Here is a 121,896-nt window from a genome sequence, read left to right on the forward strand (position 1 = left end):
TTGGATTGATCCCTTGATCCTTATGTAGTGTCCTTCTTTGTCTCTTGTAATAGTCTTTATTTTAAAGTCTATTTTGTCTGATATGAGAATTGCTACTCCAGCTTTCTTTTGATTTCCATTTGCATGGAATATCTTTTTCCATCCCCTCACTTTCAGTCTGTATGTGTCCCTAGGTCTAAAGTGGGTCTCTTGTAGACAGCATATATATGGGTCTTGTTTTTTGTATCCATTCAGCCAGTCTATGTCTTTTGGTTGGAGTATTTAATCCATTTACATTTAAGGTAATTGTCGTTATGTATGTTCCTATTTCCATTTTCTTAATTGTTTTTGGTTTACTTTTGTAAGTCTTTTCCTTCTCTTGTGTTTCCTGCCTAGAGAAGTTCCTTTAGCATTTGTTGTAAAGCTGGTTTGGTGGTGCTGAATTCTCTTAACTTTTGCTTGTCTGTAAAGGTTTTAATTTCTCTGTCAAATCTGAATGAGATCCTTGCTGGGTAGAGTAATCTTGGTTGTCAGTTTTTCCCTTTCATCACTTTAAATATGTCCTGCCACTCCCTGTGGCTTGCAGAGTTTCTGCTGAAAGATCAGCTGTTAACCTTATGGGGATTCCCTTGTATGTTATTTGTTGCTTTTCCCTTGCTGCTTTTAATATTTTTTCTTTGTATTTAAGTCTTGATAGTTTGAGTAATATGTGCCTTGGCATGTTTCTCCTTGAATTTATCCTGTTTGGGATTCTCTGTGCCTCCTGGACTTGATTGACTATTTGCTTTCCCATGTTAGGGAAGTTTTCAGCTATAATCTCTTCAAATATTTTCTCAGACCCTTACTTTCCTCTTCTTCTTCTGGGACCCATATAATTCGAATGTTGGTGTGTTTAACGTTGTCCCAGAGGTCTCTGAGACTGTCCTCAATTCTTTTTATTCTTTATTCTGCTCTGCAGCAGTTAATTCCACTATTGTGTCTTCCAGGTCACTTATCCGTTCTTCTGCCTCAGTTATTCTGCTATTACTTCCTTCTAGAGAATTTTAAATTTTATTGATTGTGTTGTTCATCATTGTTGGTTTTCTCTTTAGTTCTTCTAAGTTCTTGTTAAATGTTTTTTATATTTTCTCCATTCTATTTCCAAGATTTTGGATCATCTTTACTATCATTATTCTTAATTCTTATTCAGGTTGACTGCCTATTTCCTCTTCATCTGTTTGGTCTGGTGGATTTTTACCTTGTTCCTTCATCTGCTGCATATTTCTCTGTCTTCTCATTTTGTTTAACTTACTGTATTTGGGGTCTCCTTTTCACAGGCTACAGGTTCGTAGTTCCCGTTGTTTTTGGTGTCTGCCCCCATTGGTGAGTTTGGTTCAGTGGTGTGTGTAGGCTTCCTGGTGGAGGGGACTGGTGCCTGTGTTCTGGTGGGTGGGACTGGATCTTGTCTTTCTTGTGGGCAGGGCCGTGCCCGTTTGGGGTGTCTGTGAACTTAGTACGATTTTAGGTAGACTATCTGATAATGGGTGGGGTTGTGTCCCTGTCTTGCCAGTTGTTTTGCATGGGGCATCCAGCACTGGAGCTTGCTGGCCATTGGGTGGAGCTGGGTCTTAGTGTTGAGACGGAGATCTCTGGGAGAACCGTTGCCAATTGATATTATGTGGAGCTGGGAAGTCTCTGGTGGTCCAGTGTCCTGGACTTGGCTCTCCTACCTCGGAGGCTCAGGCCTGACACCCGGCTGGAGCACCAAGACCCTGTCAACCACATGGTCAGAAGAAAAGGGAGAAAAAAAAGAAAGCAAATAAAACAAAGTAAAAGAATTAAAAAATGATAAAACAAAAAATAATAAAAATAAATAAATAAATAAAAGAGAGCAACCAAACCAATAAACAAATCCACCAATGATCACAAGCACTAAAAACTGAGATAAACATAAAAATCAGAAACAAATCAATTGCAGACATCAAACCCCAAGTCTACAGTTGCTCCCAAAGTCCACCACCTCAATTTTGAGAACATTTGTTGTCTGTTCAGGTATTCCACAGATGCAGGGTACATCAAGTTGATTGTGGGGATTTAATCTGCTGCTCCTGAGGCTGCTGGGAGAAATTTCCCTTTCTCTTCTTTGTTTGCACAGCTCCTGGGGTTCAGCTTTGGTTTTGGCCCCACCTCTGCATGTAGGTCACCCTCAGGCATCTGTTCCCTGCCCAGACAGGAGGGGGTTAAAGCAGAGGCTGATCAAGGCTCTCTTGCTCTCTCAGGCTGGGGAGAGGGAGGGGTATGGTAGTCATAATTGGAATGTGGGGCGAGCCTGTGGTGGCAGATGCTGGCGTGACATTGCAACAGCCTGAGGCATGCCGTGTGTTCTCCCAGGGAAGTTGTCCCTGGATCTCGGGACCCTGGCAATGGCGTGCTGCACAGGCTTCTGGGGTGGGGTGTGGGTAGTGACCTGTGCTTGCACACAGGATTCTTGGTGGCAGCAGCAGCAACGTTAGCGTTTCATGCCTGTCTCTGGGGTCCGAGTTGATAGCTGTGGCTTGTACCCGTCTCTGGAGCTGACTTAGGTGGTGCTCTGCCTTCTATGGGCACACTGGGAAGGAATCCCCTCACCTCATGCACCCTGAAACAGTGGTCTCTTGCCTCTTCAGAAGTTCCAGACTTTTTCCCGGACTCCCTCCCGGCTAGCTGTGGTGCACTAGCCCCCTTCAGGCTGTCTTCACGCAGCCAACCCCAGGCCTCTCCCTGGGGTCTGACCTCCGAAGCCCAAGCCTCAGCTCTCAGCCCCCGCCTGCCCCGGCGGGTGAGCAGACAAGCCTCTCAGGCTGGTGAGTGCTGGTCGGCACCGATCCTCTGTGCGGGAATCTCTCTGCTTTTCTCTCTGCACCCCTGTGGCTGCGCTCTCCTCCATGGCTCCAAAGCTTCCCCCCCCGACCCCCCATCTCTGCCAGTGAAGGGGCTTCCTAGTGTGTGGAAACTTTTCCTGCTTCACAGCTCCCTCCCAGAGGTGCGGGTCCCATCCCTATTCTTTTGTCTCTGTTTTTTCTTTTTTCTTTTGCCCTACCCAGGTATGTGGGGAGTTTCTTGCTTTGCGGGAAGTCTGAGGTCTTCTGCCAGCGTTCCGTAGGTGTTCTGTAAGAGTTGTTCCACACGTAGATGTATTTTTGATGTATTTGTGGGGAGGAAGGTGATCTCCACATCTTACTCCTCCGCCATCTTGAAGGCCCCCCTTAGTCTTTTAATTTTAATGTGTGGGTAGCTGAGCAGTAAGAGGTGTGGTCAGGGAAACATGGCTTACTCCTCAGCTCTGGTCTCCTACTTCTCACCTTGCATCTGTGCCAGTTGGTAGCAGGATGGGTGATGGAGACCATAATATTTGCGATCATTTGTTGGATGCCTGCCATGTGCCAGGTACTGTACATAGTGTCTCACTAGTCTTTACAGTAATTCTGTAGGAAAGAGCACTGGTATTCTCTTTTTAAAGAAGAAGAAAATGAGGCTTCACAAGATTATGTAACTCTTCCCCAAGTCATTTAACACATTTAATAAGTACTAGAGTCAGAGGACAAGAGCAATGAAAAAGCCTACCTGAGTTCTCTTCTTCTGTGATGAAACAGGGGAATGAAAGGCAACCTCAGGGGTTTGTATAATTCCAGACCCAAACCTCCCCAGAAAATAGAAAGCTCAGAATATTGAAGTAGAGGACCAAGTATGGAACAATTTGGGATAAATAGAATCTGAGGTTTTTGGTGAGAGAAATCAATCAGAAAAGCTTGAGAAAGTGTAGAGCCCCATTTAATTTATATTTCATTGAATACCAGGAGAATGGTTATTGTGACTTAAAACCTGCCCTGTGTTAGTCATGTTTATACTCTATTTCCCCGTCATGACTAGTAGTCATAACCATTAGAAAACTTTGCTTATTCCAGGGAGAGAGAAAAAGGGAAGAAGACTGTATTCTTTTCTACAATTAGCTGAGATGGACAGAAAGTCTGGTCAGAGGCAGTAGTTGATTTCAGTGCACTAGGCAGCCAGCAGTCCGTGTCCCTGGGAATTTATACCAGATGAAGGCCTTAGATTCTTCCAGGGAAAACAGGGAGGGACAGAGTAGGAGGCAAGGAAACTACTTTAGGACGTTAGCGCTAATTATTGCCGTGCTGCTCCCTTATTCTCATTCCTCCATTCCACTAACATTTTTTCTCTAGCCTATATTCTAAATCCTTTCTAGAGTACTAGTTGCTACCTCTCCTCATCCCAGGTCCCTTCTGGACCCCTCTAAGTTTGAATTTACATATTTGGAAGGATGCCAAGGATCAGCCCAGCTAGTAGATGGAGTTCTGTAAGAGTTAAACTAGTGGAGGGAGACTTTTACTTATACCTGTGGAGTCTTCTCAAAATCTGAAGAATGTGCAGAGTCCAGAGCTGAGTCTGGGAAGCCTCAGAAAAGAGGCATATGAACATATTGCCAAAACTGAGGGCTCCAGAAGTAGGTCTCAGATTGCCAGGAATCCAAGAGTTTGGGAAAGGGAAAAGAGAAGTAGTTCTAGGGTAAAAGGGGAGCCGTCCTGGGAATTACCAAGAACCAGCATTATTGTTTAACAGCAGCAGAGTAATGGGGTGTTGCATGTGTTTAGGTAGACCAGGAAAGAGGCAGAGTTCCTGTTGCTCATCAGGTTGGGGACAGAGTAAGTAAGAGAAAGAGGTGTATTCCTGACATCTCTAGTTGAGACCCATAATACCTTTCTCTCTAGAAAAATAATATATATTAGGTTAGTTAGCTTTCTAGGCTAGCCTGCTAAAATAGAGTTACCTCATAATGAACTTGAAATATAGGCTCTGTCATGAAAAAAATCATCTTGGTGGAAAATAATGGGTCTTCAAATGAACTTTTGAATTAGGTTCCATTGATAAGTGGGGAACTACCTGTAAATTAGAATTAAAGTTAGCCAAATTTTGAGATGTTATCATGGCTTACAGATATTCATTAAAAATATAATTTACTCTTAATTTTTAAAAAGTTAAAAAATGATAGTGATACTTTTAAAGAGTACTGATCAGTTATTTTGTAGAATGTGCCTCAATTTTGGCTTAACTTATGTTTTCTCATAATTGGAATGAGGTTATGCATTTTTGGCAAGAAAACAACCAAATGCTGTTATGTCCTTTTTAGTGTATCATATCAAGGAACTTATATTGTTGATATGTCTTATGACTAGTGATATTTACTTTGATCATTTGGTTAAGTTTGTGTCTGCAAGGAAAAACTATCACATTTGGAAACTAAGTAGGAATACAATATGGGTCCTGGATAGGATCTTAGAAAAAAAATGTTAGTGGAAAAAATTGGTGAAATATAAATAAAGTCTGTCATTTAGTTAACAATATTGTACCAATGTTCATTTCCTGTTCTTGATAATTGTGCTATGGTAATATAAGATGTTAACATTAGGGGAAGGGAAGTGATGGAGATAAGGATACCTGTACTATTTTTGCAACTTTCTATAAGTCTAAAATTAACTCAAAAAGTTAAAAATTAACATAATGATATCTAATATTTACATAGTGCCTACTGTGCGCCACACTCTATATCTATTAACTCTTTGATTCTTCTCAACCCAGTGAGGGGAACTATTATTATCACCATTGACAGATGAGGAAACTGGATACAGAGAAGTAAGAAACATGTCCATTGTCACATAGTTATTAAGTGATCACATAGCTAGAAAGTGGTTGAGTTGGGATTTGAACTGAGGCATTCTGGATCCAGAAATCCATTATGTTATACTGGCTTTCATTGTGATATGTGTGTGTGTGTGTATGAACACACACACATACAGTTTAAAAAGAATTCAGACATACAAAAAAACAGGTCTACCTTTCCCTGAGGCAATCTCTGTTACTAGGGTTTTCGTTGTTTGTTTGTTTGTTTGTTTGTTTTAAACCTTCAGAGAAGAATTTACTCTTGAACATTGATAGCAGCCCATTTTGGGTTTTATCCATAATATTCAGAGTTGCACTGTCGCAGTGTTTTGTTCTCTCTTCAGAAGCTTCTCATGGTATGCTGACTATTAGAGATAGCAACTGTATTGGAAACTTAGGGAATCCCTTCTGAGATGGTTGGACAGGAAACCTTTATGAATAAGGTGCTAATTACTCATAACTACAAGGTGCATTCTGTATGATAAGATTAAGTAGAACCAAACTTAGTTCAGAATTTAGCCAAGAAGTTCTGCTGTCACTCTCATGAATGCTTTAATTAGTATAAATGTCTTTTTTATCTTAGTATTGAGATTATTTATTTATATTTTAAAAACCCCAACTTGGTAGCCATTGTAACAATAGCTTTGTTTGTATTCTTTGAAAATAAAGAAAGATTATTATATATGGAATACTGTAGATAGGCCCTTTGGGAGTCTGCATGAATTACTTGAGTCTGGTTACCAGATAAGGTAGAGACTGAACCTGAGCTTCCTGTAACGGCTAGAGGTACAGGGTTCCACAAAGAACATATTACGTTTGCAGATGACATGATACTATACATAGAGAATCCTAAAGATGCTACCAGAAAACTACTAGAGCTAATCAATGAATTTGGTAAAGTAGCAGGATACAAAATCAATGCACAGAAATCTCTTGCATTCCTATACACTAATGATGAAAAATCTGAAAGAGAAATTAAGGAAGCACTCCCATTTACCACTGCAACAAAAAGAATAAAATACCTAGGAATAAACCTACCTAGGGAGACAAAAGATCTGTATGCAGAAAACTATAAGACACTGATGAAAGAAATTAAAGATGATACCAACAGATGGAGAGATATACCATCTTCTTGGATTGGAAGAATCAGTATTGTGAAAATGACTATATTACCCAAAGCAATCTACAGATTCAATGCAATCCCTATCAAACTACCACTGGCATTTGTCACAGAACTAGAACAAAAAATTTCACAATTTGTATGGAAACACAAAAGACCCCGAATAGCCAAAGCAATCTTGAGAACAAAATGGAGCTGGAGGAATCAGGCTCCCTGACTTCAGACTATATTACAAAGCTACAGTAATCAAGACAGTTTGGTACTGGCACAAAAACAGAAACATAGATCAATGGAACAGGATAGAAAGCCCAGAGATAAACCCACGCACATATGGTCACCTTATCTTTGGTAAAGGAGGCAAGCGTATACAGTGGAGAAAAGACAGCCTCTTCAATTAGTGGTGTTGGGAAAACTGGACAGGTACATGTAAAAGTATGAAATTAGAACACTCCCTAACACCATACACAAAAATAAACTCAAAATGGATTAAAGACCTAAATGTAAGGCCAGACACTATCAAACTCTTAGAGGAAAACATAGGCAGAACACTGTATGACATAAATCACAGCAAGATCCTTTTTGACCCAACTCCTAGAGAAATGGAAATAAAAACACAAATAAACAAATGGGACCTAATGAAACTTAAAAGCTTTTGCACAGCAAAGGAAACCATAAACAAGATGAAAAGACAACCCTCAGAATGGGAGAAAATATTTGCAAACGAAGCAACTGACAAAGGATTAATCTCCAAAATTTACAAGCAGCTCATGCAGCTCAATATCAAAGAAACAAACAACCCAATCCAAAAATGGGCAGAAGACCTAAATAGACATTTCTCCAAAGAAGATATACAGATTGCCAACAGACACATGAAAGAATGCTCAACATCATTAATCATCAGAGAAATGCAAATCAAAACTACAATGAGGTATCATCTCACACCGGTCAGAATGGCCATCATCAAAAAATCTAGAAACAATAAATGCTGGAGAGGGTGTGGAGAAAAGGGAACACTCTTGCACTGTTGGTGGGAATGTAAATTGATACAGCCACTATGGAGAAGAGTATGGAGGTTCCTTAAAAAACTACAAATAGAACTACCATACGACCCAGCAATCCCACTACTGGGCATATACCCTGAGAAAACCATAGTTCAAAAAGAGTCATGTACCAAAATGTTCATTGCAGCTCTATTTACAATAGCCAGGACCTGGAAGCAACCTAAGTGTCCATCATCGGATGAATGGATAAAGAAGATGTGGCACATATATACAATGGAATATTACTCAGCCATAAAAAGGAACGAAATGGAGGTATTTGTAGTGAGGTGGATGGAGTTAGAGTCTGTCATACAGAGTGAAGTAAGCCAGAAAGAGAAAAACAAATACAGTATGCTAACACATATATATGGAATCTAAGGAGAAAAAAAAAAAAAAGGTCATGAAGAACCTAGTGGCAAGATGGGAATAAAGACACAGACCTACTAGAGAATGGACTTGAGGATATGGGGAGGGGGTGGGGTAAGATGTGACAGGGTGAGAGAGTGGCATGGACGTATATACACTACCAAATGTAAAATAGATAGCTAGTGGGAAGCAGCTGCATAGCACAGGGAGATCAGCTCGGTGCTTTGTGACCATCTAGAGGGGTGGGATAGGGAGGGCGGGAGGGAGGGAGACGCAAGAGGGAAGAGATATGGGAACATATGTATATGTATAACTGATTTACTTTGTTATAAAGCAGAAACTAACACACCATTGTAAAGCAATTATACTCCAATAAAGATGTTAAAAAAAAAAAAAGAACATATTACTCTGAAGAAAGATTTTATCCTTGAGTGAAATAGAAAGTTGATAAAATACACATATTAACAGTTACTGACTCACTGAGCTTCATAATTCTAGGAATTAATCATTGCTGATGCATATGTTTAAAGAAATTCATTTCTATCTTTCATCTTGACCAAAAAGAAAAGAAACTAGTTATTTAAAAGGTGATAAAAAGAGTAGGAATTTCCTGCCTATTTATGTACATATAGTCTCTGCTGCAGAAACAACTAGTGTTTGTCTTTCTTTCCATGGTTAGCGCATTTTTTCCTATGTTTTGAATTAAATTTGTAAACAGCAGCAATAGTGACTTCTTTCCTGTTAGCTTTGTATTCATGGTGCAGGGGAAGAATCTCATAGCAGATATTTGCTTTGGAAAGTCCAAAGGTCAAAGTTCTTTTAATTTTCTTACTGTCTTTCTTTCCCTTTCTCTTGCTTTTATTTCACAATTTATTCATATCTCTATCTTTCTTCATCCTTACTTTTTTTTTTTAATTTAAATTTTATTTATTTATTTTATTTATGGCTGTGTTGGGTCTTCGTTTCTGTGCGAGGGCTTTCTCTAGTTGTGGCAAGCGGGGGCCACTCTTCATCGCGGTGCGCGGGCTTCTCACTATCGCGGCCTCTCTTGTTGCGGAGCACAGGCTCCAGACGCGCAGGCTCAGTAATTGTGGCTCACGGGCCCAGTTGCTCCGCAGCATGTGGGATCCTCCCAGACCAGGGCTCGAACCCGTGTCCCCTGCATTGGCAGGCAGATTCTCAACCACTGCGCCACCAGGGAAGCCCCATCCTTACTTTTTAATTGATTGTAATATGGAATTAAATTTTTAAAAATATCTGTAAAATTTATTTTTAAAAAGTTATTTCTTGAAAAACGTTATTTCTGTGTTTTAAATTTAAAAGATTGTGAGTTGAACCTTTCTTATTTCTCTAAAAACTTGAATAAAGTGGCTTTTTACTTATATTCTCAATTGTTCTCAATTGATTTTTCCCCTTTTAGGGAAAAAGAAAGGTCTTTTACTTGCCGCTCCGTACTCTCATTACATATTCAGGCCATTCCAAATTGTGTGAATAGCTAAATTAAACTACTGAGTGACTTTGACAATTTAGAGAAATGAATAAGTGTGAAGTACAGTAGCATTAAGGGCAAGGGAATTAAGAGAATAGACTATAGACATATGAGCTGGAGAACTACTATGTTTGTGCATGTATGACAAAGAGAGATGCAGGACACCATTCATCTCTCACCAAAATAAACCATTAGATACGAGTCAAATGTGCATCACTAACATTTATAAAATTAGGAAAAGGGTTGTTGATGGGGTGATATTCAAGATATCTGTGAGATATTGGTTGGGAAATCAGAAGCTACTTTCCTATAGATGTTAAAATGATGGTAGTGATTGTTAAACTTGAGAGGTCCTTCCAGGGCAGGAACCTTGTCTGATTTATTTTTTATCTCCTATTCATTTGCCTTGCATAAAGTGTGTGTGTGTGTGTGTGTGTGTGTATAAATAATTGAGATTTCAGGTGTAAAACAATGATTTGATGTTGTATATACTGCAAAATGATCACCACAATAAGTCAAGTGAACATCTGTCACCATACATAGTTACAGAATTTTTTTCTTGTGATGAAAAATTTTAAGATGTACTCTCTCAGGAACTTTCAAATATGCCATACAGTATTATTATTAACTATAGTCACCATGCTGTGAATTAGATCCCTGGGACTTATTTATTTTATAACTGGAAGTTTGTATATTTTGACTCTCTTCACCCATTTTGCCCATTCCTCCCCCACTCCCACCCCACCCCGGCAGCCAGTCTGTTCTCTGTATCTATGAGCTTGGTTTTTTTAGATTCCACATATAATTGAGATCAAGTAAAGTCTTAATAAATATATTTATGTAATCCTTGGCCTCCAAAATCTAGTTAACTTCTAAAGTACTTTTAAATTAAAGTGCAAAAGTACTATAGAACTTAGCCATTATATAATAATAATGTCTTTGAAAGTTGTTGTAAGGTGTTGCCACAACTTCCCTCTCTCCTTACTTCCTCTTTCTGGCCACTAGCCACTGCACACCTGTACCCACACCTAGCCTAGGGCAAGAAAGAGTAAATTGGCACAGCTTTGATCTCAGGAAAACCTATTATTTACAATGGATAGAGAAGGGGAGGTGTGAAGAAGTGGGAAACCTCAGAATCCTGTGCTGTGTTTCTGGGTTGGAAAACAGAACCTTTCTGGTTTGTGAACCAGTCTACTGATGCTGAGGTGGTATGTAAAGGATGTACCATAATAATCAGTTACGCTAATTAGGTGCATTAGGATTAACCCACGTGGGAATCCTGCGTTACAGAATCAAATATCTATTTCCAAAACTTATTAGCATTGTCATATATTCTAAGGCTTTCATGGATACACACAAGGTCTTCATTCATTCTAATCCTATATAAGTTTAGGAAGGAAGCCTCTTAAATAAAAAAAATTTATTAACCATCTACTTCAGAGACCGGTATTGACAGTGTGAAACAACTAGGGCGTCTGTAAATGTAAACAGAAACAAAAAAACCCAGCAGCTGCGTTGAGACAATGCATCAGTTTAAAAGGTGATGCTATTCTTTAATAGCATGGAGTGAGGAGCAGGGTTTGGGACATACACTACAACAATCTTTCCAGCCTATCTTGAGATATGTTTTGACAGGATTGTTCTTTATTTTCAAGTATTATGGGTTCCTGGTTATCAGTCATAAACCAAATTCAGATGTTAAGATATTTTGAAAATGAAATATATTCCAAAAACAAATGAGTTTTGAATTATCCACTGTCGGATTGATTGTCTATGGAATATGTTTCCCTTCATTCAAAAGATAATTTAGAATTGGCTATATGGTACTCATAATAATTGCCTCAATTGTCTCTGTCATGTAAAATCACTGAATAAAAGGGGAGGAAAGAGACTGTGTCCCATCTTCCTGCATTCCTTCCACCTCTCCTTCCTTTATTTCTCCCTCCCTTTATCTCTGTGGGGCTGAACTTTTAATTTACCTGGGCAAGAGAGGATGACTGAGTATGCCAACTTGACAAAGAGTTAGGCTCCAGGTCTTTCTTCCAATTGTTTCCCAGTTAAGCAGTCTTTCCTTTGAATACAAAGTGTAGGATGCTGTGCTGAGATACTGATGCCTAACAGCTTTAGTAGGGGCGGGGGGAGGGGTGGGGGAGAGTGGCTGGGGGTGGTAAAGGAGTGGGTGGCAACTTATTTTCTGGCTGCAGAGCCAGATCAATCAACAACCTAATTTAGGGTTTAGTGCAGGCTTCTCTTAGAATGGATTATGATTTAAGGACTTGGAGAAGCTTCAGAAGTATGGCATTAAAATGGCCAGAGGTTTGGTGAAAGACTAAAGTAGTAGAGGTGATTTAATTAAAAAGGAAAAGCTGAGTCAAGTAATCGTCATCAGGCAAATGAGTGTATGAAGAGTATTGGCCTGTGTATTGGGAATTATGGGTTTAATCTAGATTTGACTAGTTAACTAGTGTATTACCTGAATCCTAATTCCATAATTTGGGAAATAATGGGGCACTGGATGATGTCTCAGTTCCCTTTAAACTCTGATAGTCTGTGAATTGGTGTCTATCAGCAACATTTTATACTTTTGAACCCCTTCTCCTTGCAATTCTCTTCCTTTGGTGTCTGTGATACGGAACTCATGGTTTTCCTTCTGCCTCTCTTGCTATTCCTTCTTTGCAGTCTCATCTTCCTCTCCTTGATAATTAAATGTTGTGTATATCTTCAAGATTTAGGCCTAGGCAGTCTTTTATCACTTTCTATCCTATATCTTCCATCCTATAACACTAGCTATTATCTTAGGCAGCGTAGTCAATGATCATACTTCAGTAATTATTTATATATGTCAATGGTTCCCAAATTATATTTCCAATCTAGACCTCTTCTCTGAGTTCTAGACCTGTGTATAAACTGCTTACTCAGCATCCCTATTTGAGTAGTTAAGAGACACCTCAAACTCAACATATCCAAAACCAAACTCATAAAATCTTTCCCTCTACAGTGTACCTAATCTGAGTGTATGGCACCATCACCCATCAGTTACAACCAGTTGTGCAAGCCAGAAACATGGGAGTCTGCAGTAGTCTCTTAATAGATCAACCCGCATCCGTTCTGTTTTCCCCTTAATCTAGTCTCTACAGTGGAGCCAGAGGGATTTTTTTTTAAGGCAGATCTAATCTTGTGTCTCTGTGATACTCTTAAAATATTCCAACAGCCTTTAAGATTAAGACCAAATTCATTATCATGGCCCTGCCTGCCTCCCCAGCTTCATCTTCCACCATTCTGCGCTTTGTTATTTCAACACTAACCACACTAACCTTCTTTCATTTCCTCAAGTATGCCATAGTCCTCCCACACATCCCACCGGGTATTTGCCTTGCTCTTCCTTGTGCCCAGAATATTACCCATCCCCTTCCCCATTGCACATATTACTCGTTCTTCTGTTTTGAGCTCAGTAGTAACTTTCTTTTAGAGTAGTCTTCCCTGACCCCCTCCAATCTAGATCAGGTTCCTTTATTAAATGTTCTCTTAGAAGTATGTTCTTTTCTTTCATAGCACTTATCTCAGTTTATTATTATATAATCCTTCCTGATTATTTAATTAGTCCTGCCTCCCCCACTAGACCGTAAGTACTATAAGGGCAAGGACAGTTTCTGGTTTTTGCTCACTATTATAAGATTCTTGTATAGTGCCTGTCACATGATAAGTAGTTAAGAATTATTTGTAGAGGGAATGACTTAAATAGCTGTGCGTTGTAACTTTTATTTTTCAGTTTTCATCAAGATCAGGGCAGAAGCTAAAAGTGGAACAGTAGAATCAATCTTCAACCTCTCCCTTTCTCTGAGCTTTTTCCTATTTAGTGTATTATCTTGTTCAAGCCATTCTTAGCTTTGGACTAGTAAAAACAAGACAAAAGCAAAGGAAAGAACAAATAACCTTCCTCATCTTCATATTCTCACCTGGCTGCTGTCTTATTTGTTTCCGTTCCATTACAGCTATTTAAAAAGTAGAGATAGCATTGTGTTTGAAAACATGGGCTTAAGCTAAAAGACCAGGATTCAAGTTTCAGCTCTGCCACTTGTAGATGTATGATTTTGCTTCAGCTTTTCAAATGATAAAATGAGAGAAATAATGGTTCTTTATAGGTTTGCTTTGAGGATCAAATGACAATACATGTGAAATGTTTAGCACTATGCCTGGCATACAGTAAGCACTTCATAAATGTTAGCAGCGATCATTATTGTCATCATCGTCATCATCGTAGTTATAAGCTGAGTTGCGTCCTCTCATAATTTATAGCTTGAAGCCCTAAAACCCATTGTGACTGTATTTGGAGATCGGGCCTTTAAGGAGATAATTGAGGTTAAATGAGGTTATAAGTCTGGAGGCCCTAATCCGATAGGAACAGTGTCCTTGCAAGAAAAGGAAGAGGCACCAGGGGCATGTGCACAAAGAAAAAGGCCCTGTGAGGACATAGAGAAAAGGTGGCCATCTGCAAGCCAAGGAGAGAGGCCTCAGGAGAAACAAAACCTGTTGGCACCTTGATCTTGGACTTCCAGCCTCCAGGACTGTGAGAAAATAAATTTCTGTTGTTTAGGCCACCCAGTGTGTACTATTTGTTATGGCAGCACGAGTGGACGAACACCACCACCACCACTACCACCATCATCATCATCCCATTGTTTCAGTAAGGATCCCATCCTTTCTCCCATTTTCTCCTTAATCTACTGATGTCAGAATTTCTTCTGTTGTGGAACTGTCATAAGTTACTGGTTATTCTTATATAACCAAGTTCAAAAGACTCTTTTTGTGTCTTATATAGCTTGACTTTGTGGTCCTTGAAAGTCAACTTTTCCTCCCTCATAAAATCTCTCTTCTTTTTTTATTGAAGTATAGTTGTTTTACAATATTTTGTTAGTTTCAGGTGTACAGCAAAGTGATTCAGTTATGTATATATATTTTCAGATTATTTTCCATTATAGGTTGTTATAAGATATTGAATATTGTTCCCTGTGTTACATAGTAAATCCTTATTGCCTATGTATTTTATATATAGTAGTGTGTATCTGTTAATCCCATGTTCCTAATTTGTCCCTCCTCCTCCTACCTTTTCCCTTTGGTAACCATAAGTTTGTTTTCTATGTCTGTGAGTCTGTTTCTATTTTGTAAATAGATTCATTTGTATTATTTTGTATTTTTTAATTTTTATTTTATTTTATTTTATTTTTTTGGCCATGCAGCATGCAGGATCTTAGTTCCCTGACTAGGGATCGAACCCGTGCCCCTCTCAGTGGAAGCTTAGAGTCTCAACCACTGGACCACCAGGGAATTCCCTGTATTATTTTTTAGATTCCACGTATAAGTGATATCATATAATATTTGTCTTTGTCTGACTGACTTCACTTAGTATGATATTCTCTAGGTCATCCATGTTGCTGCAAATGGCAATATTTCATTCTTTTTTATGGCAATATTTCATTCTTTTTATGCACATCTTCTTTATCCATTCATCTGTTGATGGACACTTATGTTCCTTCCATGTCTTGGCTATTGTAAATAGTGCTGCTGTGAACATTGGGGTGCATGTATCATTTTGAATTAGAGTTTTCATCTTTTCTGGTATGTGCCCAGGAGTGGGATTGCTGGATCATATGGTAGCTCTAAAAAATCTCTCTTCTGGAAACTTCTGCTTAGTCTCCTTCTTAATTTCCATCTTGAACCTTGTCTCCAGCTGCACCTAAATACCAGTGTTTTCCAGGGCATTATCCCCTGCATTCAAGTCTACCACACCATTTGGCTAATATGATAGGCAGAATAATGCCCGCCCCCTGGATGTCCATGCTCTAATCTTCTGAAGCTGTGAATATGGCAAAAGGAACCTTGCAATTGGAGTTAAGGTTATGGACCTTAAAATATATACATACATATATTAAGTGGAACCAATGTAATCACATGGGTGCTTAAGAGTGAAAGAGGGAGAGGGAGGGGCAAGATGGCGGAAGAGTAAGACGCGGAGATCACCTTCCTCCCCACAGATACATGAGAAATACATCTACACGTGGAACTGCTCCTACAGAACACCCACTGAACGCTGGCAGAAGACGTCAGACCTCCCAAAAGGCAAGAAAATCCCCACGTACTTGGGTAGGGCAAAAGAAAAAAGAAATAACAGAGACAAAAGAATAGGGACGGGACCTGCACCAGTGGGAGGGAGCTGTGAAGGAGGAAAGGTTTCCACACACTAGGAAGCCCCTTCGTGGGCAGAGACTGCGGGTAGCAGAGGGGGGAAGCTTCGGAGCCACGGAGGAGAACGCAGCCACATTGGTGCGGAGGGCAAAGCGGAGATTCCCGCACAGAGGAGCGGTGCCGACCAGCACTCACCAGCCCGAGAGGCTTGTCTGCTCAGCCGCCGGGGCGGGCGGGGCCTGGGAGCTGGGGCTCGGGCTTCGGTGCTAGCCGGGAGGGAGTCCGGGAAAAAGACTGCAGCTGCCAAAGAGGCAAGAGAATTTTTCTTGCCTCTTTGTTTCGCGGCGCGCAAGGAGAGGGGATTCAGAGCGCCGCCTAAACGAGCTCCAGAGACGGGCGCGAGCCGCGGCTATCAGCGCGGATCCCACAGCAACAGGGACGCAGAGGGAAAAACGGAGAGATTCCCGCACAGAGGCTCGGCGCCGAGCAGCACTCACCAGCCCGAGAGGCTTGTCTGCTCACCCGCCGGGGCGGGCGGGGGCTGGGAGCTGAGGCGCGGGCTTCGGTCGGATCCCAGGGAGAGGACTGGGGTTGGCTGCGTGAACACAGCCTGAAGGGTCTAGCGCACCACAACTAGCCGGGAGGGTGCACGAGAAAAAGTCTGCAGCTGCCGAAGAAGCAGGAGACTTTTTCTTGCCTCTTTGTTTCGCGGCGTGCAAGGAGAGGGGATTCAGAGCGCCACTTAAACGAACTCCAGAGACGGGCGCGAGCCGCGGCTATCAGCGCGGACCCCAGAGACGGGCATGAGACGCTGAGGCTGCTGCTGCCGCCACCAAAAAGCCTGTGGGCGAGCACAGGTCATTCTCCACACCGCCCCTCCCGGGAGCCTGTGCAGCCCGCCACGGCCAGGCTCCTGTAATCTGGGGACAACTTCCGCGGGAGAGTGCACAGCGCGCCTCAGGCTGCTGCAACGTCACGCCGGCTTCTGCCGCCGCAGGCTCGCCCCGCCTCCTCCGTACCGCTCCCTCCCCCCGGCCTGACTGAGCCAGAGCCCCCGAATCAGCTGCTCCTTTAACCCCGTTCTGTCTGGGCGGGGAACAGACGCCCTCAGGGGACCTACATGCAGAGGCGGGTCCAAATCCAAAGCTGAACCCCGGGAGCTGTACGAACAAAGAAGAGAAAGGGAAATCTCTCCCAGCAGCCTCAGAAGCAGCGGATTAAAGCTCCACAAACAACTTGATGTGCCTGCATCTGTTGAATACCTGAATAGACAACGAATCATCCCAAATTTAGGAGATGGACTTTGGGAGCAGGATATATTAACTTTTCCCCTTTTCCTTTTTTTTGTGAGTGTAGAAGTGTATGCTTCTGGGTGAGATTTTGTCTGTATAGCTTTGCTCTCACCGTTAGTCCTAGGGTTAGGTCCGTCCGTTTTTTTTTTTTTTTTTTTTTTTTTTGGCTTAAAAATTTTTTTTTCCCTAATAAATGTTTTCTTAATAATTTTTTCCTTATTTTCTATTTTTAAAAAAAATTTTAATAAGTTTTTTCACATTTTTTATTTAAAAAAATTTTTTTTCTTAATAAATTTTTTCTAAATTTTTTCTTATTTTTAGTATAAAAAATTAATAAATCTATTTTTAAAAATTAAAAAAAAATTTTTTTCTTAATAAATTTACTCTTAATAATTTTTTTTCTTATTTTTTATTATAATTGCTTTATTTTATTTTATTTTATCCTCTTTTTTTCTTTCTTTCCATTTTTTCTCCCTTTTATTCTGAGCCGTGTGGATGAAAGGCTCTTGGTGCTCCAGCCAGGCATCAGGGCTGTGCCTCTGAGGTGGGAGAGCCAACTTCAGGACACTGGTCCACAAGAGACCTCCCAGCTCCACGTAATACCAAACGGCGAAAATCTCTCACAGATCTCCATCTCAACATCAAGACCCAGCTTCACTCAACGACCAGCAAGCTACAGTGCTGGACACCCTATGCCAAACAACTAGCAAGAGAGGAACACAGCCCCATCCATTAACAGAGAGGCTGCCTAAAATCATAATAAGGCCACAGACACCCCAAAACACACCACCAGACGTGGACGAACCCACCAGAAAGACAACATCCAGCCTCATCCACCAGAACACAGGCACTAGTTCCCTCCACCAGGAAACCTACACAACCCACTGAACCAACCTTAGCCACTGGGGACAGATACCAAAAACAACGGGAACTACGAACCTGCAGCCTGTGAAAAGGAGACCCCAAACACAGTAAGATAAGCAAAATGAGAAGACAGAAAAACACACAGCAGATGAAGGAGCAGGGTCAAAACACACCAGACCTAACAAATGAAGAGGAAATAGGTAGTCTACCTGAAAAAGAATTCAGAATAATGATAGTAAGGATGATCCAAAGTCTTGGAAATAGAATAGACAAAATGCAAGAAACATTTAACAAGGACGTAGAAGAACTAAAGAGGAACCAAGAAACGATGACAAGCACAATAAATGAAATTAAAAATACTCTAGATGGGATCAATAGCAGAATAACTGAGGCAGAAGAACGGATAAGTGACCTGGAAGATAAAATGGTGGAAATAACTACTGCAGACCAGAATAAAGAAAAAAGAATGAAAAGAACTGAGGACAGTCTCAGAGACCTCTGGGACAACATTAAACGCACCAACATTCGAATTATAGGGGTCCCAGAAGAAGAAGAGAAAAAGAAAGGGACTGAGAAAATATTTGAAGAGATTATAGTTGAAAACTTCCCTAATATGGGAAAGGAAATAGTTAATCAAGTCCTGGAAGCACAGAGAGTCCCATACAGGATAAATCCAAGGAGAAACACACCAAGACACATATTAATCAAACTATCAAAAATTAAATATAAAGAAAACATATTAAAAGCAGCAAGGGAAAAACAACAGATAACACACAAGGGCATCCCCATAAGGTTAACAGCTGATCTTTCAGCAGAAACGCTGCAAGCCAGAAGGGAGTGGCAGGATATACTTAAAGTGATGAAGGAGAAAAACCTACAACCAAGATTACTCTACCCAGCAAGGATCTCATTCAGATTTGATGGAGAAATTAAAACCTTTACAGACAAGCAAAAGCTGAGAGAGTTCAGCACCACCAAACCAGCTTTACAACAAATGCTAAAGGAACTTCTCTAGGCAAGAAACACAAGAGAAGGAAAACACCTACAATAACAAACCCAAAACATTTAAGAAAATGGGAATAGGAACATACATATCGATAATTACCTTAAATGTAAATGGATTAAATGCTCCCACCAAAAGACACAGACTGGCTGAATGGATACAAAAACAAGACCCATATATATGCTGTCTACAAGAGACCCACTTCAGACCTAGAGACACATACAGACTGAAAGTGAGGGGATGGAAAAAGATATTCCATGCAAATGGAAATCAAAAGAAAGCTGGAGTAGCAATTCTCATATCAGACAAAATAGACTTTAAAATAAAGACAATTACAAGAGACAAAGACGGACACTATATAATGATCAAGGGATCGATCCAAGAGGAAGGTATAACAATTGTAAATATTTATGCACCCAACATAGGAGCACCTCAATACATAAGGCAAATACTAACAGCCATAAAAGGGGAAATCGACAGTAACACAATCATAGTAGGGGACTTTAACACCCCACTTTCACCAATGGACAGATCATCCAAAATGAAAATAAATAAGGAAACACAAGCTTTAAATGATACATTAAACAAGATGGACTTAATTGATATTTATAGGACATTCCACCCAAAAACAACAGAATACACATTTTTCTCAAGTGCTCATGGAACATTCTCCAGGATAGATCATATCTTGGGTCACAAATCAAGCCTTGGTAAATTTTAAAAAATTGAAATCGTATCAAGTATCTTTTCCGACCACAACGCTATGAGACTAGATATCAATTACAGGAAAAGATCTGTAAAAAATACAAACACATGGAGGCTACACAATACACTACTTAATAACGAAGTGATCACTGAAGAAATCAAAGGGGAAATCAAAAAATACCTAGAAACAAATGACAATGGAGACACGACGATCCAAAACCTATGGGATGCAGCAAAAGCAGTTCTAAGAGGGAAGTTTATAGCAATACAAGCCTACATCAAGAAACAGGAAACATCTCGAATAAACAACCTAACCTTGCACCTAAAGCAATTAGAGAAAGAAGAACAAAAAAACCCCAAAGCTAGCAGAAGGAAAGAAATCATAAAGATCAGATCAGAAATAAATGAAAAAGAAATGAAGGAAACAATAGCAAAAATCAATGAAACTAAAAGCTGGTTCTTTGAGAAGATAAACAAAATTGATAAACCATTAGCCAGACTCATCAAGAGAAAAAAGGAGAAGACTCAAATTAATAGAATTAGAAATGAAAAAGGAGAAGTAACCACTGACACTGCAGAAATACAAACGATCATAAGAGATTACTACAAGCAACTCTATGCTAATAAAATGGACAACCTGGAAGAAATGGACAGATTCTTAGAAATGCACAACCTGCCGAGACTGAACCAGGAAGAAATAGAAAATATGAACAGACCAATCACAAGCACTGAAATTGAAACTGTGATTAAAAATCTTCCAACACACAAAAGCCCAGGACCAGATGGCTTCACAGGGGAATTCTATCAAACATTTAGAGAAGAGCTAACACCTATCCTTCTCAAACTCTTCCAAAATATTGCAGAGGGAGGAACACTCCCCAACTCATTCTACGAAGCCACCATCACCCTGATACCAAAACCAGGCAAAGATGTCACAAAGAAAGAAAACTACAGGCCAATATCACTGATGAACATAGATGCAAAAATCCTCAACAAAATACTAGCAAACAGAATCCAACAGCACATTAAAAGGATCATACACCATGATCAAGTGGGGTTTATTCCAGGAATGCAAGGATTCTTCAATATACGCAAATCAATCAACGTGATACATCATATTAACAAATTGAAGGAGAAAAACCATATGATCATCTCAATAGATGCAGAGAAAGCTTTCGACAAAATTCAACACCCATTTATGATAAAAGTCCTGCAGAAAGTAGGCATAGAGGGAACTTTCCTCAACATAATAAAGGCCGTATATGACAAACCCACAGCCAACATTGTCCTCAATGGTGAAAAACTGAAACCATTTCCACTAAGATCAGGAACAAGACAAGATTGCCCACTCTCACCACTATTATTCAACATAGTTTTGGAAGTGTTAGCCACAGCAATCAGAGACGAAAAAGAAATAAAAGGAATCCAAATCGGAAAAGAAGAAGTAAAGCTGTCACTGTTTGCAGATGACATGATACTATACATAGAGAATCCAAAAGATGCTACCAGAAAACTACTAGAGCTAATCAATGAATTTGGTAAAGTAGCAGGATACAAAATTAATGCACAGAAATCTCTTGCATTCCTGTATACTAATGATGAAAAATCTGAAAGTGAAATTAAGAAAACACTCCCGTTTACCATTGCAACAAAAAGAATAAAATACCTAGGAATAAACCTACCTAAGGAGACAAAAGACCTGTATGCAGAAAACTATAGGACACTGATGAAAGAAATTAAAGATGATACAAATAGATGGAGAGATATACCATGTTCTTGGATTGGAAGAATAAACATTGTGAAAATGACTCTGCTACCCAAAGCAATCTACAGATTCAATGCAATCCCTATCAAACTACCACTGGCATTTTTCACAGAACTAGAACAAAAAATTTCACAATTTGTATGGAAACACAAAAGACCCCGAATAGCCAAAGCAATCTTGAGAACGAAAAATGGAGCTGGAGGAATCAGGCTCCCTGACTTCAGACTATATTACAAAGCTACAGTAATCAAGACAGTTTGGTACTGGCACAAAAACAGAAATATAGATCAATGGAACAGGATAGAAAGCCCAGAGATAAGCCCACGCACATATGGTCACCTTATCTTTGATAAAGGAGGCAAGCATATACAGTGGAGAAAAGACAGCCTCTTCAATAAGTGGTGCTGGGAAAATTGGACAGGTACATGTAAAAGTATGAAATTAGAACACTCCCTAACACCATACACAAAAATAAACTCAAAATGGATTAAAGACCTAAGTGTAAGGCCAGACACTATCAAACTCTTAGAGGAAAACATAGGCAGAACACTGTATGACATAAGTCACAGCAAGATCCTTTTTGACCCAGGTCCTAGAGAAATGGAAATAAAAACACAAATAAACAAATGGGACCTAATGAAACTTAAAAGCTTTTGCACAGCAAAGGAAACCATAAACAAGACCAAAAGACAACCCTCAGAATGGGAGAAAATATTTGCAAATGAAGCAACGGACAAAGGATTAATCTCCAAGATTTACAAGCAGCTCATGCAGCTCAATAACAAAAAAACAAACAACCCAATCCAAAAATGGGCAGAAGACCTAAACAGACATTTCTCCAAAGAAGAGATACAGATTGCCAACAGACACATGAAAGAATGCTCAACATCTTTAATCATTAGAGAAATGCAAATCAAAACTACAATGAGGTATCATCTCACACCGGTCAGAATGGCCATCATCAAAAAATCTAGAAACAATAAATGCTGGAGAGGGTGTGGAGAAAAGGGAACACTCTTGCACTGTTGGTGGGAATGTAAATTGATACAGCCACTATGGAGAACAGTATGGAGGTTCCTTAAAAAACTAAAAATAGAACTACCATATGACCCAGCAATCCCACTACTGGGCATATACCCTGAGAAAACCATAATTCAGAAAGAGTCATGTACCAAAATATTCATTGCAGCTCTGTTTACAATAGCCAGGACATGGAAGCAACCTAGGTGTCCATCATCGGATGAATGGATAAAGAAGATGTGGCACATATATACAATGGAATATTACTCAGCCATAAAAAGAAATGAAATGGAGGTGTTTGTAATGAGGTGGATGGAGTTAGAGTCTGTCATACAGAGTGAAGTAAGTCAGAAAGAGAAAAACAAATACAGTATGCTAACACATATATATGGAATCTAAGGGAAAAAAAAAAAAAGAGGTCATGAAGAACCTAGTGGCAAGATGGGAATAAAGACACAGACCTACTAGAGAATGGACTTGAGGATATGGGGAGGGGGAGGGGTGAGATGTGACAGGGTGAGAGAGTGTCATGGACATATATACACTACCAAATGTAAAATAGATAACTAGTGGGAAGCAGCCGCATAGCACAGGGAGATCAGCTCGGTGCTTTGTGACCACCTAGAGGGGTGGGATAGGGAGGGTGGGAGGGAGGGAGATGCAAGAGGGAAGAGATATGGCAACATATGTATATGTGTAACTGATTCACTTTGTTGTAAAGCAGAAGCTAGCACACCATTGTAAAGCAATTATACTTCAATAAAGATGTTTAAAAAAAAAAAAAAAAAAAAAAAAGAGTGAAAGAGGAAAACAGAACAGTTAGAGAGATACAACAAAAGAAGAGGAAGGGGGGACTCAAGTGTGAGAGGGACTCCACCCGCTGTTGTTGGCTTTGAAGAGGGAGGAAAGGGGCCAGAAACCAAGGAATGTGGTGTCCCCTAGAAACTGGGAATAGCTCTCAGCCGACAGCCAGCAAGGAAATAGGGATTTCAGTCCTGCATCTATCTACAAGGAACAGAAATCTGCCAACAACCTGAATGAGAAAAGAAATGGATTCTCCCCTAGAGCCTCTAGAAAGAATGTCGAGTCACATATAAGAAAGCTACCAGACCTGTTCATGTAATCATTAACTTCTCTCATCTCCTTAAGGGACCACCGCTTTCAGTTTTGCTTCCCTTTTTTTAAAAGCTAAGATTTTCTGTTCCAGAAGAGAGTAAGCTTAAATTGAAAAGCATTAGGTTATCTTCAGTTTTCTTTTAAGTTTGAATGATGTTCCGACAGTAGTTGCTTCATGGGGGTTTCCAGCTTTGACAAAAAGTTAATAACTAAACTCTTGATTACAACATTAGCCATGCCTAGGGACAGAATTTTTCTCTATTCTTCATGTTACATAAAATGCTCACCTTTTTAATAATGTTCTTATGCATTTTAAAAAATGTACAGGCTTCTTCAATAAGTGGTGCTGGGAAAATTGGACAGGTACATGTAAAAGTATGAAATTAGAACACTCCCTGACACCATACACAAAAATAAACTCAAAATGGATTAAAGACCTAAGTGTAAGGCCAGACACTATCAAACTCTTAGAGGAAAACATAGGCAGAACACTCTATGACATAAATCACAGCAAGATCCTTTTTGACCCAGCTCCTAGAGAAATGGAAATAAAAACACAAATAAACAAATGGGACCTAATGAAACTGAAAAGCTTTTGCACAGCAAAGGAAACCATAAACAAGACCAAAAGACAACCCTCAGAATGGGAGAAAATATTTGCAAATGAAGCAACGGACAAAGGATTAATCTCCAAGATTTACAAGCAGCTCATGCAGCTCAATAACAAAAAAACGAACAACCCAATCCAAAAATGGGCAGAAGACCTAAATAGACATTTCTCCAAAGAAGATATACAGATTGCCAACAGACACATGAAAGAATGCTCAACATCATTAATCATCAGAGAAATGCACATCAAAACTACAATGAGATATCATCTCACACCGGTCAGAATGGCCATCATCAAAAAATCTAGAAACAATAAATGCTGGAGAGGGTGTGGAGAAAAGGGAACACTCTTGCACTGTTGGTGGGAATGTAAATTGATACAGCCACTATGGAGAAGAGTATGGAGGGTCCTTAAAAAACTAAAAATAGAACTACCATACGACCCAGCAATCCCACTACTGGGCATATACCCTGAGAAAACCATAATTCAGAAAGAGTCATGTACCAAAATATTCATTGCAGCTCTGTTTACAATAGCCAGGACATGGAAGCAACCTAGGTGTCCATCATCGGATGAATGGATAAAGAAGATGTGGCACATATATACAATGGAATATTACTCAGCCATAAAAAGAAATGAAATGGAGGTATTTGTAGTGAGGTGGATGGAGTTAGAGTCTGTCATACAGAGTGAAGTAAGTCAGAAAGAGAAAAAGAAATACAGTATGCTAACACATATATATGGAATCTAAGGAAAAAAAAAAAAAAAAAAAGGTCATAAAGAACCTAGTGGCAAGATGGGAATAAAGACACAGACCTACTAGAGGATGGACTTGAGGATATGGGGAGGGGGAGGGGTGAGATGTGACAGGGTGAGAGAGTGGCATGGACATATATACACTACCAAATGTACAATAGATAGCTAGTGGGAAGCAGCCGCATAGCACAGGGAGATCAGCTCCGTGCTTTGTGACCACCTAGAGGGGTGGGATAGGGAGGGTGGGAGGGAGGGAGATGCAAGAGGGAAGAGATATGGGAACATATGTATATGTATAACTGATTCACTTTGTTATAAAGCAGAAGCTAACACACCATTGTAAAGCAAATATACTTCAATAAAGATGTTTAAAAAAAAAAAATGTACAGGCTTGAAAGTAAACATTATTCTTCCTTTTTTCCCCTTCTTATTTAGGAATGCGTAACTTCCACAGAATTTTCCAATCAGTAAATCAGATCCTGTTTACCCTTATTTTGTGTGCTCAGTCCACAAGATCCCACGCAATTTTGGACATATTATAGCTGATAAGTGAATGAAAATAGCTTATTTTCCATCTGATTTAAAAGCTTTTTTTCTTTCTAAATCTATGTTAATTAATCAATTTTGTATTGTATGGAGAAAAAAGGCAGATGAAGATATGGCTATTGCTTCAGCTGCTCTTGAAATTTTTTTAATAAAAAAAGTCTTAATAAGCACCACCCCCCCAAGTCTCCCACCCTGAGGAGAAGGACTGAACAAAATGGGAGGTTCCCATTTCTTCAGGGAGAGAGAGGGTGAGTGCTGCCCCGGATCAGGGATCCTTTCCCTAGGTTTAAAAGGTATATGAGCACCTACATGACATGGACCCTTTACCTCTCTGACCTCATCATCTGCTATACTTTTCACTCACTCTCCATCAGCCAGCCACAATTACCTTTCCTCAGACATAGGAGGAAGGCTCCCTGTTCTAGCTTGGTGTTGCCCAAAAGAAATATAAAGCAAGCCACATGTGCAATTTAACATTTTCTAGCAGCAAGGGGGACTTCCCTGGTGGTCCAGTGGTTAAGACTCCGCGCTTCCAGTGCAAGGGGCACGGGTTCACTCCCTGGTTGGGGAACTAAGATCCCACATGCCACACAGTGTGGCCAAAAAAAAAAAAAAAAAGTAAGTAAATAAATAGATAAATAAATAAAAATTTCTAGCAGCACCATTAAAAAAGTTTAAAAGAAGCAAGTGAAATTAATTTTATTAATGAATTATTTAACCCAATATATCTAAATAAGAAGTTTTACTATTTTTTCTCCTACTTTGTGTTTGAAATCTGTGTTTTACACTGACAGCACATTTCACTTGGGCACTGAATTTTCATCAGAGATACTTGATCTGTATTTAGATTTTATAAAGTTTACAGTTGAAGCATAGAATCACATATCCTAGTTATTCTAAACATAACTTAAATTTTTTCAAATAAATCCAGTATCAGCTTTTAAGTTTAAATTAAATAAGTTGAAACACAGTAAAAACAATTCAGTTACTTAGCCACCAAGTCACATTTCAAGTGTTCAGTAGGCATAGTTGTTACTGGACAGTGCAGTTCTAACTATTCTCTCTCTGTAAAGAATGCTTTCCTACAGATAACGGCTTGGTTAACTCCCTTACCTCCTTAAGTTTTTTTCTCAAATCTCACCTTCTCAGTGAGGCCTGCCAGCCATTCTACTTAATACTACAATCTGCCCATAACTCACCATACTCCATACTTCTAATCTGCCATACTCCACCCTACTTCATCTCTCTTCACTGTATAATTGCTAATTTATTATTTTCATTGTCAGTTGCTTCCCTCCCTTTCTTCTGCTACTTGCTAGATGGAAGCTTCCTGAAGGCAGAGATCTTTGTTTTGTTCACTGATATATCCCAACACCTAGAATAGTGCTTGGCCTATAACAGGTACTCAATAAACATTTAGATCAAATTTATTAAATGAATGAATCATTATAAAAACTTGTTGAAATTATTAATAAATACATATTAGGTTCTAGATATAATTCAGACAGAGTTAAAAAGCATTATTGACCAAATTCTGCTTAAATATATCTTGAATGCATTCTTTGTACCTTATATTGTTTTAATCTGGAAGTCGTGGGAAGAGAAATGAGGAGTACAAAAGAAGTTTATAATCTAGTTAGGAAAGTTGATTCACAAAAAAGAGAAAATATGAAAAATGATGCATTCTGCTGCAAACATTAGAGAATTGACTTAAAATATGGTGCCTCTAGTCGTGCTGCATATATTCCTTTGAGAATTTCTCAATATATATTTGAGTATTTATGTGTTTATCATTTGACAAGACTTGAACACGACAAATAGAAAAACTAAAGGTACTATAAAACCTACACTTGAAAACTAGATAAAACAATGACAAAGAGAGAATAATTTCAGTTCTAAAAATTGAATTTAGCAAAAATAATCTTTTAAAGAAATGTTGCTGGAACAACTAGACATAGACATGCAAAAGAATGAATCTAGTCTCAGACCTTATACCCTTCACAAAAATTAACTCAAAATATATCACAGACCTAAATATGAAATGCAAAACTATAAAACTAGAAGATAACATAAGGAAAAACCTAGATAGCCTTGGGTATGGTGATGATTTTTTGGCTATAACACTAAAAGGCACAATCCATGAAAGAAATAATTGTTAAGTTGGACTTAGTTAAAATTAAAGAGTTCTGCTCTGTGAAGGATAATGTTAAGAGAATAAGAAGAGAAGCCACAGACTGGGAGAAAATATTTGCAAAGACACATCTGATAAAGGACAGTTATCCAAAATATACAAAGAAATCTTAAAACTCAACAATAAGAAAACAAAAAACCTGATTAAAAATGGGCCAAAGACCTTAATAGACATCTCACCAAAGAAGATATACAAATGGCAAATAAAGCGCATGAAAAGATGCTCCACATCATCTGTCATCAGATGCAAATTAACACAACTATGAAATATCATTAGACACCTATTAGAACGGCCAAATCCGGAACACTGATGACAACAAATGCTGGTGCAAAAATGTGGAGCAACAGAAACTCTCATTAATTGCTGATGGAAATGCAAAATTATGCAACCACTTTGGAAGACAGTTTGGGGGGTTCTTAAAAAATTAAATATACAACATGGTCCATCAGTCACACTCCTTGGTATTTACCCAAATGAATTGAAAACTCAGGTCCACAAGAAACCTGCACATGGATATTTATAGCAGCTTTAACCATAACTGCCAGAACTGGGAAGCAACCAAGATGTCCTTCAGTAGGTGAATGGATAAATAAACTGGGGTACATCCAGACAATGGAATATTCCTCCCTAAAAAGAAATGAGTTATCATACTTTGAAAAGACATGGGGGAAGACTAAAATTAGACTTTAAGAACAAGCACAGAATAGATTTCAATCAATAAAATTGGAAACAGAAATACATTAGAGATATGGTGGAGGCATTATTTCGCCTAAGAGCAACATCAGAGTCACTGGGAAACTCAAGGAAAAATAAAAAAATTGTAATGATCCAAATATGAAACAGACCAAAATGGGGCATGATTTCAAGTGTTTAGTGGAGTATATTCCACTAGAAAGGATTTTTCATTTGATCTTAACACTAAAATGCTTTACTTTGTGTGTGATAGTGATCTTGACATTGGAACAGAACAGCAGAGATGGAAGTACAATCCTAGGTGTTTCTTGGCTTTATCCTAAAGAATATTTATTCTTTAGGTGGTTGCAATGTTATAAACAATATTTTTGGGTCTTGTTGTTTTTATTGAAGTATAGTTGATTTACAGTATTAGTTTCAGGTGTATGACATAGTGATTCAATATTTTTATAGATTATACTCCATTTAAAGTTACTAGAAAATAATGGCTTACTTCCACTGTGCTATACAATATATCCTTGTTGCTTATCTATTTTATACATAGTAGTTTGTATCTCTTAATCTCATACCCCTATCATGCCTCTACCCCCTTCCCTCTCCCCCTGGTAACCACTAGTTTGTCCTCTATGTCTGTGAATCTGTTTCTGTTTCTGTTATATACATTTGTTTATTTTTTAGATTCCACATATAAGTGATAACATAGAGTATTTGTCTTTATCTGGCTTATTTCACTAAGGATAATAATCTGTGGGTCCATCCACATTGTTGCAAATCGCAGAATTTCATTCTTTTTTATGACTGAGTAATATTCCATTGTGTATGTATACCGTATCTTCTTTACCCATTCATCTGTTCATGGACACTTAGGATTGCTTTCATATCTTGGCTGTTGTAAATAATGCTGCTCTGAACATTGGGGTGCATTTATCTTTTTTTTTTTAAATTTATTTATATATTTATTTATGGCTGTGTTGGGTCTTCGTTTCTGTGCGAGGGCTTTCTCTAGTTGTGGCAGGCGGGGGCCACTCTTCATCGCGGTGCGTGGGCCTCTCACTATCATGGCCTCTCTTGTTGCGGAGCACAGGCTCCAGACGTGCAGGCTCAGTAGTTGTGGCTCATGGGCCCAGTTGCTCCACAGCATGTGGGATCCTCCCAGACCAGGGCTCGAACCTGTGTCCCCTGCATTGGCAGGCAGATTCTCAACCACTGCACCACCAGGGAAGCCCGCATTTATCTTTTCAAATTAGTGTTTTTGTTTTCTTTGGATATAGACCCAGGAATGGAATTGCTGAATCGTGTAGTAGTTCTATTTTTAGTGTTTTGAAGACCTGCTATACTTTTTTCCACAGCGGCTGCACCAACTTACATTCCCATCAACAGTTACAAGGATTCTTTTTTATGTACATCCTCATCAACATTTGTTATTTGTAGACTTCTTGATGTAGCCATTCTGACAGGTGTGAGGAGATATCTCATCATGGTTTTGATTTGCATTTCTCTGATGATTAGTTATGTGGAGCATCTTTTCATGTGCCTCTTGGCCATCTGTATGTCTTCTTTGGAGAAATGGCTATTCCGGTCTTCTGCCCATTTGTTAATTGGGTTGTTTGGGTTTCTTTTGATATTGAGTTATGTGAGCTCTTTATATATTTTGGATATCAACCCCTTATTGATGATATCATTTGCAAATATTTTCTCCCATTTGGTACGATGTTTTTTCTTCTGTTGATGATTTTCTTTGCTGTGCAAAAGTTTTATGTTTAATTAGGTCCTGTTTGTTTACCTTTGCTTTTATTTCTTTTGCCTTAGGAGACAGATCCAAAAAAAATATTGCTACAATTTATGTCAGAGACTGTTCTGCCTATGTTTTCTTCCTAGCTTTATGGTTTCCAGTCTTACATTGATACCTTTAATCCATTTTGAGTTTGGTTTTGTATATCGTGTGAGGAAATGTTCTAATCTCACTCTTTTACATGTATCTGCCAGTTTTCCCAGCACCACTTATTGACAAGTCTTTTCTCCATTGTATATTCTTGACTCCTTTGTTGTAGATTAATTGACTATAAGTGCATGGGTTTATTTCTGGGCTCTCTATTCTGCTCCATTGATCTATGTGTCTGTTTTTTGCCAGTACCATGCTGTTTTTATTACTGTAGTTTTGTAGTGTAGTCCGAAGTCAGGGAGGGTGATACCACCAGCTTTGTTCTTTTTTCTTGAGATTGCTTTGGCAATTAGGGGTCTTTTGGGGTTCCATGTAAATTTTAGGATTATTTGTTGTAGTTCTATGAAGAATGCCATGGGTATTTTGATGAGGATTGTGTTAAATCTGTAGATTGCCTTGGTTAATATGGACATTTTAGTAACATTAATCCTTCCAATCCAAGAACATAGAATATCTGTCTATTTCTTTGTATCATTTTCACATTCCTTCATCAGTGTTTTATAGTTTTCAGAGTATAGGTCTTTCACCTTTTTGTTTAAATTTATTCCTATGTATTTTATTCTCTTTGATGCAATTGTAAATGGGATTGTTTTCTTGAATTCTCTTTCTGTTGATTCATTGTTAGTGTATAGAAAAGCAACGGATTTCTGTGTGTTAATCTTATATCCTGCAACTTACTGAATTCATTTATTCTAATACTTTTTTCTATATGTAGTATCATGTCATCCGCAGATCTGAAGATTACTTCTTCCCTTCCAGTTTTGATGCCTTTTATTTATTTTTTTGTTTGTTTGTTTTTTTGTTTACTGTGGCTAAGACTTCCAATACTGTGTTAAGTAGAAGTGGCAAGAGTGGGTACCTTGTCTTGTTCCTGATTTTAGAGGAAAGGTTTTCAGCTTTTCATCATTGAGTATGATGTTAGCTGTTAGTTTGTCATAAATGGTGCTTATTATGTTGACGTATGTTCCCTCTATACCGATTTTGATGAGAGTTTTTATCATAAATTGGTGTTGAATTTTGTCAAATGCTTTTTTCTGTGTCTCTTGAGATGATCATGTGATTTTTATCCTCCTTTGGTTAATGTGGTGTATCACATCGATTGATTTGCAAATATTGAACTATCTTTGCATCCCTGAAATAAATCGCTCTTGAGAATGGTGTATGTTCCTTTTTATACACTGTTGAATTTCATTTGCTAATATTTTGTTGAGGAGTTTTACATCTACATTCATCAGAGATATTGGCCTGTAATTTTCTTTTTTTGTAGTGTCTTTGTCTACTTTTGGTATCAGGGTAATGGTAGCTTCATAGAATGAATTTGGGAGTATTCCTTTCTCTTTAATTTTTTGGAATAAGTTTGAGAAGGATAGGTATTAGCTTTTCTTTATATGTTCAGTGGAATTCCCCAGTGAAGTCATCCAGTCCTGGATTTTTGTTTGCTGGGAATTTTTAAATTATAAATTCAGTTTCACTACTAGTGAATAGTCTGTTCAGCTTGTCTATTTCTTTTTATTCAGTCTTGGCAGATTGTATGTTTCTAGGAATTTGTCAGTTTTTTCTAGATTGTCATTTTGTTGGCATATAACTGTCTGTAGTGTTCTCTATGAGTTTTTTGTATCTCTGTGGTGTTAGGTGTGATTTCTCTTCTTTCATTTCTTACTTCATTTATTTGGGTCCTCTCTCTTTTTCTCTTAATGAGCGAGGCTAAAGCTTTATCAATTTTGTTTATCTTTTCCAAAAACCAGCTCTTGGTTTCATTGATCTTTTCTTTCTTTCTTTTTTTTTGTCTCATTTTATTTATTTCCTCTTTGATCATTATTATTTCTTTCCTTCTGCTGAATTTGGATTTCGGTTTTTTTCAAATTCCTTTAGATGGTAGGTTAGGTTTTTATTTGAGATTTTTCTTGTTTTTTGAGATAAACCTGTATTGCTGTAAACTGCCCTCTTAGAACTGCTTTTGCTGCATCCCATAGATTTTGAAAGTTGTGTTTTCATTTTCATTTGTCTCAAGGTATTTTCTAGTTTCCTCTTTGATTTCTTTATTGACACATTGGTTTTTTAGTAGAATGTTATTTAGTCTCCATGTGTTTGTGCTTTTCCATTTTTCTTCCTGTAACTGATTTCTAGTTATACTGTTGTTGTCAGAGAAAATGCTTGATACAATTTCTATCCTCTTAAATTTGTGGAGACTTATTTTGTGGCCTAGCATGAGATCTATCCTGGAGAATGTTCCATGTGCACTTGAAAAGAATATGTATTCTGCTGTTTTTGGATAGAATATCCTGTAGATATCTATTAAATCCAACTGCTCTATTGTGTCATTTAAGAATACTATTGCCTTATTGATTTTCTGTCTGAATGATCTGTCCATTGATATAAGTGGGCCGTTAAAGTCCCCTACTGTTATTATATTATTGTCAGTTTCTCCATTTACGTCTGTTAATGTTTGCTTTATATATTTAGCTGTTCCTGTATTGGGTTAATAATATATTGGGTTGGCCAAAAAGTGCCTTCAGTTTTTAAGTAAAAATAAAAGACACATTTTTCATTTTCACCAAGAACTTTATCGAACAACATATTCACCCTTTTGTTCCACTACCTTCTGCCATTTTTCAGGCAACTTCATAATTCCACCTTCCCAAAACTTTTTATCTTTTTGAGCAAAGAACTGTTCTGGGTGCCTTTTACAGTCTTCCAGGGAATTGAAATTTTTTCCACTAAGAGAATTTTGTAAAGACCATAATAAATGGAAATCTGAAAGTGCAATGTCTGGTGAATACAGTGGTTGAATCAGAACTTCCCAGCCAAGCTGTAACAGTTTTTTTCTGGTCATCAAAGAAACATGCTGCCTTGTGTCATTCTGATGGAAGATTATTCGTTCTCTGTTGACTAATTCTGGACACTTTTCATCGAGTGCTGCTTTCAGTTGGTCTAACTGGGAGCAGTGCTTGTTGGAATTAATCGTTTGGTTTTCCAGAAGGAGCTCATAATAGAGGACTCCCTTCCAATCCCACCATATACATAACATCACCTTCTTTGGATGAAGACTGGTCTTTGGTGTGGTTGGTTGTGGTTCATTTCACTTGCCCAATGATCTCTTCCATTCCACATTATTGTACAGTATCCACTTTTCATCACCCGTCACAATTTGTTTAAAAACAGAACGTTTTCATTACATTTAAGTAGAGAATCACATGCGGAAATACAGTCAAGAGGTTTTTTTCACTTGTATGGAACCCAAACGTCAAAGCGAGTCACATAACCAAGCTGGTGCAAATGATTTTCAGCGCTTGATTTGGATATCTTGAGTATGTCGGCTATCTCCTGCCTGGTATAATGTCGATTGTTCTCAATTAATGTCTTGATTTGATCGCTATCAACTTCAACTGGTCTACCCAACTGTGGAGCATCATCCAGCGAGAAAACCCCAGCACAAAACTTCGCAAACCGCTTTTGACATGTTCCATCAGTCACAGCACTTTCTCCATACACTACACAAATCTTTTTTTGTGTTTCAGTTGCGTTTTTATCTTCCTTGAAATAATAAAGCATAATATGCTGAAAATGTTGCTTTTTTTCTTCCATCTTCCATATTAAAATGGATACACAAACATTAACCAATTTTGATGTCTTTTTTTAAATGCATGCTGATATGACAGTTGTCACATACAATCTAACAATATTGTTTCAAATGAAGTTAAAGACAACTAAGTGCTACTAGAGCCATCTTACGGAAAAAACTGAATGAACCTTTTGGCCAACCCAATATAATGAGTGTAATATCCTCTTCTTGTATTGACCCCTTTGTCGTTATGTAATGCCCTTCCTTTGTCTTTTGTTATAGAGTTAGTTTAGAGTCTATTTTGTCTGATCTGAGTATTGCTACCCCACTTTCTTGTCATTTCCATTTGAATGAAATATCTTTTCCCATCCCCTCATTTCAGTCTCTGTGTCTTTAGCTCTGAAGTGAGTCTCTTGCAAGCACATAGATGGATTTTTTTTTTTTAATTTTAGAATAGACCTATAATCAAAATATGGAAGATTTTATTATGGCTGTAGAATAGAAAGCAAATGTTATTAAATTTTAACAATGTAAAGATAAAAGAATTACTGACAGGAATTGGAAGGTAGAAGGCAGTAAAGAGATGAAGGGAAGGATAGGAGTACTAATGTCCTCCTATTATAAAATGAGTTCCAGAAAGAGAATGTTGAAAGCTGATTCTTTTAAATATCCTAAAACTACTTTAAAAATTATCAGTATTGGGAGGAAGAAGGGAGTTGGAATAGTGTAAAATCTTTGTCTATAATAGTAAGAAGTCAGTAGATTTATTTTCAAGTTGATATACTAGTAGTATAGAAGTGGTATAAGCAAATGCTAGTAGTATAAACAGAAGAACTTGAAATAGAACTGATTATTTCTGGGAACAAATGGAGCACTGGCTATTGTTTATCATTTATACACCCTCTGAAATATTTGGTGTTTAAGCTATATGTATTACTTGTATAAAATTTAACTTAAAAAGTTAACTTTATGAGGCCTTGGATAATAGACACTTTGAAATTGATGTATTCAGAAGAAAGGATCATTATAAGGCAATATCCTTTGGAGGAAAACCAAATTATATATCTGTAAGAAAGAGAAATTCTTCTTATCAAGACTTCTCTGTTCCTTCCTAGTGATATTATGATCCTAAACTTCTTCATCTTAAATCTGTTACCGTCACCAGATGGTATCTTGAGGCCAAGGACTCTCTTAAAATATTTAGTATCCTTCACCTGACTTAACACATAGTACTCAATAAATATTTGAGTTGCTTGTTTGTGTAAACCTTATATGCACTTAAGGTTCAGATTACCCTATTCAGAGGCAGAGTGAGGTATAGAGGTGTCACATCCACTTGGCCTTAGTTTCCATCCAGCTCCTAGGAGAATACTCAACAGATAACTCAGTGCTTCCCATTGACAAGTGTTTCTATCACAGTGGTGAAGAAAATTAAGTTAATTTACAAATATTAGAACATTGACATTGAACGCTATAGTCTGGCACATAGTAGACACCTCAAGTGGTTTTTTTTTTTTTTGAGTAAGTATTTGAGTGAATGAACAAATGAATAAATGAACAACTACCTTTGCTGAATCATATGGATACAGAGAATCCCACAAAAATATAATCTCTGAGGTTACCTGTGTCATCAGTCAGTCACTCAGGAATGGGCCCTTGCCTGGAGAAGAATTCTGATGTAGTTGACTCCTGTGTACTGTGTTCTTGCATATCCCTTTTCTAGAGAGTATCTTTTAAGTGTCGTCTCCTAGATTATTGATACCTTTTCTCATTCTTTTAAAGTACTTCATGAGCTCAAATGAATCTCTAATTTTACTAATGTCATATTTCATTTTTTGCTTTTCTACTTTAGTATCAATATTGTTCTTAGTCAGAAGTTCCATTTACAGTCCATTGTCCCAGAATCTTGGTTTGCAAGTTTTAGAAGTCTTCTGAAAGGATGGAATGCAAGGGGGAATTGTCATACGCCCTTATTTCTTTTCTTCGGAGGTGCTTTACTATCCAAGTCAGTGATTAGTATATGAGAAACCAAATCCTCAGCAGTTACCATGGGTTCATTCATACTTGGTTGAGTGATGTCTGCCTACGACATTTTGGGTGCTCAGTAAAACGATTCTCTAAATAGATTTTTAAAAAAATTATTGCCACAGTAGTCTCAGTTACTCTTTTTCCATGGTGATTGTTTGTGGGTTGGACTCTGGAGTTTTACTCTGCAAAAAAGACAGTTGCTAATAACTTCATGATCTTGGTCTAGATTTCTTGACAACCAGCCAAATTATCTGATTTAAATAATCAAATAAAGGCTGCCTGTAGATTTCAGTGTACTAAAAAAAATTCCTGGGGTGATTCCTAGTACTTGCAAAAGAGATCTGTAAGACCATAACAGGTTAGCTAAGATCAGTCACTGTTCACTTGGCTTTAGCGTCCTTCCAGCATGTAGGAAAATACTCACCAGATAGCTTAGTGCTTCCCACTTGCAAGTGCTCCTATCACAGTGGTGAAGAAAATAAAGTTAATTTGCAAATATTAGAGCATTGACATTGAACTCTATGGCCTGGAACATAGTGTTATATGTGAACTTGCAACTGAGTGTGTCTGTGTGTGTAATAGGTATAAATAAATAGTACAAGACTGCTGAAGCATATGGATTCAAGTCATAGTTCATCTAAGTGTTCATTGAAGCCTAAATTGTAAGTCCAGGTAACCAAAACCAGGACAAATTAATACTTTTACTGGAAAGTTCCTATGAGTAAAGCTTCTTCCCCAAGGAAGTGGGCACATTAGATCTAGTTACAAAAACTAAATTGTTTCCCTTAGTGTCTAAAGATGTTGATACTGTTACTGCTAATGTTCATCCTGGAAATCTCATGAAGCTTAGTAAGCCTACTGACTTTCTTTCCTCTCTCTCTCCTTCCCTCTCTTTCCTTGTTTCATAAACATATTTAAAGCTCTCATAGTGTAAAAGACATATACTAAGGAGCATTCTAGGAGATTCGAAGATAAGTTAACATATGTCATGAAGGACATGTGAAAAATATCTGAAGGCATTAAAAAAAAATACTGTGTCTCTCGCACTGTAATATAACCCACTCCACTCATACACATAAACACTTTTAAATCATTGCCATAGAGATCCATTGTCCTCGTTAAGAATGTGTCTCTAGTTGTAGTAGAAAAAAGAAGTTGAGAATTAAAGCCTAGAGGCTTAAAATTTACCAACAGAAACATGTCTACAAATATAATAATACATTTTAATCATTGTATATTGAATGTTATAGGGGTAATATTCTGGATTATTTTGAAAATACTAAGTAAATATGCTTTCATTCCCTCTGTAGATTCTGTTCTGTCTGTTCTCCAAACACCTTTAATATTAAGTCATTAGTAGTCCAAGTGAAGGAAAAGGTAGAAAATGCAGAACAAGGAGGTTCATAGGCTAGAGGAGGAGGAAATAGCATGTAGGAAGTACCCTACAGGAACTGGGAGTAGAAGAGTAAAACAGAAAGAAAAGGAAAAGGGGAAGATTAGACTCCTGTGTCCTGGCTCCTCTGACCGAAACTCTGGAAAGGGCTGGTGTAGGGGTTTAGAAACAACCTGTTTCAGGGACTCCTGGCACAGTAGTGATTGTTTTCTTTTGCCTCTCCTTGGGCAAACTGGGCCATTTTCAAAGTCTCTTAGAAAACCATCCTGTATAACGTGAGACCACCCAAGCAATAAGTTGGAAATAGCAAGGTAACAGAATGAGTTGGGAGCACACAAAGGTTCCTTCTCTCCAGTTTTCTACAAAATCAAGGTTGTTATGGTGGAAGTCCTAGGTTTCCCTTTGGGCCTATGAAGGTAACTGGGGCACAAACCAGCTATAATCTTCTGTAAGAAGATGCCCAGCAGGGCCAAGGAAGCTCATCTAGAGTTTGTGGGAGGACCACCCAATACAGGTGAGAGGACATAGAAATTGTTCTTTAGAATCCCCAGTGCCAGGAGGCTGTAATGGGGGGATTTACTGGTGGGGGGATTGACCAACAGGGCACCCAACAACTGTAGAAAATACTAAGTCATTACACCTTCAATTAAATGTCACCATTGCTGGAGACAATACCAACAGCTAGAGCCAGCAGAGAACAGAATACAGTTTTCCCCAATAACAGAGTGCCACAATGTAGATGGGGAACCATGTGCAGAAAGGAAACCGTATTTGTCTATATTGGAAATAAACATAATTCACAAACTCTCATGTCCACTAATGGTAGAACATTAATCTTTCCAATGAAAATTTAGTTACTTCTGAGTTGAAGCAGTCTTCTTTAGGTAAAAATTTAGTTAAATTCAGAATTATTTTCTCCCCTTGTCCTCTTTGTCCTTCCCAAGAGCAGGCTAAGTCCTGCCATTGTGGTGAGAGGTAACTTGTTCTGGTGCTGACCTCTAGTGGTCTCTGGCCTTCCCTGAAGTGTCTGATCCTGCTGGTCTTTGGATGATGGTAATTTGTAATTTACTTTCTCTGCTTAATATCCTGCCTTGGGCTCCAGTCTCTAAGATAACATGTCCTTTGAATTATCTGATCACAACCCTGAGCTCCTTTGGATTTCCTAGCTCTCTTTCAAGCCTTGTCCTTTGGCCATTGCAACATTACAGATGCTTTCCAATAGTAGTCTTCAAACTGGGATACATATAAGTCTGGAGGTCATGAAAACATTCCAGGGAGTATGTGGGCAAGGTTGTTGCTGTTATTGTTATTTTAAAAAATTAACTGTATTTATGTATGATTTATATAAATAAAACTCATCAATTTTAAGTGTACAATTCTATGACCCTTAACAAATGTGTATCATCATGTAACTGCCAATACAATCATAATATAAAACATTTCGTCACCCCCAAAGGTTTGTAGTCAGTCTCCTCCCTCCATCCAAGGCCCTGGCAGTCACTGATCTGCTTTCTGTCACTACATTTTTGTCTTTTCTAGAATGACAAAGTTCTAGAATGACAAAGTTTCTGTATGGTGTTATGGGAAAACCCAAACGAACTTCTTGGCCAACCCAATATTATCATACTTAGTGTAATGCTTTTCAGATTCATCCATGTTATTTGTATCAGCAGTTCATTCCTCTTTCAAAAAGCAGCTTTACTGAGATTTAATTCAGATACCATGTAATTCATAATTCATGTAATTCATGTAATTCACATATTTAAAGTATATGATTCAGGGAATTCGCTGGCGGTCCAGTGGTTAGGACTCTGCCCTCTCACTGCCGAGGGCCCGGGTTCAATCCCTGGTCGGGGAACTAACATCCTGCAAACTGTGCAGCGCAGCCAAAAAAATAAATAGATAAGATAAATAAATAAAGTATACAATTCATTGGTCTTTGGTACATTCACAGAATTGTGAAACCATCACTGTAGTTAGTTTTAGAACTATTGACGTGTGCAACAACATGGGTGGATTTCAAAGCGTTATGCTAAGAACTCAGTCACGACCTCACTGCCTTTATTGCTGCCATCTTGGTTCAAGCCACCATAATCTCTGCTTGCATTATCGTAATAACCTGTAAACTGGTTGACTTTCACCCTATAGACTATTCTCAGCATAACAGCCAGGGTCATCATCTTAAAAAATGTCAAATCTTTTCATAATTCCATTCAAACCTTGTGATTTGCTCCCTTTCTCTTAGAGTAAAATCTAAGATTCTTAAAATTGCCTACAAAGACTTATCTTCCCACTACCACCCTTACCTTGCTGACCTTATCTCCTACAACTCTTCCCTTACTTATGACTCTTCTGTTCCAGCCATATCAGCCTCTTCTATTCCTTCTGCCTGACCACTCTTCCACCACATGGCTGATCTCCCTCATCTCCTTCAAGTCTTTGCTTATATATCACGTGTTCAGGGATTCCCCCAACCATCCAATTTAAATGACAAACTCTCCATGCACTCCCAGTCTCTCTTGTATTACTTTTTAAAAAACGTAACCTTACTATATTCTAACATACTTATATAATTTACTTATTTATTTTAGTTGTTATTTGACTGCCCCACTCCCACAAAATGCATTTGACAAGGGCAAGATATTTATCTATTTTGTTCACTGATATACCTCCAGTACCTAAAACAGTTCCTGGAACATTGTGAGGACTCAAATATTTGTTGAATGAATGGATGGATGAATGAAATCAAGAGTTAAAAACTGGAGGTTCCAGTTCAAGATAGCGACATAAGAAGATCCTGAACTCACCTCCTCCCATGGGCATACCAAATCTACAGCCGTATATGGAACAGTTTCCTCTGGGAAAAAGCTAAAAACAAGTGGAGCAATCCTTCACATTAGACAAATGAGAAGGAAACCACATTTAAGTGGGTAGGAAAGGCTGAGGCACAATCTTGCCATAATTTCCGCCTCTGATGCTGCGACCCACAATTGGAAGGTAGCTCAGAACTTGGAGCTTTGCTTTGAGGAGTAAAGGGTTCTTACTGCACACTGGGCACCCCAACTTTAAAGACAGTCACCTGAGAGACAAGCCCTCAAAATACCTGGGTCTAAAGACCAGCAGGGCTCACATACACGAGACCTGTGGGGCTGAGGCAAATGGAGGTACAGTTCTTAAAGGGACCGTGTCCAGACTCACCTGCTTTAGGGTGCAGCGCAGAAGCAGCCCTTGAAAATCGCCCAGACGTATATGTAAAAGACTCATTTGCTAATTTTAAAGCAATTGGTCTGAGGAGCAGGGGCCTGCTGGAATATTCTCCTGGGACGGAGACTAGTGGGCGCTGTCATCATGCCTTCCCTCTCCTTTGCTAAAGCCCACGGGCACCATCTTTTCTTCTTCTTTCTTTTTTCCCCCTTCCGATGGGTGTCATCTTTATGCTCCAGTCGGTGGGCGCCATTTTTCACAATTTCTTTCTGTCTTGCTGAAACCAGCGGGTGCCATCTCCCCCGACTTTTAAAAAATTTGTTTCTTTATTTTTCCTATTTTTGGCAGGTGCCATTTTGGCACACCCTCCCCCCCACCCACCTCCCATCTAGCCAATGGGTGCCGTTTTGTGCTCTCCCTCTGCTGCACTCCAGAGCACCCGTATTTCTCAGAGAGGAGCTTCTGTATACATCTGGTGCCCTGGTTTTCATATTTGGTGACCCAGTTTTTGCAGCTACCAACTGGGGGATCACCTGGCTTTGGAGGCCAAGAGGACTTGTGCTCCTGGGCTTCATAGGACTATAACAATAGGAGATTCAATTCTTGGCAGACTACCACTCCTAGGGCACTGCACGGAGAGCAGACTGAAACACACTTCTAGTCTTTCTGAGGAAGAGACCTATTTGCTTGTCCAGGAGCTTTGGCCTGAGGGACAGACTTCTGGTTTGGCATACTTATAGGGGCTTATAGAGCTGCTCTCAGGGAATGGAGGCAGGTAGACTCCGTCTTTGCGCTCTCCCTCTGCTTTATTGCAGCTCGCTGGTATCTTCCAGAAAGGAGCTTATACCCTTCTCTGGTGCCCTGATTTTTGCAGATGCTACCAGGGGACACCTCTACATCATTTGGCTCTGGTGGCCAGCCAGGCTTAGCTCGTGGGCCCCATGAGACTATAACCAATGAGAAAGAGTTCTTAAACAGCAACGACCCCCAGGGCACAGCAGGAGGTAACAGACTCAGGAGCTCAATGTTTTTGTGAAAAAGGCCTCTTAGCTTATCATTATTGCTGCAACATGAGGGGCAGGCTTCTAATTAAACACACAGCTAAGGGCTGACTGTAAACCTTTCCTGAGAACTCGGAGGGCAGGCATTATCTTCCCCTTCTCCTGCTGTACCCCAGAGTGTCAGCATCTCTCAAAAGGGAGCTCTTATAAGTGTCTGGGGTCCCAGTTTTTACATCTGGTGCCCTGGTTTTTGCAGCTGCTGCCCAGGGAATATCCCTTGATTGCCTGACTCTGGTGGTTAGGGGGGATGACGTTCCTAGGTCCCAAAGGATTGTAACAATTAGAGAGAGAGTTCTTGGAAGGCTACCATCCCCAGGGCACTGCACAGACAGTGGACTAAAACACTCCCCTAGTCTTTCTGTGAAAGAGGCCTACTTGCTAGTCCTAGAGCTTTGGCCACAGGGACAGGCCTCAGGTATGAAACATGTTCAGAGGCTACAGAGGTGCTCTCAGGGAATGTAGGCTGGGGAATACCATCTTTTTGCCCTCCTTCTGCCTTGCGACAGCTTACTGGTATCTCCCAGAAAGGAGCTTACACACTCATCTGGAGCCCTGATTTTTATGATTGCTGCCCAGGGGATACCTCCAGATCACTTGGGTCTGGGGGCCAGCAGGGCTTGCACTTGTGGTCTGACAAAACTGTTTATTTTGTATTTTTAAAAGCTGCTGGGGACTTCGCTGGTGGCACAGTGGCTAAGAATCCGCCTGCCAGTGCAGGGGACGCGGGTTTGAGCCCTGGTCCGGGAAGATCCCACGTGCCGCGGAGCAGCTAAGCCCGTGCACCACAACTACTGAACCTGTGCTCTAGAGCCCGTGAGCCACAACTACTAAGCCCACACAGCACAACTACTGAAGCCACCACCTAGAGCCCGTGCTCTGCAACAAGAGAAGCCACCGCAACAAGAAGCCCACGCACCACAACAAAGACCCAATGCAGCCAAAAATAAATAAATAAATTAAAAAAAAAAAAGCTGCTGCCTGAGGGTCTGGCTTGTAATCAGCCTGAACTAGATGCTGAGTGAGATCTTTCCCTTTGGGACACTAACTAGTCCTTGCGCACCCTCAGCTACCGGGAGCTATTAAATATAAAATAGGCTGCTTGGATAATCACAAACATGTTAAGAAACAACCAAGAGTGCTAGGGCAGGGTTGAATGGTAAGGTTTGTGTCCTACACAGGGCCAACCCTTCCGAACTGGGAGAAGCAGCTCTTTCATCTAATGCATAGAAACCAACATAGAGAGTCAAGCAAAGTGAAGAAACAGAGGAGTGTGTTCCAAATGAAAGAACAAGATAAAACCTCAGGAAAAAATCTTAATAAAATAGAGATAAGTAATTAACCCGATAAAGGGTTCAAAGGTAGTGGTCATAAAAATGCTCACTGTGCAAGAGGGAGGAGATATGGAGATATATGTATATGTATAGCTGATTCACTTTGTTATAAAGCAGAAACTAACACACCATTGTAAAGAAATTACACTCCAATAAAGATGCTAAAAACATAAAAAAATAATAATAATTTGAAAAAAAAATGCTCACTGAACTCAGAAGAGGAATGGATGAACACAGTGAGAACTTCAGCAAAGACATAGAAAATATTTAAAAGTTGTGAACAGAAGTCACAGAGCAAAGAATATGGTAACTGAACTGAAAAATACACTAGTGGGATTCAACAGCAGACTAGATGAAACAGAAGAAAGGGTCAGTGAACTCAAAGACAGGGTAGAAGAACTCACCAAATCAGAGTAGCAAAAAAAGAAAAAAGAATGCAAAAAAGTGAAGATAGCGTAAGGAACTTATGGGGCAACATCAAGTGGACTAACATTTGTATTATAGGAGTCCCAGAAGGACAGGAGAGAGAGAAAGGGGAGAAAATTTATTTGAATAAATGATGGTTGAAACTTCCCTAACCTGGGGAAGGAAACAGACATCCAGATCCAGGAAACCCAGAGAGTTCCAAATAAGATGAACCTAAAGAGACCCACAGTAAAACTCATTATAATTAAAATGTCAAAAGTTAAAGACAAGGAGGGAATCTTAAAACAGAAAGAGAAAAACAACTTGTTATGTATAGGGGAACCCCCATAAGACCAGCAGCAGATTTTTCAGCAGGAACTTTGCAGACCAGAAGGGAGTGGCAAGGAAAGGAAAAAAACCTACCACCAAGAATACTCTACCTGCAAAGTTATCATTCAGAACTGAAGGAGAGATAAGAGTTTCCAGACAAGCAAAAGCTAAAGGAGTGCATCACCACTAAACTGTCATTACAAGAAATGTTAAAGGGACATATTTAAGCTGAAAAGAAAGGACACTAATTAGTAACAACAAAACATATGAAAGTATAAAACTCACTGCTAAAGATAAATATATGAGCATACCTCAGAGATATGGTGGCTTGGTTCCAGACCACCACAATAAAGTGAATATCACAATAAAGCAAGTCACATGAATTTTTTGGTTTCCCAATGCATATAAAAGTTATGTTTATTCTGTACTATAGACTATTAAGTATGCAATAGCATATGCCTAAAAAACCAGTATGCATAACTTAATTTAAAAATACTTTATTGCTAAAAAATGCTAACCATTATCTGAGCCTTCAGCAAGCTGTATAGTAGTACCATCAAAGATCACAGATTACCATGACATAATAATTTGAAAGTTTGAAATTTTTCAAGAATTACCAAAATATGACACAGAGACATGAAGTGAACAAATGCTGTTGGAAGAATATCACCTACAGAATTGGTCAGGGCAAGGTTGCCACAAACCTTTGATTTGTAAAAAAAAAATGTATTATCTATGAAGCACAATAAAGTGCAACAAAATAAGGTATTCCTGTATGGTAAAGGTAGTAAATTAGTCACTTTTAAAGCTAGTATGAAGGTTAAAAGACAAAGTCGTAAAAGTAACTGTAACTACCATAATTATTTAAGGAATACACACTATTAAAAGATGTAAAGTGTGACATCAAAAACATAAAATGTGGGGGACGGAAGAATAAAAATGTAGAACTTTAGAGTACATTCAACGTTAAGTTGTTATCAACTTAAAATAGACTATTACAAGCTGTTATATGTAAGCTTCACGATAACCACAAAGCAAAAACCTATATTAGATACACAAAAGGAAATGAGAAAGGAATATGAGATAGCACTAAAGAAAATCATCAACCACAAAGGAAGAGACCAAGAGAAGAAGAAAGGAACAGAGGAACTACAAAGCAGCCAGAAAACAATTAACAAAATGGCAATAAGAACATACCTTTCAATAATCACTTTAAATGTAAAATGAACTAAATTTTCCAATCAAAAGATATAGAATGATTGAGTGACACAAACAAGACCCATCTATATGCTGCCTACAGAAGACTCACTTCAGACTTAAGGACACACACAGATTGAAAGTGAAGGGATGGGGACTTCCCTGGCAGTCCAGTGGTTAAGACTCTGCCTTCCAGTGCAGGGGGTGCGGGTTCCATTCCTGGTTGGGGAGCTAAGATCCCACATGCCTCATGGCCAAAAACCAAAACATAAAACAGAAGAAATATTGTAACAAATCAATAAAGACTTTAAAAATGGTCCACATCAAAAAAAAAAAAATCTTTAAAAAAAAAAAAGAAAGTGAAGGGATGGAAAAAGGTATTCCATGCAAATAGAAACCAAAAGAAAGCTGGGGTAGCTATACTTATGTTACGAATGCAAGTCCATGTGCCTGATGCACAGTGAGGCCAAACAATACCAAAACGTCAGAGTTTGGTTTATTGCAGGGCCATGCAAGGAGATGGGTGGCTCATGCCTTAAAAAAACCCAAACTCCCCCAAAACTTTCAGCAAAGCCCTTTTATAGGAAAGGTGAGGGAGGGGCATGGTTAGTTGTTGCAGACTTCTTGGTGTCAGATCCTTTGTTCTTGAGGTCAGGTCATGGTCAGGTCACAATGTTCCTATAAACCTCCACCAAAACAAATGTTATTCTCTGTTCTAACAAGAAAGGGCAAGGTGTCAAGTCTCAACTTTCATCCACCAAGTTCCAGGTCCTGGCTAAGAGAAGGGGATCCCTACACGGGTGGGTTACCCTGCCTGGGAGCATTCATCCAGCACCCAACCTGGGTCCTCCCCAGTGCCCAGGCCCAGCTGAAGAGGCAGATCTCAGCTGGCAGCACCCTCAGGACCAGGTTCCCAAACTGCCCAGCCATCATCACTAAGGGAACAAGGCACCCAGGATCCTGCCAGCTCTCAGCCTTTTCATTTAAACTGGAGAGGCTCTGAGGCCTCCATGGCCTGCGACCCATGGAGACTGCTGTTACCTTAATGGCAGTGTCCGTACACTCCAGTTGCTGAGGGCTCCCTGAACTGCAACCCATGGAGACTGCTGCCACCATTAGGTTGCAGAGGTGGGGATGGGGGAGAGGTTCACTGCTGCTGCAAGGCCTGTGGCCGGCCAGTGGGCAGCTGTAGCAAGGGCTCTGGAGCTCTGTAGGACACAGCCCTCAGCCTGAGGCCAGCAGACCTGGAGGGCCTGGAGAAGGCTGCGATCTGCCTCTCACCACACTCTCTGCCCCAGGACCACTCCTTGGCTGACTGTTGGTGGAGCAGGACCTCTAACTGCCATGTGCTAATGGTCACGAGCTAACGGCCGTGAGCCTGCCCTGCCCCTGTTACAGCGGCAGGTATATCTGCAGGTCAGGCTCTCATGGCCAAGTGGGCACAGGCGTGTGCCACCTCCTTGCCTTCTTCCTGGCTGCCTGCTTCATCTTCCTGTCATAGTCGTCCCAGCAGGGAGTCCAGCAGGAGTCAGGGACTGCCAGGCCAGGCCAGGCTGGGGGCAGCAGCAGTGGCATGAGGCGGGGCAGCACTGGGCAAGCTGGCTCCGTTGGATGTGGTGTGTGAAGCCACGGCTCATATCCAGCCGCCTGCCAGGCTTGCAGCAGAGCCCTGGCCTGGGACCTGGCACCACTTCCATCTGGAGCCCCCATGTATCTGACGTTCTGGTATTGTTTGGCCTCACTGTGTGTCAAGCATACAGAGTTGCGTTTGGTAACACTTATATCAGACAAAATATACTTTAAAACAAAGATTGTGATAAGGGACAAAGAAGGGGATTATATAGTGATAAAGGGGTCAGTCCAACAAGAGGATGTAACATTTGTAAATGTTTATGCACCCAATATAGGAGCACCTAAATATATAAAGCAAATATTAACAGACCTAAAGGGAGAAATAGACAACAGTACAACAATAGTAGGGGACTTTAATACCCCACTTACCTCAGTGGATAGATCATCCAGATAATAAATAAGGAAACATTGGCCTTAAATGACACATTATACCAGATGGACTTAACAGAAATATACAGGACATTCCATCCAAAAGCAATAGAATACACATTCTTCTCAAGTACACATGGAACATTCTCTAGGCTAGATCATACGTTAGACCACAAAACAGGTCTTAACAAATTTAATAAAACTGAAATCATATCAAGCACCTTTTCCAATCACAGTGGCATAAAACTAGAAATCAATTATAAGAAGAAAACTGGAAAATTCATAAATATGTGAAGATTAAACAGCATGCTCCTGTACAGCCAATAGGTCAAAGAAAAAATTGAAAGCAAAATCAAAAAATACCTTGAGACAAACAAAAATGGAAATATAACATACCAAAATTCATGGGCTGCAGTAAAAGCAGTTCTAAGAGGAAAGTTCATAGCGATAAATGCCTACTACAAGAAACAAGAAAAATCTCAAATAAACAACCTAACTTTATACCTCAAAGAACTAGAAAGAAAAGAATAAATAAAGCCTGAAGTTAGTAGAAGGAAAGAAAGAACCAAGATCATAGTAGAAATAAATGAAAAGAAACAAAGGCAATAGAGAAGATCAATGAAACCAAGAGCTGTTATTTTTAAATAAACAAAACCAGCAAACCTTTAGCTAGACTCACTAAGAAAAGAAGAGAGGACTCAAATAAATAAAATCAGAAATGAAAGAGAAGACATTACAGGTGATACCACAGAAATATAAAGGATCATAAGAGACTACTACAAATAAAGTATATGCCAACAAATTGGGCAAGCTAGAAGAAATGGATAAATTCCTAGAAACAACCTTCCAGGAGTGAATCAGGAAGAAACAGAAAATCTGAACAGACTGATTATTAGGAAGTAGATTGAATCAGTAATTAAAAACTTCCCCCAAATAAAAGTCCAGATGGCGCCACTGGCAAATTCTACTAAACATTTGAAAAGAATTAACACCAATCCTTCTCAAACTCTTCCAAGAAATAGAAGAGGAGGGAACACTTCCAAGCTCACAACTCAGTTTATGGCCAGCATTATCCTGATACCAAAACCAGACAAAGACACTACAAAAAATGAGAATTACAGGCCAGTATCCCTGAGGAACATAGATGCAAAAATCCTTAAAATATTAGCAAACTGAGTTCAACAATACATTGAAAGGATTATACACCATGATCAATTGGGATTTATTCCAGGGATGCAAAGATGGTTCGATATTCACAAATTAATGAGTGAGATACTCCAGATTAACGAAATGAAGGATAAAAATCATGTGATTATCACAAAAGATGCAAAAAACCGCTTGACAAAATTTAACAGACATTTTTGATAAAAAATTCTCAACAAAGTCAGTATAGAGGGAATGTGCCTCGACATAGTAAAGGCTATCTATGAGAGCCCACAGCTAATATGCTCCGTGATGAAAAGCTGAAAGCTTTTCCTCTAAAATCATGTTCAAACAAGGATGGCTACTCTTATCACTTCTGTTCAACATAGTATTAGAAGTCCTAGCCAGAGCAATCCAGCAAGGAAAAGAAATTAAGGCATCTGAATTGGAAAGGAAGAAGTAAAACTGTCATTATTTGCAGATGACATGATATTATATACAGAAAACCCTGAAGACTCCTCCCAAAACCAGAACTAATAAATTCAGTGAAGTTGCAGGATGCAAAATCAATACACAGAAATCTGTTGTGTTTCTATACACCGATAATGAATTATCAGAAAGAGAAATAAAGAAAATAACCCCATTTATAATTGCACCAAAAATAATAAAATACCTGTGAATAAATTTAACCAAGGAGGTGAAAAACCTGTATGCTGAAAACGGTAGACATTGATGAAAAAAGGTGAAGACTCAGATGAATAGAAGGATAGTCCATGCTCATGGACTGGAATAATCCATATTGTTAAAATGTCCATACTACCCAAAGCAATCTACATAGTCAGTGCAATCCCTTTCAAAATTCCAATGGCATTTTTCACAGAAATAGGACCAAAAAAATCCTAAAACTTGTATGGAACCACAAAAACCCCCAAGCAATCTTGAGAAAGAAGAACAAAGCTGAAGGCATTGTGCACCATGATTTCAAACTATATTATAAAACTACAGTAATCAAAACAGTATGGTATTGGCATAAAAACAGACACATAGATCAGTGAAATAGAATGGCAAGCCCAGAAATAAACTCATGTGTATATGGTCAATTAACTTATGACAAAAGAGCCAATATGCAGTGGGGAAAGGACAGTCTCTTTAGTAAATGGTGTTTGGAAAACTGAACAGCCACAGGCAAAAGAATGAAACTGGACCACTATCTTACATCATACCTAAGAATTAACTCAAAATGTATTAAAGACTTGAATGTATTGGGTTGGCCAAAGAGTTTGTTTGGGTTTTTCCATAACATCTTACGGGGAAACCTGAGCGAACTTTTTGGCCAACCCAATAAGACCTGAACCATAAAACTCCTAGAGGAAACATAAGTGGTAAGCTCCTTGACATTGGTCTCGGCAGTGATTTTTTGGATATGACACCAAAAGCAAAAGCAACAAAAGCAAAAATCAACAAGTGGGACTATACCAAACTAAGAAGTTTCTGCACAGCGAAGGAAACCATCTAAAAATGAAAATACAGGGGATTTTCCTGGTGGCATAGTGGTTGGGAGTCCGCCTACCAATGGACTCGAGCCCTGGTCTGGGAAGATCCCACATGCCGTAGAGCAACTAAGCTTGTGCACCACAGCTACTGAGCCTGCACTCTAGAGCCCGTGAGCCACAACTGCTGAAGCCCCCGTGCCTAGAGCCCCTGCTCCGCAACAGGAGAAGCCACCGCGATGAGAAGCCCACGCACTGCAATGAAGAGTAGCCCCACTCGCTGCAACTAGAGAAAAGCCCACACGCAGCAATGAAGACCCATTGCAGCCAAAAATAAATAATATAAATAAATTAATTAATTTTTTAAAAAAACGGCCCCCAGGGACTTACCTGGTTAAAAGAAAAAAAAATGAAAATACAGCCTGATTGGGAGATAATATGCAAGTCATACATATGATAAAGGGTTAATATCCAAAATATATAAAGAACTCATACAACTCAATAGGAAAAGAACAGTCTATATAAAAAATGGGCAAAGACCTGAATAGATATTTTTTCAAATAAGATATACAGATGGCCAACAGACACAGGGAAAGATCAACATCACTAATCATCAAGGAAATGCAAATCAAAACCACAATGAGAAGGACTTCCCTGGCTGTCCAGTGGTTAGGACTCTGCACTTCCACTGCAGAGGGCATGGGTTCAATCCCTGGTCAGGGAACTGAGATCCCACATGCTGTGCAGTGCGGCCAAGAAAAAAAAAAAAAAAAACCACAATGAGATATCACCTCACACCTGTTAGAATGGCTATTATCAAAAAGACAAGAAATAACAAATGTTAGGATATGAAGAGGGAAACCTTTGTGCACTACTGGTGAGAATGTAAATTGGTGCAGTCACTATGAAAAACAGTATGAGTGTTCCTCAGAAAATTAAAAATGGAACTTCTGTATGATCCAACAATTTCACTTCCGGGTATTTACCCAAAGAAAATGGAAAGAGTTGGAAAGATTTCTGCACCTTCATGTTCTTTGTGGCATTATTTACAGTAGCCAAGGTATGCAAGCCACCTAAGTGTCCATGGACAGATGAATGGTTAAAGAAGATGTGGCACCTATATACAATGGAATATTACTCAGCCATAAAAAGAATGAAATAATGTCATTTGCAACAACATGGATGGATCTTGAGGGCATTTTGCCAAGTGAAATAAGTCAGATGGAGAAAAACAGATAACGTATGATCTCACTTATATGTGGAATCTAAAAACAAAAGCAACCACCAAGCTCATAGATACAGAGAACAGATTGGTGGCTGCCAGAGATGGGGGTGGGAGTTGAGCAGAATGGGTGAAGAGAGTCAAAATGCACAAACTTCCAGTTACAAAGTAAGTAAGTCATGGGTATCTAATTGGCAACTAGAGTTCATAATACTATATTGCACATTTGTGAGTTGCCAAGAGACTAAATCCTAAAAGTTCTCATCACGCAAAAAAATATTTTGTAACTGTGTATGGTGATGGATGTTAATTAGACTTAATTGTGGTGATCATGTCACAGTATATACAAATATCAAGTCACTATGTTTTCTTGAAAGAAAACAAGATTGGAGCAAAAGCATACTGGGAATAAATAAGGTCAAACTTGCCTTGAACTTCATTCAGTGTTTGTTATGTTCTTTTTGGTACACTCAGTCTTTTGTGTGATTTATTAATGAATCTGATAGGCTTTAGGGGGCCAAATACAGGAAAATCCCACTACTTCATTCCCTGTAGGCCCACATGCCTGGGCCTAAAATGCCGGTCATTGTGAGCCTAAGGACTGAAAACATGTGCAAACTTTTTCCTTTCTAACTAAACTCTATTTTTTTAAATGATACAATTACTAAGAGCCTATTCAGTGTATTTAATCTTAAATTGCTTAGCCAGTGAGGTGGGTAGAGGCTAGACGTCTGGAAGAGTCTGAGGAGGAGAGATGGGTTTTGTAAAAGTAGGTTCACTTCATGACAGTTTAAAATGTTTCATTGAGTAAATATGTATGTACACACACAGAGAGAAAAATACATTTAAGTATATAATAGCTTGGTGAATTTTCATAAACAATATATCAGTGTAATCGAGACCCAGAACCAAAAACAGAACCTAACTAGCATCCCAGATGCTCCCCTTGTGCCTCTTCCAGTTACTACCTCCCACTCAGGGTACTGTTCTGACATCTGATGCCACAGAAGTGTTTTGCCTGATTTTGTACTCTATACTAATTAAATCATTCAGTGTGTAGATGTTTGTATCTGTTCATAGGTTTAAAATTTGTGGTATTTATGCACATACATGTAGTTAAGAGTTTATTAATTTTCAATACTATACAAAATTCCATGGTATAAATACACCACAATTTATCTATTCTACTATTTATAGGCATTTGGATGGTTTGCAGTTTGGGGCTTTTATGAATAGCGCTACTTTCTAAATATTAATTTTGATACACATATGCATGAATTTCCTAGGATATTTCACGGTTTTTTAATCCATAGTCAGTGAATTCTTAAGTATTCTTCAGCACTGCAGTCAATATATTTACTAGGTGTACTTTACTCAAATGAGAGCTATAGTTTTAGGTATTACTAAATCCTTCCCTTCTTAGTGTTCTCACTGGGCTTTGCCTGTACCTAAGATTTTTAACATGTATTCTGGCTAAGTATGCATATTCATGTCTTTTGTTAGTTTGAGTGCTTTTCAGCTTTATTTTACTTACTTGTGTGTCCCAGCACCTGGCACAGTACCTAAAATATAGTAAGCCTGTTGAGTGAATGGTGATAGCCATCACCATTGCCAGTGATTAACACAGCAAGTCCCCTGAGTTATGTGAACCATTTAGCTAGGGTAAAATCCTCTCTTTAGTCTGACATCTCAGAGTCGAAGGGTCAAAGGGTCAAAGGGTCAAAGGGTTAGGAATGGGAAGTGATCACTCTCTGAGAAGCCCAGAACTGAGGGCTCAGAACTGAACATGCTGTGTGGTTAGAGGGAATTTCTGTGGCTTTACAAGGCTCTTGGAGATTTCATGTGTTAACAGTAATGATTCCAAGGGATAGTCTGGGGGGCAGATATAAATAGCAGAACACAAATGAGGTAATGTGCCACTGCCAAGCTATTGCTGGGGATGTTTATAAAAAGAAAAGCATTCCCTTCTCAGCTCTCAGTGTCAGCAGCCTCCTATCCTGAAGACACGCTCACCGCCACTGAGAGAGTGGGGAAACAGTTTGAGACCTAGCATCATTTAAACCTCCACAGGCAGAAAAGCCAGGTAAACATTTTGACTTATTTACACTCAGACTATGGAAGTGAAGAATTTTCAAGAAAATCCTGATTCAGAGCTTGCTTGGTACATACTGCCTTGTGACAGTTATCTGTCAAGTATTATTTTCCAAATCTTTTTTTAAAGGGAAGCTTCACACAAAAGTGGCATGTTTGTACTATCTTTTGATATCTTTAAATAAAGATATGCCTCCTGAATAAAGATGGGGATCTGGGGCCAAAGGGAAGACTATCTTCTTTCCCCTGTGCTGTTCTTCCCCATTTTCAGATGCCATAATATGGTGATTGGTAGGATAAAAAAAGAGATTTCAGTTCAGTTCCAGCCATGTCAACTTTGTTGTAGGTATGTGGAAGGAACTATAAACCAGTCTTTAATTGAATCAGTTAATGGCTCTGGGACAGCTTCAGCCCTTGACGGCCTCTTTCCCTCCTGTTTACCTGTTCCTGTCTCATGAACTTTGGGATGAATATTGGGCATTCAGCCAATAGAATTATATAATCTTACTAGAATTGCTTCCTACCCAGTTCCTTCTTATTCTCATTCCTGCCTTCAGAAAGTTATGCAAGACGCTTGTTTTATCCTTGGCTTCTCTTAAATGTGAATATTTGGGAGAAGCAGACTGCCTCGGATAACCTTCTGGTTTTTACCACTACTGGCCTCCATCCTAGCCAAATGGGCATGACTTGGTTTGCAAAGAGGATCAAAGAATGGATGATATGCGTGGATACTAACTCCTGGAGAATTCTTGGAGACTGGGAGCTAGGGGACCAATTTGAAATGGTTGTTTTTTAGTTTGTGATTTCCTATGTATGCTGAGGGGAGATTTAGAGATAGGAAGAAAAAATAACTACCAGTGACTATGGTGGGAGAAACAACATGTCTAAAAGAGAATGGAAATGGACAGATTTAATCTTGAGCAAATTGCTGAAGTTCTTTGAGCTTTGGTTTCCTCATCTGTAGAATGAGGGTGTTAGACCACCGGACAAAGTCTAATGACCCTTCCAGCCATTGGAAATTTATTAATAATCACTTCCTAACCATCATGATACCCACTCTTACCCAGAATGAAAAAATATATATAGTGTGTCATCCTGTTCTACTTCCCTAAACCTTTTTTTTTTAAGTCTACTAAATTGGAATTTTTTCATTTTAATTTAGAAGAGAAAAATGAAGGCAGGACATTTTGAAATGGTCACCATGCTGCTGGCACCTATGATTCTAATGGACATCTTCCAGGTAATGTTAGGAATGGGAAGCATGTGGTCACTGGAATGGGAACTCTTGATATAAGGTTGCCTGAGGCATTTGTGTGGGTTGATGATAGAAATGAGAACAGAGAGAGTAGGTAAATTAGTTTTTTACAAGTAGATCTTATCTTTTACACACTGATACGTGTTAACTGTAGAAAATTGAAAAATTAAAATTAAGCAAAAAGAGGAAAGTAAAAATCATCCACAATCTTCCACCCAGAGGGAAAGACTGAATCTGTTGGTGTGTATTCTTCTCAGCTTTCTTCTATGTGTTTATGTTTGTAATTTACAAAAATGGATTCACACTATACGTAGTATTTTTTTACCTTTTTAAGTTAATATTGTGCTACAGATGTCTGTCCATGGCATCAGATATTCTAAAAATATGTATTTTTCTTCAGATAAGATGACACTGCAATGTTTATCTACGTTTTCCATTAAACTATATAGTGACTATTTTCCCACATTCAGTATTCTTTTTTTTTCTGATAGTTTATGATTTTATTTTTTACAATTGAATCTTTAAACATTCTGTATCATATTTTTATGTAAAATATGAGCCAGGTATCTCACTTGATATTTCCCGCCACATTGTTAACTCTCACATCACTACTGAATGAGTATTTGTCCACTGATTTGAAGTACGTTCTTTAAAATGTGTTAAATTCTTAAAATTTTATCCATTTTTAAATTTAATATTCTGATATATTGTTTATAGAATCACTGTATATTCTGTTACCTGGTCTGCAGTGTGACTTTTTAAAAATTGAAGTATAATTCACATATAAAAATATACCATTTTACTTAAAAAAATTTTTTTTTTAATTTATTTATTTTGGCTGTGTTGGGTCTTCGTTGCTGCACGTGGGCTTTCTCTAGTTGCGGCGAGCGGGGGCTACTCTTTGTTGCGGTGCGCGGGCTTCTCATCGCGGTGGCTTCTCTTGTTGCAGAGCACAGGCTCTAGGCGCACGGGCTTCAGTAGTTGCAGCACACGGGCTCAGTAGTTGTGGCTTGTGGGCTCTAGAGTGCAGTCTCAGTAGTTGTGGCACATGGGCTTAGTTGCTCTGCGGCATGTGGGATCTTCCCGGACCAGGGATCGAATCTGTGCCCCGTGCATTGGCAGGTGGATTCTTAACTGCTGCTCCATCAGGGAAGTCCCCAAAATATACCATTTTAAAGTGTACAGTTCAGTGATTTTCATATATTCACTATGTTGTGCAACCATCACCACTATCTCATTATAGGACATTCCCATCATGACAAAAAAGAAATCCTGTAGCTATCAGCAGTCAATCCCAATTCCCTCTTCCCTGCATCCCCTGGGATGCACTTTGTCTCTATGGATTTGCATATTCTGGACATTTTATCTGGCCTTTTGTGCGGCTTCTTTTACTTAGCATAACATTTTCAAGGTTCATCCATGTTGCAGTGTATATTAGTACATCCTTCTTTTTTATAGTTTAATAATATTCCATTGCATGGCTATGCCACATTTTTTTTAATCCATTCATTAATTGATGGACATTTGGGTTGGCCCCACTTTTTTGTTCTTATGAATGAATAGTCCTGCCACAAACTTTCATGCAAAGGTTTTTGTTTGTGGGAACATATATTTTCAGTTCCCTTGGGTATATACCCAGGAGTAGAATTGCTGGGTCATATGGTGACTCTATGTTTAATATTTTGAGGAAGTGCCCCAAACTGTTTTCCACAGTGGCTGCACCATTTTAATTACTTATACAGCAGGGTATGAGGGTTCTATTTCTCTACATCCTTGCTGACACTTGCTATTTTCCTTTTTTTTGGCTGTGTTTGGTCTTCATTGCTGCGCGCAGGCTTTCTCTAGTTGCAGCGAGCGGGGGCTACTCTTTGTTGCGGTGCACAGGCTTCTCATTGCAGTGGCTTCTCTTGTTGTGGAGCACGGGCTCTAGGCATGTGAGCTTCAGTAGTTGTGGCATGCAAGCTCAGTAGTTGTGACGCATGGGCTTAGTTGTTCCGAGGTATGTGGGATCTTCCCAGACCAGAGGTCGAACCTGTGTCTCGTGTGTCCTGCCTTGGCAGGCGGATTCTTAACCACTGCGCCACCAGGGAAGTCCCTATTTTCCTTTTTTTTCCTTATCTTTATAGCCATCCTAATGGGTGTGAGGTGGTATCTCACTGTGGTTTTGATTTGCCTTTTTAATATTCTTCTGCAACATAAATTTGATGTGTTTGTTTTATGAATGTTTCATAATTTGTTTAACCAATTTCTTTTTTTTAACCATTTAGGTCATTTTTACATTTTTGTAATAAACTTTTGGTAATTGAATTTCATCCATATAGGCTTTTGTTTCAATGGATAACTCAGAGGAAGAAAATATAATCAGTGTGTTCACCTAGCCTTTGTACCTGTTCCTTGTCCGTTCAGTTTCCCCTGAATTGTGGTGGCATTTGTGGGCTTTTTCAGTGCTCAAGGTACTCACTATAGAGAACACACAATCAACGGTGGCCTTTGGCCAGAAAGACTTGATGTCTAAAATTAGACATGCAGAGACTGGTTAGAGGCACAGGGGGAAAGACAGGATCATATTGGATCAACCCTTGATATGATGTGAGGAATGTGGGGTGGGGTGGTTTCAGGGTATGATGTCTTACAAGATGTTGAAGTCTTGAAGATAAATTAGGCATTGGCGCCCAAGATGCACTCTGGTACATTCTGTGCTGTGGAGGAAAGTGCATTTCTTGGCTAGGAGATGGCAATGATTTCATCTCATGAAGCTCAAATTCCCACTTCAAGAAAGTGACCTACAGACCCAGGAGTTCAGGGGTCTCAGTGACTTCCCCAGCAGAATATTCTGTGGCTGGTAATCAAGACTGTTTCTGATGCCAGCACAATTCCTACATTCGTAACACGGTGTTGTGAATTGTCTGCCCAACATTTCATAAGGGTTGTTATGAGGACAAAATTAAACTCTTTTTTTAGAAAGTGCTACATAAATGTCAGTGGTCTTCATCATCAGAAACACAACATCTTGGTTAAGAGAACGGACTCTGGAGCCAGATTGCCTGGGTTCAAATATCAATTCCAAACAAATTAATCTCTCTGTGCCTTAGTTTCCTCATCCTTAAAAACGGAACTAATAATAGTACCTACCTACCTCACAGGGTTACCATGAAGATTAAATGAATTAATATATATGAACACTTAGTGCTTCACATACAGAAAGCACTCTGGAGAAGTTTGTTAGGCCTTAATGATGAAGTGGCCACAGGGGGTGACTGAGAAGGAGAAATCTAAGAAAATTTCACAAATGAATAGATGGTTTTATATAAGGACTAGGTTGATGGTAGTTGTAGGCAGTAAGATTATAAGTTTGGTCTTGGTCTTAGATTGTTTTGTTTGAAGGGTCTTTGAGCAATTCAAGTGGAGTTATTAAGTAGGCAGTTGCTCTACAGATCTTGCACTTACAGGACAGGTCAGAGGTATTTAGATGATAACTGAAACTATGGGTCTTACATAATTGCCTAAGGGTAGAATTGAGAGTTGGAAAATAAGTAGCCTTGAGAAACTCCAGCATTTAATGGCCAACTAGAATATGCTAGATCTGCAAAGGAGTCTAAGAAGAAATGTTTCCTTAGTGAGAGCTGTTTGGATGGAGGAATGGGGGTGGGAAACCGGATTGAAGAGGGTTGGGATATGAGTGGAAATGAAACGGAGATGGCAAAGATAGATGTCTTTTTGATGAAGTTTGACTATGAGGAGAGAAGAGAGATAGTGAGAAGGAGATAGTGTGGGATATGGAATCAAGTTATATTTTGCTTTCTTAAGTTAGTTCTCTGCACTGCCTCTTCCTTTCCACACACACACTCACACACTTTAAGAATCATTCACCTGGAGCCTGCAACTTTAACAGATCCTGGCTAAGTGTTTCTATAAAGTCCCCAACTGAGGTTGCAACTTATGCAGTCAGTGTACCATACAAGTATAGAGTAGTGGAAAGAGACAGTGATATGGAGGGCATTATCCTTTTACTTGCAGAAACCCTTAGATGGTGTGTCTGGGCAGATGTGCTCATCCTGTGTTTTGATCCATAGGACTGAGCACAGGGTTCTTACTTAGTTCACTTGAACTAAGTATTTTGCCAGTTACTATGCTAGATGCTTGGAATTCAGAAGATAAATATGATACATATCGTGCCCTTGAGGAACTTACAGTATAATACAGTCTGCCCTCCATATCCATACATGCATGACCCCGCAGATAGAGAGGGCCCACTGTATTCATTGTACTGTGCCTTTTTTTTTGGCTGCACCACGTGGCATGCGGGATCTTAGTTCCCCGACCAGGGTTCAAACCAGCACCCCTGGTTTGTGCAAGCGCCACGGAGCCTTAACCACTGGACCGCCGGGGAAGGCTGTACTATGCCAGTTTTATAAGGAACTTGAGCATTTGTGGATTTTGGTGTTTGTGGGGGCTCCTGGAACCAATCCCCCATGGATACTGAGGGAAGACTGTACATATATTGCTATTACGAAATGATAAAAATAACCACAGCTTCTTGAAGGCTTGATATGTGCCAGGCATGGGGCTAAGGACTTTGCATATATTCATTATATCATGTAATCCTCACAACAATCCTGCAATTAAGATATTATTTCCTCACGTTATCCCCATTTTTTAGATGAAAAAAATTGAAGCTCAGAAATGTCAAGTAACTTTCCCATAAGTAATTAGTACCTAGTTAGTAACAGAAATGGAATTTGAACCCAGATCTATCTGATTCAAAGCTAGTAGTGTTCGTTACACTACACTGCCCTGCTTCTTATGTTATGTGTGTCATTTAAAGATGCTTAGTCCTTTTCCAGTTACTTGTAACGGAAAGACAATTCAAACTAGCTCAGATAAATAGGGAATTTACTGATTCTTATGACTGAAGTAAAATACAGTTTTCAGGTAAAGCTAGACTCAGGCCTTAAGTAATGTTATCAGGGCCTCATCTCTCTCTTCACCTCTCAGCTCTGCAAACCTTCCTTTGTTGGCTTTATTTGTAGACAGGATTCTCCATGGGACTAAATGGGTAACTATTGGCTGTCGCAAGCCAATATTATCCTTAGAGCTTATGGTTATAGTGAAAGCCTTTTGTTTTTCTGGGAGTGCTCTGGTTTTTAAGCCTGCATCGTTGCTTATCATAGGGGCTGAAGATGCAGAATCAGTCCTAGCCAAACCACACAGACAAGGGGGAGGGGGCAGCCTCAAAGCAAAAGGGGTAATATTTGCCTTTATATATTTATCCTTCATGTAAAGTGTTTCACACAAGATATTTCAAATTCACTCAACAGTCTTGAGTGGTTGAGGAAATCTAGCTAAGAATATTGTTCAAAGCCAGGACTGCCACCCATTGTCTTTAGTTTCACCCTCATTGTTCTTTCCTCCGTACCACAGGGTTCAAACGAATGAGTTGTAGGCATGGTCATTTACTCTTTCATACAAATATGTGAGAAAAGTTATCATTAGTAGTGGAAGATACTTCCTACGTAAAAACATATCCGAAGTTCATTGTAAGCAAGGGAGAGAGTCTTGGCATGAGGGAGTGTATGCGATAAATTGAGAGAAATGATGTACACCAAATATCTTTATTTCAAGAGTATTAATGTCCTTTTCCTTTGAAGGTACAGGCTGAAATGTTAGATATGGCAGATAATGCATTTGATGACGAATACCTGAAATGCACTGACAGGATGGAAATCAAATATGTTCCCCAATTGCTCAAGGAGGAAAAAGCAAGCCTCCAGCTCTTGGAAGATGTGTGGGAAAATGCAGAAGCCAAGTGGGAAGCTCGGAAGACTCAGCTCTTTCTCCCTATGGGTTTTAAGGATAACCATGGAATAGCCCTGATGGCATATATTTCTGAAGCTCAAGAGCAAACTTCCTTTTACCATCTGTTCAATGAAGCTGGGAAAATGGCTGGCCAGTCTCGAAAAGATTATGTCTATGGCTTCCAGTTCAAAGCTTTTCATTTTTACCTGACAAAAGCTCTGCAGTTGCTGAGAAGATCTTGTGAGAACAGTTACAAAAATGTGGTGTATAGCGTAAGGCAGACTACTTTATTTACATTTGGAGGACTAAACCAAGTCCGATTTGGCCATTTCACCTTGGCATATTCAACCAAACCTCAAGTTGCTAATGACCAAGACGTTCTGTTAACCATCAACACATGCTTTGGAATTGCCGTTGAAAAATTTTTTGATAAAGAAAGTGAAAGAATTACTTTAATACCTCTGAATGAGGTTTTTCATGTGTCACAGGATGGGGCTGGCAATAACCTTATCCTTCAAAGCACAAACAAGACCTGCAGCCATTATGAGTGTGCATTTCTAGGTGGTAAGTGTCTCTGTCCTGTCTGTGCTTGTCTGGGAAAGAAGGAGTGGGGCTCTTAGGCCCAGGGAGAGGTCAGGAAGAAAATTGGGAGGTTTTAAAAGGAGACAAAACATTGGTGGTCTCTCATCTAGCTCTTTTCATACTGTTAGTTTCTTTTTTCATAATTTAATTGTATCAAAATAATACATTTACGGTATTATTGAAAGTTAAAAAACCAAAATACTAATATAAGGTAATGGTTCTCAACTAGCAGTTTTGCCCACTAGGGTCAGTTGACCGTAGCTGGAAACATTTTTAATTGTCATGACTATCTTTAGTTGCTGCTTAGCATCTAGTGGGTATAGACCAAGGAACAAAACCTGCCTGGCGGCTCTCATTTAACTGGAAGTCTAGAGGTGGGCTGTCCAGAGTCCGTACAGGGGCTCAACTACATCATGAGTAACTCAGACTCTTTGTCATCCAATTTTAGCATGTTGGTTTGTTGATTCATGTTTTCAGTGTGACTGTTGGCAGCTGTAGGCGTCAATCCATGTTCAAGACAAAAAGAAAGGATAGGAGGATGGCAGCCAAATCTGCCTGTTTAATCAGGAGAGTAAAAGCTTTCCCAGAAATTCCGAGTAGACTTCTGATTGCATATCATTGACTGGAACAGCTACTTGATCATCTGTAACTACAAGAAAATCTTGAAAAGAGGGTAATTAGCTTTTCCAGACTCTGTCGTGCAGGGAGGCAGGGGAGAAGGGAATTAGAAGAATCTGATCACCACCACCCTCCTCAACATTTGTGCATTTCCCCTTCCCATTCTCCCAGTGTAGTAAAGACTGGTACCATTTTGTTTTTAAGTACTACTTTTACCTCAGAGTTATTAGTTGTATGATTTTCTGTTTCCTTAGCTTTTTATATCCCATCAATAATTCACCTTTTGAATCCTTAGACATATAAATCTCCTATTAATACATTTAGGTATATCAGATACTCTCTCTTTTTTTCTTTTTTTTTTCTGGATATACTCCTGGATTCCATCATCATGCTTTATGAAAATATCCTGAAATCTCTCCTCACTACTATTCTGAGACTTTCTTTTGCTTCTACCCTTTGAGGAATCCCCTATATCTTGGATTTCCTTCTCTTTCTTGAATTACTCCTTAGTTTGGAAGGGGGTAGGGATTCTTCAGAAGTTTTCTGAGAAAAGAGACATTGAGGCAAATTTTCTAAGACTTTGTATACCTGAAAAATCTATCTTTGAGACCTTGAATAATAGTTTGTAGATTTGTATTTTTCTCTTGGAAATTATTTTCCTTGGAATTTTGGAGATGTTCCTTCATTGTCTTTTAGTTTCTGATGCTGCTGTTAAAAAGTGTGAAGCCATTCTAATTACTAAAACTTTGAATGAGACTTGTTTTTCCCTCTGGGAGGTTTTAGGATATTTTCTTTATCACCAGCGTTCTGAAATTTTATGGTATTGTGGTTTGGGGTAACCCTTTCTCCTTCCTCTTATGAAAATGGCCTCTTGTTGATCATCTTCTAGCGCTATTTCTCTGTAATCTACTAAAGGTGGAATGACAACTGTATAACCATGCAGCACTGCCTAATGGTAAACATAGCCGTTGATCGTTACAGTGCCTCTGAGCTGGGAGGTTGTGAATGAAGTATAAATACCTGGAGGGAAGCCATAGCTTTGGGCATTCCTGAATGTGGTGTGACACACTGAGGTATTCTTCTTGCTGAGTCCTGGAGTATACTCGTGGCGTGATTGATATAAGAGATGTTGTCTTCTATGTGTGGCATGAGGCTACTAAGCTAGGATAGTTCCTGCACCCACCTGTGTAACCTTGTTTTCTTGTATTTGAGATGTCATTCTGGGGACTGAAGGACAGCCCTGGACTGCTGTGAGGACTTGCATTGAAGGTGTATCTCTCATGCTACCCTTTAATAGGTATGCTGTGTTCCCTGCCTTGCATTCTTCTGCAAAACTGAGTAAACTGGTGAGGGGATGCCTTTTGGAGTCTTATGAGTATGATTGTCTAGCTGAACCCAAAACTATAGCTGCTGGTCAAGCAGAGCGAGTATTGAAGTAGGGCCTTGGAAGTGGGATAGACTTTTAGACCTCGACTCAAATGTGCCAGCGCATTATGAGATAAAAAAGAACAGGTAGAGAAGTGCTGATGAGACATTATACCTGTGAGATGGAGTGGGGAGGGGAGCTGGTCCACTTTTGATTTAATGGCAGAAGCTATGTGGCCATTGAGATCCCTGGGGCACAAAATTTAAGGACGTCTTCATGCTTAGGGTCGTATACTTGCACAACCTGCACCTAAGATCCTAAGAGTGAGTGCCTCCTTAAATTTTGCACTCTAAACACCTCATGTGCCTCACCTTAGTCCTGGCCCTGAGTTGGAAGTTAGACCAGCTGTTCTCCTTGAGGGGGCAGACGAAGACTGAAGTGAGCACATTTATGTTGAGAGGAAAAGTGCCCATTTCCCTCACCCAACCATACATTGGACCTGACCAAAAACGAAGCCAGCTGGAGCCAGCTCATACCAGCTCACGGGAGCTGACTGTGGGCATATATCTCTTGGCAATTCCTCATACATCACGATGGCTTGAAATTGGCCATGGATGAGAGTTATACCATGGACATCGGCAAACACTACAAATCAGAACCCCCATTCTCCACCCCAGAACCTGTTCAATTTTACCAGCACATTATAGCCAGAAACCCAGTTGCAGCTGGGCTGACAAAATGATACCACTTTTGGTGCTTCTAACGCACTCAGCCCAGCGCTATTTGTGGAGGCATTGGTTCTGCAGAAACCCTGGCTACGGTAGCTGCAGTAGGCCAGATCAATCACTCGTATCTGGTTGATGAACAGAGGTGGGCAGTGGAGCCCACAGAGTTCATGTTTGTGAGTCGCATTACGATAAACAAAAGGGGTGGAGCCGCTGGGTTGATTCGGAATGAGCCAGGTCTCAGACCTACATGGGGAAGTGTGTTATGAGCCCAGTGTGAGGAAGGGGGAGGAGAGTGGGCAAACTTCTGCGGGCCTGCCCAGAAAGTCAGGCCGAGGCTACGCAGCAGGTCAATGTTCAAACCAGCCACAAGGGAAAACCTCCGTGGAGGCTCACCTGTACTATTTGTTTGGAGAGCTCTGGCAGTCAGGCCACTGCACTTGATTGTGTTGCTTTACCTCTAAACTGGAGTCTGACCAATGTCCTCTGCTGCCATCTGGAGATAACTAATGGGAACTCAGGATCAAAAACACCCTGAAGTGATCATTAAAGCTAGGCTGTTTGAAACACTATGAAGGATAATAACCAGGGGTTTTAAAAGCTCAAGCCAGGAGGATATAATCAGAACCTTGTTCCATTGTGACTGAATATACCTCTGGATGTAAAAAGGCAGCATTTATGAAAGTGATTAAAAAATTATACTGTGCTAAATTTAGTGTGCTAACACAGTCCTGTGCTGTTGCTTTAAACTTGCTTGTGATTTTCAAGATAAACATGTATGTGGGCCTTACAAAAACTAGTTAGCTAAAGAAAATAGTTCAGTTGGTTAGGAAGTGGAGAGGATAATTCCTGGTGGTCAAAGATACTCATATTAATCCAAGATAATGGGAGTGAGTAAATGGTAACAAAACCCTTGATCCGTCCTTATGGGGAAATTACCACAGGTTAACCTTCTTTTATACTGTTTTTCTAGAAAACTTGATAAAAGTAGAATGTCAGCTGTGTAATCAGGCTACATTCCTCATCGTTTAAAATGATCCCATCTGAAAACTGCACTTGGATTGGGAGGACTATGGATGAATTATAAATACCTGGTAGGAAGCCATAGCTTTGAGATTTCATGCCCCTTACAGTGTAGATATAATATGATTCATTGGAAGAAAACTTATAAGCAGAGAAATAGTAGAGTATACCTCATCCCCTGAACTCTCATCATTTTACTGAACAGGCTGGTCATAGATCATCTGGTATTTTGGACAGTATTTCCATAGAGAGGGACCAAACTGTATATATGTAAATATATTTTACATATTAATAGAGTCATGGGGGCAGGGAATATCAGTGTCCCCTGACTGCAAAAGTAATCTTGTTAGAAAGGAAGAGCCCCTGAACTCCAGTGGCTGGTGTTAGTCTATTTTGTTGAGCTTACTCAGACCTGCTGAGCCAACTCTCTGCTAAGCCATCAAAAGGGGGAAAGAAGATGAACCTACAGAGCTATCCAGATTTATTTTTTATAAATCCACCCCTAGCACTTGAGGGCTCATCAAATATAAGTACCTTCATTGGTTCTGATGGACAATCTTTTAGCCTTCCCTGGGAGTAGCGAAGTTTCTGTGTTGTTGTCTGGGATTGGGGATTCAACAAGATTCTGTATAGATAAACCAGATAGGAAGTGACATATCACATATCCATCACCTCGAGAAATTCATGTTATGAATCAATGCCTAGAACATTTGGAAGGCTGTTCAGACTGTTTATTCCATATTTATAGGAAAAGGGAGAACTCTTCATTACCAACCCCCTCCAGAATTTCACCCACCAGACTTGTTCATGCTGATTGTATCAGACAAGGTTTCCAACCAGAGAAACAAAATCAGTTGTAAGGAATTGGCTTATATGATTGTATGGGCTAGCAAGACAAGTCTGAAATCCATAGGTCAGGCTGTCAGGAAGGGCAGGCTGGAACTCTTGGGTATGAGCTGAAACTGTGTCCACAGGCAGAATTTCTTCTTTTGGGAAGCCTAAGTGCTTAAGGCCTTTCTACTCATTGTATCAGGCCTACCAGATTATCTTGGATAATCTCCCTTATATAAAGGTAACTGATTATAGATTTTAATCCCATCTACAAAATACCTTCAAGGCAACAACTTAGATTAATGTTTGATTGAATAACTAGGGACTGTATGCTAGACAAGTTGATACATAAAACTGACCCTCACACCTGTATTAGTTATCCATCACTGCATAACAAATTACTCCAAAAATTAGTGGCTAAAAACAACATTTATTGTCTCATAGTTGCTGTGTCAGGAATCTGGGTTCAGTGTACCTGGGTCTTTTGACTCGGGATCTCTCACAAGGCTGCAGTCATCATAATACTTGACTGGGGAAGATGTACTTCCCAGCTCACTCACATGGTTGATGGCAGGATTCAGTTCCTCGTGGGTTGTTGACTAAGGCCTTAGTTCCTCATGAGCTGTTGGCTGGAGGCCTCCCTTGTTCCTAACTACATAGGCCTCTCCGTAGACTGTCTCACAGCATGGCAGCTGTCTTTTCAGGTGTGAAGTCTTACAGGTAAGGCCCCCATTGAGCCAATAGTTTGGATAAAGTAGTAGGTGAGGCTTTGTACTGTCTAATGTAGAGGTTCTCAGACTTTCTTGGTTCATGGTGTCCTTAGTGTTGTCATAATTTTTTTCAGAGTGTCCCTAGGCTAAAATAAATGCCTAAAAATTCCATTTATTAAGTAAACTCAAACAACTCAATAAGTATTTATGTCCTAATATCTTAGTAGCTGTTTTTTAAGAAGTAATATATATAAAAAGTTTTAAGAACTATTATTTCATTTTTAACCACAGTGACTTGCTAATGGGATGTACGTGCCTATTGGACACTGACTGCACAGCTTCTCAAACCTTGGTATCAGATTAGATACCACCTTATTTCCTGATCCACATTGATTTTTCACATATATTTGCTTTTTATCACAACACTTGCCAAAAACCCAGCTTTGCAAATATGTGATGTTATCGAATAGAATGTAACATAACTTTGAAACTGTGTTCTATCTAAAGCTAGTAGTTCATGCAGTGTCTGAAAGATATCAAGTCGGGCTGTGTTTGTCTTGAAATTTTAAAATATCCCTTGGTACCCCTGTGAATTTGCTAGAGCGTGCAGGGACACCTCTACCACTGTTTGGAAACTGCAGGTCTAATGGATGGGCAGCCATTTATTTGCAGAAGTGGCTAAGGCTTTAGGAGCCAGGTTTGGCCCTTAATTGGAGGTAAAATTTCCATGTGACAATGGAACTTTTGGGAGTTTGTCCTACTTCATGGGAATTTAGTTCAAAGAGAACCCATTGCACAATAAGATATTAGGTTGGAGAATCATGACTTTTCTTTTAGTGAGACAGTCTGTCTCATTAGGCCCAGTAACAGGCTAGCAGTAGCAGGGCCTACAAAGGGAGGAGTCCTTGTGTCCAAAAGTGCAGTGGCCAACAAATACTGCTGTAGTCTTGTTGCCAGAAATTCCAATGAGCTATGAGTTTGGTCACAGACATCTGTAATTTCTTGAGATCTGAAGGAGATAGGAACTCCTGGGAGGGCTTTATTTACTGTTGTCTGAACTGCTTCCAAGGCTTCTTACTGTAGAGCTCCCCACTAAAATAACAACTTATAAGGTTTTCCAGTGTGGCTGGTAGGAATAGTCACTATTCTTCATCCTTTGAGTTCTTTCCCTGGCCTTGGGTAGTTTCCTTAGACAAGTATAAACTGATCAGTACTTTGGTGAGTACTGGAAACCCTTTGAAGATCTCTGGGGTTCTCTGTGCAGCTCCTTTCTCTTTAGTACTCTGTAAAAAACAAACTATCCTGGTATTTTCCGTTGTGGAAAAAGTTTAAACTGCTTAATAGTTATAATACCATGTGAGTTTTCTGTTTATTCTTGAGTTATTTTTGATAAGTTACATTTTTCTGGGAATTGTCCATTTGTCTTATATTTCAAATTTATTGACATAATGCTAGTCACAGTAATCTCATGTCTTTTTACACCTGCTGAATCCGTGGTTATATTCCCTTTTTCAATCCCTATATATATTTGTGTCTTCTCCCGTTTATTTCTGGATCAATCTCTTACCCATTTTTAACCCTCCTACTTTTTTTTTATTGAAGTATAGTTGATTTACAATATTGTGTTAGGTTCAGGTGTACAGCAAAGTGGTTCAGTTATATATATATTTTTTCAGATTATTTTCCATTATAGGTTATACAGGACATTATGAATATAGTTCCTCATGTTACACAGTAAATCCTTATTGCTTATCTATTTTATATATAGTAGTTTGTATCTGTTAATCTCATATTCCTAATTTATCCCTACCCCCTCCTCCCTTTCCCCTTTGGTAACCATAAGTTTGTTTTCTGTGTCTGTGAATCTGTTTGTTTTGTATATAGATTCATTTGTATTATTTTTTAGTTTCTACATATAAGAGATATTATATAATATTTGTATTTCTCTGTTTGACTTACTTCACTTAGTATGACGTTCTCTAGGTCCATTCATGTTGCCGCAAATGACAATATTTCATTCTTTTTTATGGCTGAGTAATATTCCATTGTGTTTATACATATACATACACAATGGAATATTATGTATATAATATAATACATATATGTGGTATATAGATATATATACCACATCTTCTTAAGCCAATCATCTATTGATGAGTACTTAGGTTGTTTCCATGTCTTGGCTATTCTAAGTAGTGCTGCTGTGAACTTTGAGGTGCATGTATCTTTTTGAATTAGGGTTTTCATCTTTTCTGGATATATGCTCAGGAGTGGGATTGCTGGATCATATGGTAGCTCTATTTTTAGTTTCTTAAGGAACCTCCATACTGTTTTCCATAGTGGCTGCACCAATTTACATTCCCACCAACAGTGTAGGAGGGTTTCCTTTTCTCTACACTCTCTCCAGCATTTATTGTTTGCAGACTTTTTGATGATAGACATTCTGATAGGTGTGAGGTGATACCTCATTGTAGTTTTGATTTACTTGTCTCTAATAATTATGATGTTGAGCATCTTTTCATGTGCCTGTTGGCCATCTGTATGTCTTCTTTAGAAAAATATCTATTCAAGTTTTCTTTCTATTTTTTATTTGAATTGTTTGGTTTTTTGCTGTTGAGTTGTATGAGCTGTTTGTATATTTTGGATATTAACTTCTGTCAGTTGCATTCCGTAGGTTGTCTTTTTTTGTTGTTGATTGTTTCCTTTGCTGTGCAAAAGCTTTTATGTTTGTTTAGGTCCCATTTGCTTATTTTTGCTTTAATTTTTTTCTTTTTTGCCTTGGGAGACTGATCTAAGAAAATACTGCTACAATTTATGTCAGAGAATGTTTGCCTGTGTTCTCTTCTAGGAATTTTATGGAATTATGTCCTATATTTAGGTCTTTAAACCATTTGAGTTTATTTTGGTATATGCTATGGGAGAGTGTTCTAATTTCATTGATTTTTATGTAGCTGTCCAGCTTTCCCAACACCACTTGTTGAAGAGACTGTCTTTTCTCCATTGTATGTTCTTGCCTCCTCTGTTGTAGATTAATTGACTATAGGTGTGTTGGTTTATTTCTGGACTCTCTATTCTGTTCCATTGATCTATTTGTTTTTGTGCCAATTCCACGCTATTTTGATTACTGTAGCTTTGTAGTATTGTCTGAAGTCTTGGGAGGGTTATGCCTCCAGCTTTGTTCTTTTTCCTCAGGATTGCTTTGGCAATTCTGGGTCTTCCATGGTTCCATATAAATTTTAGGATTATTAGTTCTAGTATTGTGAAAATGGAATGGATATTTTGATAGGGATTACATTAAATCTGTAGATTGCTTTGGGTAGTATGGCCATGTTAATAACATTAATTTTTCTAATCCAAGAGCATGGGATACCTTTCCATTTCTTTGAATCATATTCAGTCTCTTTATCAGTGTTTTATAGTTTTCAACGTATAGGTCTTTCACCTCCTTGCTTAAAAGTTTTTTTCCTAGTTTTTTTTTTTTTTGACATGATTTTATATGGGATTTTTTTTTTTTTTTTTTTTTTACTTTCTGATATTTCATTGTTAGTGTAAAGAAATACAACAGATTTCTGTATATCAATCTTATATCCTGCTACCTTGCTGAGTTCATTTATTAGTTCTAATAGTTTTTGTGTGGAGTCTTTAGGGTTCTCTATATAGAGTATCATGTTATCTGCAAATAGTGACAGTTTTACCTCTTCCCTTCAAATCTGGATACCTTTTGTTTTTCTTGTCTGATTGCTGTGCTAGGATTTCTAATACTGTGTTGAATAGAAGTGGTGAGAGTGGACATCCTTGTCTTATTCCTGAATTTAGCAGGAAGGCTTTCAGCTTTTTCTGTTGAGTATGATGTTGGCTGTGGGTTTGTTGTAAATGGCTTTTATTGTGTTGAGTTATGTTCCCTCTATACCCACTTTGGTGAGAGTTTTTATCTTGAATAGATGTTGAATTTTATCAAATGCTTTTTCTGCATCTATTGAGATGGTCATGTGGTTTTGTCTTTTCTTTTGTTGATGTGGTGTATCACATTGATTGATTTACTTATTTGAACCATCCTTGTGACCCTGGAATGAATCCAACTTAAACATTCTGCATGACCCTTTTTAGGTGTTGTTAGATTAGGTTTGCTAATATTTTGTTGAGGATTTTTGATCTATATTCATCAAAGATATTGGCCTGTAATTTTCATTTTTTGTAGTGTTTTTGTCTGGTTTTGCTATCAGGGTGATGGTGGCTTCATAAGAATTTGGGAGCGTTCCCTTCTCTTCAGTCTCTTGGAATAGTTTGAGAAGGATAGGTATAAGTTCTTCTTTATATGTTTGGTAGAATTCCCCAGTGAAGCCGTCCATTCCTAGACTTTTGTTTGCAGGGAATTTTTAAATTATGGATTTTATTTCACTTCTAATGATTGGTTTGTTCAAATTATCTGTTTCTTTTTGACTCAATTTTGGCAGGCTATATGTTTCTAGAAACTTTTCCATTTCTTCTAGGTTGTCCAATTTGTTGGCATATAACTGTTCATAGTATTCTCTTATGATTTTTTGTATTTCTGCACTATTGGTTGTTATTTCTCCTCTTTCATTTCTTATTTTGTTTATTTGGGTCCTCTTTCTTTTCTTCTTGGTGAGCCTGGCTAGAGGTTTGTCGATTTTGTTTATCTTTTAAAAAAACCAGCTCTTGGTTTTATTGATCTTTTCTATTGTTTTTTATCTCTATTTTTATTTAGTTCCTCTCTGATCTTTATTATTTCCTTCCTTCTGCTGACTTTGGGTTTTGTTTGGTCTTTTTCTAATTCTTTTAGGTGACAGTTTGTTTATTTGAGACTTGTTTCTTAAGGAAGGCCTATATTGCTATGACCTTCTCTCTTAGAACTGCTTTTGCTATATCCCATAGATTTTGTAAGGCTGTATTTTCATTGTCATTTGTTTCAAGGTGTTCTCTGATTTCCTCTTTGAATTCATCATCAACCCATTGTTTTTTTTAGTAGCATGTTGTTTAGTCTCCATGTGATCGGTTTCTACCTTTTTTTTCTTTTCGTGGTTGATTTCTAGTTTCATACTGTGGTGGTCAGAAAAGATGCTTGAAATAATTTCTATCCTCTTAAAATTGTTGAGGCTTGTTTTGTGTCCTAGTATGTCGTCTATTCTAGAGAATGGTCCATGCACCCTTGAAAAGAATGTGTATTCTGGTTTTTTTGGATGTAATGTCCTGTAGATATCAATTAAATCCAACTGGTCTATTGTGTCATTTAGAATCTTTGTTGCCTTATTGATTTCATCTGGAATATCTGTCTATTGATGTCAGTAGAGTGTTAAAGTCTCTTACTATTACTGTATTCCTGTCAGTTTCTCCTTTTATGTCTGTTCGTATTTGTTTTATATATCTAGGTGCTTCTATACTGGGTGAATATGTTAATGAGTGTAATATCCTCCTCTTGTATTGATTCCTTTATCATTATATAGTGTCCTTCTTTGTTTTTCCTTATGGACTTTGTTTTAGTCTGTATTGTCTGATATGGATATTGCTACCCGCGCTTTCTTGTTGCTTTCATTTGCATGAAATACCTTTTTCCATCCCCTCACTTTCAATCTATGTATGTCTTTTGCCCTAAAGTGAGTCTCTTGTAAGCAGCATATTGTAGGTCCTTTTTTTTTTTTTTTTTTAATCTGCCGTTCTGTGTCTTTTGATTGGAGCATTTAGTCCATTGACATTTAAAGTAATTATTGACAAGTATATATTTATTGCCATTTTAAACCTTGTTTTCCAGGTGATTTTGTAGTTCTTCCTTGTTCATTTTTTCTTCTTTTTGTTTTTCTTTTTGTGGTTTGATGGTTTTCTTTTGTATTATGCTTGAATTGCTTTCTTTTTGTTTTTGGTGACTCTATCGTATGGTTTTGACTTGTGGTTACCCTTGTTTTCAAGTATGTTAACCCATAACTATATCTACTTGCTTTAGACTGGTAGTCATATAAGTTCAAACACATTCTAAAAGATCTAGAATTTTAATCCCCTCCCCCATATTTCATGATTTTGATGTCCTGTTTTACATCTTAATGTTTATGTTTTTGCTGTTAATTGTAGTTATAAACACTTTTACAAAAATTTTCTGATTGTTTTTTAATCCGTGTACTGGCTCATTTAAGTGATCTTCAATCCTTGTATACATTTGCCATTCCTATTGTGATTTTCCCTTTCCTATAGATTCTTGATTCTTTTCTATTTAGAGAAGACCTTTCAATATTTCTTTTAGGTTAGGTTTAGTATTGCTGTATTCTTTTAGTTTTTGCTTGTCTGAGACATCCTTTATCTCTTCTTCTAGCCTAAAGGATAATCTTGCTGGGTAGAGTATCCTAGGTTGCAGATTTTTCCCTTTCATGACTTTATTTGACAGTGTTTCTGCAGAGAAATTAGCTAAGAGCTTTATGGGGGTTCCTTTGTAACTGACTCTTTGTTTCTCTTTTGCTGCCTTTAGATTCCTCTCTTTATCTTGAACTTTTTCCATTTTAATTATAATATGTCTTGGTGTTGGTCTGTTTAGGTTCATCTTATTTGGGACCCTCTGTGCTTCCTGTACCTAGATATCTGTTTCCTTCTTTAGGTTTGGGAAGGTTTCAGCCATAATTTCTTCAAATACATTTTTTTTTTTTGGCCTTGCCATGCAGCTTGTGGGACCTTAAGGTTGGCACATTTTATATCATCCCATAGACCTCGTATATTGCTTTCATTTTTTGTTTTTCATTTGTCTTTCTGTCTTTTGTTCTGATTGGGTGATTTCCATTATTCTATCTTCCAGATCACTTATTCATTCTTCTACATTATTTAGTCTGCTATTCATTGCTTCTACATTGGTTTTTATCTTGGTAATTGAGTTGTTTTTGATTGGCTCCTCTTTATAGTTTCTAGCTCCTCGTTACAGTGATTCTGCATTTCTATCAATAATCGTTCTTAATTCCTTTAGCATTTTTATTACCTCCTTTTTGAACTCAGGGTCAAGTAGAGTGGAGAGGTCTGTTTCATTGTTTGTTCTTTCAGAGGATTTCTCTCGTTTTTTAATTTATTTAAAAAAATTTTTTTTATAACTTTAAAAAATTTATTTATTTTATTTATTTATTTTTGGCTGCATTGGGTCTTCATTGCTGCATGCAGACTTTCTCTAGTTGCAGTAAGCGGGACCTACTCTTCGTTGCAGTGTGCAGGCTTCTCATTGTGGTGGCTTCTTTTGTTGCTGAGCATGGGCTCTAGGTGCGTGGGCTTCAGTAGTAGTGGTGCACTGGCTCAGTAATTGTGGTTCGTGGGCTCTAGAGCGCAGGCTCAGTAGTTGTGGTGCATGGACTTAGTTGCTCCGCCGCATGTGGGATCTTCCTGGACCAGGGCTCAAGCCTGTGTCCCCTGCGTTGGCAGGCGGATTCTTAACCGTTGCGCCACCAGGGAAGCCCCTCTCTTGTTCTTTTAACTGGGAGCAGTTCCTGTGCTTTTTAAATTTTACTTAAATTTATGTCTCTATAAATTTAGGAGAAACAGTTATCTACTGTGGTCTTGAAGGGCTGGTTTTTATGTGGGAGCATTCCTGAGTAGACTGTATGAGTCCAATAATTTTGGTGCAATGGCTGCTTTTGGTATGGATGCTAGCCACATCTTTCCTCAGAGTGTTATCCCCTTGATAGGGCATGTGATTGGTGTTGTGGTAACCAGAGCGTGCACCGGATTTGGATGGGGCCTCCTCTTTGCTCCATGGAGTCGCATCCCTTTCTTGCCTAGTGCTAGGCTGGTGCTGGGGGCTGGGGTGTTGTGACTGCAGGAATCGAGGTGATTGCGTTGCCACCTGGGACTGGGGCTGCCTCTATGGTACGGCTCTCCCAGGACCTGTCTGCCCCATGTCACAGCCCTGTAGGGAGGTGGGATCTGCTCCCCAGTAGAAGCCCTGAGTGTTGGTTTGATAAGGCTCCATTGCCCTTAAGTGTGTGCTCTGTCCCCAAGGATGTGAGCACTAAATCAAGTGAGGCCCATATGGTCACAGTGAACCTGTCCACTGCCCACTTAGGCACCCGTGGTTCTGCCCAGAGCAGTCCAAGGTCCCATCCCTTTCTTGCCTAGTGCTAGGCTGGTGCTGGGGGCTGGGGTGTTGTGACTGCAGGAATCGAGGTGATTGCATTGCCACCTGGGACTGGGGCTGCCTCTATGGTAGGGCTCTCCCAGGACCTCTCTGCCCCAAATCCGGCTCCAAGCTGCTGTGTGAGGTGGGCAGAACTGGAGCCCTTCTGCCGGGAAAGGAACATCTGAGTACTCCTCACGTGTGATTCTCTGATGCTGCCTGTCACCTACTGTGCACACCAGCAGAGTCCACTACTGGAGCCAAGCCCTGCCATGCACGCTGACAATGAGCTCTGGTTTGGCCCAGATCACACCCCAGGCCCTCCGGGCTGTTTCTGCACAGCTAGACAGAGTCCTCTCCCAGGGTCCGCCTCCCTGAGTTTCAGTGCCTAGCCACTGCACATACTAGCAGCCCCACCCGGCAGGCCTTTCAGGCAGGGAAGTGCAGCAAGGTGGAAGCTGTCAGCACCAGTCTCTCTCCACCCTGATTGCTAGCAAGCCATAGTAAAGGGTTAGGTTAACTGTTGAGGACATTTAGTATCTGAAGAGAGAATTAGTTAAACAGACAGATAAATTTTCTCCTAAAATTTTCAGACTAATCATATAATCATAAAGTGTTAGCTTGGGGGGGCAGAGTCAAGATGGCAGTGTGGGAAGATACCGAGTTAGGTCTCCCCACAACTAGGGCACCTGCTGGCCGCTGATGGGGGACACTGACGGCCAAGGAGATGGGAGGAACCCCCAAGCGAACTGGTAGGACGTGGGGGGACTGAGGGGGGAGGCGAAGTGGAGGCCAGATTGGCGCCCCTAAGGCCAGGGAGATCAGGAGAGGCAGGCGGAGGGGCCCTCCAGGAGGATTGGGAGAGGAGCAGAGGGCAATTGCCCACCCACTCAGGCCCGGGGAGCCTGCTGAGCTCCCAGGCCGGTCCCCTGCCCTCCAAGGCCCCCCCCAACCCTGGCCACATTGGTCCTGGGGGCATAGGAAGGAGGCAGGGGAGATCAGGAGAGGCAGGTGGGAGGGGCCCTTCAGGACCAGAGGAGCGGGAGAGGAGAGGAAAGCGTTTGTCCCTCTCACTCGAGCCCGGGAAGCCTGCTGGGCTCCCAGGTGAGGTCCCCCACCCTCTGAGACCAGGGGTGGGGGGCATGCCTGGGCCCCTTCTGTTCCGTTGAGCCTAAGCCCCACCTCCTACAGCCCCCAGGGCCTTTTCCAGCCCTGTGGGTCCTGAGCACTGGCCCCGCCCAATGCCCAAACCTTGCCCTTGCTTAGGCCCCACCCTCCAGAGCCAAGGCGTTTCCCCCCCTTTTTTTTTCTTTTTTCTTCGTTTCCCTCCTCCCCTCTTTTACTGTTGTGGTACTGTTGTACCTTCTGGTTGTTGTTTCATCTATATTTTTATTTTTATATTCTTTCTAACATATCTGTTAGTTTCCTAGTCTAATTTTATTTTTTACTTTGCTATTGTTCTCTTTTTTTTTTTTTTGCCACCCCACGTGGCTTGCGGGATCTTGGTTCACGAGCTGGGGGTTGGGCGACAGCTCCTGCGGTGGGAGCCCTGAGTCCTAACCACTGGACTAACAGAGAACCTCAGACACCTCAGAGAATATTCATTGGAGTGAGGTCTTACGGAGGTCCTCATCTCAGCACCAAGACCCAGCTCTACGCAACAGCCTACAAACTCCAGTGTTGGAAGCCTCAGGCCATACAACCAGTAAGACAGGAACACAATCCCACTCATTAAAAAAAAAAAAAAAAAAGAGATGGCAAAAAAAAGTCACAGATGAAGGAGCAAGGTAAAAACCTACAAGACCAAATAAATGATGAGGAAATAGGCAATCTACCTGAAAAAGAATTCAGAGTAATGATAGTAAAGATGATCCAGAATCTCAGAAATAGAATGGAGGCACAGATTGAGAAAATACAAGAAATGTTTAACAAAGATCTAGAAGAACTAAAGAACAAACAAACAGAGATGAACAACACAGTAACTGAAATGAAAATTACACTAGAAGGAATCAATAACAGAATAACTGAGGCAGAAGAATGAATAAGTGAGCTGGAAGACAAAATGGTGGAAATAACTGCCAAAGAGCAGAATAAAGAAAAAAAAAATGAAAAGAATTGAAGACAATCTCAGAGACTTCTGGGATAACACTAAACACACCAACATTCGAATTATAGAGGTCCCAGAAGAAGAAGAGAAAAAGAAAGGGTCTGAGAAAATATTTGAAGAGATTATAGTTGAAAACTTCCCTAACATGGGAAAGGAAATAGTCATCCAAGTCCAGGAAGCACAGAGAGTCCCATACAGGATGAACCCTAGGAGAAGCACACCAAGACACATATTAATCAAACTAGCAAAAATTAAATTCAAAGAAAAAATATAAAAGGCAGCAAGGGAAAAACAAAAAGTAACATACAAAGGAATCCCCATAAGGTTATCAGCTGATTTTTCAGCAGAAACTCTACAGGCCAGAGGGAGTGGCAGGATATACTTAAAGTGATGAAAGAGAAAAACCTACAACCAAGATTACTCTACCCAGCAAGGATCTCATTCAGATTCGAAGGAGAAATCAAAAGCTTCTCAGACAAGCAAAAGCTAAGAGAATTCAGCACCACCAAAGAAACTTCTCTAGGTGGGAAACACAAGAGAAGAAAAAGAGCCACAAAACCAAACCCAGAACAATTAAGAAAATGGTAATAGGAACATACATATTGATAATAACCTTGAATGTAAATGGATTAAATGCCCCAACCAAAAGACACAGACTGGCTGAATGGATACAAAAACAAGACCCATATATATGCTGTCTGCAAGAGACCCACTTCAGACCTAGGGACACATAGAGGCTGAAAGTGTTGGGATGGGAAAAGATATTCCATGCAAATGGAAATCAAAAGTAAGCTGGAGTAGCAGTACTCGTATCAGATAAAATAGACTTTAAAATAAAGACTGTTACAAGAGATAAGGAGGGGCACTACATAACAATCAAAGGATCAATCCAAAAAAAAGGATCAATCCAAGAAGAAGATATAACAATTGTAAATGTTTAGTCACCCAACATAGGAGCACCTCAATACATGAGGCAAATGCTAACAACCATGAAAGGAGAAATCAACAGTAACACAATAATAGTAGGGGACTTTAACACGCTACTTACACCAATGGACAGATCATCCAAACAGAAAATAAATAAGGAAACACAAGCTTTAAATGACACAATAGACCAGATAGATTTAATTAATATCTATAGAATGTTCCAGCTGAAAGTGGCAGAATACACTTTCTTCTCAAATGCTCACAAAACATTCTCCAGGATAGATAACATCTTGGATCACAAATCAAGCCTCCGTAAATTTAAGAAAATTGAAATTGTATCAAGCATCTTTTCTGACCACAACGCTATGAGATTGGAAATCAATTACAGGAAAAAAACTGTAAAAAACACAAATACATGGAGACTAAACAACCAAGAGATCAGTGAAGAAGTCAAAGAAGAAATAAAAAAATACATAGACTCAAATGACAACAAAAATACTATGACCCAAAACCTATGGGACTCAGCAAAAGCAGTTCTAAGAAGGAAGTTTATAGCAATTCAGTCTCACCTCAAGAAACAAGAAAAATCTCAAATAAACAATCTAACCCTACACTTAAAACATCTAGAGAAAGAAGAACAAAGAAAACCCAAAGTCAGTAGAAGGAAAGAAATCATAAAGATCAGAGCAGAAATAAATGAAATAGAAATGAAGAAAACAATAGCAAAGATCAATAAAACTAAAATCTAAAATCTTTGAGAAGATAAATAAAATTGATAAACCCTTAGCCAGCCTCATCAAGAAAAAAAGAGGATGCAAATCAATAAAATTAGAAATGAAAAAGGAGAAATCACAACTGACACTGCAGAAATACAAAGGATTATGAGACTACTACAAACAACTATATGCCAATAAAATGGACAGCCACGAAGAAATGGACAAATTCTTGGAAAGATACAATTTTCCAAGACTGAACCAGGAAGAATTAGAAAATATAAACAGACCAATCACAAGTAATGAAATTGAAACGGTAATTAAAACTCTTCCAACAAACAAAAGTCCAGGACCAGATGGCTTCACAGGTGAATTCTATCAAACATTTAGAGAAGAGCTAACACCCATCCTTCTCAAACTCTTCCAAAAAATTGCAGAGGGAGAAACACTCCCAAATTCATTCTGCGAAGTCACCATCACCCTGATACCAAAACCAGAAAAAGATATCACAAAAAAAGAAAATTATAGACCAATATCACTGATGAACATAGATGCAAAAATCCTGAGCAAAATACTAGCAAACAGAATCCAACAACATATTAAAAGGATCATACACCATGATCAAGTGGGATTTATCCCAGGGATGCAAGGATTCTTCAATATACGCAAATAAATCAATGTGATACACCACCTTAACAAATTAAGGAATAAAAACCATATGATCATCTCAATAGATGCAGAAAATGCTTTTGACAACATTCAACACCGATTTATGATAAAAACCCTCCAGAAAATGAGCATAGAGGGAACCTACCTCAACATAAAAAAGGCCATATATGACAAATCCACAGCAAGCATCATACTCAATGGTGAAAAATTGAAAGCATTTTCACTAAGATCAGGAACAAGACAAGGACGTCCACTCTCGCCACTCTTATTCAACATAGTTTTGGAAGTCCTAGGCACGGCAATCAGAGAAGAAAAAGAAGTAAAAGAATACAAATTGGAAAAGAAGTAGTAAACTGTCACTGCGGATGACATGATACTATACATAGAAAATCCTAAAGATGCCACCAGAAAACTACTAGAAAACAGTATGGAGGTGCCTTAAAAAACTAAAAATAGAACTACCATGTGACCCCGCAATCCCACTACTGGGCATATACCCTGAGAAAACTGTAATTCAAAAAGACATGTACCACAATGTTCATTGCAGCACTATTTACAATAGCCAGGGCATGGAACCAACCAAAATGTCCATCGACAGATGAATGGATAAAGAAGATGTGGCACATATATACAGTGGAATGTTACTCAGTCATAAAAAGGAACGAAATTGAGTTATTTGTAGTGAGATGGATGGACCTAGAGTCTGTCATACAGAGTGAAGTAGTCAGAAAGAGAAAAACAAATATCGTATGCTAACACATATGTATGGAATCCAAAAAAAAATTGGTACTGGTGAACCTAGTTGCAGGGCAGGAATAAAGATGTAGACATAGAGAATGGACTTGAGGACACGGGGTGAGAGGGGGAAGCCAGGGTGAAGTGAGAGTACCATCGACATATATACACTACTGAATGTAAAATAGATAGCTAGTGGGAAGCAGCAGCATAGCATAGGGAGATCAGCTCGGTGCTCTGTGATGACCTAGAGGGGTGGGATAGGGAGGATGGGAGGGAGGTTCAAGAGGGAGGGGATATGGAGATATGTGTATAGATATAGCTTATTCACTTCGTTATACAGCAGAAACTAACACAGTATTGTGAAGCAATTATACTCCAATAAAGATCTATTAAAAATAAATACATAAATAAATAGTTAGCTTTGGATGGGACTCTGGAGGTCATTTGAAGCAATCTCCCAATAAAAGATACACATAAGGGAACTGAATTCCAGAAAAGTTAGATGTTTTATCTAGAGCTGCTGCTCTTTGGTGACTGTACTATGAATACAAAAACGTAATTTGCTTCCCACTAAATTATGAGTCTGATAGACTAGGAGCTGACAGATTAGAGTACCAGTAGGCACAGACCAATTTGAAATCTTTACTAAGGTAGATTGTGTCTAACTAATAAAACTTTATCTTTATGTTTCAGGACTAAAAACTGCAAATTGTGTTGAGAACATGGGTAAGATATGCTCTAGAGTATTATCTCTGTAATGGGAATTTTATCAGTGTTATTTCTCACAGGAATAGGTCAGAGCCACCCCACTGTACTGTCATACTGTCAGCCATTGTCTTCTCAAGGCTGAGTTGCACTACTGCTACTACCTTTTCAGGGGGAGGGTGCAGGAGCCCCCCCTAAGCCTATCCCAGCCTTGCCTGTGGCTGTTCTCTCAAGCATTGCATTTGCCTTGGGCATGCAGGGACCATGCCACTCTGACCCTAGCCTATCATTCCAGGATTTTGACTCCTGAATACCCCTACATGACTCCTATGCACAGAGTTAGACTTGTATTCCTTTGTTTTGACATCTTGGGAAGTAATATTTGGGAGACTGATGAAGGATTCCTTCATCAGGGGAAAGACTTGGGGGACAGAACGGTAATGTGGTCTGTTTCCTCTTCCTCAGGGAAAAATAGAATATAACAAAAATAGTCTGTCTTAGAGGACCATGGAGAAGATTTGGGAATGTAAACAGGAATTCTAAGAGTATTCAGGAACAACATTATCAAATTAGGCTCAACAGATCTGAACCAAAGTTGACAGGAAATGCCTTGGACTGATGCATGCTTTGGGTGGATCCTTTTGAAGATTTATTTAAATAGTTTGAAAATAAGGGTCCATTTCTAGCTGTCTTCCTGGCTAGTTTTTCTTTGAATTCGTCTTGAAGTAATTAAAATGAATCTATATCCATTTATTTTTGAGACTGAAATTTTATATTTCTCATATTGCCATATTTTGCATGTATCTTGGCCGAACCTGACATTCACATCTAAGTATAGTACTATGTAATGAAAACATGTTTGTATTTCAGAATATTTTCAACCCTTCCGTGTCTACAACTCTGGTAAGTATGCTCTGTTTTTAAAAATAGTGGATGTTTATTAGCTACACGGATGTTTAATAGCTCTTTCCTGTTCAGCAAATTCAATTCTTAGCTGAAGAAAAAGAGTACTTTGCACATATGAAGGAGTAACCTGGCAGATATGAGGCGGAAAAAAAGAATCCATTCTGGGGAAATTTACCTCCTTGCAAATGAGAGAGTTGGCTCTCTGGAGATCTGATCAATATGGAAACATTCTGGGGAATAAGGCTGGGCGGACCTGAAGAGCTAGGCACTCTGGACAGGTCTGAGGCCTCTTATGTATAGCTCTGTTTTCAGTCATTGAGATTAGCCTGTGTGACACCAAACATCCAGATGAAAGTAGAAAGTTAGTCATTTGCCTTTTTCAAGTAAGGTGATGTTTGGTATCATTTGACTAAAACATCTGGGTGATTAGACGCTTTCTCCAGCCCCTAAGTTTCCACTTATGGTGATATGGCCCAAATCACTTCTTTGCATTTAAGTTCCTTGTTATGTATTTGACCCATGTAGCTATAATAAGTTTTTCTTTATTGAAGAGAGAAAAGTATCTGGCCTTTCCTTAAGTATGCAGTTTACCTGACGTTTGGAAGATATTTCCTGTCCTTGTGTGAAGCATTTCATGCTTAGTAACACTTCTTATTGGCAGGGCAGCCACAAGTTTTACTGATCACTTCACAGGGACTTCAGCTAACTCTTCAAGACAGACATTTTTCTAGCTTGTGGAGATCGGTAGGAGACTTACTGTATATAACAGTTTCTCTTAGTAGGAGTGTCCAGAGGAATGTTCCAGCCCAATTAGCCAAGGTGCATTTAGACTGTGGCCGACACTTAAATTTAGTAGCATTAGTTTACTGGATATATCAAGTGGATCTTTATGGCCATAATTACCTGTAAATAGTTCTGCTCTAACTGTGGTAACTCCCAATTACTTTGTTCTATCATTAAAACTGGTAAGTTTCTTTTTGTAACTTAAGTGAGAAAAACCAGAAACTTGAAGACCCTGGTAAGACATTTTCATAAACTCTAGGGACTTACATTTGTAAGACAGCTTCCTTAGGGATGGGAGCAGGTGGGCATGGCATGGTAAGGAAAAGTGGGAAGAAGTCAGAACCCACATTAGCTTACTACTTTGGTATATAAGAGACGCTCCTGAGTTCCAGATATCCTTCTTTATAAGGACGACACAGCAGCTCTGTCTGTCTCCTATCTAACAACCATAAGTCATCCCAGCGGAGCAGTTAGAGACATGACATAAGAAACTAGTTCTAGAGAACTTACTATTTTCTGCTTTAGGCTAGCTGTTACATGGATAGAGGAAGGTGTGACTATTCCACAAACTCTGTAACATAGGGTGTTCATCAGGAGCATAACAAATGGCATTTTTTTCTAAACTAAAATGATTTTATATACGTATATATATTCCTGTTTCTAGCAATCTGAGTAACAAATGCTATTAGCTATATCCATTTGATTATTTAGTATATTCCAAAGTATGACTCATTCCCAATTTTTTTTGTCTTTCTTAAAAATGATATTCTTCAAGGGTGCTGGGACAGAAACACTCTCATAAATTACTGGTGAGATTATAAGTTGGAACTTTTCTGGAGGACAATTTCAATAGTATGTATCACTAGCCTTAAAAATGTCCATACCTTTTAACCTAGCTATAACACTTTTAAATATTTGTCCTAAGGAAATAAACATAAAAATTTGTGTACAAAATATGTACAGAAATGTTTATGCAGTGTTATGGTAGCCAAAATTTATAAATAACCTTAGTATCCAACAGTTGGGTATTGTTAAATAAATTATATTCATATTATGAAACACTAACCAATTTAAAAACCATGTTTTTGAAAAATAAAGATATGAGAAAATACTTATAATACAGTGACAATAAAAATAGGATAAAAACAAACTCTACTCAAAACTCTGTAATGGCCTATATGGGAAAAAAATCTAAAAAAGAGTGGATATATGTATATATATAACAGATTTACTTTGCTGTACACCTGAAACTAACACATTGTAAATCAACTATACTCCAATAAAAATTTTTTAAAAGATAGGATGAAAACAGCATATGGAGTATAATATCAAATTTATTTTAAAATGTCTAAAGGTACAAACTTCCAGTTATAAGATAAATAAGTACAGGGGATGTAATGTACAACATGACTATAGTTAACAGCTGTATGGTATATTTGAAAGCTGTTAAGAGAATAGATCCTAAGAGTTCTCATCACAAGGAAAAAAAAAACATTTTTTCATTTTTTTTTTTTTGGTATCTGTATGAGATGCAATAAACTTATTGTGGTAATCCTGTCACAATATATGTAACTCAAGTCATTATGCTGTATACCATAAACTTATACAGTGTTTTATGTCAATTATATCTCAATAAAACTGAGAAAAGTAGTAAAAAATGTGTATGAGCATGTATATATATATATATTATATATATATATATATAATATATATATATATAGCAAAGAGACAGGAAATATACCAAAATATTAAGACTGAATAGCTCTGATATCTGGGATTATGAGTAATTTTTAATAATTTCCTATATTTTTCCAAAGTATCTATAATTATATTACTTATATAATCAAGAAGTTTCATTTTTAAAAATAAATCATGACAAATGTAGGTCAGAGTCTAAAAAAAAATCAACAAGAGATATTTTGCTTAATCTAGGAGAGTGCCTGGATCACTGGCCATAGTTCTCACAGTAAGTCAGGCACCAGTGGGTTAAATCTCTTTCCCTTTTACCCAGAACTCTAAAAGCTTTGAGAGTCGGTCATCTCTCAAAGCTTTTAGAGTTTTCCACTGTAAATAGCTATATAGATATACGGTTAAAATTTCAAGCTTACTGCGTTTATCACTAAATATTTCCTATTCTCATCTTCAGGAATGAAAAGCCAGGAGTCCACAGTCTTACCTGGTAAGTGATCTTTTACTTACTCTCAGAGACTAGCTACAAGGTTAGAAGGAGGCATGAGGACTCCTAGAACTAAGGACATTACTGGACATGGAGAGTTTGAGGAATAAGTTAAGTCAAAACAGAGGGACTCTAGTTATTGAGAGCTTATTATGTTCCATGCAGTAATGTACTAAGCAGTTTTATAATGTATCACCTTTAATCACCACTTACTACAAACCTACAAGGTATTTCTTCTGAGTAAATAAGGAAATGAAGGTCAGAGGGATTAAGCCTGCCCAATCATAGAGCTAATAACTATAATGACAATAGAGCTAAACCAAGCAGAGTCTTGGACCCAGTACTATTTCATTTAAAAACTGATGTACTAGGACTGACTGCCTTATGAAGATAAGGTTAGCCAGATAATGAAGTTCTTGAAGTCCACCATAAGGAGTTTGGGCTTTGTCCAGTTAGGGAATGAACAGTAATTGAAAGGTGTTTTTGTTGTTACTGTTTTCTTTTTCCTTTTTGGGGGGGGGTTGAAGATGGGGGAGGTATAGACCAAAGGGAGCATTAACGTTGCAAGATAGTTGATTAACACTAACCAATATTCATTTCTGTCTTCAGGTATGAAGAGCCAAGAAGCCACCCAAATACCTGGTAGGACAGCTTTATTTACTTTCTTAGCCAAAGTATGAGAAGAGAAGGATCCCCCTGCGTATTAAAGAGAATATGAAGAGTCATGAGATTATTATTCATTAATATTTCCCTTACAGCTGCCTGCCAGTCATTCTACAAAGATTTAGCTGGGGAAGAGAGTAGAAAAGTACCTTTCCTCCCTAGTGTTCATGCCTTCCTGGAGCAGGAAAATTAGTTCTGCTGGGGGCATGGCTGAAGGCAAGGCTGCTGGGACCTGGATGCATGTAGTCCAGCCTTAGATTCTATAGCTAAAGGTACTCAATGGAAACTTCAACTTCATGCAAAAGCGAACTGTTAGCTTTGGCTAATAACATCTCAGCATCTAGGATCTCCAGGTAACTAAGCATAGTACTCTCCTGGCATAGAGGCAGGCTTAATGAGGCGCCATGGCAGAAGGCTCCTCTGAATTTGGCATGGATTTGCACCGTGAGGGTTCATGTAGCCAGAACTTTCAAGTAAAAAGCCAGAAACTACAGTGCAGTGGGACCTTTGGTGCTTGTATCTCTTGAGTTCATGAGACAAGAAGGAGTTTGGAAAGTGTACTCACAGGAACAAACTGCAAGTCACTGAAAATTTCTTTCTCATTTAGGAATGAAAACTCCAGAACCTTTTTCACTACCTGGTAAGCAGTGTTAGGCATGCTGGAGAGGAAGCTGCCAATTTGGGGAGTATAGATACAATTGTCACCATTAGATACGCAAGGGAGGCTAAGTACTTTGCACAGCAAGATCACGTGAGTGAGTGAAGGACCCAGGTCTCTTACCTTATGGCCAAGCACCTGTTTCTTAAAACTTGTGGTTCCTCTAGTGTTTTTCCAGTATATTTATCATGACACATTTAACCTACCTTCAAGATATAACCATGAAAGCAGGTATTTGAAAAGAATGAGGCTGTTGCTGAGCGCGGGGCCTTGAGTTTCTGTGGCCAGAGAAACTGAACAGTGTGACTCCTGTCAAGTCAAAAGGGCCTCAGAACTCACGCTTACAGGGGAGGAAAAAAATGAAAAGGCCCTCAAACTTAATTTTTTTCCTGAGACAAGGAGAAGTTAAAAAAAAAAAGATGGACATTATCTAATATTTTACCAGAGAGCTATGGACAGTAATAACACTTCTCTATGCCTCAGAATTGTCATCTTTCAAAGGTGGCTAACACATGTCATGTTACCTTGCAGGGATATCTGTAAGGACTATAAAAACACAAAATCTCAGGGCGCAAACCCCTATCTAATGGTTCAATCCTGCTTCCGAGTTCATGTAGTGTTTTGAAAATAATTTGTGTTAGGTCTTGTTATTATGGAATGATCATCTGTTAAGGAAATTAGATTGTTGGCATCTGCTAAATGACATCCATCCGCACAGTACTGAGCTTTGCCTAGCATTGCTGCCTTCGGATGTTGTGTGCTGTGTACAGAAACAGCCATTCCCAGTTCATGATCTAAAGCACTGACAGACCCAGAGAGAGAGGTTCCAGCAATACTTTTATATTCACCCAGATTTGAACTGTTGGACTTATTTGGCCGCGATTTTGAAGTGAACCTCTAATGACACTGATGACACACTTTGTGTGTCTACATCTCTTCAGCTCGCTGGAGCTGAGTTTGCATAGTACTCTCGCTGGCACCTTACTAGGCGCCCCGGTTGCCTGAAAGGCAGCTGCTGAGCAGCATGTGGAGGATGGACACGGTCTGTGTGGACAGACAGACCCAGCTTCATGAAGTCTCTCCTCTGCCATTTTCCTCCGGGTAACTTTGTGTAGAGGTAACTTTATTTCACTTTTCTGCACCTCTGCTCCCACATCTGTAAAATGAAGAAAATTTCTGTCTTGCAAGACTGATTAAAGTCCTAATGAGATAAAAGTACTGGCAAAACGAATGGTGCCTTAAAATAGTAGTAAATGGTAGACGCCTTTATTATTATCTGAAAATCTTTTTTTCATTTAGGAATAAAAATGTTACAACCGGGTGAAAAACCTGGTAGTAAATTCTTTACTGGGGGTGGGGGCACCATGGGGTTCTGAGTCCTTTACCATAATCATTCAGGTAGCTCCATCTTAAGGGGGCTGGGGAGGGGACACTTGAGCTGTACAGCTTCTGACACCCCAGGCTGCAAGCCAGAGGGGGAAATGTTGAGAACTCCTTTCAGTGCGTGCAGCAGACTGCTATAATGGCTCCCCGGGTCAGGCAGAGAAAAAGGCAGTTGACGTGAAACTGGGACAGTTGGCTTCCCGCTGCGCCTGTCTATTCCAGAATGGGACAGGAGGCTTCCCAGGGTGCGCAGGCTGCCGTGAGAGGATCTGTAGTCACAGGAGTAGCATCATCAAAGAGGTGTGTGTGAGAACCGTACAGTGTGGGACCATCCATCCTGCGCTCCTTACTACACTCTCCATGTCCTCCAACAAATAGGCCACTCAGTTTTGCTGGGACTGTTTTGTATTGTGCCCTCTCCTAGAAAGCTGTGTGTACTGCAGGCTTTTTAAAAAGTGGTGTCAAAACATTTACACAGGATCTCATATAATCCAATAAAAGAAATATTGTTATCACCGTTTCAGAGATGGAAACATGGAATATAGGAAGTTAAGGGACCTGTCAAAGGCTAGAATGAGACAGTCAAGACCCAAACTTTTCAAGTTTTGTTCATTTTCTGTCACATGACACTTGTCTTCCAGCTAGATGTAGTTCTAGAAAATACTCCTCTAACCTGGGATCCTAGAATTGGCATTTGGCTTCACAGCCGTCAGAATATGGCAACATTGTAATATTTCAATGTTAACACACTTGGAGTTAGAATAGCATAGTAAGTAAGAGCAGAGGGTTTGAAGGCAGGCATTGCTACCACTGATTACCTCTGTGATTTTATGCAAGTTTTGGGGAACCTCTGTATAATATGGATAACTCTACTACCTACTAGGAGTGTAACAAGTAAAGGTAATAATGTACATAAAGCATTTGGTCAGTGCGTGACACACAGTAAGCATTCAATAAATGATTAGTGTTATGGTTGTGCTTGGGAATCTGAGTTCAATATGTAGAAAAAAGACTTTTCTGTAAACAAAGTTTAACCTTTCTTTTAATGGAAACACACACATGGTAAAAAATTTCAAAGCATGCAAATGTGTAAACACTGAACCTTTCCCCCAGTCCCACCTATACCTCTAAAACTAGTGCCCTGCCCCTCAGTCCCACACGCAGAGATAACCAAGTTAGCTTAATCATTTAATCAGATTTTTCTCTTTGGGATAAATCTGTGTACAATGCAGTTAACTCAAAATCTGTTTATATTTTAGAAGACAAAAGTCAAGATATCGACAGACCTAGTAAGAAATATCTCATTTCCTTAGTTGATAAATGTCTGTTTCTGCAATATAGAAAAACTGAGAAATTTATTTTCTCTTAATAAAAGGAACAAAATCTCGAGTTTAAAGCACCATAACAGAATATAATGTCATATCCAAATGCTTGTATGTGCAAATGGGGGGGGTCAACTTGATTTTGCTTCTTAAGCACTCATTTTCAACTGTGTATATAGACTGTACTTTTTCGAGCAATGGTTCTCAACCCTGCAACCCAATTCTCTCTTTTTAGAACAAATATTTTATAAAGGTATCCTGAAATAAGATTCATAAATAAGTCCCACTTGCACCATAAAAAAATCAATATAATGTCCTAACTATATAACAAAATTATATACATTTCAATATGTAAATGCCTAGATTATTCTAGAAGACGTCATGAAGTAGTCAGATTGTATTTACTTACACAGAGAAATCTGGATTTAAGAGAGGACTGGAAGCTATTCTATACAAATATAAGAAAATGAAAGTGAAGAAATACCATGGGCACTAGAATAGAAACCAATATTTATTAAAACTATCCAAAAATATTTTGCTTATATGTAAAACTTAGGTTCTGGGTTTGAGCATTATAAATAGGTTTTTAACATATATATGTCTACCAGTGCATTTGAAATTTATGTGCAAGTGGGTCGATTTTTCCTTGTGCAAGACTGTCGAGAGCACTGCAGGATACTAGCCCTCTACTTCCACCCCAGTGCTGTGACAATCAAAAATATACCCTGACAAATTTCCAAACTGCCTTAGGGGGCAATACAGCCCCCTTGAGAACCACTGCTCTCTAGTAACAGACTAATGCATGAGTGCATCTGCTTGTCCGTTTCCCCCACCTGTATACATATAACTGCATGTTTATAATTATAGCAAGTAAATTTATGAGTTGAAGGTTTTTATAACATTTACTAGCTATTTCTTTTGGTTTCACTTATGTGAGTGGTGATCCCATTTGGATATTTCCAATCAGTCTTCCCTTGTACAGTCTAAACCAAAACACAGCCAGAAGTCAGATATCTGAGTTTAGGGCAGTGTGAAACAGACCATCCTGAGATGGCTGGACTCCACTGTACCTCTCTCCACTAGTTCAGGTGAAAGGGAAGCAGTTTTCTCCAGAGCAGTGTTTTATGTATAGAGGGAAAAAAATTTTTTTTAATCAGCTTGCAGGGCTGTTTAAAAAATGCAATTTTTTACACTGTAAAATATTTTACACTGTAAAATATTACACTGTATATTGGTAGAATATGCATATGAAATATACTATCTTGAAATAGAAAAGACACAGAATTAAACTTTATCTTGCATATACAGAAAACGAAAATTTTAAATTGCCAAGAAATTCTAGAGAACTTGAACAAAAAATTACCTTGTCTACAAAGATAATAAAAAGCCTGTGAAATCCTAGATAAAACCTAGATCAGCACACCCTGATGATATATATGAAAATATAGCCCCATATCTGTAATGAACTATATTTAAAGTTGTCCTGGTTAGAATTACTTCATGTAAGTTTCTAACTCAACCTGAATGTTCACATATTCAGGATATATGGTGTAGGTGGATGAAACTTGATACTAACAATAACATGTGTCAATGACTATGTGTTCTCATTAACAGCTCCAGCTCCAGCTCCAGGTCCAGTTCCAGGTCCCAAAACCCATACCTCTGCATCTTCTGGCAAAATGCTCCTTCCACCGTTTGGGACATTCATCATTTTAATCAGTGTTTCTGCTATAAATCTCTGTCGCTCTGTAGTCTGATACATTCTTTTTAATTTTTTGGGGGGCGGGGCGCGCTGATTTATTTATTTATTAGACTCGAGTGCTTTAGTACAGAATGGTACAGAGATGTTTGTGCTTCAGTACTTTCAAACACTGAGATTCTGATAATTTCAAGGTAAGCAAGTTTCAAGACAGACTAGCTTTTCGATACATTCTTTATTACTTGAAATATGCTACAGGCATCCCACAGAAATCATCAAAAGGAATGATGTATTTTTCACTTGTTGGCCAAAGTCATTTGATAAAATGAGAATTACATATTTGTTAATGTAATTAGCAAATTCAGGTAGCTGACCCAGATGTCATAGAATTCATTTTTCACTTATTTCTATATTAATCTTACGACTGCAAAAAACTGTATACTTTTGATTTAATTCAATGAAAGACTAAAATTATTAGCTATAATTTCAGTAGAATTGCTAGATATTAAAATGTCAGTAATGCTAGTGGTTAACATGAATTTAATTCCTAATTAGAATTTAAAGGTGTTCTACTTATCTTTAAAGGATCAAACTTTGACTTCAAATAGTGTATTCTTTCAACCTCTTCATTTTCCTTCTATATATGAACACCTTATATTTTTATAAACACAACAGTTTACCAAGTATTTCACATACGTAGTCCCTAACTTGAACCTCATGTTAACCCAGGAAGGCACACAGTACTCAATGAATATGTGGGCTCAATAAGCAAGGGAAATGAGTACAGTACAGTAGTCTTTTCCCCCAGGTATTGCACTGGTTGAATAGTAATTGATTTAGGCATGGGCTTTGGTAACTGACACTTGTTTACACTGCCAGCGTTTCAAAAAAGGACTTAAGGCCACTTTCAGAGATTCAGAAAAACTACATGAAATCTAAACTAGGTGTTTGTTAGGGGTTCAGTGTGCTTTAATTCTACCATTTACCTCTCTTCATGTTCAGAATTTTGAGTGGACTGACTTACCACAAGAACCATTAGCCAGTTCACAGAACGTCTATAAATTGTGCTGGAGAACACAACTTAGTCCAGAGGCCAAAGTTGGTCTTTTCTTCTCATTTCCTCCCAAATCTAGAACTTGGTTATCAGTTGCTTGGAACACAGCTCAGGTACAGACCAAGTCCAGTTATCTAACCAGCTACATGAACAAAGACCACAGGCCTTGCCTTACACATGTAGTCAGTCACCAGCAGGATCAAAACTTAGGAGGCTAACTGGGCCTGTCTTTAAAAGGCAGACCCCCGAGCCCTATCTAGGGCTTGTGAAATTAGAAACCTAACAATACGAGAGGACGAGAAATGAAAGGCTAGAGAAGTAAGCATGGTATGTATGATTAGCCATCTGCCCAACAGAGAATGTGGCTCAATGAGTAACAGTTCTCATCTATTATTAGATCACCAGCTCTTCCTACAGTAAGAGGGTGTGCAAAGGGCGAATGTGCTCTTCCACATTCGGCTACATGGATGAGAAAGATGAGAGGTGTTATAAGAAACAGCCCTGTGAACCTTGTTTGTGTCTCCTACACAACCGTTAGCTAGCTAGTCTGCATCTTGACAGATTCCTTCAGTGGGATCTCAGAGGGAGGCCTCTGGATATACCTTGCATCACACTCCTCGCCATCCTCATAATACACACAGTGGCACGGTTCATGGGGCTGTTTCTTTTAACACCTCTCATCATAAGACAAAGCATTACGCAGAAATGCAGAGTTAAAGCATTCCAAGAGGGGCCAACATGATGCAGCCCAGGTGTGCAGTTCATAGTCAGAAAAATTGTTTAAAATTATCTAGTTGTTAAAGAATCACTATTGCACATTATCATGTCTAATTCAGATTTTCCAGTGTTTTCAGGTACTAATGATGTATTAGAGAATTCTTTATCCTGGATGATACAGGAAGTAATTTTTATTTGCTGTACCCTAGTCAAAATATATCAGTATTGATATACTTTCCTTAGGAGGGTAAAGTCAGACTTAAGTCCAGGTTAAAGCTGAAATTCTTGAGCTGTGATTATGATTTAATATTTGTGTGGACATGAATGGTCATTCTCCCGGAGCCAAATAAACAAAGCACCAGACAGAATTATATAAAAAGTAATTATAATCAAGAATTTATTTATAACTTTTCATCTTTTTTAGAAATAAAGAGGTTTAAAAAAAAGTTGTAAAAATGATAAAATGTAATTTTGTTATATCCTAATTGCTTAGGTGTGTTCTGTAAATTCCAAATAAGTAAAATAATATAAAAATATATTTTCAGATCTTTATAGAATGAAAAGAAAACCACACTAATCATTAAATACTCTTGGATTTTCTTTACTCCTCCCACAGATGAATTCACAAATATAAAAACTGACATACATTTACATTCTGAAGTACAAATCTCCAACAGCCAAGTAATTATACAGTTTGTTATGTGCAAAGTAGACATTTCCTATTTACTTGCTATGGAGAGCAGAATACAGGCTCAATGGAGAATAATCATTAAACACTGATTATTTTTAAGAAGAGTGCTGTTGTAAAAATATACAATAGGAAATATTTTTGGTAATTATGTACTTCTTTTTTAAAGTAATTACAGCTTTTAGATGTGAATCTTTCAAAGGCTCTCTCTGAAGAGCAGTGAAGTGACAGTTATTTCAGATTTGATGAACAATAATTTGTCAGGAACCTTCTCAAAAACCAAGTCAGGAGAGAGGATTGTTTTCTTTCTTTTCCCCTCCACGTGGTCAGTTTCATTCTTAAGGAAGGCCTGATATAACAAGAAAATGTATTTCACAAACCTTTAACACAAGTTTGTGAACTGTCAACTGAAGACACCACCTCTGATGTGGATGGTTTCATTCAATCCATGTTCTACCAACTTGATATCTTCTAAGTCATCTTTTATGATGCTAATCAAGTGGCTAAGGCCTTCCTGTTGTTGTTTCAAATGCTAAAAGGAATTTAAAAAATATCAATGTATTTATTAAACTGCATGCTACTCACAGGAAAAAGGCTATTTTTCACTATTTTACCAGCAACACAGCACTTAGTGGCTGCTCTCATTATCTGCATATTTAAACATTTGTACTATATCTTTTGCTAACACTTTTAAATATAGTAAAATACTACTGTAAAAAGCAATAAAATCAAATATACAATGAACAATATCTGTAACAGAAATTTTACAAAAGATGCAGAGTTTTAAAGGTTCCTTTTATCAACCTTTGATAAAAAACAAAGGTATATTAAAACAATGCAAGAAGGTACTCAAATATAGATGACTAGCAAAATAATCATTCTGAAAACTGAGGATTTCCATGTTTTAAAGTACAAAGTATAAACTGATGATAATGGTGATAACTACAATTGCTAGCATTTTAAAGAGTCCTTCCCAGATGTTAAGGCAGCTTGAAGAGTTTCATGGGTATTAACTCATTTAAAATCCCTTTGAGCACACACTTTGGGGGTACCATTATTACCTCTTCTCTACAGATAAAGAAACTGAGATACAGGTGATGAGCCATGATGCTTCAATTCCAAAACAATATACTGCTTTTCATTGTTTTAGGTAGGTGTTTATATTATTCCCAATTTTACTGCATACATAAACTCTTTTATATAGTTCTTTATTCTAATATGCTGGAATCTTTCTCAGTTAATTTTATTGTAAATATGAATATAATCAAGTGTATGTATATATACTTTTCGAGAACCCAGAAGCCAAACTAGTTTTTAGTTGCGTATAACAGCAATATCCATTCTAAAGCACATAATAAAATCAGATTTGCTGATGACATTTATAACTACCTAAAATCCTCAGGTCATACCAACCTGCCACGCCAGTTAATCCTACCTAATATGTTCCACAAAGTTTACCATCTTAATATATTTTTTTAGACACAGTTAATGGTTGGATAACTTTTATCAAACCAATCTATATTTATACTAATGAAACTAAGCTAGAGCAGTACGTCCCAACTTCTTCATACAAAGTGAGCCTTAGACAAGTGGTTGGAGGTTTTGGCTACCCTAGTCTACACCCAGGTCCCCTGAGGGCTGACAGGATCAGTAACTCTACATATTTATAATTGATATGTGGCATCATATGAGTTGGGAATATGTGACATAGAGCAGTTACTTCTCAAACTTTAACTGTGCATACAAATCACTCTGTGATCTTGAAAAATGCAGCTTCAGGAGGTCTGGCGTACGGCCTGAGCGTCTGCATTTCTAACGACACCCCAGGTGCTGCTGCTGCTGCCCACACACAGCAGCAGGGTCTAGGGTACTTCGGTTGTCTGTATTACCTCTGAATTCATCGATTTGGGGGACAGGAGAAGAGAACGATAACTTTTTTTGGTGGGAAAATATACATAACATGTCCATTTTAACCATTTTATGTCCAGTCCAGTAGCACTGAGTAAATCATGTTGTGCAACAATCACTACCATCTATCTGTAGAACTTTTTCATCTTCTCAAACTGAAATTCTGTACCCATTAAACACTAGCTCCCCATTCCCCTTCCCCTCAGCCCCTGGCAACTACCATTCTACTCTCTATGAATTGGACTACTCTAGGTACCCCCTATAAGTGGAGTCATACAACTTTTGTCCTTTTACGCTGGCTTATTTCACATAATGTAGTGTGTGCATGTGAGAATTTCCTTCCTTTTTAAGGCTAATATTCCATTGTATATATACCATATTTTGTTTATTCATCCATCTATGGACACTTGGATTGCTTCCACTTTGGCTACTGTGAATAACGCTTCTATGAACCTGGCTATACAAATAATCTGTTTGAGTCCCTACTTTCAATCTTTTAAGTATGCACCCAGAAGCAGAATTGCTGGACTATATTGTAATTCTATGTTTAATATTTTGAGGAACCATTTTTCACAGTGGCTGCAAGCACCATTTTTACATTGCCGCTAGCCATGCACAAGGGTTCCATTTTCTTCACATCCTCTAAACCCTTGTTATTTTGTTTTTGTTTTTGTTTGGATAATAGCCATCCTAATGGATGTGAAGTGGTGAATTCACCTTTTTAAAAGGTGACTCTAGTGCAACACTTACCTGCTTGATTTCTCGTAACAGATCTGCATCTATGTAATATCTTTCTTCAGATTTGACTGCTCCAAAATGATTCTGCATCCTGATTTGGGACATCAGTTCATTCAGTCGGCCCTAAAAATAATAGAGTTGAGGGACTTCCCTGGTGTCATGGTGGATAGGACTCGGCACTCCCAATGCAGGGGGCCCGGGTTCGATCCCTGGTCAGGGAACTAGATCCCACATGCATGCCACAACTAAGAGTTTGCATGCCACCACTAAGGAGCCCGCCTGCCGCAACTAAGGAGCCAGCAAGCCGCAACTAAGGAGCCCGCCGGCCACAACTAAGACCCGGCACAACCAAATAAATAAATAAATAAATAAAAATACTGAGTTGCATTACAACTGCTCACAACAGCAACCATTTCTAAAAGAGAATGTTTTATTTTAAAAGGATAGGTACTACTCTAATTAAAGGTGTCAATTCTCCCTCTGTACATTATTTGAAACACTAATACAAGCCCAAAACATCATGATTAAGAGTCTACTTTAGAAAGGAAGTTTTGATTAAAGAGAACAAATACCTAATAAAAAACAAGTATACAAAATTCCTCTTTTTGAAGACCAAGTAACATTTCTCTGCAGATCCACCTGAAACAAATTCTAGCTTTATGGTCTTATAAGTGCTTACCTTAAACTGAGTAGGGGCATTTAGTTCACACTGAATTGTATCTAGCTGAACTCGCAACTGCTCTTCATCAGCTTGGATGGCATACCCACTCTTCCTCTGAATTTCCTGTTTGATTAGGACCTATACAAAGAAAAGCCACCAATAACGATAGAATCATCTCTTTTCAGTTATGCAAGTAATTTTATTACACATCAACTGTTGAAAGAAATTAGCTGAATACATTAACAATAGTTAGAATCATTAACAGTTCAAGATTTGAATTATGTTTGCCCATTTTTATTAGGCAAGTTACATTAATTTGTTACTTTTAATGACTACATAATTTTCATGCATTATTAATCAATAAACTCAAGTATTCTTATGTTGAGGGGCATATATTTTATTTCTAGTTTTGACACTATGAACAATGCTGTAGTAAACATTTTTGTATATATATCTTTATTTACTGGTATAGACCCCCAGGAATGAGATTGCTGGGTTTAGAAGTGTGTGTGTTCAATCTTTAGAAGCTGCTAGATTGCTTTCCCAAAGATCCTCCTGATGAGTATTAAAGAGATCACACAAATTTTTTAAAAAACCTGCATTCCCTTGAATGTGTTTGTTTTTTTTTGGCCGCGCCACTTGGCCTGTGGGATCGGCTAGCAGGATCTTAGTTCCCTGACCAGGGATCAAACCTGGGGCCCCTGCAGTGGAAGCGCAGAGTCATAATCACTGGACCACCAGGGAATTCCCCCCTTGAATGTTAAAGGACCGTCTTTTAACGGTTAAGAACTACTTTGCATCTGTTCTTCTGTGAACTGCCTTTATACATTCTTTGCCCGTATTTCACTTGGAGTTTTTTAGGTCAAATTATAGGATCTCTGTATAATACAAACACTACAACTGAAATCAGTGCTGTTTGCAAATTCAAATTTTTCTTTTTCTGAAATCACTTGACTATTGACAAATGGCTTCTGTTACGTTTTACTATACAAAATTTTCTAATTCTTACATAGTCAATTTTGTTTTACAGTTTCTGGCTTTCTAGCTAAAAGTCTCTCCAGTCCCTAGGCTGTACATGCAGCCTCATTAATTTCTTAGAGTTAAGTCTTTAATACACCTTATTTTTGTATATGGTGTGATACAGTGGTCTAATTTTATTTTCCAGATGGATAGCCAATTACTCTAGCATTACTTATTAAATAAACCTACTGAATTGAAATACCACCTTTGTCATATTAAGATACATGTGCATCTATTTCTGGATTGTCTATTCTTTTCTATGGATCTTTATATCCAATCCTACACCAATCCCATATTGATTTGATTACAAGAGCTTTAAATAGGTTCTAAAATTTGATAAGGCAAGTCCCCTTCACTATCTTTTTTGTTCCTCCCAGAAGCTATTGTCAAAACAGTTATCCTTATTTATGAACTGAAAGATTTTAATCAATTTTTTTAAAGTTGTAATTCATTTTAAAATTTTATAAAGTAGATACTGTCTTCTCATCTAAGAATATGGTTTATCTGTCTTTCTATTTGTGAAAACCTTAATTCAGATTGTATATTTTCCTCAAATTTATTCCTAAGTATTTTACAGTTTTTTCATAATTATGTGAATGAAATATTTTCCTATTTCCATTAATAGTTTAAAGAAACACTGATTTTTGTACATTTACCTCATATTGAGCCATCTTGCCACATTAATTCTATAGTTTATTTCCTTGGGTTTTCTAGATGTACAATCATGTCATCAGCAAAAAGAGATGATTTCTTTTCAATGTTTATACTAGTTAACTACCGGGCTCATTACATTTATGAAAACTTATATATTTTCCATGTGTTGCTATGATAAATTATGTTGATAGATATCCTGTTATAAAACCAACCCTCCATTCCTGAAATAAACCTTACTCAAAGTATATTCCTTTAGAATTTGATAAATAGCTGGATTCTCTTTACTTATATTTAGAATTTCTGTACTTGTTTTCTTTGGTCAGATTTGTTGAGGTATAATCCACATACAACAAAATTGACCCTTTTTAGGTGGACAGTTCTATGTATTTGGACAAACACAAGTTACCATCACCACAGTCAAGATGTAGAACATTTCCATCACCCCAAGAAGTTCCCTCCTGCCTCCTGGAGTCTCCTCTCCCTTACCTCCTGCTCCTAGCAACTACTGATCTATTACCCACCTCTAGTTGTACTTTTGCATGAATCATATAAATGGAATCATACCATATGTAGCCTTTCAGTCTGGCTTCTTTTGCTTAGCATAATTTGCATCTCTACTAGAATTATCTGTTTATAAATTTTTGTTTTGGGGTACTAAAAACAGAGATGTAAAATGCTGCCACTGCTCTGAGAAACAATTTGGTAGTTCTTCAAAAAGTTGAACATGAGTTACCACATAACCAAGCAATTTCCATCCTAGGTTTATGTATCCAAGAGAAACAAGAGCATACATCCACACAAACACCTGTACACAAGCGTTAATAGCAACATTATTCATACTAGCCAAAAAGTGGAAACAACCAAAATGTTTATCAATTGATGAATAAATTAAAATGTTGTATAGTCATACAATGAAATATTATTCATCAATAAAAAGGAATGAAGTGCTGTTACATGCTACAACATGAATGAACCTTGAAAATATTATGCTATGTGAAAGAAAGCCAGTCAAAAAACACCACATACCATATGATTTCATTTATATGAAGTGTCCAAAAGAGGCAAATCCATACAAACAGAAAGTGGTTGCCTAGGGCTGGGGGGGTTTGGGATGAAATGGGGAGTTGCTGCTAATGGGTATGGAGTTTGTTTTTAGAGTGATGAAAATGTTCTAAAACTGACTTGTGATGATGGTTGTACAAAACTGTGAATATACTAAAAATCATTGAATTACATTAAATAGGTGAATTGTATGGTATGTGAATTATATCTCAATGAAACTGTGTAAAAAAATCTGTATTTTTCATTTTGTCTGAAATAAAGTAACTTTGGAATTAGCTCTTTAATGGTTAGACAAAATTCAGCAATGAAACTATCTGACCTTGGTGCTTTTTCCATGGTTGATCTTTAATAACTTTCCCAATTGCTTCTATGGTATTTGTCTATTTAAGATTTTTCTCTGTAGATCAATTTTGCTAGAAAATCATGTTTTCTCTAACTTCTCAGTTTACTGCTGTGAATTCCATTGCAGTATTTTCTTATTCTCTTGTGTATATCTGTGGTAATGTCTCCTTTCTCACTTCTAATTTTTCTTTACCTTCTTCAGGCTCATGAGATGAGTCTTTTTTTCCTTCTTCAGACTCATGTTTCACCATTTTAATGGTCTTTTTTTCCCCTTAATTAATTAATTAATTTATTTATTTGGCTGCACCGGGTCTTAGTTGCAGCTTGCAGAATCTTTTAGTTGCAGCATGTGGGATCTTTTAGTTGCAGCGTGCAGGATCTTTAGTTGCAGCATGCGAACCCGTAGCTGCAGCATATGGGATATAGTTCCCTGACCAGGGAGCAAACCCAGGCCCCTTGCATTGGGAGCGTGGAAGTCTTAGCCACTGGGCCACCAGGGAAGTCCCTTAATGGTCTTTTCAAAGAAACAGCTTTTCCATTTAATCTTTCTATTATGATTAATTTTTTTTGTTTTACTTATTTCACTTTTATTTCTCTCTTATTGGTTTCTGTTGGCTTACTGATAGTATTTTTCTAACTTAAGATCAGTACTAAGTTCTTTACTTTTTGCATTTGTACTTTTAAAAAATGAAGATTTTTTTTAAGGTTATAAATTGTCCTCTGAGTACAGCTTTTGCTGTATCCCATTGATTCTGCTATATAATGTTTGTTTTCATGATAATTTCAACTTTTGTTGCTATTCATTCTTTTACTTCCTCTTGTTAATTTGCAAGTTCTGTTGTTGTTTTTCATTCATTAACAGTTACACTCCCTTTTCTAGCACTCAAAATCAAAACTGTATTTTTCTACTATTTTTATGAAAACCAGATATTAATGATCTGATGCATACTTTTCTTGTACCAAGATGATTTTTTTTTTTCACTGCTTTCCCCCCACCCTCTCAATAAAATGCTAATTTTAAGATATTTTCACGTTCTTCACCCAGTCCTGTAAGATCTCTCCTCCAACTTCCAGGTTTTAATGAGAAAGTTTAGTACTTTCAGTTTCAGACTATTACTGTTATTTCCTTTTAGTCTGTTTTTTTCTATTGCAAAAATCCATATGTAGCATTTCCATCATGTATACAGTCTTATAAATGTTGGAAAAAAGTCCAAATTACTACCTGTAAGGTTCTATGGGAAAGGTCCATGAGTTTCCTCTTGTATTGTGCAATTTTGGCCATAGTTGTAGTTTGATTCTTCTGTAATTCACCAATATCTTCAGATATGATCTGTTTTTTTTTAAAAAAAATTTTTTTAAGGTAAATCAAATATAGGTATCACAACTATTTATCAGGGTTACCTATATGCAAAAAATGAGCCTAAGATTCATCTTTCAAAATATAAACTCTTTCCCTTTAAATCTCCTTTTATATTTCTTCCCCTTTTGTACATCTAAAAATTAAAAAGTACCATTCAAAAATTTCTTTATAGCTCCAGAAAATTTAGTGACGAGGCAAAGTGTATAGAAAAATAATATACTTCAGAAATAATTAAGGAACTTGAAGTAATACTGGAGAACAGAGCCAACAACCAGGCCATTGATGGAAAAAGTTAAGATCTATAAAGTGACATGCAAGAGGGGCCTAAAATATAGTATATAGTCGAATATCAACTGTAACAGAATATTATGGAGGGATATGCTCACAGTGGAGGGGAAAAGGAAGGATATTAATTACACAACTGAAGACATTTCTATGTCTCTGGATCTTTGATTTGCTCTTTCCCTAGCCTGAAATCTTACTGTTCCACCTTATGGAAGTCTTAACCTTAAAGAGTGAGTTAAAATCCTATTTTATTATAGCTTCCCAATCAAAATTAACCCCATTATTGTTCCTATCATAATTAATCATTCTATGACACTGGCTTATATTGAGATGTTATAAGTAAGAGGGTAAGAAGATTGAACAAGACATATTTTAGCATGTCTACCTACACATGTCACCTTTTAAGGAAACTTTCCAATGCCAGGCCATGTTGAAGGGACAAAATTAGGTTACCATATTTTATATTATGTAACCCAGGCACCCTCCCCATCTCAGTTTTGAAAAGTTGGCAGGGCTTCTAGACAACACGAGTAATTATTCTTCTATACCAGCAATATTAAGAAAAATAGAAATGTTACCACTCCCAGTATTTACTGACAAACACTAAAACATTCTAGGAATTAACCAAGAAAAAATGCCTATGATTTTTAAAGAGGTTATTTTAAAACTGTTACAAAGGACACAAGAGACCTCAATAAGTAAAGAAACAACATGTTCATGATGGAATAATTTAATATTACTAAGATTCAATTATCTACAAATTATATATTTAATGCAATTCCAACTAAAGTTCTAGCATTTTGACAAACTCATTCTAAAACTGTTATAGAAGAATGAAGATCCATAAAGAACTTAAAAATTTGAAAAGAACGAAGATTGGAGATTCACTCTACCACATATATTTAAGATATACTACAAAGCCATAAGAGTAAAAAAATGTGAAACTGATTTAAGAACAGACTACATCACATATATATGGGAACTTGGTTTGATAAATGCTTTGATAAATCATTGAGGAAAATAGTTTTTTTGTGAATGACATTGGAAAAATTGACCCACTATTTAGAGAAAGTGGGGTTCATATCACTTAGTACATATAAAGTGAACTCCATGAGGACAGACGACTCAAATGTGAAAGGTTAAAGTATAAAATAATAGAAAAAAAAAATGTAGGAGACTCTAAGACCTTGGGTGAGGAATGATTTCTTAAGCAAATTCCCGAAAAAGAAAACACAAGGCCAAAAAAAACCAATGGATATCATTACGTTAAAATTAAGGTTTTCATAAACAACAAGATCCTACTTTATAGCACAGGGAACTATATTCAATATCCTGTGATACACCATAATGGAAAAGAATATGAAAAACAATGCATATATATGTAAAACTGAATCACTTTGCTGTATAGTAGAAATTAACACAGCATTGTAAATCAACAACAACAACAAAATAAAGGTTTGCTGTTCAACTATGGACACTAAAGACAGAGTTAGCAGAGAGATGAGAAAAGTAGGAGATATTTAAAATGTTATAAACAGACTAGGGGTTAAAATCTATAATAAATGATGAACTCCTGAAATTCAAAAAGAAAAGATATGACGCCCAATAGAAAAACTGGACAAGATAGACTAGGTACATGCCATTCTCTCTCTCCTGTTGAAGACAGCTGTAAAATGAACAGAATGCATGGGCAACTACCTGAGGACTGAAAAATGAAAAGTGGCAGGAGGAAGAAGACATGAATTTGAAGTACCACTGAACTAGTGGTGAGTTTACCATTATTTTCCTCTCTGGCAGCCCCCCAAGTCTGGTTTCAACACAGCCCAAAACCTGGAAGTTTTGGGCTGTGTTGAAACCCAGCTCTAGCTCTAGTGCAAGGAAATACATTATGGTATCTAGAAAAGAGTTTCTCAGTTTTAACACTATTAATTTGGGCCAGATAATTCTTCGTTGCAGTGCTACTGTTCTGTACACTGTAGGATACTTATCAGAATCCTGGCTTCTACCCACTAGATGCCTGTAGCATCCCCCCAACCCCCCAGTTGTAACAACCAAAGAAGTCTCCAGATACTGCCAAATGTGCCCTGGGGGACAAAATCACCACCACCACAACCCCCAATGAGAACTACTGCCCTCGAGCAACCACTAAAAAAACTGATAGTTGAAATGACAATAAATTAAAAACAGAATACTAAGAAATGTCCAAATAACCCAGAAGAATGCAAAAAAGAGGAAAGAGAGGAAGGAAAAACAGAGCGAACAGATAACAGTAAGACTGTAGGCCTAAATCTAAATTTTATGCTGTCTACAGAAAATGTACTTCAAATATGATAAACGTAGGTTAAAAGTAAAAGGATGGAGAAAGACATACCATTCAAACACTAATCAAAAGAAAGCTAGAGTGGCTTTATGTTAATATCAGAGAAAGTAGACTTCCGAGCAAAGAGGATTCCCAGGGATAAAGAGGAACATTATGGAATAATAAAAAGTATATATGCCAAAAAAATGTAACAATCCTACTTAGGTACTTAACAGCAAACCTTCAAAATACATGAAAGGAGAAAAAGACAAATCCACAATTGTAACTGGAGACTTCAACTCTCCTCTCACAATAGAACTAGTAGACAGAAAAATTAGTAAGAATATAGAAAAACTGAACAATCTATCAAATGGATCTCACTGACATTAACAGAAAACTCCAAGAATAGCAGAATCCACATTCTTTTCATAGGCATGTCGGTTAAAAACCTTTACAAAGTTAAGGACTTCCCTGGTGGCGCAGTGGTTAAGAATCTGCCTGCCAATGCAGGGGACATGGGTTCAAGCCCTGGTCCTGGAAGATCCCACATGCCACGGAGCAACTAAGCCCATGCACCACAACTACTGAGCCTGTGCTCTAAAGCCCGCGAGCCACAACTACTGAGCCCATGTGCCACAACTACTGAAGTCCGCGCACCTAGAGCCCATGCTCCACAACAAGAGAAGCCACCGCAATGAGAAGCCCACGCACCGCAATGAAGAGTAGCTCCTGCTCGCCACAACTAGAGAAAGCCCGCGTACAGCAACGAAGACCCAATGCAGCCAAAATAAATTAATTAATTTATTTATTAAAAAAAAAAAAACCTTTACAAAGTTAAAAGAATTGAAATCATACAAAGTTCTCTGACCATAACAGAATTAGACTAGATAACAATAGAGTAACAGAAAAATCTCCAGACACTTGAATATGAAACAAGTCTAAATAATCCATTAGTCAAAAAAATCCAATAGTCAAATAGAATCCTCAAGGGAAATTAGAAAATATTTTTAATGAATCAAAGATGACAAATAGAACATTATCAAAACTTGGGGGATTCAGGTAAAGCAGCGCTTAGAAGGCAATTAATAGCATCAAATGCCTTTATTAGAAGTCTCAATAACCTAAGCTGCTACCTTAAGAAACTAGAAAAAGAAGAGAAAAACCCAAAGCAAGCAGAATAAAGGAAATGGTTAAGAGCAAAAATTTATGAAACTGTAAACAGAAAATCAGAAGAAGAAAAAAATCAATGAAACCAAGAACTTGTTCTTTGAAAAGATCAATAAAATTGACAAACCTCTAGCAAGACTGATAAAAATAAAGAGAAATAATAGCTTCTTTGGCTTTACTTTGAAGAAATTTGGTCACACCCCATTTATAGTACTATGGACAACTCATTTTAAAAGTGATGCCAATAAATTCAGTGTATCCAGCCTAAGATAATAAGGCATGGATATCATGTCACATTACAAAACCATGGTGGAATTTTTAGCCAGAGAAAATAATACAAAGGAAGAATGATTATGAAGTTCAAATATTTGTAGGGCTATCATAGGAACATAGTGATTACCTACAAAACATGCCAGAGAAAACGGGTGTAAATTATAGCAAGGCAGATTCTGGGTCAATGTAAGAAAGAGAACTTGTATCAATTAGAGCTGACAATGAAATGGGTTGCTTCATAAAACAGTAAGCTTTTCATTACTCAAACAGAGTCCAAATGAATATCTAATTAGGAATTCCATATAAGAGAACATGGAGGTGACGTCTAAGAACCTTTAGGCATTTGATTACAAAAGTCTACTTCATAAAATATTAAGTAGATTTAAGCATTCAATAATTTAAATTTGCTTCATTAAGCTACAAATTATAATACACTGACAACATAATCATAATTGTAGCCTTCATTTTCAAAAGTGTTTAATAAAATAATATGCATTTTCTGGCTGGAATTGAAAATAACAGTCTAATTAATCTGTTAAAGCCAACAATTCTGGGACTTCCCTGGTGGCGCAGTGGTTAAGAATCCGCCTACCAATGCAGGGGACACAGGTTCAAGCCCTGGTCCGGGAAGATCCCACATGCCGCACAGCAACTAAGTCTGTGTGCCACAGCTACTGAGCCTGCGCTCTAGAGCCCGCGAGCCACAACTACTAAAGCCCGTGCGCCTAGAGCCTGTGCTCCGCAACAAGAGAAGCCACCGCAATGAGAAGCCTGTGCACCGCAAAGAAGAATAGCCCCACTTGCTGCAACTAGAGAAAGCCCGAACACAGCAATGAAGACCCAATGCAGCCAAATATAAATAAATAAATAAATAAATAAATTTATATTATTAAAAAAAAGCCAACAATTCTAAATTCATTGTTAGAATATAACAAATCAGATTTACATGATTTTGGAGGCTCCACAATAAAGAAGTTATATAAAAGTATAATTGTTAATTTGCAGTATATACTATATTATCTCCCCTAAGACAGAACAGTAACTAAAACACATGGTAAAAAGAAAGGTCTGTAACCCCTATACTACTCCTAGGGCCAGAGAATGAAGCTAGATTCTTACATCTAATCTGGTCTGATGCTGCTTAGTCATCTGATCTTGAACCTTCAGTCTTCGAAGAAGTTCTTTGAAACCCACCATTGGTACAGGAATTAACCTGAAGAAATACAAGTGGTCAATTTTCAGACCTAAACCTATTATTACAAAATACACGGTAAGGTTTTCATAATAACACTCATGTAATTTCACTATATTTCTAGGGTTCAAAGGCAGATCTATGACTATGAAATCAACAATGTTACACCACAGAGATTTCATCTAACCTCCTTATTTTACTAATGAGGAAATACAGTTTGGTCAAAAACTGCATTACTAAATGCAAATATATAATTAGGCCACTAGTACTCAGATTTTAATGTTTTCACCACACTATGCTGCTTTACCATAATCAACATTCTTTAAAAAGCAATGAAAAGGAAAATAAACTCACCTCGAATGTAAGAACTGTAGTTAACAGCTTGCATTTGTTTGCTTCCCTGGTAGTAAGTATTAGTTCTTATATGAAAGCAAGATGAAGATACACTTACTTTTCAGAATCAGGGTTATCCACCTTGGCTTGTTCCCAGATAATTGGATCAACACCTACCACAAAGAAGAAATATTTTTTCTAAAAGGAACTATTTTCCATTTTTATAATATTTGTATGGGAAAAGCCCTGCTAAAGTAAGACACAAAACCTAGAAGCTGTAATGAAAGATGACTGTCAAATATGACCACAACAACAAAAAATTGTAAGATAAAGCTAAAAAAAAAAGTGACTTGAAAGCAAATATCTATAACCTATAGGGTAATAGATTAACCTCCAGAATATAGAAAGAGCTCTTCTAAATCAGAAAGACAAAAAATTTAATAGAAAATGGGCAAACAACATGAATAGGTAATTCACAAAAATTATAAACACGGGACTAATAAACATACAAAAAGCTGGTCAACTATAGTAGTTATCAGGGAAATGCAAATGAAAATAAGTATTAATTTTTTGCCATCAGAGTGGCAAAATTAAAGACTGATAATCTCCATTGTTGGCAAAAATAGAGCAGAATGAGAAAATATTAGAAAAATTAAAAATATGAGGAAAAGTAACACATTCCTGTTATGAATGTAAATGGTAGAACTTCCCCTGGAGAGCCATTTGGCAGTTCCAACAATATGTTAAGTACAGTCATCCCTCTGGTATCCACAGAGGATAGGGTTGAGGCCCACCCCACTTCTTGGGGATGCTCAAGTCCCTTGTAAAAAATAGCGTAGTATTTGCATATAACCCACACCCATCCTACCATACACTTTAAATCATTTGTAGGTTACTTACAATATCTAATACAATGTAAATGCTTTGTAAATAGCTGCCAAGGTGCAGCAATTCAAATTTTGTTTTTTCGAACTTCCTAAGATCTTTTTTCTCCTATTTTGGAGCTGTGGTTAGTTGAATGTGCAAATGCAGAACCTGCAGATGTGGAACTCCCAAATACAGAGGGCTGACTGTATACATAATCTTGACTCAAAAATTTCAGTACCAGAGATTATTCTAAAAAAATACATGCCTATGTGTTCTAAGACATATTTACAAGGATGTTAATTGCTGCATAGTTTATAATAGTAAAAGGTAGAAACAACCTAGAGGTTAAATTCAGTAAGGTACATCCACAGTATTCCACGCAGCTTTTAAAAAGAATAAGATTTATGTACTGACATGGAAAATACTAAGAAATACTATGAGTAAAAAGGCAGGTTGCAGTAAATGTATAGTGCAGAATACTTTTTTCAAGGACTTAGTATACATATGCTTACATTAAAATTACAGATAACGGATTAATAAAGTTCAATAAATTATTGATAACAGTTACTTCTATGGAAGAGAGGTAAAGATCCATCACACAGTCAATCTAGAAACTTTTATGGTGAGAACACATTCAGGTTTTACTTGAATACTTAGCTAAAATAAGAGATAAGCTAAACAAAAATAAAATACTAAGATTACATTATCTTTGGGTAGATGGAGTATGGACTATTTTTCTTTAGTTCATCATTGCCCAAATTTCTAACAAACATATTAGCTATATAATAGAAAAAACTAAATGAATGAATACAATAAAAACATTCAAAACTATGTCCCAAATAAGCAGACACAATAAGCTGACACTGGTGTTATTAATATTAATAACCAAGCAACGCCTCCCAAAATAGAGGAAGCACGTATTTCTAAATTTTTCATTTCCTCAACTCTATGACTCTGGAAACATACCAGCGGGAGGATTCTGTAAAAGCTGTTTGATCTGTGCAGGAGAAAGTTCTGTTCTAGTCATAGAAAGGGTTACACAAAGTTGCTGCAACTGTGTTCTTATATTGGTTTGTTCAAAATGGGCATATAGTGTTGTAGCTGGAACTCTTCTTGAAGTACCATTTGGAGAACGCTCAACAACATAAATGACAACTTCTGTCCTGGGGGAAAGATAACCAAGTTATAAAATATGGAGCATATAACAGCCACAAATATCAATGCAGCATGTGATTTTAGAAGGGTGCTAGCTGAATTCAGAAGCACCCTTCTAAATTAAAGGGTGCTAAATAAAGTTAAAATGAGGTAAGCAAGTAAGATATTATCTATAAAAGGTATGCTTAGCTGCAAAGTCCTATGTAAATGTTATTTTTTTTCCCCCAGAATTGAGAAGTACTTTGGAGATTCTGTTGAAGTTTATGGGTTGCTTCATTGCAATTTAGTCCAAAAAGTAAAATCTGATTTCAGTTATTATATCTAACTGATAACAATAATTCTTCTAACCCAAGATATCCTAAAGCAAATGTCTTGACACTAAGCATGATAATTATACATAGGACAAGGGAAGTTAATCACATTTATCCATGAATGAACATGTACAGTAATCAGTTAAAACATTCCAATGTCTTTGTGGCCCCTAATTTGCACACAGCCATAATTAAGTTTCCTCCTGTTTCTGAATGAGAAATCTAAGAAATTATTAGCATCTAATAAGAAACCCAAGATTAAGAAAAAAGCTTTTAAACAAATGCTTCTATAAATACTGAAGAATCACTAGCTGAGAAATATTCTGCTTTGAGATTTAATTTGTGCTTTAGCAACAAAAACACTGTTGATCACTCTCTTTGGACCAAGGCACACAGAAATATACAGTATATTTAATGTATACTTACTGATCATCTGGCAATGTTTTAATACCCTCTACATTTACAGTAAGGGTCTGGTTTCCTCCCAAAACTTTATGCAATGATTCTACCAATTGCTGTTGCTGGCTTCGAATATCTGTTTCTTTTTTGTTGAAAACTAAAACCACTAGCCCATCTTCATCTTTATTATTGGGCATACAACTATAACCTACTGCCTGTGGAATGACAAAACAAACAATATCAAAAACATGTACAGATCTCAAATCACGTGTTTAATATTAACAAGCTTAACACCTGCTAAAACAGGAAAAATAGCTTAATGTCTGGTAATGAAGGGAATATGTAATGATTCTTTCCACAACTCTGTGCCCTAGAAGGTCACACAATTATAAAGAGAAACTTTCTAACCCAAGAATAACATAAACTTAGAGAGTGAAATTAAAATTTCCTCTTCCACAGAGTAACTAAATAGCTTTCTCCTCTGAAAAACTTTGATATCCATCATTGTTGGGTGTTTCCGAACACTGTGGAAACAACTCTGCATGCCATAAAAATGACTGCAAAAGTCATCGACCAAAATGTAATTTACTTTATTATATATCTGACTCATGGAATCTTAAGCGAAGTTTATATAAAGATATATAAAGAAATGTTTACCAAATAAATACTTTTAAAGTACCATAATAACACTGTCAACTTATAAATGCTATAAACAATGTCTACATTATTTTATGGTTTCATGTAATACAAAACTTTATGAAACAGGTTAGTTTTTTACATATATTAAATGACAAACTATACCTTCCTAAAGAATTACTCTTTTAGACAGAAGCCTTTTTTCTCTTTTGTCACCACTTATAATGCAATTTTTTAAAAAGAATTTAAATTCACTCTGTATTAGTTCATTATGCATTTTACCATATGTATGTTAATATATCAATTAAAAAAAGAAAAAAATTAAATTGTCATATTCAACCTATGTCTACTATATACCTCTTAGTCACTACACAAAAGTATTAAAATTTCAACTATATACACTCAAAAGATATACTTTCTTTTTGTACAGTGATGAGATAAAGAGGTTCCCTAACAAGATAGGTTGGTCACTTTCTGTTGTTTAACCATGTTCAAGGGTCTGATCCTCAGCCTTGCAACTCCAAACACCAGCCTATGTACACATTGATTAGGTTTAAGAGACTGACATAGGCCAATAAAACTTAAAAGAGGCTGATGTATAAACTGGATTGAAATACGTTAATTTTTTATAAAAAATACATCACCAAGTTGACCTAAATCTCACTGGCTGATAAGTAGAATCTCTGCGAAGTTAAATTCAAATGAGAAAGTTGTTTGGTAGGCATGGAATCAGAGCAAAGAAAACATACTATGTTGTTGGAGTACTGGCTTTGGCAGTCAGCTATAATGACAACAGTATACATGCCAAGCAGAAGAGTTAATCCGATCTGCTGGTTAGGGTGTACTTTCCAGGACAATGTTAGATGAAAACCACTCAATTCTAGTTTTGGGTCTCCCCTTTATAGGTGCCAAGAAGACCATTTCCCCTCTGTTAACATTTTTTCCTGCTATAAATTACATTCTAGTCACACCTTCCTTCAGTCATATTCTAGTCATCTCAATCACACATATGTAAGAAATCACTTCAATTTTATAGTTTCTGTACTTTTAAAACGAAAGTGTTATTGTACCATGTTTAAGGAGTACTAAAAAACCAAGCAATTGTTTTCGTAGTATTATTTTAATCCAAATATCACATTTTCTCGTACACTCTTCAAGTGAAGATCAAAAGCAGTATTAATACCTTAAAACGGCAAAATGGGTTTTCTTGTGTGAATTCCACTGGTGGAATGTTACTGTTGAAATATCCTTTTCCTGTTCCCCAAAAGGCCTGTAGTTGATTCCATTTTGCCAAAATAGCATCTCTCTCATCTCCCAGCAGCGTTGGAGCAGAAAGAGCACTTGCAGTATTTATCAGTTGGTTGGACTGGGCAGGAGCTTGTGTAGGCTGGCTGAAGAGACCACCTAATGCTAAAAATGTACCCCAAAATTAGTTTTTTAAAAAAAGAATCAATTCAGGTCCTAGATATGGTAAGAATAATATCCCCCGCCCCAAGAGATCCACATACTAATCCCCAGAACCTGTAAATATGTTACCTTGCACAGCAAAAGGGACTTTGCAGATGTGATTAAATTAACTAAACTGAGATTATCCTGGATTATCAGAGTGGGTTCAACATAATATAAGGGCTCTTTAAAAGGGAAGAGGGAGGTCAGAGTCAAAGTGAGATTTGAAGATGCTATGCTGCTGGCTTTGAAGATGGAGGAAGGAGCTATAAGCTAAGAAATGGAGACTCTAGAATCTGGACAAGGCAAGGGGATGGATTCTCCCCAGAGCCCCCAGAAGTAACGCAGTCCTATCAACACCTTGATTTTAGCTCAGTGAAATTTAGTTCTGGATTTCTGATCTCCAGAACTGTAAGGTAATATGTTTTAAGTCACTAAGTTTGTGACGCTTTGTTATGGCAATAATAGGAAAGTAATACGCCAGAACAATCCTTATAATGTTAAACTTGCATTTCTGATATCATCTTAATACAATTAATTCCATTAAACACAATTTAGATCCATGATATTAATATTAGACCCACACCGAAAAAAGGGTAAAGTCTGTGAAGTTGCAGAATTGTTTTTTTAAACAACCTTTACTACTGTTATATTTGTATAATATATACAAATTGGAGGATACAAAATAAGCCAAAAGAATCATTATATCAATGTTATATCAATATCAGCTTAATAAACAATTTCCTTCTCTTAGTGCAAAGAAATATATAGTAAAAAAAACAACAAATGGGCAAATCCTAAGCTAAAGCTTTAGCTGGCTGTGTAACTTTGGACAAGTTACTTACTGTGTGTTAAAATTTCTCCAATAGAAAGAAGGGCTGAGTTGTTAGATCAGATCAGTATTTCCAAAGTGCTAGATAAGTAAATAACCTTGGTACATGAAATTATTTTGTCAAGCAACAGTTGAGTCACCAGATGGACTAAATCATATGACAAAAACTTCTCTTTTAATTATCTGATTATATATATTTTTAAAGTCTCAGTTTGGTGCTAGTATGCCTTTAATGCCTCGTGTCATCACTTATCTCACTTTTTAACAAAGGGGAGAACAAATCTAAAACTAGGAGTTTAAAGCAAAGGTATCTAGCTAGAATTTATTAACACTATTATATTTTCTGTGGACTTAAGTTCAATTATTGTTTCTTTATAAAGAAACAATAGCTATAGCAAGTGATACTGGTTTTCCATTTATAGCAGTAGTTTGGATTTTCCTTTCAAAATAAACATATTTAATGTTTAAAAGTAAATTGATTTAAAGAAAATTCTCTAATAATAATACAAATGGTATGTAGATAAAAGAAAAATCATGAATACCAAAATGACCTGAATTTTAGGACCACTATATTAGATGATATTTAAGTTTTCTTTCAGCTTTAAAGATTGCAAGTACCACAAGGCCAATGGGGCTTCTACAGGGCTAGAGAGGGGCTGCTGTTACCCTCAAAGTGAGTATTATTAATTCCCAAATGGGCATTTATGAAAATGGTAAAGAAGTGGATTAGAAGCCAGAAGACTTGAATCCTGATTTGCTATATGCTCACTTTGTAGCTTCCAACAAGAAATTCCTAGGTTTTATCTTCCTCAACTTTTAAATAAGATTAACAAATTATCATCTATACTAATTTACACTTCACACTAGATTCCAACCACACTAGTCTACTCAGAGCTCACTAGCTGGAAGGCATTTGAGAAACGCAAATAACAAAATGCAACAGATGCTTTTAAAGCCTTAGCATATTAGATTTCTCACACCTTTCTACCTTCTCAGGCCCTCATGCTGTTGATTATTCATTCCTTCAATCCTCAAAGAAAATCTTCAACTTTCACTGAATACACATCCTTCTTGAAAAACTCTTCTCTCTTAGATTTCCTGACAATACAGTCTCTCCTGGTTTTATATATCATACATATATACATACATGCATATTTTCATTCATTCATTCACCATGCATTCATTCAACAAATATTTACTGAGTACCCCCTAAGTGTCAGACATAGAGGCAAACACTAAGGATATCGTGGTAAACAAGACTGGTTCTTTAAACAAACTGAGCATATCAGACAAATATTAACAGTTATGGTAAGTGCCTCGAAGTAGAGGCTCTGAGAGTCCTAAATGAGGAAGCTAATCAAGCTTGGGGCAGGAGGGTTAAGAGAAGGCTGTCCCATAAGAACTTCAGCTAAGGTCTAAAGGAAGTAGTCAGCCAGGCCATGGGGTAGCATCAAAGAAGAACAGCATGTGCAAAATCTCTGTGTCAAAGAGGAGGGGAAGATGAGCTGGCAAAAGGAATATGGAGTACTAAACAATAGGGTAAGAGAAAAAAAAGACCAGACTATCACTGAAGTTGAGGGCTCACATTGGCCAAAAATGTGACAATTTGAGCATCAAAAAGAATAATGAATGCATCCAACTCAAACACATTCAATTCATTAAATCTCATGCATTCAAAATGATAATTTTTAAAAGTAAAAATTAAAAATTCAGAAAAATCTCAACACCTTGGACACCACTGGAAATAATCAGGCCACCAACAACTTCTTACAAAAACTGTCAGTTAAAAAGAAAGAATTTATCCTGCCTTTCCTATACAGATTCCATTTCAGGGTGACCAAGCAGTCTTGGGGGGATGCAGAAAAACTCCTTTTACAGAAGACTTTCAGTGCGGAAGAGAAGGCAGAATTAGAAAGTCACTAACTCCTAATATTGCAACTCCTAATAAAATAACTGATTGAGGCAATGACCATCAATGAATGAAACCATTAGGTTAAAGACTGATGGGGAACTTTACAAGACAGACTGGCTCTCACCACCCGAACCCAATGATCAATCTTAGCATCTCTAAAAGAGATGGCCTCATAATATGATACAATAGGATGCACACAGCACCACCCGCAAAGTATTCATGCCAAAAAGTCAAACTTAAATCTAATAAAGTACCTAAAGCTAACTTCATTTACCAGAAATATGGGGCATAAAGTCAAATGATTCTACAAGGAAACAAACAAATCTAGACTGGGGGATATTTCACAGGACAACTGGTCCAGTTTCTGTAACAATTCATGAGTGGGGTAAAAAAAAAACCCAAGCAGGGAATTCTCTATACTAAAAAGAAGCTTAAGAGACATAATGTGTGGACCTTGTTTAGATCATGATTCAAATAAACCAACTGAAGAAAACTTTACTGAGACATATGGGGAAATCTGATTAAGGATGATACCAAGGAATTAGTAATTGTGAGTTGGAATGACTCCATGTTTTTAAAGAGAGAAGCATAGTAAAGCAGTAAAGTAAGGGTGAAATGACATGTTTGGGATTTGCTTTAAAGTACTGACACTTCAGCAATTCAAAAAAAAAGGAGGGGGGGGAGGAAGGAGGATATAGATAACACAAATGTGGCAAGTTCTGACTTTTGTTGAATCTATTTGGTAGAACGTGGGGTCATTTTACTATTTTTGTGTTAGAATTTTTCACAATTAAAGAACAGTAGATGTTCATTGGATTTGAGATGATTAATGACCATAACTATTTGACTGGGTAAAGAAAGTAGAAAACAGATTAGTGTGGGCTAAGAGGTAACAGAAGACAGCAGCAGGGGATCCCATTCTTCTATATCTATTTCAAGTAGTTTATGAAGGGGAGAAGAGAGTGATAGCAAAAGATAACTTTAGTGAGATGTGAAATTAAAGTACTTTTATTTTTTTGTTTCTGTTTTAAGAAAAAAGAAACTTCAGACGTTTAAATGTAAATGAGAATAATCCTGGGATAGAGAAGCGGAAGACTTTGTTTTTGGTGGGGGATGAGAGGTGGAATGGGGTGGGGGTCTGCTGGGAAAAATAATCAACAGCACAAGGAGCCCCAGAAGGTGGGAGGATATGAGATCCAGAGCACAGGCGAAAAGAGAAGAGGATGGGTTACAGGGGTAGGTAGATAAATAAGATTCGGTAGTGGGCAACTGAAGGAATTACAATGAGGCATTCTATTTTCTCTTTGAAGCAGAGGTCAAGGCCATCTACTAAAAGTGAGAACAGAGAACTTTGAGATTTGAAGAGAATAAAGGTTTAAAATAACTTACAGAAAGTGGGAGAAAAATTTGAAAATAGAAACTTCACAGGATTACCAGGCAATGTTGAGGCCCCAACTTGGGTTGGTGATTAAGAATTTAGAGATTCCATCTTCTGTACTGTATGATTTTCTCAAGCAGTATCTAGACAGACAGTTGGGCTTACACAGGCTTGGGGTTGTTTTTTCCAGCAGACATGATACAAGGATAAGGAAGTTTAGCATACTGGCAAGAGTGACTGAAATGGAAGGACAAGGGCTCTAAGCTAATTAGAAAGGACAGTGAGACGGGAAGGAGCTGACGGAAGAGCAGAAAGTGTCAGTGCTCTAAGATCCTAATGAGGTCTAAGAACAGCTATGTTGGAAGTGGTTGAAAAGGCAGGCTAAAAGAGCAATAGGTTGTGGGATGTTTGATTATGGATTATTATTGATGATTGGAATTAGATTATTGATTGATTATGGAATTAGAACAGTTTCAGATGTTGCCAAAGTCCAAGGTAAGAATTGTGGCTAAAGTGAAATGGAGAAGGTCTTTGGAATAAAAGGTAGATGGTATGGCTGTCTGAGTACATAGCCATGTGAATGCTAAAATAACCCAGATTGAGAGCACAAGTTGGAAAGAAAAGTGGGACTCAGAGCCAGCTGCCAAAGTGTTCAATGCCCAGGAAATCAGCAGATAACAGAGATCAGACACATCAGAGGTGGTGTAACCAGACAGCAAGCACCTCATGCAAGCCAGAGTTTTTAAAAATGAGGCAAAAACTCCACAATCTTTGCAGATTAAACTCAAACTCCTTTCAACAGTAGGTCCCAAATTCATCACGCCATGCCATGCATTCGTGCCTTTGTCACTGTTATTCCCTCTGCCTGGAATACCCTTTTCTGATTTTATCCAACTGGCTAATTCCCTTAAGATTCAACTCTTCCTCTACATTCCAAAGCACCTTGTATGGGTCTATTTTAGTGCTTTCACACATATATATTTTTTATAATTGAATGTTTATTATTCTATCTAATTGGATGTTTGTTATTCTATCTCCTTATAGACTATGAGCAACCTTATATACCCAGTACATATACCTTATATACACGGTGCCTGACATAAAACATACACTCAGCAGAATGAGCCCTTTTCATTCTGAAAATGAACAGCACCAGATTCAAATCCCCATTTTTCCTAACAAGAGTAAGCACAACTATAACTTATAGTTGAAGAGACTTTATGTCAAGAAACAAAGAAAAAACTTCTTTTCCTTTCTTTTCCTTAACTACTTGGATTTCCATCACACTTTGCATTGTTGCAGGAGGACAGTAAGAAAGATATAATTGTAACACCAGAAAGAATAATTCTATTATCTTCATCCTATTGGTTAGATAATTCTTGAAATTCATTTTTAATACGTTACTAATCTTCAATGACTGAGTAGGATGAATTTCAGCCAATCAATCAACTTACCTAAGAAAAATGAAACAAAAGTGATTTTAAGAGGTAGCAAACTATGGAAAAGCAAAAGGAGCATTACAAAGGAAGTCAAGGAACTTGAATTTATGTTCCTATACTACATCTTGGAAGATATATGGAAAAGTCACAATTTTCTCAGTTACCTCTCTTCACCGATAAAATGGAGGTAGCAAGAGTTCTATTTCATAGAGTTCTTGTGATAATTAAATAAACTAATCCATACAAGATAACCCTGCAACATACTGCCACACCAGCTAGTAAGGAAGCTATCAAAGACTAATTCTACACTTGTCTGAAAGGACCTGGGAACCAACCTGAAGAGGCTTACACTGGCCAAAGATGGAACAATTTAAACATCAATATGGAAAACTGCAATGGACTGAAAAATATCAAATAATTTAAATACTTGAGTTCCTGACATAAAAAAAAAATTGGTTACCTTTGGAGAATGATAGGGAACCAACTCTTTATTTTGAAAGCTAAGAATAAAGGGAAAGAATCAACCAAATAGTGGATGAGGTAGTTTCTCTTTATAGAAGTATTTCAACAAATAAATGACAAAGGAATCAGATGGTTGGAATAATACCATTTTACAACCCCTAATGAATTAATGGATCTAGGTAATGATCACCAATGGCTGCTGCTAACATCACAAAAAATAGAATCAGACATTATATGCCTCTTGATAAAAATACAACACTACTTATAAAGTAGTCTTGCAAACAAACAAAAAAACTGAACTATCAATATAAATAAGCCCCTAGATCCAACCTAATTTACAAGAAATACAGAGGACAAGGGATATGCTAACTATACAAAGGAATATGCTAACTATACAATAGGAATGCAATCAGTAAAGTTCTGACTGACAACCTCTACAGGACAAATGATCTGATTTCTTTAACAAATTGAAAAATAAATAAAAAAGAAAGAGCTAAAAGGGGAACTTACAGAGATTAAGACAAATGAAACTGAACAATACAAGACAAAACCATAAAGAAAAGTAAGGAAGTGATCAACACAAAAGGCAAAACTATATTTCCTCTGATGGGGAAGTGACCAGGAGGGAAACGTGGAGGGCTTCTGAAGTGGCTGGCCAGGGTCCACCTCCTGACATGGGCAGTGGTTACAATGGCGTTCATCTTATATACAATTCATGAAGCTGTAATTTTGTGCCGCTTTCTATATTTGTTATTTTTATCAACAACAACAAAAATTTTAAAGGAATGATACTAAACACAGAGGCCTTATAGTCAGAATCATGCCAATGTGTCTTTTCCCCAGGTGCTATCATCATATATAAACACAAGAAGTAGCTTTTAGAATACTTTATAATTCCTCCAAAAAAAAAAAAAAAAAAAAGATATCCACTAAAGTGTTTTGAACAGTGCACTCAACAATGTTGCCTACATTGTTAGGGCTTTATATCTGAAAATGAAAACCTCTTATACTTACTAGTCTGTTGCTGCTGCTGCTGCTGTTGTGTATGAAATCCTCCAAATCCAAGTCCAGTTCCCAAACCAGTACCTAAACCAGTACTAGTTCCAGCTGTTGTACCAAAGCCAGTGCCAAATCCAAAACCTTTGTTCTGAGCACCACCGAAGAGTCCTTTGAATGAAAAATTTAAATTGTTTAAGGTAAAAAAACAAGCTGACTTGTAGCTCATTTGCTTCTACAAATGATATAAGATGTCCTCTTGGGCTTCCCTTGTGGCACAGTGGTTAAGAATCCACCTGCCAATGCAGGGGACACGGGTTTGAGCCCTGGTCCGGGAAGATCCCATGTGCCGTGGAGCAACTAAGCCCGTGTGCCACAACTACTGAGCCTGCAATCTAGAGCCCACGAGCCACAACTACTGAGCCCACGTGCTACAACTACTGAAGCCCACGCACCTAGAGCCTGTGCTCTGCAACAAGAGAAGCCACCGCAATGAGAAGCCCGCACACGGCAACGAAGAGTAGCCCCAGCTCGCCACAACTAGAGAAAGCCTGCACGCAGCAACGGGGACCCAACACAGTCAAAAAAAATAAAATAAAAAATTTAAAAAAAAAGGTGTCCTCTCACCAGTAGTGCCCGTGTTAGCTGGAGCAGAAAAGCTGAACGCAGAACCTGCTGTTGTAGACGGCGTCCCAAATCCACTAAACCCACCTAATTAAAAAAGGATAAATAAAATAGCAAGGAAGAATCTTTTGTAAACATATGAGGTAATTTCCTTTTCAAATTACATGATAAGCAATTGCTCCATATAAAGACAAAATATATTGGTCTAACTTTTCCTTTCTCTACTTCAACGTCAATTTTTAAAAAACTATACTACTAATCAAGAAGTCAGTATGTTGCAAGAAATGAGCTACTAAGTATTTAAAGTAGAAATACCACAATGCAATATATACCTTTCAACTAGAGGTGATTAAGCTACAGCTGAGTAAACATGTTAATAAGCCTATTGCCATAGTGTTAAGGCTAAAATGACTGTGTACTTTTATAGCAGGCAAATTCAAATGCCTACAAGATACAGGCTGATAACATTCATGAATGAAATAGACTAGGTGTTTATTGACTGCCAGAATGGATCAGTGTGAACATTTTTTTTTAAATGGCAGCAGTTCCTAAATTCCAGCAAATTACTGCTGCAGGAGAATGGTAGTTTAGTAGTGTTATATATTCCCATTTCTCCCAAGAAATAGAAAATCTAGAGTTTCTGTGTGAAATTTACACAATTTAAAACCTGAAGTCAACTGATTTTTTTGTAACTAATTCAAATATTTTTAAAACAGTGTGACAAACAGATCATACTGGCAGACTGTGCTGCCAGTTTGCAACCCTGGCTTCAGTGAATTAATTTATACTCTACTTTAGCTTATATTTCTACTTAGTCTCCATCAAGACTGAGCAACTTTTCAAATGAAACATACCAATATACTGACTCTTATACTGGTATGTAAACAAGAATGTGTTTCTTGAAGAGATAAGGGGAAAAAAAATCACAAGGCAACAGTGGCCGGCAAGGAGAGCAGAGCTATCACAGGGCTCTGCGCCACAACACTGACAGATACACAAATTTCACTTTTAGATAAATCTAGAGATGAAATTAATCTTAACCATACCGAGGCTGACATATGAATGGAATGGAATGCTGGCCAATACACAATGGCTTTTTTCCCCTTACTGTCAGTCTTTCCCTGATCACCAATGTGGTGTCAAAAAAGACTTTTAAGACAAATGTTTGAACCATTAGTGCTGAGTTATACTGCAGACTCTCTGGGATTCTAACTTTTAGTCTCATATATTTCTGGCATAAGAGACAGAGATTCATCAATATTGTAACATAAAAGATATAAGAAGGAAAAAAACCCAACCCACTGATAGTCATCATATGACTCTGACTTGGAAAATTACTCAAGAATAGACTACATGTTGCATGCAGGCACAACCAAATACTCTATTTACTTGTAGGTTCTACTGCAGTACTGCAAACTGTAAACATTTTGATAAAAATCACCTAAAGTACTGAACATTGTTCCTAATCTTTTTTCATTACTTCCAATTTTCACAGAAAAACTAAGATATATTCTGAATTGGCTATACAATAAAAACATTGGTATCTTAACATGCTTCATAATATGAAAATGTTTATTAGTAAAAATGGATCTGCAAGGATATAAAATAAAAAAGTAAACAAGAATTTCAATCAGCCTTTTGCTGAAGTTAATGAACATACATAAACATACATAAAAGTAGTTAAAACAGTTATATTATCACAACTCAAAACTTCACAGTGATAACTCCAAATGAACATGAAATCAAGCAAATACCAACAGGTTTATTTATTACTGTTGAATTATGAGTTGGGTGGGTTCGTTCGGAAACACAAACTTCAAAATCATGTTTCTGTTTTACCCAGTGCCAATTTTAAGCAAAGAGAGAAAAGTAAACATACCAAACAACAGTGATATGTGATCACTTTAAATATACCTTAGTGATAATGGATTATTTAATCTTTGGAATTTCAAGTATTCTTCAAAACGTTTTCAAATCAGATTGCCAAGGTCATATTCACACTGCAGTAACAAGTAACTGCACAAAATGCCAGACTTCCCAAATATGTCGTAGGGAATAAATCATGCTTACCAAATGCATATAATTGGCATGGGCATAAGTGGCATATGTAAGAGAATATGAATAATAAATTCATATACGAGCAGCTGAGGAACAAGGCTTTTCTATAGGGTCACTGTATGCAAGGTACACATAGACCTATTTTAAACTTATATATATATATATATTTATATATATATACACACACAGACACACGTTATAGTTTGTGTTTTGCAGAATTTCCAACGAGCTTCAAACAATCCATATAGATACCAGAATCTTCATAATTACCTTTTTGAGTACAAAGACGTCTAGCCTATCTTTTAGAAGTTAATGCTATCTGACAATAAATTAAATTGCTCTCTCTGATCATTTCTCAAAAAATCCAGTAAAGAACTGGGGATTCTTTCTATAATTGCGTTATCTTATAGAAATGTATCCTAATCTGCTTAGTTGGCCAAAGAAACACATTATTATTATTGTACAGGTTAAAAAACAAGATAGGTTGCTGCTGTTCGTATAAGACTTGTTTCTCTCAGGAAACACAAGGACAATCAAATGAAATTCCAATGAAAGATGCAGGAAAAATGGAAAAAAATGACTGCAGGAGTCCAAGAATTCCAGGAAAATGGGCCTGACTGTTCAGCTTATACTTCGAAAGAGATATCTAATAATCTGGAAGATATATTCTACTCAAAATAAAAATCCATTCCAAATACTTATCACTTGGAAGGTATATTCTGTTCAATTAAATGCAAATTTAACAAAGGAACTTTATAACTTGCAAGACTTCCCCAAACCAAATCTTTTAAGAGAGTCAAAACTTGCTACAAATGTTTTTGATTCGACATTAGGAAATGAATTTCCTTTCCTTGTTAGACAAGTCGCTGTTCTTTCCCAAACTCTGGAACCACAAAATATTCTTGGACTCCAGCTCCCAACATTCGTTACACAGACGACCCGCATATCTACCTGCACTTGCCAGACTGTTACCAAAATTGAACGGAGTCGCCGAGGTAGTAGAAACACCGAAATTCCCAATATTAAAGTTCACTGCAGGATTAGCAGTTAATCCGAAACCCCCAAAATTAAACCCACTGGCGGTGGAGTTGGCAGTCTCAAGCCCACCAAATCCTGATAGGCGTGTAGGCAAAGAAACAAACAGAATTTTAAAAGGGGGAGGGGGGAAGAAGAAAGAAGAAAAAGAAAAGAAAGCAAGGTAAGGATTAGAAGAGTTTGCAGGAGGTTTCAAAGAAGTGAACAAAGACAAACCCGGACTTTGCTCCAAACGAGTTAAGAAAGCCGCGGAGGCGGGGACGGGAAGAAGGAGCCGGAGCGTGTAGTCCCGCAGCAAGAACCTAAGGGGCCAGGGCCGAGGGAGCCGCAGAGCAGCGCCCAAGGCTCCCCAGCCCTGTCCTCGCCGAGCCCAGCAGCGGGAACCAAGCGAGCGTTCGCGCCCGTCCCGGACGCTGAGGTGGGGAGGGGTGAGTAGGGGTGGGGAGGGGTGAGTAGGGGTGGGGAGGGGTGAGTAGGGGTGGGGAGGGGTGAGTAGGTTTGGGGAGGGAAGGATGGGTCTCCGGCAAAGGGTGAGAGGAGCCGCCTCCGGTCTCTCCGAGTCCGACTCCCGGGCGGCGGGAAACGAACCCTAGGAGGAGAGGGCCCTGCGGGGACCCACCCGCAGCGCGCGAGCTCCGGGTTGGGCCTCCATTCTCCCCGCGGCCCCCTCATGAGCCGCCTCCGCCCGCTCTGCTGCCGCCCGCCCTTTTCCGAAGCCCCTAAAGTCTCCGCGCGGGCAGGAGACCCCAGGATCCCCAAGCCGAAGAGTCGCGGACCGAAGGGCTGGACCAAAGGCCTTCCCTCCTCCCCGGGAGAAGGTCCGGGGGACTCACTCACCCGCGGGGGCCGCGGTGGCTGCAGCGGTACCAGAGGTGCCCGATGGAGCCCCAAAGTTGAAGGCCATGTCGCGGGAGCAGGGGACCAAGGTGCTGCTCCCGCGGCGCTCGGTGCACTCCGCTCTTCGATCCGCGGGGAAACCACTCCCGGATCTCGACGTTCCGCCTCTTTTCTGGCCTAGCCTAAGAGGCCGGAACGCCTGAAAAGCGTAGGGGGTGGAGGGTGGAGAGGGAACGCCCCCGGCCGGGCTCGCTTCCGGGGGCCTGTGGCTTCACGTGGTGTGGAGCGTCGCAACCAATGTGAGATGCTGGGAAGCTCGCCGTGGCGTGTCGCCTGAGAGCCCTTAAAAACTGCTTTAGGGAGCCCCTTTGGAAAAGATGTGCAGCAGGCTGAATACCAGTGTCCAATGAAGACAGGGTAGGAAAGAAAGCTAAATCCTTATTCTCCATAGTGGGGAGACAGTGGATAACACTAAAA

General features: G+C 38.2%; 2 protein-coding genes across 2 annotated transcripts; one reads left to right on the forward strand and one right to left on the reverse strand.

Moving 5' to 3' along the window:
* The first annotated feature begins 54,003 nt into the window (after positions 1–54,003).
* Positions 54,004–89,337, forward strand: ART3 (ADP-ribosyltransferase 3 (inactive)). The gene is made up of 10 exons (XM_061191498.1): positions 54,004–54,072; positions 59,736–60,447; positions 79,678–79,710; positions 80,560–80,596; positions 81,585–81,613; positions 83,525–83,557; positions 84,164–84,196; positions 84,825–84,857; positions 87,518–87,547; positions 89,201–89,337. The coding sequence occupies exons 1-10, from the start codon at positions 54,004–54,006 to the stop codon at positions 89,335–89,337; spliced, it is 1,146 nt and encodes a 381-aa protein (XP_061047481.1).
* Positions 89,338–91,571: 2,234 nt separating this feature from the next.
* Positions 91,572–121,539, reverse strand: NUP54 (nucleoporin 54). The gene is made up of 12 exons (XM_061191499.1): positions 121,420–121,539; positions 117,493–117,576; positions 116,884–117,036; positions 109,584–109,810; positions 107,792–107,979; positions 106,866–107,062; positions 105,151–105,205; positions 104,627–104,720; positions 99,346–99,453; positions 95,064–95,183; positions 94,397–94,507; positions 91,572–92,270 (listed from the first exon to the last, which is right to left on the reverse strand). The coding sequence occupies exons 1-12, from the start codon at positions 121,484–121,486 to the stop codon at positions 92,142–92,144; spliced, it is 1,533 nt and encodes a 510-aa protein (XP_061047482.1). The 5' UTR covers positions 121,487–121,539; the 3' UTR covers positions 91,572–92,141.
* Between the last annotated feature and the right edge of the window lie 357 nt (positions 121,540–121,896).

The sequence above is a fragment of the Eubalaena glacialis genome, chromosome 5, assembly GCF_028564815.1.
Source record: "Eubalaena glacialis isolate mEubGla1 chromosome 5, mEubGla1.1.hap2.+ XY, whole genome shotgun sequence".
Lineage (NCBI taxonomy): Eukaryota > Metazoa > Chordata > Mammalia > Artiodactyla > Balaenidae > Eubalaena > Eubalaena glacialis.

Bases quoted from the DNA above. Each gene is read 5' to 3' on its own strand.
- ART3 (XM_061191498.1), top strand. From the start codon at position 54,004: ATGAAGGCAGGACATTTTGAAATGGTCACCATGCTGCTGGCACCTATG. The intron at 79,711-80,559 runs GTAAGATATGCT...TTTGTATTTCAG, and splicing joins AAATTGTGTTGAGAACATGG to AATATTTTCAACCCTTCCGT. The intron at 80,597-81,584 runs GTATGCTCTGTT...TTGTAACTTAAG, and splicing joins CGTGTCTACAACTCTGGTAA to TGAGAAAAACCAGAAACTTG.
- NUP54 (XM_061191499.1), bottom strand. From the start codon at position 121,486: ATGGCCTTCAACTTTGGGGCTCCATCGGGCACCTCTGGTACCGCTGCA. The intron at 107,980-109,583 runs GTATTAATACTG...GTCATTCCACAG, and splicing joins ACCCATTTTGCCGTTTTAAG to GCAGTAGGTTATAGTTGTAT. The intron at 95,184-99,345 runs GTAGTAATTTGG...TTCTTTGTATAG, and splicing joins TTTCCCATAGAACCTTACAG to GTCCTAATCAAACAGGAAAT.